A 144,179-nucleotide genomic window follows, 5' to 3' on the forward strand; every position below is an offset into this window, starting at 1 on the left:
ATCATGTTTGCATCCATAAAATACCAAGATACAGATAAGGTGAATAAAATCCATGATGTTTGTCATTTTATATGCCTCACAAATTCAGACCATCTTCTATTTGAGTGTTCATATTTTCTTTCATTTATTCAATAAATATTTGAGCATCTTCTTTATGCAAAACACTGTGGATATGTAGCAGAGAATAAAACAGAACAGCATTCCTGCCTTTACTGAGTGTAGAGTTTAGTGAGAGAGACAGAAAACAAAGTAACTAAGAAATTTATAGACGTGTTAGAGTCTAAAAAAATGCAAATTTAGTAAAGGAGGAGAAAAGTGTCAGGATGGAGGCAAAGAGATAAAGAGAGTATATAAGTCCTCGCTGAAAAGATGACTTTTGAGTGAAAATGAGTGAAGCAAAAGAGATACCTATGTGACTGTATGCTGTTGTTCATTTGCTCAGTCGTGTCCACCTCTTTGCGACCCAATGAACTGCAGCATACCAGGCTTCCCTGTCTTTCACCATCTCCAGTATGCTTGCTCAAACTCATGTCCATCGAGTCCATGATGCCATTCAATCATCTTGTTCTCTGTCGTCCCCTTCTCCTCCCGCCTTCAATCTTCCCCAGCATCAGGGTCTTTTCCAATGAATCAGTTCTTCACATCAGGTGGCCAAAGTATTGGAGTTTCAGCTTCAACATCAGTCTTTCCAGCGAATATTCAGGACTGATTTCCTTTAGGATTGACTAGTTTGATCTTGCAGTCCAAGGGACTCTCAAGAGTCTTCTCCAACACCAGAGTTCAAAAGATTCAATCCTTTGGTGCTTAGCCTTTTTATGGTCCAACTGTCACATCCATGAGTACTCGTAAAACCATAGCTTTGACTAGATGGACTTTTGTCGGCAAAGTAATGTCTCTGCTTTTTAATATGCTGTCTAGGTTGGTCATAGTTTTTCTTCCAAGAAGCAACCATTTTTTAATTTTGTGACTGCAGTCACCATCTGCAGTGATTTTGGAGCCCAAGAAAAGAAAGTCTGTCACTGCTTCCACTGTCTCTGTTTATTTGCCATGAAGTGATGGAACCAGATGCCATGATCTTAGTGTTTTGAATGTTGAGTTGAGTTTTAATCCAGCTTTTTGACTCTCCTCTTTCTCTTTCATCAAAAGGCTCTAGTTCTTCTTCACTTTCTGCCATAAGGGTGGTGTCATCTGCATATCTAAGGTTATTGATATTTCTCCCAACAATCTTGATTCCAGCTTGTGCTTCATCCAGCCCAGTATTTCTCTTGATGTACTCTGCATATAAGTTAAATAAGCAGGGAGACAATATACAGCCTTGATGTACTCCTTTCCCAATTTGAAACCAGTCTGTTGTTCTATGTCCAGTTCTAACTGTTGCTTCTTGACCTGCATATGAGTTTCTCAGGAGGCAGACAAGGTGGTCTGGTATTCCTGTCTCTTCAAGAATTTTTCACAGTGACTATATAAAAGAAGGGCATTTCATATAAAAGAACAGCAAATGCAAAGGCTCTGAGGGACAGCTTTGGCTATGTGCTTCAAGGATCAACAAAGAAGCTTGTGTGGTCAGAGTGGAATTAAGGAGGACAACAGTGGTAGAACCTAAGGTCAGAGAGACACCAGACACTTAGATAGTAATACAGGGCCTGGTAGGAGGTGGAGACCATGTGAGAAGAGAATGATATGAACTAAGTTATATTTTACACTGTGTCTATCTGATTCATTGAAAAGAGGCAAGAACAGAAGCAGGAAGATTAGTTAGGAATCTTTTGCATTAATCCAGACACTTGACTCAAGAGTTACAGTGAGAATGGTAAGAATGAGACAAATTCAGGATATATTTTGAAGGGTAGAATCAGTTTGATTTATGACAAATTATATGTAGAGTGCCAGAGAATGAAGAGGCAAGGATAACATGAAGATTTGGGCTAGAACAATAGAAAGATGAATTTTGTATTATGAAAATATGGACAACAACCGTTAAGACAGATTTGGAGGTAGGGAATATGAGCAGATCTTCTTGGAAAATATTAAGTTGTGGTGCCTATTAGACATTCCTGTGGAACCTCAAGTAAGCACTGTGTGTGTGAAATATTTGGATGCATTTGGATTTTTAAGTTCAGAGATGGAGTACATGGGGAGACTTAAACATAGGCATTGATAAGCATGTAGATAGATGGTGAAGATATACCTAGAAATGAAACAGTATGAGATCCCCTGGGGAGTGGGAGAGAAGGAATCAAAAAGAGAAAAATTTAAGGAGTGGGACCTGCACATTTCAACATGTAGTAATTGGACAGATGGAGATGGTAAAGACATAACTGGAAAAGTAAAAGGAAAGTAGGTAAATGTGCATCTCAGAAGTCAAGTGAGGAAAGTATTTCAAGGACGGAGTGATAATCTGTGTCAAATGCTTATGAGAGGTTAAGTGAGATATAAGAAATAATCTTTAGATTCAGCAAGAAGGAAATCACTGGTGACCTTGATGAGAACAGTTTCACTGGTGTAGTAAGGAGTAATGGATGATTTAAGTGGGTTCAAAGGAGAAAGGAGAAGAGTAATCGGAAGCAGAAAGCCAGCAAACACAGATAATTCTTTCAAGGAATAATGGGATCATAGTTAAAGACGGAATTAGGGACATGAGAGGTTATTATTATCTTTGATATTAGAAAAATAAGGACACAGTTATAATCTAATTGAAATAATCCAATTTAATGGGGTTTGGTGAGCTACAGAAGAAGTGTTGTCTCTAAGGAAGGAAGGCAGGTTGGGGTGAAGTCCCTCATGGAGTATTTGCCTTAGCCAGGAATATCAACCTCCCTTACAGCAAAGAAGACAAAGTAGATTTGAGCTAAGGGTGGGTGATTAGAGCATGTGGAAATTTCTTCTGATTGCTCTGAAGCAGTATTATTAGGCAAGAGTTAGAATGAGACAGGGGTTTGCAGGAGGATTGAAACCGAGGAAGTACATAGCACAAACCTTGGAGACTGAGAGAATGGATGGATTGGCAGGATAAGCTGTGCCGTGAAAGTAATGATCATGTGTTACAAGTGAAACCAGTCATTGCAAGGGTGCATTTTGTCTCACTTATACTGGCTGCCTGGACTCAATCACGGAAGCACTCAGAAAGCTTTTCTCACCAAGGTTGTTATTTAGCCAAGTATAACAAAGGGAGTGGGGACCAGGGAGTTGAGAGTACAGTAGGTCCTCCACAGGCATGAGCACCACATTCAGAGAGATTCAATCAACTGGAGATTGAATTTTTTTCTTTTTTTAAATTTCAGAAAGTTCCAAAAAGCAAAATTTGAATTTACTACACACTAACAACTATTTACATAGCATTTACATTATATTTGATATTACAAGCAAACTATACCATTATTTAAAGTATCTGGGAGGATGTGTGCAGATTATATGGAAATACCCTCTTATATATGGGACTTGAGCATCTCCAGATTTTGCTATCTCTGGAGGGATAGGAGAGAGGGAAGGGTTCCTGTAACCAATCCCCTGTGGATACTGGATTCTTAGGGAAGACTGTATTTGAAAATAAGTGAATGAGTATAATTATTGGCCATAAATTTTATTTTTTTTTAATTTTATTTTTAAACTTTACAATATTGTATTGGTTTTGCCAAATATCAAAATGAATCCGCCACAGGTATACATGTGTTCCCCATCCTGAACCCTCCTCCCTCCTCCCTCCCCATACCCTCCCCCTGGGTCGTCCCAGTGCACCAGCCCCAAGCATCCAGTATCGTGCATCGAACCTGGACTGGCGACTCGTTTCATACATGATAGTATACATGTTTCAATGCCATTCTCCCAAATCTTCCCTCCCTCTCCCTCTCCCACAGAGTCCATAAGACTGTTCTATATATCAGTGTCTGTTTTGCTGTCTCGTATACAGGGTTATTGTTACCATCTTTCTGAATTCCATATATATGTGTTAGTATACTGTATTGGTGTTTTTCTTTCTGGCTTACTTCACTCTGTATAATAGGTTCTAGTTTCATCCACCTCATTAGAACTGATTCCAATGAATTCTTTTTAATGGCTGAGTAATACTCCATTGTGTATATGTACCACTGCTTTCTTATCCATTCATCTGCTGATGGACATCTAGGTTGCTTCCATGTCCTGGCTATTGTAAACAGTGCTGCGATGAACATTGGGGTACATGTGTCTCTTTCCTTTCTGGTTTCCTCAGTGTGTATGCCCAGCAGTGGGATTGCTGGATCATAAGGCAGTTCTATTTCCAGTTTTTTAAGGAATCTCCACACTGTTCTCCATAGTGGCTGTACTAGTTTGCATTCCCACCAACAGTGTAAGAGGGTTCCCTTTTCTCCACACCCTCTCCAGCATTTATTGCTTGTAGACTTTTGGATTGCAGCCATTCTGACTGGTGTGAAATGGTACCTCATAGTGGTTTTGATTTGCATTTCTCTGATAATGAGTGATGTTGAGCATCTTTTCATGTGTTTGTAAGCCATCTGTATGTCTTCTTTGGAGAAATGTCTATTTAGTTCTTTGGCCCATTTTTTGATTGGGTCATTTATTTTTCTGGAATTGAGCTGTAGGAGTTGCTTGTATATTTTTGAGATTAGTTGTTTGTCAGTTGCTTCATTTGCTATTATTTTCTCCCATTCTGAAGGCTGTCTTTTCACCTTGCTAATAGTTTCCTTTGATGTGCAGAAGCTTTTAAGTTTAATTAGGTCCCATTTGTTTATTTTTGCTTTTATTTCCAATATTCTGGGAGGTGGGTCATAGAGGATCCTGCTGTGATGTATGTCGGAGATTTTAAACTAAATAAGAGGTTAGGAGAGGAGGTCAGGGATCTAGAGAAAGTGAGAAGGTAGCAGGATCGTGAGGGGTGGGGGCAGTGAAAATACTCGCACTTGAGGTAACTGAGGAAGCAAACTTGGAAGAAGGGATGGGGAAATAATCAGTTAATGGGATGTTTGAAATTGTGGTAACATGCATTTGGATAAGGAAAAAATCAAGGTTATAGCCACAGGACTCATTGGCTGATGTCCAGTGGAGGCTAAGAAACTGTAAGTGCAGAGGACTAACTGGAAAGATGGTATGTATGCGTGGACTTTGAGTCACTAAGCATGTGACAAGTGGTACTGGAGTGAGGAACAGTAAGATAAATCCTCAAAGGATACAGCATACTAGCCAAAGGGATGGATGGATGGGGCAGTGGAAGGTGGCAACAAAAGATATAACAGATGACACTCTAGTCTGATGACAGGAGAGTAACAGTTCAGTCTCTTCAAGGAAGAGGAGAATGGAAAGAATTATTTGGAAGTGGTCAAAAGTAAATGGTCTAATCCATCTCATTCTTTTCCACAAGGAATGTAAGAGACAAATGTTATATTTGGTGGCTCTTCCAGGAAAGTAAGGCAGGTTTTAGTTAAATGATAAAAGTGAAAAGAACTCTGACAGAACAGGTTGAAAACAGATGTTTTTGCCAGTTGACCCCTTGTTTCAGAAAAGTGAACATGGCTCAGGAGTGAGGAAATAAGAATGAGTCTGGGATGAGTTCCTGGGCTTCTGCTGGTACCTACCTGAGCAGGAGTGAAATGCATGGTAAGGTCAGTCGTCATGGCCCCAAGGCTGTGAGCTATCTTCTCATGTGTTCAGTCACTCAGCCATGTCCAATTGTTTGCAACAGTCCCATGGACTGGCATGCACCAGGTTCCGCTGTCCATGGAATTTTCCAGGCAAGAACATTGGAGTGTGTTGCCATTTCTTCCTCCAGGGGATCCTCCTGACCCAAGGATTGAACCCACCTCTCCTGCATCTCCTGCATTGGCAGCAGATTATTTACCACCATGCCACCTGGGAAGTCCAGTCCTTATGAGAGAGCTCTCATTTCAGTGAGTGAGCTCTTGTTCAGGAACTTTAAGAGTTCTAGACTCCTAATTTTGGAAACATGGCAGTTGCAGAAGGGCAATCTTATTCCTAAGGCACATCTCCTGAACCCTGCTGCCGCGGCCTGCAGAGAAATGGCTGTCCCTGGTGCTCTGGCCCTCCCTGACTCCCGTCAGTAGTCTCCAAGGCTGACGAGACTGGAAAGGCAGCAGTCAGCCCTCCTCTTGGCGCCTCCCTCCCAGCACAGTGGTAGCCTAAGTCATCTACAGATAGTGAAACAGCTCAGTTGGCTTGTGAAGAATTTTAAAGAAAACCCTAACCATACTTCCATATATATTCATTTTATTAGAGTACATACATATATTTCATTCATTAGAGTATATGAAATATTCACACACAAAAAAAATCTGGAAGGAGGAAATATTGGAAGCCTACAGCTTCAAAAGAAAACTAGCTGGTCTCCTTTGGTTATTAATTCCTTTTTCTGAGTGTTAACACATCAAGTTTAGCCTGAAGAAATGCAGAGTTGGTACTAAATTCTATATGTTTTCCAGATAGCATTACTAAAGAAAATACATGATAACCAATTAAATAATAGGGCTTCCCAGGTGGCACTAGTGGTTAAAAACCCCTGCCAGGGCAGAAGACATAAGAGACTCTGATTCAGTCCCTGGGTTGGGAAGATCCCCTGGAGGAGGGCATGGTGACCCACTCCAGCATTCTTGCCTGGAGAATCCCATGGACAAAGCCTCGTGGGCTACAGTCCATAGGGTCATACCAAGTTGGACACAACTGAAGCGACTTTGCTCACACACACAATTAAATAGTAAATTTTAAAAGTATAAGTGTGCCCCATGTCATTTTTCTCTTTATTGTATTTATACTTGCTATATTTGACAAGCTTTTTCCTAAGGGAATTTTAGGAAATTAATAGGTATGTTCAGATGGCTAACAGTGGTCTGTCTTAGAGTAACAAGCCCTGAATGCATATGCTTCAGAAATAGTGAAAGGTTTTAAAGCCTTCTTCTCCCAAGTTATCCATTCTAGCTTTCCTGTGTCACCAGCTGAGTTTGAAAGGATACAGCTAAAGCTGAAATAAGCCAATAGTCACCTAAGGTGTTCTCGCTCTGTTTTCCCAATTCATTACTATTGTTGCTCTTCAGTCAATGAGTCGTGTCTGACTCTCTCTGACCCCATGGACTGCAGTACGCTAGGTGCCTCTGTTTGCCCAATACACCCCATTATTTCCAACGGCTTCACAATTTCAAGGGATGGCTTAGAGAATGAAGACAAAAACAGTACAAGAGATTGGATCTGGTAACCATTAAAAGGTGGTTTCAACGAGATTCCACAGTAATGGGACAAAAAGAAGACACTCTCAGGGATGGTGCCCAAAACAACACCCCCATCCTATCATAGGCCTTTCACAGCACTAGCCTTCCCTGTGGAGTTTCTGCATAAACCTGGATAAATAAATATTCTACATATTTTCACCCTAACAAATTTTAAAGAAAAAAATAGAAGATGGAAAAAAATCTTTTCCATTGAAATATTTCAAAATTCCTAATTTAAATGTAAAGAATTTAGAATACTACATTGTTTGCCACTTCTGTTCTACTTACTTACAGCAAAGATGATGTTCCTTAATTACTGAAGGTCAACAGTCACCAGAGCATACCCTGTGTTATACAACCAAAAGTGAAAGCCATTTGGGAGGCTGAAACAGAAAGAAATGCATTATATTAAAATCTACTATCAATCCAGAAGGCAGGAGCCAGATGGATAAATCAGACAGACTTCAAATAATCACTCTATATGAACCTGCAAATTTAGCCACATCCCTATCTCAAAAGCTAACACATTTCATGATCTTTCTCATATTTAAATCTAGATAAGTGAATTTCCAATATCCTTTGAGGATGCAGCTGTTGTTTAACACTGTGATTTCATATTTATACAGCTCCTCTCATCATAGGATCTTAGACCATTTTACCAGCATAATTCAGTATTAATAACCATAAAAAAACAATAATTTCAGCTACAGTATTCTACTGGGCAACTAGTCAGTAACACATTTATTTTCCTGGGCATTTGGAAGTCCCTGTTTTAACCTCAAGGAGAAAATACCACCAAATCTTCTGATCCCCCAGAGGAAAATAAAAAACAACCAACGCCAGCCAACAGGACAAAAGAGTGATGTTTCAAAACAAACTCCATTTTCAGGAACATCTAGAAAACCCTTTATGTGTTTCAGGAAAGAGGAGATCAGTTTGGTAATGTGGTGAAAATTTTTGACAACATTTATATAGGAAAAGAAACCAAGATTTTTACACAGATTAGACTAGTTGGATAAATTTATATTTTTTAATTAATGTGACAACTCCACCAAAATAGAAAGAACTACAAGCAAGAAAATAAGCAAGTGTACTTATTCTGTCTTATAACCAAGAATACCATCTTGTGTGTGTGAAAATTAACTGTAAAACTTGGCAGATTCTCACCAGATGCAGAGAATGATTTTTAAGCAGTTCAAATAACTAGGATAACTAGGCCTCATTAAACAACACTGTGCCTGTCACCCCCTTAGAGCACAGTTTGTTTTGGTTGATTGGCATATCGAAGTTCTTGGTGCTGAATCTTTTGTCCCATTTTAAAATGAAATCTCCTCTTGAAAGTTTCTTTTTCTTTTCTTTGTTTTGAATCATCCACATCAAACTTGCTCCCCACAAGTGGATGTCATTCACTCAAATTGGGTCATGAACTGAAGAAGTAGCATGCTGGGAAGACAGACTGAACCCTGGACATCATTATACACTGTGGGATTACCAAGTAGCTCCAGAAAGAAGTTGTATTTCCATGTCACAGTGATCCGAGATGGATTTAGGACAAGACAAGGAAAGTAATAAGGATGTCTGTGAATGTCATGAATTCTACTAAATCAGTTAGTTGCTAAGATATAGAAGATTCTCCCTACCCTCTTCCTCACCCCAGTGCTACAAAGGCCATGAAGTTAACAAGCGCAAGGGACTGGAGTGCTCTGCCAGTGCTCAGCTGCTGCAGGGGACTCCCAAATGGAAAATTACTCTGATTGTGGCCGAACAATTTGAGAAGGCAAGTGCCATCCACAATACTGAACCTCTCCGCTAAAGCTCAGAAAAAGGCCTAAGTGTTTATCCCATCCTAAAGACACAATTAGCTCAAGTTTTTATCTCCACATCTGAAGAGCTTACGTCAGCCTAGTGCTGCAGGAGCATTTCTGGTGGAGAAAGGAAGGATGGAGTCCCACACCGGGTTGGTTCCTTTTTTCTTCCACTAACTGGCTTTTTGAATAAGCAGCAATTAATCACCCTCCTCTGCCTACAAAGACAAAATTAGAGCTTTGTATTCTAACTCTATTTGATGAGTATTTAGGGTAAAGAAATAGCAACGTGGTCAGCTCCTTCAGAATCAAAATAATAGCTTATGCAGAGTGTCATGAATAAGCAATTTTTTTATCTCCACAAGAATTTTTTCAGCACAAAGTATTTAAAAAAAAAATGGAAAGTTGTTGAATCATCTTTGGAGGGGTATAAAGCACAAATTAATACATTGCTAGTGATCTCAACAAACAAGTGCAAAGAACATTCAACCAAAAGGGTGTTGCCCATTAATGTTACTATAAGAGGCTACACTTGATCTTTCACTACTCTGTATTCTTTCACTGAACTCTCTAAATATTTGTCCTTTGAAGCAAAATCCGATTTTTTCAAATTTTCAAAATTTGTATGGAAACTCATCTCATCTGATGAATAAGAGCCCCTAAACTGACCACATTGAAAAACAATATTCCTTGGTGAGCATCATGTTTATCACATTCACTCAGACTGAGAAATTTCCCTGTATAAGACTCCAAGATGGAAAGGTACAAATAAGAATACTTGTGTAACCTAACCACCCTACCCATTAAGGAGCTTAAAGTCTACTGGGGAGAGAAAAGCAGATACCTGGGCAATTGCAGAATACCTCAAAGGATTTACAGAGTGATCTAAGAGCACCTAAAAAGGAATTATTAATGAGAAGATTGGCTGAGAATGTTGAATTTAATCTGGGCCTTGGGAGATGAGTAAATCTGTAACAGAAGAAATCAGTGATGGATGGAAAGGAAGTTCTAGTGAAAAAAAAATATGAGAGCAAAGTAACAACAGACAAGAAAGTTTAGAGTGTGTTTATGATGCCACAATTATCCTGTTGTAAGTCAAGGCTTATGTGCAAAATAAGAGGCTCAAAAAGTAGAAAAGTGGTCATCAAAAAATGTACCACTGGATAGGACCTGAGAGAATATATGATTCTGCTCTCTTCTTTCATAGATGAAGAAACAAAAACTATCTAGTCTAAACTGTAAGTTCCCAAGGATCACTAGACCCAGCCAAAAGTCAACCCAAATCTGCCAAACAGTTTCCTCTGCACCACTCCACATGTAGGTTGGCATCACCTTGTGGAAGGCTGTGCTTGAAAGCAACAGTGAGTATGAAGTATTTGAGCAGGAGAATGATGTGATCAGATATGTATACAGTATAGGAAACTCTGAAAGCAGGTAGAAGAGACTGGAGAGAGAAATACTGATGAAAAATCTTCTGTAGCCATCAAAGTTGGAGAATAATCTGCACCAGATCTGTGATGACTGAAATAGAAAGGAAGCAGGGGATTCAAGTGTCATTTCAAGAATAAAATTGCTGCAACTTGGTGATGAGAGAGAGAAAAGAATTACAGATGATGAGAAAGCTTTAGGACTTGAGTAAAGCATAATATCCTATCACCTGAGAAAGGAAAAGGAGAAAAAAGAAAAGACTTAGAGGGATAAAACATTTAACTCTGTGTTCTCCAATCTTGGTGAAACATTCAATTGCTCATTAGAAACTAAGATCTAAGTCTCTGCTCAAGTTTCTGGCCCCTAGAGAATGCATGCAAAGATCAAAGACAGAAGAGGTTAAAACAGCATCTTTATTAATGACTGGTGAAGAACAACAGCAAAATGTTAAGTTTGGGGACACTGTACACTGGATATGTACAAAAAGAACTTTTATTTTTTACCCAAGTCAATTGTTTGGCATGAAGAGTAATTTGTCTACAGGGCAAACCCTGAGTCAAATTCCCAGACAGCATTAGGAATTCAGTTTAGTTCAGTTGCTCAGTCGTATCCAACTCTTTGCTGCCCCATGGACTGCAGCACACCAGGCTTCCCTGCCCATCACCAACTCCTAGAGTTTACTCAAACTCATGTCCATTGAGTCAGTGATGCCATCCAACCATCTCATCCTCTGTCGTCCCCTTCTCCTCCTGCCTTCAATCTTTCCCAGCATCAGTGTTTTTTCAAATGAGTCAGTTCTTCACATCAGGTGGCCAAAGTATTGGAGTTTCAGCTTCAGCATCAGTCCTTCCAATAAATATTCAGGACTGATTTCCTTTAGGATGGACTGGTTGGATCTCCTTGCAGTCCAAAGGACTTGCAAGAGTCTTCTCCAACACCACAGTTCAAAAGCATCAATTCTTCAGTGGTCAGCTTTCTTTACAGTCCAACTCACACATCCATACATGACCACTGGAAAAACCATAGCTTTGACTAGACTGCGCAGCACTGGAGCGACTTTGAGAAGATACCCCCTGTCCAAAGGCAAAAGAAAAGCCCCAGAAAGACAGTTTTGAAATTGCTTTTAGAATCAAACCCCACACCTGCCTGAGATGCTCAGAAGGCTAAAATAAACCTTGTGCACACCAGGACCCAGAGAGCCCACAGAGACTGAGACAGAACTGTGTTTGACTGTTTCCTGTGAAGGTACCTGTCAGCAGTGGCCTGCTGCAGGGGCAGGGGCTCTGGGTGCAGCAGACCTGAGTGTTGCATAAGCCTCTTGCAATAGGTCACCATTAACCCCATCATAGAGCCAGCAGAACTTACACAGGACTGGGGAAACAGACTCTTGGAGGGCACAGGCAAACCTTGTGTGCAACAAGACCCAGGAGAAAGGAGCAGTGACCCCACAAGAGACGACCCAGACTTGCCCATGAGTGTCCAGGAGTCTCTGTCAGAGGTGTGGGGTGGAGGTGGCCTGCTGCCGGGTTGGGGGCACTGAGTGCCTCCTTTTGAAGGAGGTAGTCATTGTCTTCATTACCTCCATCATAGTTTGGCCTCAGGTCAAAGAATAGGTCAGGTCAAACTCTGCCCATCAACAGAAAATTGGATTAAAGATTTACTGAGCATGGCCCCACCCATCAGAACAAGACCCAGTTTTCCCCATAGTCAGTCTCGCCCATCAGGAAGTTTGCATAAGCCTTTAATCATTCTCCATCAGAAGGCAGTTCAGTTCAGTTCAGTTCAGTCACACAGTCATGTCCGACTCTTTGTGAGCCCTTGAATTGCAGCACGCCAGGCCTCCCTGTCCATCACCAACTCCCGGAGTCCACTCAAACTCATGTCCATCAAGTCGGTGATGCCATCCAGCCATCTCATCCTCTGTCATCCCCTTCTCCTCCTGCCTCCAATACCTTCCAGCATCAGAGTCTTTTCCAATGAGTCAACTCTTCGCATCAGGTGGCCAAAGTACTGGAGTTTTAGCTTTAGCATCAATCCTTCCAATGAACACCCAGGACTGATCTCCTTCAGAATGGACTGGTTGGTTCTCCTTGCAGTCCAAGGGAGTCTCAAGAGTCTTCTCCAACACCACAGTTCAAAAGCATCAATTCTTTGGCGCTCAGCTTTCTTTACAGTCCAACTCTCACATCCATACATGACCACTGGAAAAACCATAGCCTTGACTAGATGGACCTTTGTTGGCAAAGTAGTGTCTCTGCTTTTGAATATGCTATCTAGGTTGGTCATAACTTTCCTTCCAAGGAGTAAGCGTCTTTTAATTTCATGGCTGCAATCACCATCTGCAGTGATTTTGGAGCCCCAAAAAATAAAGTCTGACACTTTCCACTGTTTCCCCATCTACTTGCCACGAAGTGATGGGACCAGATGCCATGATCTTCGTTTTCTGAATGTTGAGCTTTAAGCCAACTTTTTCACTCTCCTCTTTCACTTTAATCAAGAGGCTTTTTATTTCCTCTTCACTTTCTACAATAAAAGTGATGTCATCTGCATATCTGAAGTTATTGATATTTCTCCTGGCAATCTTGATTCCAGCTTGTGCTTTGTCGGGAGCCATGTTAGGCATTACTGACAAAATGGAGGCACGGCCCCAGCCCCCTCTCCTCATTCCGCAGGCATGGACCCAGGATGAAGGACTTGGCTCTTGTGAGTCTGCCTTGTTTCTTCCTTTCTTCGGTTTGAGTTGCCTGGAAAGAATGTTAAGGTGCTTATTGTTCTCGGGAGAAGCCTGAGAAAGCACAAAGCCTTCTGCAGTTGTGATTAGAAAATTATCTATAAACTAACCATTGACATTTGTTCAAGGATTTTTACAAAGAATGTCCCAGGATGATCGCGTAGGCCGCACCTTGAGGCCATGGGAAGGATTTTTATCTGAGACCTGTTTGTGAGGGAAATGTTTATGGCAAAGGAAGTTTGCTGAGTTTAGGGTTTAGGAATAATTAAGAATAGTTAGAAGCCTTTTTAGGAGATAGTGAGCTTAAGATACTAGGGGAAAGCAGGATTTAGAAAGAAATAAACTGAGGAATGTGGTATGAAGCCCAGACATAAGCATGAGTTACAATGTAATCACAAGTAAACACGATTCTGAGAAAATCACTGAAGCAGGAACTCTGTTTGAAGGGCAACAATGAGACAATAACCTGGGTGAGGGGGAACTGAAAATGTCAAACCTCTGACCTAATGCTTTTGAAAAAGTATAAAAGAGAACATGATGCTTGAAATAAACATGTAGTCCCGTACCTCGAGTCAGAGGCTACATCATTTCCTGCCAACACCGCTCATCCCTTCAAGCTGATCCCCTGGCTGCTGGAGCTGGACTCCGGCAGTGCTTCTTCCAGCCCAGAGTTTCTCATGATGTACTCTGCATATAAGTTAAAAAAGCATGTATGCCTGTGGCGGATTCATTTTGATATTTGGCAAATCTAATACAGTTATGTAAAGTTTAAAAATAAAATAAAATTAAAAAAAAAAAAAGAAATTTCACCCGAAAAAAAAATAAAAAAAATAAAAAAAAATAAAAAAAAAAAAAGCAGGGTGACAACAGCCTTGACATACTCCTTTTCCTATTTGGAACCAGTCTGTTGTTCCATGTCCAGTTCTAACTGTTGCTTCCTGACCTGCATACAGATTTCTCAAGAGGCAGGTCAGGTGGTATGGTAGTCCCATCTCTTTCAGAATTTTCCACAGTTTATTGTGATCCACACAGTCAAAGGCTTTGGCATAGTCAATAAAGCAGAAATAGACATTTTTCTGGAACTCTCTTGCTTTTTCCATGATCCAGAGGATGTTGGCAATTTGATCTCTGGTTCATCTGCCTTTTCGAAAACCAGCTTGAACATCTGGAAGTTCACGGTTCATGTATTGCTGAATCCTGGCTTGGAGAATTTTGAGCATTACTTTACTAGCGTGTGAGATGAGTGCAATTGTGCGGTAGTCTGAGCATTCTTTGGCATTGCTCAATTCTTTGAGATTGGTGGCCACTGCTGAGTTTTCCAAATTTGCTGGCATATTGAGTGCAGCACTTTCACAGCATCATCTTTCAGGATTTGAAATAGCTCAACTGGAATTCCATCACCTCCATTAACTTTGTTCATAGTGATGCTTCCTAAGGCCCACTTGGCTTCACATTCCAGGATGTCTGGCTCTAGGTCAGTGATCAAACCATCGAGATTATCTGGGTCATGAAGATCTCTTTTGTACAGTTCTTCTGTGTATTCTTGCCACCTCTTAATATCTTCTGCTTCTGTTAGGTCCATACCATTTCTGTCCTTTATCAAGATCATCTTTGCATTAAATGTTCCCTTGGTATCTCTAATTTTCTTGAAGAGATCTCTAGGTTTTCCCATTCTGTTGTTTTCCTCTCTTTCTTTGCATTGATCGATGAGGAAGGCTTTCTTATCTCTTCTTGCTATTCTTTGGAACTCTGCATTCAGACGCTTATATCTTTCCTTTTCTCCTTTTCGCTTCTCTTCTTTTCACAACTATTTGTAAGGCCTCCCCAGACAGCCATTTTGCCTTTTTGCATTTCTTTTCCATGGTGGTGGTCTTGATCCCTGTCTCCTGTACAATGTCACAAACCTCCGTCCATAGTTCCTCAAACACTGTCTATCAGATATAGTCTCTTAAATCTATTTCTCACTTGCACTGTATAATCATAAGGGATTTGATTTAGGTCATACCTAAATGGTCTAGTGGTTTTACCTACTTTCTTCAATTTAAGTCTGAATTTGGCAATAAGGAGTTCATGATCTGAGCCACAGTCAGCTCCTGGTCTTGTTTTTGTTGACTGTATAGAGCTTCTCCATCTTTGGCTGCAAAGAATACAATCAGTCTGATTTCGGTGTTGACCATCTGGTGATATCCACGTGTAGAGTCTTCTCTTGTGTTGTTGGAAGAGGGTGTTTTCTATGACCAGTGCATTCTCTTGGCAAAACTCTATTAGCCTTTGCCCTGCTTTGTTCCGTACTCCAAGGCCAAATTTTCCTGTTACTCCAGGTGTTTCTTGACTTCCTACTTTTGCATTCCAGTCCCCTATAATGAAAAGGACATCTTTTTTGAGTGTTAGTTCTGAAAGGTCTTGTAGGTCTTCATAGAACCATTCAACTTCAGCTTCTTCAGCGTTACTGGTTGGGGCATAGGCTTGGATTACAGTGATATTGAATGGTTTGCCTTGGAAATGAACAGAGATCATTCTGTCATTTTTGAGATTGCATCCAAGTATTGCTTTTTGGACTCTTTTGTTGACCATGATGGCTACTCCATTTCTTCTGAGGGATTCCTGCCTACAGTAGTAGATATAATGATCATCTGAGTTAAATTCACCCATTCCAATCCATTTCAGTTCGCTGATTCCTAGAATGTCATTAACTCTTGCCATCTCCTGTTTGACCACTTCCAATTTGCCTTGATTCATGGACCTGACATTCCAGGTTCCTATGCAATATTACTCTTTACAGCATCGGACCTTGTTTCTATCACCAGTCACACCCACAACTAGGTATTGTTTTTGCTTTGGCTCCATCCCTTCATTCTTTCTGGAGTTATTTCTCCACTGATCTCCTGTAGCATATTAGGCACCTACTGACCTGGGGAGTTCCTCTTTCAGTATGCTATCATTTTGCCTTTTCATACTGTTCATGGGGTTCTCAAGGGAAGAATACTGAAGTGGTTTGCTATTCCCTTCTCCAGTGGACCACATTCTGTCAGACCTCTTCACCATGACCCACCCATCCTAGGTGGCCCCACAGGGCATGGCTTAGTTTCACTGAGTTAGACAAGGCTGTGGTCCATGTGATCAGATTATGTGATTCTGTGATTATGGTTTCAGTATGTCTGCCCTCTGATGCCCTCTGGCAACACCTACTGTCTTTCTTGGGTTTCTCTTACCTTGGATGAGGGGTATCTCCTCATGGCCGCCCCTCCTGACCTTGAACGTGCAGTAGCTCCTCTCAGCCCTCCTGTGCCTGTGCAGCCACCACTCTTTGGACATGGGGTTGCTCCTCTGGGCAGCCTCCCCTGACCAGAGGAAAGCAGACCGAATGAAAACCACAATCACAGAAAACTAGTCAAACTCATCACATGCACCACAGCCTTGTCTAACTCAGTGAAACTATGAGCCATGTAGGGCCACCCAAGATGGACTGGTCATGGTGGAGAGTTCTGACAAAACATGGTCCACTGGAGAAGGAAATGACAAACCACTTCAGTATTCTTGCCTTGAGAACCCCGTGAACAGTATGAAAAAGTGAAAAGATAGAACACTGAAAGATGAATTTCCATGTCAGTAGGTGCCCAATATGCTACTGGAGACGAATGGAAAAATAATTCCAGAAAGAATGAAGAGGCTGAGCCAAAGTGAAAACAATGTCCAGTTGTGGATGTGACTGGTGACGGAAGTAAAGTCCAATGCTGTAAAGAACAGTATTGCATAGAAACCTGGAATGTTAAGTCCATGAATCAAGGTAAATTGGAAGTGGTCAAACAGAGGATGGCAAGAGTGAACGTCGACATTAAGGGATACTTCAGCACTTACATGAAGATAGGCTGCAGACAAGACTCCCTTCCCGTAAGAGTCGACAAAGGAAAAGGAGATCTTCTGCCTGGTTCCTTATTTTGAGGACAGTAGCTTCATCCTCTAAGAAATGATTGTCCAATGAGCACCAAGCTCTAACCAAGCTGAATAACTCATCTTCCTCCTCAAAGCAAACTGAGAGAAGCAGAAGCTTCCTGCCAGCATGCCTCTGCAAATGCCAGATTTCCGACAGAGTAAAAAGAACAGAGAACTTCCTTGTTCTATGTCCTAAGGCAGAAACCTGAGAGTCACCTTAAACAATATTCCATTCTCCCAAAACAGTTGACTGATCCTTAAATCCAATCAGCTCTGCCTCCCGAACACAGCCCAACTCTGTCCTCACTTGCCCATCTACACTGGTACTGCTTTCATATCTCCCTTAGATCAGCACAGTAGCATCTCCCTAACAATGTCACAATCTGTGGCTTCACAACTTTACATTTCATTCTTTACAATACTGAGAGATACTAAAATGCAATATAGGGACTTCCCTGGTGATCCAATGGTTAAGACTCCTCGTTTCAAATGCAGGAGGCATGTGTTTGATCCCTGGTTGGGGAACTAAGATCCCACAGCACAGCCACAAAAAATAAATAAATAAATAAATGCAATGTAATTCTCTTTCCTCTCACTTAAAGCTCTCCATGTGCTCCAAGTCATTTGGATAATATCCAAATACTTGACAGTATTAAATTTGTTACAATTATTTGTTGTCAAATTCTTCTATCTTACTAAATTCTGGGTTCTTTTATTGCAAGAACCTTTTCTAATTTATTGCTTCAAAGCCTAGCAATGTGTTGAAGTGTTCAAAAATGTATTTTGACCTGTACAAAATCCTCCAATATTTGAGCCTGCCTATTTCTCTAACCATGTGTCCTATCTGTGACAGCTTTATCAGTTCCTGCCTACCTTTCACACAAGTTTTAATCCCAAGTATATCAAACTATTTGCTAGTAACTGAGCACTTTTTTGTGACAGAGGATGAGATGGTTGGATGGCATCACTGACTGAATGGACATGGGTTTGGGTGGACTCTGGGAGTTGGTGATGGACAGAGAGGCCTGGCGTGCGGCGGTTCATGGGTTCGCAAAGAGTTGGACACGACTGAGTGACCGAACTGAGCACTTTTTTGCTCTTTCTCCTCACATTTGCATATAGCCTTTGCCTCTTTCCTTTTGTTTCTCTTTTTCTCCTACATATATTCCTGCATATTATCTATATTTCAAAATATAAGCTTATGCCCCTTTCCTCTAAATAGATTTTCCTTTTAATCCTTTCTTCTCATTGCGCCACTGGGCCCAGAGTGAATAGAAAACTCTTCCCATAGCTATCTATGCATGTCTCTATCTCTTCATTTATCAGAATGTTTTTTAATGGTTATTTATCTTCTTCTTTTCCTATATAGATGAGAAAACAAAAAATACTGCAGGCCATATCAGTAAACAAAGAATGTTGCAGCCATCAAGCCATCACATTACAGCTGCCCAGATGGTGAGCCCTGAGGGTACTCAGGATGAGAAAACACTGGATACTGGCCACAGATAGCTGAGGTGCATATCAAAGGAATGCTTTCACTGAGCCCAGACTTCCATCTTCGGTATACATAGAAAAGCATTAAATTACTTAACTTGAGCTATTACTTTGCTGTACTTAACATTGCTCTTAAACTTTGGGTGTTCCAACTCTCTGGTCTTTGTTGCAAAAATTGCTACATATCCTGGATGCCCCAACCTTGTCTTTTTGGAGCAGTCTCAAGAGTTATCTGAGATGCTGTGTTTCAGGCTTAAAACCTGAAAGTGTTAGTCACTCAGTTGTGTCTGACTCTTTGTGACCCCATGGCTTATAGCCCATCAGGCTCCTTTGTCCATGGAATTCTCCAGGCAACAATACTGGAGTGGGTAACCATTCTCCACGGGATCTTCCCAACCCAGGGATCAAACATTCTCCAGGGGATCTTCCCAACCCAGGTCTCCTGCATTGCAGGCAGATTCTTTACCATCTGAGCCACCAGGAGTGTCCCAGGCTTAAGACCTCAGATCTGTCCACTGAATAAAACATAATTCTCAACTTTTTAACTGTGAAATTGTTTTAGTTGACAGACACTGTTTCCTGTAGAGAAGCTGAGATACAGGCACAGATCTTCATGTGGATGATACATACAGAGATTTGGCAACTATAGAATGAAAGGAGGGAGGGATGGAAAGAAGAAATGAAAGGATAAAGCAAGGAAAGGAAAAAGACGTTCAGGATTTTACATATTCAGTTTTTCAATAGAACATTCTTCGGGAAGTGTCCAACAGATCGACAGGGTGGAGTGGAGAGAAGGCTGAACATCTATTCCTCTGTCTTCCTGATAAATACTTTGTTTTACCAAACCTTCAGAAACAATTCAGTTACTAAAGAGTTCATTCTAAATTGCATTTCAAGTTGTTAGGAGACAGTAAAAACAAATCTTTTAAGAAAAGCCAAGTTTTATTAAGTATTTAACTTTCTCCTAAGGCTTATGCAAGTCAGAAATGGTCTGCTATTCAATTAAATGGTGCAACTATAAAAAGTAAATAAGGTCAAATTTGCCTATATTTATGAATTATTTGACAATTCCTCTACTGGAAGAGTATCACATACCTCCAAATACTGTTTGATTGCTGCCTTCTCTCTGGGCTGTTGCATTTCATGGCCATGGTCAGAATCATGAAAAACAACATTCCAAAAACTAAACTATACTCCATTTTTTTCCTCTGATGAAAGACAAGGGTCCTTCAAAAAATTCTTACAGGAATAAACAAGAACACATGAAATACTTTAAAAATAAAACCATTACAGTTTAATAAGTTAAAGCTGGAGGAAAAGCTTAGGACAATAAGAGATATCTAGATCCATTTAAAGTACTATGCAAGTAAGTTGTAAGAAAACAAGAAACTTTATTCTGCAAAGTTCTGCTTTCAGCACTTCTGCTTCTTTGGAGAAGAAAGTAAAACAAAGAAAATTAAGATTCCTCTCAATGATTGTAAATATATAATGGGGCTGAAACTTCCATTCAACTTGTTTTGTCTTTTCCTTGTCTATTCTCATTTTCATGACAAACCTATCTGACTAGGGTTCTACATTCAGCCCATAAATGTTTGCTGGTGGTTTAGTCGCTAAGCCATGTCCGATTCTTTCGACCCCATGGACTGTAGCCAGCCAGGCTCCTCTGTCCATGGAATTCTCCAGGCAAGAATACTGAAGTGGGTTGCCATTTCCTTCTCCAGGGCATCTTCCCAACCCAGGGATCAAACCTGGGTTTCCTGCACTGCAGGCAGATTCTTTACCAACTGAGTTATGAAGGAAGCCCCATGGCTCATAAATGTTTATATATGCCTATTATATAAACACAGTTTAATTACCCTGAAGGTAATTTAAAGACCCAAAGACAAAATCAAGGCGTGATAAGGGCTAAACTGAGGAAGCAACTAAAAAGAAAACAATCTTGTCTGGGAGGGGCTAGAGTGAGGACTTCCAGATGGAGGTAACTGCTAAACTGGCATAATCAAGCAAAGAATAGTGGCTTGGCAATAGGGTAAAGGAATCAGAGGACAGAGTGGAAGTTTCCGTTTGAGGGAGCAACATCTGCAAAAGAAAAAAAAAAAAAAACTTGTAAGGGATTTACCAATGTTTTAGCATCTGTAATTTATACTGTAAATGTGTATACTGTAAATTTATATTTAATGAAAGAAAAGACAGGAGATGAGATAAAAAAGAGACCAAAACAGCAAAATCATGAGAAGTCTGAAAGGACAAGTAAAGGATTGGGATCTTATCCTGAGGACTGTGAATTATACTGTTGCTGCTGCTAAGTCACTTCAGTTGTGTGTGACTCTGTGTGACCCCATAGATGGCAGCCCACCAGGCTCCCCCATCCCTGGGAGTCTCCAGGCAAGAACACTGGAGTGGGTTGCCATTTCCTTCTCCACTGCATGAAAGTGAAAAGTGAAAGAGAAGTCGCTCAGTTGTGTCTGACTCTTCGCAACCCCATGGACTGCAGCCCACCAGGCTCCTCCGTCTGTGGGATTTTCCAGGCAAGAGTACTGGAGTGGGGTGCCATCGCCTTCTCTGAGTTATACTAGAGAATTTTAATCACATCATCCGGGTTTTAAAGAGACCATAAGCTGTTAGTGTGGAGAAACACAAGCTTGGAGATAGTTTGGAGATAGTTTAAAGACTGATAACCTAGGTAAGAGGTGATGATGGCCCAACTCATGAGAACAGTGATGTGTGATAGATGTGGAGACACTGGGATGGTCTTAGGGGCAAGGAGCTATAGCAGAATTTGATATGTAGGCTTGGGAAGTTAAAAAGGAAGAAATTGCTCTTTGGGTTTTTTATATCGTGTCTTTTTTTTTTTCTTTTTTAACATGATCCATGAAAGTTTTGCCTGGGTCAAAGACCCCCGGAGAAGGGTTAGGCTACTCACTCCAGTATTCTTGGGCTTCCTTGGTGGCTCAGATGGTAAAGAATCCACCTGCTATACAGGAGACCTGGGTTCAGTTCCTGGGTTGGGAAGATCCCCTGGAGGAGGGCATGGCAACCCGCTTCAGTATTCTTGCCTAGAGAATCCCCAAGGACAGAGGATCCTGGCGGGCTACAACCTATGGGGTCGCAAAGAATTGGACACGACTGAGCGACTACACACAGCACATGAAATCTATGCACTGCACTGGTTGTTAAATACATATGAAGTCATGGAAGGCAGCTGTGTGGAATGCATTCCGTTGTTTACACTGATGAGTTAAGGATAGTGATAAGAAGAAATGAAACATCCTGCTCAATTAACAGAAATTTTGTCACTGCTCTAGGAAAATGGGATATTCAACATTATACTTAGGAAGATGAATGAAAATTATTTGAAAAGGTAAGGAGAACAAAGACTGAGGTTTGTGATCATGATTCTCCATAAAATTACTAAACCAGTCATAAGTGTTTCCATGAATCTGACGTGTTTCAGAATTTAGTTCTGTTTCAAAACAAAAGAAGTTTCTGTTCATATGATGATTATTTCATATGAGTTCACATCTCATGTTTCTTTTTTTTGAAGCTACAATTCAAACAAACCTCAAATCTAATCATGAAACTTCAGGGTTTTTTTCCCTCCAAAATCTGAGAATAGACTGAAATTCTTTTCACATTTGCATGAAATCTATATAGGAAATATAGTTCCCTATTAAGAGATTTCTCAACCAAAGATAAACGCAAGCAAATTTCAAAATGTTCCAAGGAACCGTCCAGTCTTTTTTTTTTTTTTTTTTTTTTACTACTTTAGCCATGAGACAAATAGGAGAAAAGAAAAAGTACTGTGTGCCTTGACCAAACAGAGAGGAATAACAGTGAAAATCTAAACATACCTCTCTGATAGTCTCCTTTAAGGAAATAAAAGTAGACTTCTGAAAAGTTAGAAGTGCCATGAGGCACTAAAATGATCAGTTATATTACAAGGAGGGAGAGGAGGGAAGGAAACTGTTCATAAGCAAAAATCTTCCCCCAGCTCCACATAACAAACTAACCAACATAATACTCAAGAGAACCTTATTCTTTTACTGCTCCACTCTGAATGGTCAGAAGTACAAATCTAGTAAATGTATGTTGATAGGTTTGAGTCTGTGAAAAACAGTATCTTAGCATTACAACCCTTGGCAATAACCCAGCAAATATAGAACCAAACCAGAAATTTATCCAACCATTACAACAGAACCACACAGCAAAGATCAGAAATATTTTAAGTTCCTATTTCAGAGAAGGCAACGGCAACCCACTCCAGTACTCTTGCCTGGAAAATCCCATGGACGGAGGAGCCTGGTGGGCTGCAGTCTATGGGGTTGCTAAGAGTCGGACACAACAGAAGCGACTTAGCAGCAGCAGTAGTAGCTGAGTAGTATTTATTGCCACCACATCCCTAATGAAAGAAAGTGCCTTAAATTTTTGAGATGAAATTTTTTTAAATAAAAGTATTTTTAGAGATTTAAGAAATTAGACAAATTCCTACCTTGATCTAGCACCCCACCTTGGAAGGATAAAGGCCTTTATGTGGAAAAAGTATCTTGGCAGATGTGATTAAATGAAAGGTTTCAGATGGAAAGATGATCCTGGGTTATGGGGTTATCTGGGTAAGTCATAAATGCCATCACAGTGTCTCTGCAGACAGAGGCAGAAGGAGATTGAACTCAAAAGAGAAGGTGATGTAATCACAGAGGTGGAGAATGCAGTAATGCAGCCAGAAGCCAAGGAATCACTGAGTCACCAGGAGCTAGAAGAGGTCAGGAACAAGGCTACCCCAGAGCCTCCAGACCAAACTCCGCCTACATGCTGTTGTTCAGTCACTCAGTTATATCCGACTCTTTGCAACCCCATGGACTGCAGCATGCCAGGCTCCCCTGTTCTTCAGCATCTCCCAGAGTTTGCTCAAATTCATGTTCATTCAGTAGGTAATGTCATCCAACCATCTCGTCCTCTGTCATCCCCTTCTCCTGCCTTCAATCTTTCCCAGCATCAGGGTCTTTGCCAATGAATCAGCTCTTTGCATCAGGTGGCCAAAGTATTGGAGCTTCAACATCAGTGTTTCCAATGAGTATTTAGGGTTGATTACCTTTCGGATTGACTGGTTTGATCTCCTTGCAGTCCAAGGGACTCTCAAGAGTCTTCTCCAGCATCACAGTTAGAAAGCATCAATTCTTTGGTGCTCAGCCTTCCTTATGGCCCAGCTCTCACACCCATAGATGACTACTGGAAAAATCATACTTTTGACTATATAGATTGCTATTGGCAGATTGATGTCTCTGTGTTTTAATATGCTGTCTAGGTTTGTCATAGCTTTTCTTCTGAGGAGCAAGCATCTTTTAATTTCAAGAGTGCCGACATGGGTGATCCTGATTTCAGACTTGTGGCTTACAGAATGTTAAGAGAATAAATGTATCTTGTTTTAAGCCACCAGGTTTAATGTGACTTACTACAGCAGCCACAGGAAGCTGAAACAGACACCTTGACTATAGTGAGGGAGTGAGATGCATCTCATCTCTCACTTTTCCATTCATCAGTTCTCCTACACACTTCACTTGCAGCCTTGGGCATGTTACCTCATAAAAGAAGCAGAGCTTTGACTCGTATAACTGAAGATGGTCCCCAGGGTGTCCTTACACCAAAGGAAGTAGAAACTTCTGTGCCATCAGAACATCCAAGCCCCCCTCAGGAGCAGCGTCAGGCGGTGCGTACTCCATCCTTCTCAATGCACTTCCCGCTGCCAGTTATGCCTGGAACCATTCTGGTAACAAGTCAATTTGTATGACTCACTGATAAGGAGAAATCAGAGACCAAGTGTGGGCTGGTGGGAACACTCCTGGAGAAGGAGGCGCCCATCTCTGGTACAGCATTTACAAGCAGTGCGACTCTGGGCAAGTTGCTAACCTATTTCACAACGGTGTCATAGGGCAGCTTCACAGTGAATTTGGAAATGCCCTTTGGCCCACAGAAAATCCATTCTGCCTGTGAGATTTGTTATCTCCCAGAGCTACTCATTTGCATACCATGCAGCTGTGACAAGGCAACAAGCAACTACCTGCAGTAAGGACCCATGCAGAGTTCTCTTGCAAACTCAGATTCTCTGCAAGATCCACATAAAAGCATAAGAAAGGAGAGGGAGTCTCTTCCATTTGTTTCGGTCCTACTGATGAAATCCTATTTGACAGATTCTGATTCTGTTTAACAAACAGGTATATTGGCAAGCATTTATTTCCTTGAGCCCTGTGAGGCTGTTAGCAAATTATGTTCAGATGCTTTCAGATCCTCAGGAAAAGGGCACTATATAAATCCAGGGAACCATTATCTGAGAGAGACAGAGACTTTATCTTCTAGTCTTAATAAAGAACTAAGCGCAGGGCCTATCAGACTTGTGGTTCCGGCACCAAATTGACCCCTCTGGGATCTGGGAAAGTCTCAATCTCTTTCCTGCCTTATATAGCGGTGGTAATAAAAGAGCGTGCACTGAGGATTAACTAAAGTTCACATCCTGCCTTGAAGAGAAAAGTCTTTATTTAAGTGCTGAAAATTTATATTAGTGGGAGGGGAAAGACTGGAGAATGACAAAAAGAATGGAAAGCTAAAGAAAGTTATAATGAAAAATATAAATTGAAGCAGGTCTAAGGGGAAAATGAGAGATCAGATGCATCAAGATAGGGTATAGCAAAGATTGTCCCCCAAAATAGACTTTTCCTCCATCTGTGTTGGCTTGGGCAGGCTCCTCGAGTCCTAAGGCGAAGTGTATCCTTTAGATAACAAAAGAATAGCAATGCTAAGTGGAGAAAAGAGAGAAAGCAGCAGTGGAGTACCAGGCAATGGGAAAAGGAAGCAGAAGACAAAGGACAGAAAGGTTAAGAGACGGTAAGGGACGTGATAAAACAAAGAACGGAATTCATGGGCTCTGCAACAGGATCTAGGAGAGGAGGCCTTCGCTCTCCAATCCATTCTAAGCACAAAAGTTGCTCTGATCTTAGCAGAGTTGGCCCACACTGTCAACTTCCGGCTTCAGAAACAATGTGACCAAATCAACCAGAGATATAGTCCAGCCTCTTGGCATATGGCAAAAGGAAATGTTTTACTCACATTTAGAATTCCTAACATAAATACTCTGACCACGGAAGCTGTATTCGCACAGGAAAAAGCAATTTGGCAGAATTTTTTAAGAAGTTGAATACAATGAAATTGGTTTCCAGGCTCCTATAATCAAGAAAATGGTTAGTTTTTTTGTTTATCTGTTTGTTTTTAACAAAAGTTGCCTAAGCTTTACATACACACAGCTGACAATAGTGCTTACAAAAAGTAACATTTTCAGATTTACCTAAATTGTTAGAGGCAAAGGTATGACACTGCATTTTGATTTTGTAGTGGATAATTCCAAAACCATTTCATGGTTTTATAAAAATCTTGGCCAAATTCCATCAGAAAATAGTCACATCTCTCTTTGTGATGTGAAGGGGAGTAGGGAGGGCAGCTGGCAAAATTGGCCTGCACTGCAGCCCACAGCAAAGTCAACATTTCCCCAGCTCAGGAACGAGCAGATCTCAGATTATGTGACTGTTCCTCAGGCTCTGTTTTCTTTAACAGTACTCAGGTCTTTTACTCTATTTCAAATAATTAAACCATATCATCTATGTAGCTTTTTAAGGTATAATGATCTTAGTTCCTCAACAGCATCATTCATTTATTGGACAAAAGTACTGAATAGAATTCAGTTAAGGAATAACTAGCAGACTAGTTATTTCAATAAGGGATGATTTGTACAAAGAATGATTTGTACAGTGAATGATTAGGTAGGTGTTAAACACGGTTTTATCACAAGTAGTAACAGCAGAAGGACCTCCCCTGGGCCTAGAAAATGAGGGAAGATGTTGCAAATATTAAACTTTGAGTAGTATTATCCAACATGGGGGCCACTAGCCACATTTGGCTTTTGAGAGCTTGAAATATTGTTAATATGAATTGAGATGAACCGAAACTAGATTTCAAAGACAAAGTATGAAAAAAAGGAAGGTAAAGTATTTCATTAATTATTCTTACATTGATTATAGACAGAAATGATAATATTTTTCAATATCTTGGTTAAATAGCATACTTGTGTCACCTATTTATATTTACTTTTATGCCATGACTATAAGGAAACAAAATATTACAAATGACTTGCTTCCAGGCTTAGAAGTCTCCCTGGAGCTGGAGTCTTTTGAGAAGGGCTCCGCAGGTTGTTGTCAGTGTGTTTGAGGAACAGAGAGGGGGCTGGTTCTGGCAGCATAGAAATCTGCAAATCGGCGCCGACCGTAGGCGCTCACAGGAGCGGTAGGAACATGAGCAGAGGAGGTCTTTCCCTTCCCAACCTTGTCATTTACTTCTGTTGCCCCCAGTCGACAGAGCCTAAAAGGAACCCAACTCTAGGACAGAAATGTGATTTGCAGGTTCCCAGCCTCAGAGGCACAAAGCACAGCATAGAAATAGGAGTTTGGTGTGGAGAAGTAAATGGCTTAACAACCAGCATGACAGATATTCCTTGCTGTCAGGCCTGGTATTAGGGATGCAGCCATGAACTGAAGCCCCTGACTTCATACAGCTTCCATTCCAGTGAGATTAGCAGACAATAATAAAGACATTAAACAGGATGGTTTCAGAGTGATAGGTGTTACAGAAAGAAGAAAACAGGGTCATAGGTTGGACTTTCCTGATGACTCAGACGGTAAAGAATCTGCCTGCAATGAGGGAGACCCAGGTTCAATCCCTGGGTTGGGAAGATCCCCCTGGAGAAGGAAATGGCAACCCACTCTAGTATTCTTGCCTGGAGAATCCCATGGACAGGAGAGCCTGGTGGGCTATAGTCCACGGGGTCACAAAGGGTCATAGGTTAGAAGGTGTCAAAATGAAAGAATGAGTTGGGCACTGCTCCAGATAATGAGATTAGTAAAGGCCTCTCTGAGAAGATGACATTGGAACTAATGGAGGGATGGAGATGAAAGAGGAAGCATTCCAAGGCTGAAGGAATAAAATATGCATAATCTCTGAAAAAAGAATGATCTGGGATGGTAGCTGAAGCAAAGCTGCCAGGAGGAAAGATGGTAAGGGATGGTTGTGACTGGATTAGGTAGGGTCCCTGTAAATCGTGGTAAGTAATACAGGTTTTAACTTAATTGCTGTGGGAACCACTGCAGGATTTTAAGCAGGAAAATGGTATGATTTGATTTACATTTGTAAAAGGTCATTCTGGCTGCTGTGAAGAGCAATGGACTCTAGAGGAGTCAGCATATGAGGGAGACCAGGAAGCTATGGCAATACCCAGGGAAAAGATGAGAATGATTCCCAAGGCTGCAGGGCAAGCAGTGGAGACTGTGAAAAAGTGCCTGTCTTCAAAATATGGGTTAGAGGTTGAGCCTACAGTACCCATTAAGATTGGGGTGATTCATGCAATTCATTTGAGTAAATTTTCCAAAGTGCTAAAACACACTTTAACCACTGAAATTTTTTACAAAAATTCTTGGTTTTCTTTCATGGAAACAATTTAAAATTGTACAAAACATTCCTTGAGCTTGTTCTATAGAAATCCCAACTGAATTTACAAACTGTTATTTTAACTCCAGGTCCTGGTCTCCATTTTTGTCTGCCATCTGACACAATCTCTGTCAATTTCTTGAGTTCCTCAACTCCAATTACTTAGACTCCATATGTTAAAACTCTGCTTGTTTTGAGGCAAGTCTTAATTAGGATGAAAAGATGATTTTCTAGCTAATCTAATCCACACACTGACTATGCCATTTAGGTAGAAACTGCACCTGCCTGGCTGAGGTCAGCACCTGCCACCCCAGTCTGTCCACAAAGCCTCTGTTCACAGAAGCCCTCATCTAGCCAAAATTACCCTAGCTTCTGAGACATCAGTCATAGTTAGCTGTTGTGACCCACCAAGGTCAAAATCAACCTGATCTCTATTTACGAAAGCCGAATAACCAGTCATTCAGAAAACCTTATCTCCATATTATTTTAACTCTCAATTTCCAGTTCTTGTCTATTTTTCAATGTTCCTAGCCAATTCATAAAGTTGCTAGGCTTTTTAAGGGGCCAATAAATGACCTTTTTTCATCTGTCAAGATGTGAGTGGAAGTTTCAACTAAAATTCACATTATCGTTTACTGATGAATCTAAACTAGAGCGAGTGGCTTGGATTTAAGGCTAAATAGCTTTCCTAATATGTCTTTCTGAATTAAACTTAATTTGCCATACAACAAACTCACCCCCTTCAATGAAATGGTGAAGGTGAAAATCAGATTAGAATTGGATGAAAAGTGAATAGAAGGTAAAGAGGTAGAGATAGAAAGTAAAGCTTGATCATTCACAAAGTTGGGCTCCTGAGAGGAATGGAGAAATGGAGCATAGTTGATGGGAATATCAGATCCCTGAAAGACTGCATTTTAAGAAGGAAAGTAGTGAGGCTGTTTACACGTATGTGGGAATAAGCAAGAGGGAAAGACCAAGGATGTAGGAAAGTGTGCATGTAGCAGGAAAGGTGACTGAGAGTCCCTGAGAGTCTGTGGGCGAGGCTCAGAGCCATGGTGGAGAGACCGCCCTCCATAGTAACAGGCGGGAACACAACAGACACGAGGTAAAGGAGCTTAGGTTTCTAGATTTAGCTGTGGGCAGATGGAGTTTTCATTCTATGTTTTCTATTTTCTGAATGAAAAATAAAGTGCTGTATTCAGCAAAGAATGAGAGGGTGGGAAGTGTGAAAGACAGAAGGTTTGAAATTAAAATCTTGTTGGGGAGCACAGTTACTTTAGAAACATTTCTGAGTGGTGGTGAAGGTCCATCCATGGCATCAGATCAGATCAGTTGCTCAGTCGTGTCCGACTCTTTGCGACCCCGTAAATCGCAGCACGCCGGGCCTCCCTGTCCATCACCAACTCTCCGCGTTCACTCAGACTCATGTCCATCGAGTCAGTGATGCCATCCAGCCATCTCATCCTTTGTCGTCCCCTTCTCCTCCTGCCCCCAATCCCTCCCAGCATCAGACTCTTTTCCAATGAGTCAACTCTTCGCATGAGGTTGCCAAAGTACTGGAGTTTCAGCTTTAGCATCATTCTTCCAAAGAAATCCCAGGGCTGATCTCCTTCAGAATGGACTGGTTGGATCTCCTTGCAGTCCAAGGGACTCTCAAGAGTCTTCTCCAACACCACAGTTCAAAAGCATCAATTCTTTGGCGCTCAGCCTTCTTCACAGTCCAACTTTCACATCCATACATGACCACAAGAAAAACCATAGCCTTGACTAGATGGACCTTTGTTGGCAAAGTAATGTCTCTGCTTTTGAATATCCTATCTAGGTTGGTCATAACTTTCCTTCCAAGGAGTAAGCGTCTTTTCATTTCATGGCTGCAGTCACCATCTGCAGTGATTTTGGAGCCCAGAAAAATAAAGTCTGACACTGTTTCCACTGTTTCCCATGAAGTGATGGGACCAGATGCCATGATCTTCATTTTCTGAATGTTGAGCTTTAAGCCAACTTTTTCACTCTCCTCTTTCAACTTCATCAAGAGGCTTCTTAGTTCCTCTTCACTTTCTGCCATAAGGGTGGTGTCATCTGCATATCTGAGGTTATTGATATTTCTCCCGGCAATCTTGATTCCAGCTTGTGTTTCTTCCAGTCCAGCGTTTCTCATGATGTACTCTGCATAGAAGTTAAATAAACAGGGTGACAATATACAGCCTTGACGTACTCCTTTTCCTATTTGGAACCAGTCTGTTGTTCCATGTCCAGTTCTAACTGTTGCTTCCTGACCTGAATACAAATTTCTCAAGAGGCAGATCAGGTGGTCTGGTATTCCCATCTCTTTCAGAATTTTCCACAGTTTATTGTGATCCACACAGACAAAGGCTTTGGCATAGTCAATAAAGCAGAAATAGATGTTTTTCTGGAACTCTCTTGCTTTTTCCATGATCCAGCGGATGTTGGCAATTTGATCTCTGGTTCCTCTTCCCTTTCTAAAACCAGCTTGAGCATCAGAAAGTTCATGGTTCACATATTGCTGAAGCCTGACTTGGAGAACTTTGAGCATTATGTGATGGTCCAAAGGGAAGCAGTCAGCTCAGACAGGTAACCTTCTCCAGCAATATTCCCCAGCTCATGGACCCCCAAGGAGAAGATAGGCACATGAATTCAAGTAAACAGAGTTACCGCAAGTCAAGGACAAGGAGAAATGGAGAGTCAGGGAGCTGAGGACATTTGCAAGAGTGTGATTATATTAAATTATTTAGCAATAATCTTTCAACTCCTAATACATGTCAAGGACTAGTCAATACCTGTGGTGGATTCATGTTGATATATGGCAAAACCAATACAATATAGTAAAGTTAAAAAATAAAATAAAATTTAAAAAAAATAAACTATTTACCATAAAAAAAAAAATATCCCACTGACTGACTGGTAGGTGTAGGTACAGGCCACTGCCTGGCTCTCCCAGAAGTGGGTGTGGTCTTCTTCTTTACCATTTTACTTCTCTTAATGCTTCTTAGGAAAAAAAGAAGGAAAAGAAAACAAAAACAATGACAAAGATATTATATAATTTAGCACATACTATGCTTCAGGTACTCTGCTGAAGATAATTCAAAAATTATCTTACAGCTCCTTATATCAATATTATCAGAAAATCACTATTATTAGCCCCATTTACAGATGAGGGAAAAGTGTATGAAGATATTAAGCAACATTTCCAGATAACCACCCTGCATTCTGAAATACTGGCTTTAGGGCCCTTTTCTTGTACAGGTTAAGTCCTCATAACATGGAGGGTAAAAATGAACACTTTTCATTAAATATTTTAAGTTTTCCATTTTTACTTTGATACATAAGAATGGATCATTTACTTGGAGATACTTTTAGAAGAAGTAAAAACTTTAAACTCTGTTATGAAATGGAGTAAAATTATTATTCCAAATCTTATGATTTTAAAAATTGAGTGGTTTTGCCACACTAGTAATTGTTTAAAAACTCTACCTAGAGGTAAATAACTACTCTAGTCTACTTCCTTCCTAAAGTCTCTTGTGGGTGATACATGCTGAAGAAAATATTTATGCTTTACCTAATATTTTCTACTTAACAGAAACAATCTGAATTTCTAAATTTGGTCTGGAAAATAAACAGAACTATCCCTCTTTAATTCCTCTTCCTTCCTTCCTTGCTAATCAAACCAAAATAATTGTTCTGTCCTAGATAATGTTCAGTGAGTAACAGATACTATTTTTTTTTTCCTATGCAAAGTCATACTTAAAGAGACTCCCCATCATATTCATCAAGAATCACAAAATTAGAGAGAAATTAAAGGAGTCAGGCTTTAAAACAAATGCTGTGTAGGGGTGAAAGTCACTCACATTTTAATGTGAAAAGTTTGACAGGGAAATAGGAAGTGTTCTCATATTATCTAGGAAAAACATAATTTCTAAAGCTGATTAATACAAAGTTCTTTTTGATGACTTCTATTTTTTAAGACTATGTCATATTTGAATATATTCTATCATCAGTATCTGGAAAGACAAATCCAGGTCAGACAAACATATAAAACGAATCATGCTTGTGAACTTCAGAACTGATTGGTCATGCATGACATTTAACAAAGTTTGCTAATAGCTATCATTTGTTGAAGATGTACTGCATTCTAATCCAGAGATTCTCAATCTTGATTACACATTAGAATCACTGGAGATTTTTTAAACTTTTGATTTTGAGCTAATTTTAGACTTACGGAAAGTTGCAAAACTAGTACAGTGGGTTCTCATGTATTCCTCACTGGCTCCCTCTGACATTAACTCCTTACTCAGGACAATGATTAGAGCCAAATTAGCATTGGCACAATACTAGTAACTAAATTACAGATCTTATTGGAATCTTAGGAGTTATTCCACTCATGTCTTTTTTTATTATTATTCAGGACTGCATTTCCCTGTATTTCTTCTTAGTACTATCCAACTTGTGATTTTCTGTCTTCCCTTCTCTTTCACTACCTTGATCCTTTTGAAGAGTACTAATCAGTTATTTTGTAGACTTTCTTTCAACTTGGATTTTGCCTGGATCTGTTTTCTCATGATCAGAATAAAGTGATGATTTTTATAAGAATACCCAGAAGTGATGGATCCTTTCAACATGTTGTATTAAAGAGCTCATGATATCCATTGTCTTTTCCTGGTGATGCTAACTTGGATAACTTGGTTAAAGTCGTATCTATTGTATTTCCCCACAGTAAGGTTACTGTGTCTCCCTTAGTAGTTAACAAATACATTGACACTTTGAAACTTCACAAATCCTGTTTCTCCTCAGACATTTATCAATGAATTATAGCATCCATCAGCAGATATTTTCTACAACAATTATTACTATAATCTTTATCTAAAAATGAGTTTCTATTTCCTTAGTTCTTTCTGTATTTATTAACTGGAATTCCGTCTGATACTGAACCCCCACCACAGGTTAATTAAATGAAAATATACGAAGCATATTATTTGTGGCTATAATCAAATGCTAGTATCTGCGTTGGATATGAAGAAATGGATACTCGTAAAGACAACACCGGAGAAGGCAATGGCACCCCCACTCCAGTACTCTTGCCTGGAAAATCCCATGGATGGAGGAGCCTGGTAGGCTGCAGTCCATGGGGTCTCGAACAGTCGGACATGACCGCACGACTTCACTTTCACTTTTCACTTTCATGCATTGGAGAAGGAAATGGCAACCCACTCCAGTGTTCTTGCCTGGAGAATCCCAGGGACAGGGGAGCCTGGTAGGCTGCTGTCTGTGGGGTCACATAGAGTTGGACACGACTGAAGCGACGTAGCAGCAAAGACAACACTTACATTTTTCCAGCCGGTAAGTAACTCTGATCTGCTGTCACCAAAATTCATGTTCTTTCCACTTTCCCATCTTCTTCCCTTTCAAGTTCACCTCAGTGTTTCTAATGTCCACATTTGTCCCATTTAAAGCCTGCTCTCTCTACTAACTCTAATCATCTGTAATTTTTCCTAGATCAGCCCAAGTTTAGACTCTTCTGTTTTTTTCCAAAAACCTTTTGACATTGACCTTCCTAAAGAGTAAGGAAGAGATGCCAACTACATCTTTTGCTTTCATCTAGACAATAGATCATTGCAGAACAATATGTGGGTAAAAAAAGAATATGTCATATACATATCAAATCTTTTCTGTTTTTAGGCTAATAGGCAACTTTTAAATAAGTATAATCCAAATATTCTCTAAAGGAATTCAACTCAGCAAGTACTTAAATTTGTGTGTAATGGTTAAGAGTGAGGTTTTTTCCTACACTGTTGGTGGGAATGTAAATTTGTGCAAGCACTATGGAAAACAGTATGGAAGTGCCACAAAAAAACTAAAAATACAGTTGCCATATAATCCAACAATCCTATTCCTTGGCATAACTCCAGACAAAACTATAATTCAAAAAGGTACACACCTCTATGTTCATAGCAGTACTATTTACAATAACCAAGACATATGTTGTTGTTGTTGAGTCACTCAGTCGTGCCCAACTCTTTGGAACCCCATGGACTGCAACACACCAGGCTTCCCTGTCCTTCACCATCTCCCAAAACAACTAATCTCCATTGAGTCGGTGATGCCATCCAACCATCTTGTCCTCTGTCATCCCCTTCTCCTCCTACCTTCAATCTTTCCCAGCTTCAGGGTCTTTTCCAGTGAGTTAGTTCTTCACATCAGTTAGCCAAAGTATCAGAGCTTCAGCTTCAGCAGCAGTGCTTCCAATGAATTTCAGGACTGATTTCCTTTAGAATTGACTGGGTTTATCTCCTTGCAGTCCAAGAGACTCTCAGGAGTTCTCTCCAATACCATAGTTCAAAAGTGTCAATCCTTTGGCCCTCAGCCTTCTTTATAGCCCAACTCTCACATCCATGCATGACTACTGGAAAAACCATAGCCTTGACTAGACAGACCTTTGTTGACAAAGTAATGTCTATGCTTTTTTTTTTTTTAATTTTATTTTATTTTTAAACTTTACATAATTGTATTAGTTTTGCCAAATATCAAAATGAATCCGCCACAGGTATACATGTGTTCCCCATCCTGTACCCTCCTCCCTCCTCCCTCCCCATACCATCCCTCTGGGTCGTCCCAGTGCACCAGCCCCAAGCATCCAGTATCATGCATTGAACCTGGACTAGCAACTCGTTTCATACATGATATTTTACATGTTTCAGTGCCATTCTCCCAAATCTTCCCACCCTCTCCCTCTCCCACAGAGTCCATAAGACTGTTCTATACATCAGTGTCTCTTTTGCTGTCTCGTACACAGGGTTATTGTTACCATCTTTCTAAATTCCATATATATGCATTAGTATACTGTATTGGTGTTTTTCTTTCTGGCTTACTTCACTCTGTATAATAGGCTCCAGTTTCATCCACCTCATTAGAACTGATTCAAATGTATTCTTTTTAATGGCTGAGTAATACTCCATTGTGTATATGTACCACTGCTTGCTTATCCATTCATCTGCTGATGGACATCTAGGTTGCTTCCATGTCCTGGCTATTATAAACAGTGCTGCGATGAACATTGGGGTACACGTGTCTCTTTCCCTTCTGGTTTCCTCAGTGTGTATGCCCAGCAGTGGGATTGCTGGATCATAAGGCAGTTCTATTTCCAGTTTTTTAAGGAATCTCCACACTGTTCTCCATAGTGGCTGTACTAGTTTGCATTCCCACCAACAGTGTAAGAGGGTTCCCTTTTCTCCACACCCTCTCCAGCATTTATTACTTGTAGACTTTTGGATCGCAGCCATTCTGACTGGTGTGAAATGGTACCTCATAGTGGTTTTGATTTGCATTTCTCTGATAATGAGTGATGTTGAGCATCTTTTCATGTGTTTGTTAGCCATCTGTATGTCTTCTTTGGAGAAATGTCTGTTTAGTTCTTTGGCCCATTTTTTGATTGGGTCATTTATTTTTCTGGAGTTGAGCTGTAGGAGTTGCTTGTATATTCTCAAGATTAGTTGTTTTATATATGCCCTATAGATTGGTTGTAGCTTTTCTTTCAAGCAACAATTGTCTTTTAATTTTATGCATGCAGTCACCATCTGCAGTGATTTTGGAGCTCAAGCAAAGAAAGTCTGTCACAGTTTCAATTGTTTCCCCATCTATTTGACATGAAGTGATGGGATCAGATAACATGATCTCTTTTTGAATGTTGAGTTTTAAGCCAGCTTTTTCACTCTCTTCTTTCACCTTCATCAAGAAGCCCTTTAGTTCCTCTTCACTTTGTGCCATAAGAGTGGTGTCATCTGCATATCTGAGGTTGCTGATATTTCTCCCATCCAACTTTGATTCATCCAGTCCAGCATTTCATATGATGTACTCTGCATAAAAGATAAATAAGGTGACAATATACAGCCTTGTTGTACTCCTTTCCCAGTTTGGAAGTGGTCAGTAGTTTCATGTCCAGTTCTGTTTCTTCTTGACCTACATACAAGTTCCTCAGAAAGCAAGTATGGTGGTGTGGTACCCCCATCTCTTTAAGAATTTTCCAGTTTGTTGTGTGATCCACACAGTCAAAAGCTTTGGTGTAGTAAATGAAGCAGAAATAGATGTTCTTCCGGAATCCCCTTGCTTTCTCTATGATTCAACAAACGTTGGCAATTTGATCTCTGGCTCCTCTGCCTCTTCAAAATCCAGCTTATACATCAAGAAGTTCTAGGTTCACATACTGCTGGAACCTAGCTTGAAGGATTTGAGTATAACCTTGCTAGTGTGTGTATAACCTTGCTATAACCTTGTACAAGCATACAGTAATTTGAACATTCTTTGGCAATTTCCTTCTTTTAGATTGGAACAAAAACTAACCTTTTCCAGTCCTGTGGCCACTGCTGAGTTTTCCATATTTGCTGACATATTGAGTGCAGCACTTTAACAGCATTATCTTTTAGGTTTTGAAATCACTCAGCTGGAATTCCATAACCTCCACTAGCTTTGTTTGTAGTAATGCTTTTTAAGGCCCACTTCACTTCACATTCCATGATGTCCAACTCTAGGTGAGTGCCCACATCATCGTGTTTATTCAAGTCATTAAAATTTTTCTTGTATACTTCTTCTGTGTGTTCTTACCATCTCTTATTAATCTCTTTTGCTTCTGTTGGGTCTTTACTGCTTCTGTCCTTTATTGTGCCCATCCTTGCATGAAATGCTCCCTTGATATATCCAGTTTTCTTGAAGAGATCTCTAGTCTTTCCCATTCTATTGTTTTCCTCTATTTCTTTGCATTGTTCATTTAAGAAGTCTTTCTTATGTCTCCTTGCTATTCTCTGGAACTCTGCTTTCAGTTGAGTATATCTTTTCTTTACCCTGTTGTCTTTCACTTCTCTTCTCTCCTCAGCTATTTGTAAAGCCTCCTCAGACAACCTCTCAGCCTTCTTGCATTTCTTTTTCTTTGGGATGGTTTTGGTCACTGCCTCCTGTACAGTGTTTTGAACTTCCGTCCATAGTTCTCCAGGCACTCTGTTTATCAGATTTAATTCCTTGAATGTATTTGCCATCTCCACTGTATAATCATAAGGGATTTGATTTTGTTCATGCCTGAGTAGCCTAGTGATTTTCCCTCCTTGCTTCAGTTTAAGCTTGAATTTTGCATAAGGAACTCATAATCTAACCACAGGCAGCTCCAGGTGTTGTTTTGCTGACTGTTTAGAGCTTCTCCATCTTTGGCTGAAAATAACATCATCAATCTGATTTTTGTATTGATCATATGGTGATGTCTATGTGTAGAGTCATCTCTTGGGTTGTTGGAAAAGTATGTCTGCTATGATCGGCATGTCCTCTTGACAAAACTCTGTTAGCCTTGGCTCTGCTTCATTCTGTACTCCAGGGCCAACCTTGCCTGTTACTCAACAGTATCTCTCAACATCCTACTTTTCAACCCAATCCCCTGTGATGAAAAGGAAATTCGCTCTAGCCAGTCTTGTAGGTCTTCATAGAACTGGCCAGCTTCAGCATCTTTGGCATCAATGGTTGGGGCATTGACTTGGATTACTCTGGTGTTGAATGGTCTGCCTTGGAAATGAATCGAGATCACTCTGTTGTTTTAGAGGTTGTACACAAATACTGCATTTTGGACTCTTTTGTTGTCTATGAGGGCTACTCCATTTCTTCTAAGAGATTTTTGCCCACACTAGTAGATACAATGGTCATCTGAATTAAATTCACCCTTTCCCAGCCACTTTAGTTTACTGATTCCTAAGATGTCGATGTTCAATCTTACCACATCCAATTTATTTGATTCATGGACCTAACATTCTAGATTCCTATGCAATATTGTTCCTTGAAGCATCAGGTTTTATTCTCACTACCAAACACATCTACGTCTGAGAGTCATTTGGCCACATTGCAGGCAGATTCTTTACCATCTGAGTCACCAGGGAAACCCCAGTTATTAGATTACTGGATAAATGAATGAATACCTTGATAAATTTGAAAGACTGATTAGGAAGCTTAGATACTAAAGAAGGGTATGTCCCATTACTTACAGGTCCTTTCTGTGATAAGAGAGTTAAAAAAAAAAAAATTATGGAGCAGGGCTGATTTTTCAGGTCTATAGAAGAAAACCTGGGTTCACCTACAAGCTGCACTTCTTGTCTCCTCTTCCTCACTACGGATTTAGCATCTTTTCTAAATACTTGTTGAACACATTGAAAAATAGTAAGTTTTAAAAGGGTGCCCAGTTATTAACCTGCTCAGGACATGTACAAATCTTTTAGACCTTGGCTATAAGTCACTGAAATCAGTCCTGAATAATCATTGGAAGGTCTGATGCTGAGGCTGAAGCTCCAATACTTTGGCCACCTCATGCAAAGAACTGTCTCATTGGAAAAGACCCTGATGCTGGGAAGGAATGAAGGCAGGAGGAGAAGGGGACAACAGAGGATGAGATGGTTGGATGGCATCATTGACTCAATGGACACGAGTTTGAGCAAGCTCCAGGAGTTGGTGATGGACAGGGAAGCCTGGTGTGCTGTAGTCCATGGGGTGGCAAAGAGTCGGACACAACTGAGTGACTGAACTGAAGAAAGAATAATGCAAGACTGTTACTGCCTTGGTCCTTATCACACACACTGCCTGAGTATGTGTGTGATACTCACACACTCTCCCTGCACACTGGAGATGCCAATGCATCTCTTCAGTGTCCTGCCGCTGAGGAATTTGGGCCTCTGGATTTGTGCAGGACTCTAGACTTCCCAGGTGGTGTTAGTGGTAATGAACCTGATTCCCAGTCAACGCAGGATACACAAGAGACCCTGGGTTTGATCCCTGGGTGGGGAAGATCCCCAGAGGAGGGCATGGCAACCCGCTCCAGTATTCTTGCCTGGAGAATCCCATGGACAGAGGCACCTGGTGGCCTATAGTCCATGAGGGTCACAAAAAGTCAGACACGGCTGAAGCAGCTTAGCACATATGTCACTGAAAATTGTATTTGTACAAAGAAAAAGCCATTGTTTACACTACTATGAAAATGTGAAATAAGATGCCATTGGCAATGATTTGAAGTTGCTTTTCTCCCTTTCATGTTTAATAAGAGAGCCCTGGGAAATGTGCCTAGCTGAAAAATTTTATTTCCCAATCACAGCTGTAAATAGAAGTGGTCATTGAGATGTAAGGGATCTCCAGGGAAACTGCCTTGTCCCTTGCTCTTGTATTCACCCCTGCAATAAAAATATGATGATTGGAGCTCCAAGAGTTATCTTGTGATTTTTGAGGATGATGAACAAAGATATAAGGAAACCGGGTCTCTGATGATTTTCTAGAGCTTTCATAACAGTGTCTATCTCCAGACTTGATTTGTGTAAGAGGAAAACAAATTTCCAACCTGTTTAAGTGACTATAGGGCTTCCCTCATAGTTCAGTCAGTAAAGAATCTATCTGCAACGCAGGAGACTCAGGTTTGATTATTGGGTCGGGAAGATCCCCTGGAGAAGCAAATGACAACCTGCTCCAGTATTCTTGCCGGGGAAATCCCATGGACAGAGGAGCCTGGTGGGCTACAGTTCATGGGGTTGCAAGAGTCGGACACAACTTAATGACTAAACCACCATAAGTGACTATAGTGAGGTCAGTAGCCAATACAATTTCAGTGTTGCACCCCATCAGATGAAGTGTGTATGGCTGAAATGGTAGAATCTAAATATGTGTACTTTGGAGAAAGAAAGCAGTTAGAAGTTTTAATTGACAGTTGGAGTAATCATTAACAGAATGGGAAGAAACTATGGTGCGCAATTTAAATAGATGCTTATTAGGAGAGCACTGGTATCCAGTGTAGAGATAAATAGCTGAGCTGTGTCATAGCAAGTGTTTTTGTCAGTAATCGGCACATGTAGTATTGAAAGGAATTATAAATCACCTACTCCAATTATTAATACCTATCTGATGCTCAACTCTTATCTAGACATTTAGGTAAGAAGTCATCCAGCTTATGCTTGGCTACATCAAGTGATGAATAACTCTGCTTCCCACGCTAGCCCATTTTTATCTTTGGACAGTTCTGAAAGTTAGAATGCTGTTTCTTACATTGAGCTGAAAATCTGTTTTCCTTTAGCTCTCATCCACCCATCCCAGCATTCATCTTTAAAGCCATGTTCAGTATAACCAATCCCTATTCTAAATGATAAGCCTTCACTTATCACACTCTTCTTGAGACAGCTGTCCCTCTGAATTTTCATGCCACAAAATCATGCTGACCATGTTTCTGAACATATTGAAATCTACTTTCCCAGAATCCAGGGAATATGCAATGACTACTCTTTCCTTCCCTTGGAATTATATACCTTGAAAGGATATGGCCACGTCCTTGTAGTTATATAACAATTCCAATTTTGCCAAATACTGTCTCTTTGTTACTCAAATACAAGGTAATCATTATTCCCAGTTGCTTTCAATAACTCTGGGAGATACATTTTGAGACAAAAGCAAGTACAGAAATTTTACTATTTGCTGAATGAGACTCCCATTATACATCTCCCCAATTTTTAAATTTCCCTTCTTACTATGTATCATATGCATGCAACTTATTTGACTTACATCAGAAATAAGTCACTTTTTTCTTACAAGGGGCCATGTGACATTTGGTACATCTTCGTGGTAATATCACCCGTGATTTCACCCTTTCATACACACTCCAGTGATTTCCAATAAATTTCTGCTCTGTGGATTTTGGATTTCTCAGCAGGCATAAATGATATTGACGTGGAATACTGTTGTGAGTTTCTCCACTAAACAAAGTCTATTTCTACTCAATTGGATCAAACAGACCCCACATGCCAAACTTTGGTGATACCAAGAGGTTTTTACCATCTGTGTGGTAATATTTAATTCAGTTGGTTACCTTTTAAATTCAATTGATTACCTGTTAAAATCAAATATATTGAGCTCACAAAATGTAATAATAGGCAAATTAAGTGTAACCTAAAATTTATTTCTGTTCATTTTAAAAAATGAAACTGAAGTTTGACCAACTAGCAATGGCATTGTAAATTTAATCTGGAATTAATCTATGGAACACCTAAGGGCAGACGTCCCATAAGTAATGTCTGCTGCTTTTCTCTGTTTCTACAACTGGTGTTATGTCAAAGAGGCAACATGAAAATAATCAGGAACTGCAGTTACCCTGTACCAGGGGAGCAGAACTCATTTTTCAGGCTAGATTTTTAAGAGTAAAACAGCCAGGTTCACAGTTTAGGAGAAACAGTTTCTCATTCACAATCTGTCTTCTAGTCAACTTATCCTATTACCAATATCAGGAAGGCCCAGAGATAAAATATAGTTAAAACTTTAAAGCCCTCAAACCAGGCTGGCTGTCAGAGAGGGGGAAGGTCAGAGGCTGACCTGCTGGAAGAAAGGAGAACTGCTGATGACCACAGTGGTGATATCAGTTTTTCACCAGATAAGTGTGAGCTGGGATGGGATCAGCAGAAGGTGAGAGTTGGGTTGGTTGAAGCTTATGCTGTGGACTTGAGAGACAGATGTGCCTAGAGAGAGTTAGGTTAAGTAACAGGTGAAGCAATGCATGCTCAAAGTGGAGATAAAGCCTCTGCAATCCCTGGGAATCATTCCATTCTCTATGAAATGTAGAAAAGATTTGTTTTTGAATCATATGCATCCGAAAAAATTACTTTCTTCTGGCCCCCAGAATTTCCTGCCCATAGCACAGGAGGGAAAGATGAGCTCTGTCTAAAAGCTTATTCATGTCCTTAATTGGCTTCCATTTTAATATGTATCTATTTTTCCTTCTCTTAAAAAATAAAGACATTAAGATATGTTAGTGGGATACCACTTGGGATTTTCATTCTTATGGCATATTAGAAATAATTATTTAAATTATGCAATTATTATGTGGATGGCAACTTATTATTAGCTTTCTGAGTTGGTATTGACATTTTACAGACAAAAGAGAAAGGATAGGTTTCTTCTGTCTTCACAGATGACGCAGCCTAGGAGAGAAGGTAAGACACACATAAATACCTAATACATAATCTGTACTGCAGCGTGTACCTCAAGAGAAAGCTAAAGAGTCCTAGAGTTCTAGGGAAAAAAAGGTTAAATCTGAGCTCAAGAACACAAGTAAAAAGGCTACTGAGGTTTGAATGTTCATGCTCCACTAAATTTGTATGTTGAAATCCTAATGCCCAGTGGGATGGCTTTAGAAGAAGGGGTCTCTGAGTGCAGAGGGGGTCCTTAGGTCATGGGGGTGGAGCCCTCACTTAAGAGGATTGTTGTTGTTCAGACCCTCAGTCGTGTCTGACTCTTCACAACCCCATGGACTGCAGCATGCCAGGCTTCCCCGTCCTTCATCTCCTGGAGCTTGCTCAGACCATGTCCATTGAGCCAGTGATGGCATCCAACCATCTCGTCCTCTGTCATCCCCTTCTCCTCCTGCCCTCAGTCCTTCCCAGCACCAGGGTCTTTTCTAATGAATAGGCTCACTAGTGCTTTACAAAAGAGGCTCCAGTAAGATCCTTAGCCCCCTCTCCTATGTGAGAACAGAGCGAGAAGGCAGTCTATGAACCAGGGTCAGAATTTCACCAGAAGACAACCATGCGGGCAACTTGATTTTGGACTTTCCAGCTCCCAAAACTGTGAAAGATCAATTTTTGTCATTTATAAGCCATTCAGCCTCTGGTAGAGCAGCCCAAGCAGACTGAGACAGTAACTAACGGCAGAGGACAGGACTCAAAGGTGAACACGGTGTATGTTGATCTCGGTGTACTGCCCCGATGTGGCCACTTCATTTCACTGTGCGTTAGTTTCTTCAGCCATTAAATGAGAAAGGAAAGCGGCTTTCTTGCCCAAAGTACTCATGCCCTCTGGAGACAGCTGAGAGATGAACACATCAATAGACAGATCCCAAACCAAGCAAAAACATCGCATTGTTCATGGAAAGCTTCACAGAGCTCAGAATAGAACAGAAGTGTCGTCGCTGCCCACCACTGCCGTCTTCCAAACTTTACAGTCTTTAGGGAAGACCCACAAACTGAGACTTTATTGTCAGGCTGGAGTAAAACCAGATGTTCGCATCTAGCCAGTCTTAAAAGAAGGTTAATTTGCCTTAGCAAACTGTCAAATAACTTGTCATATCTAATTATTTTTCTCTACACACATCTTTCCCCACCCCCAGCATAAAATAAATAAACAGAAAAATAAGGTCTTCAGGACTGTGTGATAGCTGATCTTTCAAGGTGAATTTGTGGCTAGATAAATAAAAAGAAAAATAGAAACATGGATATTCCAGGATTTTTTTCCCTCTTTGAAGATCCTGCAAAGCAATAATGATGATGTAAATTCAAGGACAACTGTTTTATTCTGTATAAACTTGAATTAGTAAGTTGATCCTCTTCATCCAGCATGTTATTAATGCACAGAGAGACAACATTTGCTAAGTTCATAAAGAAAAAAATTACATCAGTACAAGTAAGAGGTGTTAACAGAGTATAGGCAGTGAAAATGAATGAAACAAATCAAAATACAAAGAAAGTGATGGAGCCCCTATTGTAGTATGTAAATACACTGTTAAAATGATGATTGATATTATACTTCCTATTTCAAAGACTCCCTTTATATAACAAGTCTATTGTCAAGACTGATAACAAGAAAATACTTTCTCAAGAGCATACCTGCCCATAAATTATTCCTATAAAATTGTAGGCATGAGAGAGTTATCTGAAATAATGGTACATCTGAAAATGAGAGGTAAGGAGATGAATTTAAAGGAAGAAAATGACACTAAAATATATCACTTTAGAATGCTTTTTTACAAAGTATATTGCATAAAGGTGCTGCAAAATATTCAAAAAAGGGCATGCAAGATTATATTATTTAAATCTATATAGCACTCCGTGTTTTCCGGTTACATGTTTTCCAGAATTCTGCTTGAATTCCTAGCAGTGTTCTTCTATAGTTATCAGATTATATATTAGATAACTCTCTCCCTTTCTTTTTGTCTCTCTCAGTATTCTTCAATAGTGATCTGATTTAGTTCAGTTCACTTCAGTCACTCAGTAGTGTCTGACTCTTTGCGACCCTATAAACCACAGCACGCCAGGCCTCCCTGTCCATCACCAACTCCCGGAGCTTGCTCAAACTCATGTCCATTGAGTCAGTGATGCCATCCAACCATCTCATCCTCTGCCGTCCCCTTCTCCTCCTGCCCCCAATCCCTCCCAGCATCAGAGTTTTCTCCAATGAGTCAGTTTTTCACATCAAGTGACCAAAGTATTAGAGCTTCAGCTTCAGCATCAGCCCTTCCAATGAATATTCAGGACTGATTTCCTTTAGGATTGACTGGTTGGATCTCCTTGCAGTCCAAGGGAGTCTCAAGAGTCTTCTCAAACACCACGGTTCAAAGGCATCAATTCTTGGGCACTTGGTTTTCTTTCTGGTCCAACTCTCACAGCCACACATGACTACTGGAAAAACCACAGCTTGACTAGATGGACCTTTGTCAGCAAAGTAATGTCTCTGCTTTTTAATATGCTATCTAGATTGGCCATAGCATTTCTTCCAAGGAGCAAGCATCTTTTAACTTCATAGCTCCAGTCACCATATGCAGTGATTTTGAAGCCCAAAAAAATAAAGTCTCTCACTGTTTTCAATGGTTCTCCATCTTTCCATGTTTCCATGGAGTGATGGGACTGGATGCCATGATATTAGTTTCCTGAATCTTGAGTTTTAAGCTAGCTTTTTCACTCTCTTCTTTCACTTTCAAGAGGCTTTTTAGTTCTTCTTCACTTTCTGTCATAAGGGTAGTGTCATCTGCATATCTGAGGTTATTGATATTTCTCCTGGCAATCTTGATACCAGCTTGTGCTTCATCCAGCCCAGCGTTTCTCATGATGTACTCTGCATATAAATTAAATAAGCAGGGTGGCATATATAGCCTTAACATATTACTTTCCCAATATGAACCAGTCTGTTGTTCCATGTCCAGTTCAAACTGTTGCTTCCTGATCTGCATACAGGTTTCTCAAGAGGCAGGTCAGTTGGTCTGGTATTCCCATCTCTTTAAGAATTTTCCACAGTTTGTTGTGATCCACACAGTCAAAGGCTCTGGTATAGTCAATACGGCAGAAGTAGATGTTTTTCTGGAACCCTCTTGCTTTCCTATGATCCAATGGATGTTGATCTCTTGTTCCTCTGCCTTTTCTAAATCTGGCTTGAACATCTGGAAGTTCACAATTCATGCAATGTTGAAGCCTGACTTGGAGAATTTTGAGCATTGCTTGGCTGGCATGTGAGGTGAGTGCAATTGTGCAGTAGGTTGAACATTCTTTGGCATTTCCCTCTTTTGGGATTGGAATGAAAACTGACCTTTTCCAGTCCTGTGGCCACTGCTGAGTTTTCCAGATTTGCTGGCATATTAAGTGCAGCACTTTAATAACATCATCTTTTAAGATTTGAAATATCTCAACTGGAATTTCATCACCTCCACTACCTTTGTTCATAGTGATGCTTCCTAAAGCCCACTTGACTTCTCACTCCAGGATGTCTGGCTCTAGATGAGTTATCACACCATCATGGTTTTCAGAGTCATGAAGATCTTTTTGTATAGTTCTTTTGTGTATTCTTGTCACCTCTTCTTAATATCTTCTGCTTCTGTTAGGTCCATACCATTTCTGTCCTTTATTCTGCTGATCTTTGCATGAAATGTTCCCTTGGTATCTCTAATTTTCTTGAAGAGATCTTTAGTCTTTCCCATTCTATTGTTTTTCTCTATTTCTTTGCACCAGTCACTGAGGAAGGCTTTCTTATATCTCCTTGCTATTCTTGGGCCTCTGCATTCAAATGGGGGTATGTTTCCTTTGCCTTTCACTTCTCTTCTTTTCACAGCTATTTGTAAGGTCTCCTCAGACAACTGTTTTGCCTTTTTCCACTTCTTTTCCTTGGGGATGGTGTTAATCACTTGTTCCTGTACAATGTCACAAACCTCTGTCCATAGTTCTTCAGGCACTCTGTCTATCAGATCTAATCCCTTGAATCTATTTCTCACTTCCACTGTATAATCATAAGGGATTTGATTTAGGTCAGACCTGAATGGTCTAGTGGTTTCCCCTACTTTCTTCAATTTAAGTCTGGATTTTGCACTAAAGAGTTCATGATCTGAGCCACAGTCACCTCCCAGTCTTGTTTTTTCTGACTGTATAGAGCTTCTCCATCTTCACATGCAAAGTATATAATCAATCTGATTTTGGCGTTGACCATCTGGTGATGTCCATGTGTAGAGTCTTCTCTTGTGTTGTTGGAAGAGAGTGTTTGCTATGACCAGTGTGTTCTCTAGGCAAAACTCTGTTAGCCTTTGCCCTGCTTCATTCTGTACTCCAAGGCCAAAGTTGCCTGTTACTGTAGGTATCTCTTGACTTCCTACTTCTGCATTCCAGTCCCCTATGATGAAAAGGACATCTTTTTTTGGTGTTAGTTCTAGAAGGTCTTGTAGGTCTTCATAGAACCATTCAGTTTTAGTTTCTTCAGCATTACTGATCAGGGCACAGACTTGGATTACTCTGATATTGAATGGTTTGCCTGGGAAATGAACAGAGACCATTCTGTCATTTTTGAGATTTCACCCAAGTACTGCATTTCAGACTCTTTTCTATGAGGGTTACTCCATTTCTTCTAGGGGGTTCTTGCCCACAGAAGCAGACATAATGGTCATCTGAGTTAAATTAACTCATTCCAGTCCATTTTAGTTCACTGATGCCTAAAATGTTGATGTTCACTCTTGCCATCTCCTGTTTGACCACTTCCAATTTACCCCGATTCATGGACCTAACATTCCAGGTTCCTGTGCAATATTGTTCTTTATAGCATCGGACTTTACTTCCATCACCAGTCACATCCACAACTGGGTGTTGTTTTTGCTTTGGCTCCATCTCTTCATTATTTCTGGAGTAATTTCTCCATTGATCTCCAGTAGCATAGTGGGCACCTACTGAGCTTTTGAGTTCCTCTTTCAGTGTCATATCTTTTTGCCTTTTCATACTGTTCATGGGGTTCTCAAGGCAAGAATACTGAAGTGGTTTGCCATTGCCTTCTCCAGTTTTGTCAGAACCCTCCACCATGACCTGTTCATCTTGGGTGTCCCTACACCACATGGCTCATAGTTTCACTGAGTTAGACAAGGCTGTGGTCTATGTAATGAGTTTGGTTAGTTTTCTGTGATTTTGGTTTTCATTCTGTCTGCCCTCTGATGGATCAGGATAAGAGGCTTATGCAAGCTTCCTGATGGGAGAGACTGACTGTAAGAGAAACTGGGTCTTGTTCTGATGGGCAGGGCTTTGCTCAGTAAATCTTTAATCTAATTTTCTGTTGATTGGCGGTGCTGTGTCCCCTCCGTTGTTTGACCTGAGACCAAACTGTGGTGGAGGTAATGAAGAAAATGGCGACCTCCTTCAAAAGGTCCCATGCACAAACTGCCCCACTCAGTGCCCCGGATCCTGCAGCAGGCCACTGCTGACCCACACCTCCACCTGAGACTCCTGGACACTCATGGGCAAGTCTGGGGCAGTCTCTTGTGGGGTCACTGCTCCTTTCTCCTGGGTCCTGGTGCTCACAAGGCTTTGTTTGAGCCCTCTGAACATCTCTGGCAGGTATGGGGTTTGATTCTAAACACGATTTTGCCCATCCTACCATCTTGCTGAAGCTTCTCCTTTGCCCATGGACATGGGGTATCTTTTTTTGGTGGGATCCAACATTCTCTGGTCAATAATTGTTCAGCAGCAATTTGCAATTTTGGAGTTCTCACAGGAGAATATGAGCATATGTCCTTCTACTCCACTATCTTGCCAGAGTTACCTGATTATATACTAGGTTACTCTGTCTCTTTCTCTTCCTGTCTCTCCCTCTATCCTTCTAATGAAGAAATTAAGAAAGAAATCAGTCAAGTACACTGAGTCAAGTCATTTGCCTCAGCTCATTCTGACTAAAGACAAGCTTTTGGACATTGAATAAGAGAATTTTCAAATATGGTAAGAGGAATCATGTCTGATCAACTTATTAAAAATAGAGAAAAAAATAAAGCCCTTAATCAGGCCTAACATGATGTTTCTTGATACTTTGTAGGTTGCAAAGACGAGACAGGGAATTTAAAGTTATTTCAAGTAATAGGGATAGCTTCCAGCTTCCAGTTCAACATGTAAAAAACTTGGAAGTTGTCACTCCCCTCCTCACAGCAAGGAAAGAGCTGAACAATCTGAAAACCAGCAACTCTTCTTAGATCCAGCAGAGAAATGAGATCGTGGAGTAAACCACAATACCTGAGCCTGGTGAAACAGGCAGATACAGAGAACTACAGCTTACCAGGAGAAGGAACTGCAGCTAGAGCCAGCATCCTTTAGAGATGCTTAAAGGGTAATTAACTGATTTCTGGAGAGTGAGTATGGACAAGGTTGAGAAGTAAAACCTGCTGGAGATCCAACCTTGGTGGTGTCCCCCCAGATTTTCTTGAGCAGCCTCCAGCAGCCCTACCAGGTTCTTACTGAGAAATCAGAGAAAAATCAGGAGTTTCTAGAAGAGGAGGAGGAGAGTAACCATTCTGAAATATTCTTAGAGCATATTTTTTTCTCCTTAACAAAGATTTCCCTTAAGGGAAACTGTTCTACCAGAGCCTAACTGACTTGGGTTTTGACAGAGTTTAACAGATCTGGAGGAAGGGAAACATCTCAATCCAATCCCTCCTAGGCAGGTAAACAAAATAAAACTGAGATCTACACATAGGCATAGGACCATGGAATGATCCCCTAATTCCCACTTGCACCTCATCAATAGCAGTCCTGAATAATAATGCGGAATTATAGTAAAAGATTACTGCATAGCTCAGACCTTATTTACAAAAGAGACTTTAGGGAAACCTGATTACAACAGTGAAGACTAAAGCTAGGAACTATAAGAAATGGCAACCCACTCCAGTATTCTTGCCTGGAAAATCCCATGGGCAGTGGAGTCTGGCAGGCTACAGTTTTTCCAGTAGTCATGTATGGATGTGAGAGTTGGACTATAAAGAAAGCTGAGTGCCAAAGAATTGATGCCTTTGAACTGTGGTGTTGGAGAAGACTCTTGAGAGTCCCTTGGACTGCAAGGAGATCCAACCAGTCCATCCTAAAGGAAATCAGTCCTGAATATTCATTGGAAGAACTGATGCTGAAGCTGAAACTCCAAAACTTTTGCCACCTGATGGGAAGAATTGTTTCATTTGAAAGACCCTGATGCTGGGAAAGATTGAAGGCAGGAGGAGAAGGGGACGACAGAGGATGAGATCACTAGATGGCATTACCAACTCAATGGACATGAGTTTGAGTAAACTCCGGGAGTTGGCGATGGACAGGGAGGGCTGGCATGCTGCAGTCCATGGGGTCGCAGAGAGTCAGACATGACTGTGCGACTGAATTGAACTGAACTGAATAGTTAAAGATTACTGCATAGCTCAGACCTTATGTACAAAGGAGACTTTAGGGAAACCTGAATACAACAGAGAAAATAAAAGCTAGGAACTACAAGAAATGGCAACTCACTCCAGTATTCTTGCCTGGAGAATCCCATGGACAACGAAGCCTGGCAGGCTACAATCCACGGAGTCACAAAAGAGTTGGACATGACTTTTCGACTAAACAACAAACAACAACAAAAAATAATTTTAGCCTCTAACATCTATAGCTACAATAGTGCACAGCTTAAAGTCTAACCAGATAAATATAAAACCTCATACTAGAGAGCTCATTACCTCAGCTCCTAATACCCAATATATCATGTCTGGCTTTCAGTTCAAAATTACGAAAAGACAGCATTATAAAAGACAGAAAAAAAACAGTCTGAACAGACAGCAAACCTTAGAAGAGGACTAAGATCTGGCAGATATTTTGGAATGGTCAGACCTAGAACTACCTATATCCTTAGGCTGCTAATGGAAAGGGAACAGCGTGCAAGAACAGATGGGTAAAATAAGTAGAGACATGGAAACTCTAAGAGAGAATTAAAAGGAAATGCTAGAAATAAAAAAATACAGCAACAAAAATTAATGTCTTTGATCTGCTCATCGGTAGACTGACTGCAGCCAAGAATCAGTGAGCATGAAAATATGCCAATAGAAATGTCTCATATTGAAAAGCAAAGAAATTTTTTAAAACTGTGAGGGTGTGGGGGTGAGGAATGGAAAATGCAAGATCTGTGGGACAAATGAAAAGGCATAACATTTACCTAAAAGTGATTCTATAATGAGAAGAAAGAGACAAAAGAATGTAAGACATGTTTAACATGTTAATGAAATTATGAGGATTGGGAAAATTAGGAAGTGCAGGCAACCATCTTCAGCTGTCAAGGAAACAAGTTTCATAGAAAACTTGAATGCCTTCTTTCTCATCATGCCCACTCTCCCAGTCACTTCTCACAGATGACTTTTCTGCTGTGAATGGGTCTGGTCTGTTTTCTAACTACTTTCTTGCTTCTCTTCCTCCTGTTTTTTTTCACATGACTTCTACCACGGCATGCCTGCTGTGCATCTCTTAGTTTTGTGATTAATTTATTGTCTGTGTTCCTCTCTAGATGTCTCTATTCTACTCACTAAGAGAGAATCTGGTTGGGTTAATCACCCTCCAGTGTTAGAATCTCTATGAGATAGGATTCCTTTATCAAATCACCTGTTAGGCTGCTGTGTGTGTGCTCAGTCAATCAGTCATGTCCAAGTCCTTGTGACCCCGTGGCCTGTAACCCACCAGACTCCTCTGTCCATGGGATTTTGCCAGGCAAGAACACTGGAGATGGTTGCCATTTTCTTACTCTAAGGGATCTTTCCGACTCAGGGATTGAACTTCTGTCTCCTTCATCTCCTGCATTGGCAGGTGGATTCTTTACCACTGAGACACCAAGGAAGCCACAGTCAGGATTCTGGCCAACCTATAAAATGACTATATGCAGTTCAGGGGCTGATTACTAATCCAATCATCTCTGAGCTAAGCAAATGGATCACATGATAAGAGGAATTAAGAACCAGAAGCTGCTTCTTAGTTTGTGTTTGGAAAGGACTATTGGCAAGTTAGTCTCTGAGTAGTATATGAATTTATTTGAATTACCTGGCACTTTGGCAGCATGTTGCAGAATGAAAACTTAAGCATCCCCCCCAAAAAAATGGTAACTTTGATTCAATATATCCTTTTCTCCTTGAGTTCTGGTTTATACCGTGTTACATAGTCCCTACCGCCACCAATGGGGGGACAGGGAGTGCGAAAAGTAACTCTGCTGCTGACAGTTCCAAGGTAAATGCTGAGATCCAGAACCTGGAGCAGGCTGCTTCTATGACCCAAAGCACTCTGGTGACAGACCAGGGCAGACAGCTCCACAGACAGCACCCAGACTAATCCGATGTCCCCAGGAACAGCAGTGCACATCCGTGATGGTCTGATTCTTTGTTATTCCACTGTGTCACCTGTCGCTTATATTTTCATCCATCCTCTAACAAACAGGGCTGAAAGACACAGAGGAAATGTATGTGCTAAAACAGAGGGGTGTGTGTGTGAAGGTTTCCCCTCAAGAGCGCAGTGTGCTTGAAAATTATTTTTCACTTACCTGATTTCAGTCTAGGCTATTAATTTTCTGAAACAGAGGAAATCAATGTAGGAAGAGAGCAGTATTCTATTAGTGTTCACTTTTCACTGAAATTCAAGTTAAATATGTGCTTTCTCTTCACTAGTTTCCACAGGATTGTATTTAGCTGACTTCCCTGAATACATGTGATGCACAGCAGTGAGGGAGAGGCGCCAGCATCATTCTCTTTAGTTCTTGACTGTGTTTGACTTTTAAGGGCACTTTTCTTAGGGAGGGAAAGAGTGTTTTGCTCAACCTTCATGGAAGGGGTTGTGAGTGAGTTAAGCCTACAAAGAAGAAGATAAGAACGCTATTCCTGTTTAACTCTGGCCTCAGAATCAAAAGAATTGTCCTCCTGCATGACATCCTGTTTATTATCTTTGTCCTCTGTGCATGCTGCTTCTTGGAAAGAACTAGAGTGGTGTCTTATGCTTTCCTAGTACAGATCAGTATTTGAGAAATTGACATAAAATGTGCACAAGTACACTCTTCCCATTTTACCAGTTTTCTTTGATTCAACATACCTTAAAACCTGACTGTTGCATGACTGTAAACAGCATATTTCATCCTAATCTGTTTCTTATGATAGATTTTTAGGGGAGAAAGGATAACTTTTAAACATTATTTCTTCATAAATCCTTTGTCTTTATCAAGAAAAAAATGTTCACCGTTGTCCCTATTCAATTTGCAAAAGAAAATATCACGGTGATTTATTCAGTCATCAAAGTGTATTAAGTACCCCCAAGACTCAAACAGCCTTTATTATATCTGTGGGAACTTAAGTTGGTCAGATACTATTCCTATTTTAAAGATGAAGAAACTAACTCACAGGGAGGTTAAATGATTTATCTAAACTAAAAAATGGAATATAACTGCAAAAATAAGGTTATTTTTAAAGTCTGGATTTATGACTTTCAGCCAAATCATTTCACTTACACCTTCACACAACTGTTATAAATGTTACCATACATCAGGACCCATATAAGTATAAGATCTGTACTTTCTGTAGCATGCATGACATGTATATTACAGAAATTCTATCTCATGTAGCATTAGGCCAGTTTTTTGTTTTTACCTATCACATAAAATTTATGGTGAATTTATACTTAATGTTAATTGAAAAAAAATGGCCATCGTCAAAAAATCCACAAACAATAAATGCTGGATAGGATTTGAAAAAAAAGGGGAACCGTCTTGCACTGTTGGTAGGAATGTAAATTGAAGCAGCCACTATGGAGAACAATATGGAGATTTCGTAAAAAACTGGAAATAAAACTACCATATGACCTAGCAAGCCATAACTGAAAAGAACACATGTACCCCAATGTTCATTGAAGCACTATTTACAATAGCTAGGACATGGAAGCAACTTAGCTGTCCATCGACAGATGATTGTATATAGAAGTTGTGGTACATATATAAAATAAATATACTCAGGCATAAAAAGGAATGCATTTATGCTTTTGAGTCAGTTGAACTGAGGTGGATGAACCTAGCGCCAGTTACACAGTGAAGTAAGTCAGAGAAAAACAAATACCATATATACGAAAAATGGAACTGATGAACCTATTTTCAGGGTGAGAATAGAGACATAGACATAAAGAAAAGACTTGTGGACACAGAGGGGAAAGTAGAAAGTGAAGTCACTCAGTCGTGTCCGACTCTTTGCAACCCCGTGGACTGCAGCCTACCAGGCTCCTCCATCCGTGGGATTTTCCAGGCAAGAATACTGGAGGGGGTTGCCATTGCCTTCTCCAGGAGATCTTCCCCACCCAGGGATTGAACCCAGGTCTCCAGCATTGAAGGCAGATGCTTTACCGTCTGAGCCACCAGAGAAATCTGGAGAAGGCAGTTTATGGGACAAATTGAGAGAGTAGCATTGACATAAATACACTACCACGGGCAAATAGATAGCTAGGAGGAAGTCGCCATATCACACGGGGAGCTCAGACCAGTGTTCTGTGACGGTCTAGAGGGGTGGGGCGGGGACCGGGAGGGAGGTTCAGGAAGGAGGAGATAATACGTATACCTATGGCTGATTCATGTTGTTGTACAGCAGAAACTAATACAACCTTGTAAAGCATTACCCTCCAATTAAAAATTTTTAATAAAAAGACAGGAAAAAACATTCATAGTCAACTTGATTTTTCATTAGCAAAAAACAAAAGATGACAGTTGGACAGGTTTACTTTGTTCCCTCTCCTAAGGGCCTCTTGTGCATGATTTAGCATTAATGAAGTGAGTGAGAAAAGTGAACTCCCTGTACCTGGACAGCAAACAAAGCCAGATGTGTACAGAGAGCTTAGTGTCCACAACACATAATAGTATATCTGAAGAGTAGTGAACTCCACATTCAAACAGAGGTTGGCAAATAAACCCAGAGTTCCTGAGAGCTTGATTTTTCCTTTTTAAAGACAAGTTAGTCTGATGGTTGGAAGCTGTCGTTGCCCACCCCAGCACAGAACAGTCACATATGCAAATATGGACATGATGCCTGAGGTCTCAGTGCAGATTAATTACTGCTGGCCGCCAGGAGCCACGAGTGAGCTATGCTGTTTCTGTGATAAACCCAACCCTCCCTCCCTCAGAGACAAAAGAAACACAGGCATGAAAAGGCCAGAGCCTCAAACCATAGTTATTTCACCTTGAATAGACTTTCAAAATGAAGCCCTTTCATTTCGTTTTCTATATTAAACACTGAAAATGAAAAAGGAATTTCAAATCTTGTTTCTTCATTGGTGTATCACAAACTGCTAATTAGAAAAGATTTCTTTTACTAAATGATTATCTCTTATGTCTTTTTTAACACTTGAAAAGTTACAACTTCAGGAGAAGAGGAAAAAGCTTTAATTAAAGAATGAATTATTGAATATTCAGTTTTAATTGATGTTGCCCTGTGCTATTATTTTGCATGTTTATGGATGTTTTATGTGATTCTGTTATCAGAATAACTAAAGAGAGACACATTGACTATTGAGCCTAAAAAAGGGGGAGGGTTTCTGCCTGATCTCATTCAGTCATTTAAGTTCAAGAATCATCTGAAGCATGGTTTCCATGACAACAAGTCACTAATTGTGAACATAAAATAAAAACTCAACCTTCCCTGAATTTGGCAGTTACATGGATGATATCTAATTTTTTTTTAAGTAGTAAAATGGCACTTTTCTTTAGGCAATTCTTCGAGTCAATTTCCTGAAATGAAGGAGCCACTTCATTGTGGAGTTAACTCTAGTGTGGCAAAGGTGTGGGCTTAAAGCTGTCCAGATCGTCAGACAGTGACTGTTAGCACATAGATCTTGCTAGAGACATGGGAGAAGGTTGCAGTGAGTGAGGAATTTTTGCATCTTTGAGCTAAGAGAGTTGCTGGGGTGGATGAATGAACCCAGAAAATGCTATCAAGCACTGAATTTGAACCTTCTTTAGACTGGGGACAGAAAAAAAAAAAATTGAGGGGAAAAGAGTTAAAACCTAGAATCAGCTGCTTTTCATGGGGTTAGTCATCAACACTCAATCACTAGCAAAAGCTTCTGGTTTCTCTGTCTGGCATATTAAAAAAAAAAAGTGAACCCTTCAGGGCTTGGAAACCTATTCAACTGACACAATGGCACCATTGAAAATTCATCAGTTGATGACCTGCGCATATCATTTGTAAAATTGCTTCAGTCTGAGTTACCTTTCACCAGCTCTGTAAGTCTACTCACTAGGTCACTAGAAGTGAGTAGAACTTGTGACAAATTCTGTTTCCATGACAATGAATGAACCAGTGAAAACGGAGAGGAGAAGAAAGATCTGTATTCTGTAGAATACTCTCAAATGTTTGCCTGTTTTCTTTTTTAGCCGTTTAGTTCTCGTGGCTCTGTTCCAGGACTCTTTAATTTGCCAGTTGCTGTTTTTCCTACACAGATTACAGGAGTAATTCATCAGTGAATGTTTCACTCAGTGGTCCCATCTAATGTAAGGAAACATAAAAATGATTTTTTTCCAATTCTGTGTTTTTGTTTGTTTAGAAAGAATGTAATAAGCTTTTTTCCTTTCTTTTTTCACAATCGAGCTTTAGTGTTCTTATTCGCTCTTATTTATTGACTATTACTTTACACAGACTACAACTGCAATTTGTAAGTTGTGGGATCTGCTTTAAAATGCCAATAAATCCCAAAAAGGCAATGATTTTTGAATTTATTGGACTAAAACCCAGAGGGGAACGTAAAGAGGAAAGGAACATTAAAATATGTAGACCCAATACATGCTACAATGAAACAAAGTGTTTAGGAAAAATTAAGAAAGCAACAGAGCCTTTCCTTTACTAAATTACCTTAAATTGGCTTACATATTTACATACAGTAGGATGTGTTTATGTTATTTCAGCTCTTATCCACTTCCTGAACTTAATGATAGCACTACTATTTCCTTGGGGAGAGAGGGAAAATTGATTCCAATGGTTTTAGTTTTTAAATGATGAAAACAACAAAAAGAACTCATGTTTGCACCAGGAAAAAAAATAGATAAGCAACTATTTCTTTCTGAGGTATGAAATAAGAAAAATATCCCCTGAAACCATGTATTTTCAATTTAGCTTTAGTTTGTATCTCAACAAGTAACTAAGCTCATTTTTAAAGCTAAATTCAAATAATAGGATTTTCCCCTTGCCTTCCTTTTCAACTAAAACAAAGAAAATTAACCAGTCTTCAATTTTCAAGTGTTTATTCTGCCATTTTGTAGCCACAGATTTAAAGGACAATTATTTCTTTTCCAACTTCATTCATTTGCTCAGAGCAGGAAGAAATGTTACCCCTAAATGTTGTAGACTGCCGGCAATGAACAAACTAATCAGATTTCATCTTCATCTGAGACTAAATGGGCAAAGGTCCTTGAGATTCACAGAAAGTAAAGCATAAAACTATTTAACATTTATTATGCAAAGCTCTGCCAATCAGAAGTATTTTTTCAAAAGTTCAATAAATATTAATGCAATAATATATTTTTCCATGAAGAACTGTTCTTCAGGGTCATATTTGCTCTGAGAGCTTAATTTCTCTACCAAGAACAGAAAGAGCTCTCACATTGAAAAGAATATGGTAATTTTCTTTTCCTCCCTTTTTAACACATACACACAAAAATATTAATATTAGTGCATCTCAGAGAATGTGCATGATTGAAAATCAAAGTAATTGTCTTAATGAATAAACTCTAGTTGTTTTGCAGCAGATATCTATAAACTATTTAGAAAGAAAGCCATGCCATTCTGAAATCCATGTTAGCAGCTCTGAATTTATTCTTCTTGATTTAAAATAGTGAGGGCAACGGTGTCAGTTGACTGGATATGAACAAGGTGAAGTCTAATGACTACTTTTGTTCGCCTGCCATATGTAACTCCTTCCACTCTTTATGGGCAATGTGCATGGTTCTGCTAGCAGTGTCATGCTTCCCTTGCGAGACCTCAGATCATAAAGCAGGTAGCTGGCATTCAGTTCACACTGATGTTGATGGTGTGAGACCCCTCAGCCAGCTGCTGTCTGGGAAATAAAGATGGCATGACCCACTCAAGAGACACCTGCCTCCACACCAACATGACCCAGAGCTGGTACAAACAGTGCAGGAGTCGGCTTGTTAACGCTAATATCTCCCGCGACATAGGAATAAACAGCCACTCTCTCAGTCCTGTAGATTGAAAGTGTCACAAAAATACTGTCGGGCTCAGTTGCTGATCATTAAAAATGAGTACAAATGAGAGGAATAATGACTTGTTGATCCACCAAGTCAAGCTGACATCCTTATGATACTATTCACAACTGTATAGATATCTTTCAGGTATTAGGAGGAGAGAGGTTGACAAAGAAAATTATCATGAGATTTCCTGACTTTTGGGTTAAAACTGGTTGATAACAAAGATGTAAATAATGTGTGTGTATGTGTATATATATATATATATATATATATATATATATGAATCACTTTGCTATACACCTGAAACTAACACAACATTGCACATCAGCTAAACTTCTACAAAAATAAAACTGGTCAATAATACTACTCCAATGATTTCTTCTCACAATGCATATTAAATGTTGTGCTCAACAACTATTTCATATGTCGCCTATGCTACAGAACATCTATTACTTAAAATTGTTCTTAACAGTGACAGGACACTACCTAAATATTCAGAACAGTGACATTTTCAAAGGCTTATTACTCTGTGTATGAACATAATACATATATAAATACATAGTGTTTATCATAAATGTGGTCACATTTAAAAAACAATGAAAAATGAAAAAAGATATTGAATATATATTCATATAACACTATAATCGTTAATAAGGAAATATATATTTATAAATCTAACAGGTGTCTAATACTTTCAATCCATTCCTGGAAAATTATGTGAAATAGTTTTTTACTCATACCGCTTTTTAATCCACTGAGATGTCACTACTTAAGTACATTTTGTGGACAACATGTTAGTAGAGCCAGAAATACATTTGCAGTATGAAGACTATTCTTTTTATCTGTTTTTCAGCTTAATTTTTAATACCTATGATTTTAAAATATGCTTAATAGTAAACATTTAAAGCACATGTATACTTTTATTGTTGGCATTTTTTCCATTCTTTCCCCAGAGGTGATGCTGAGAGGTATTGCTTCAAGCTTATCATGTTGAAGCAAATTAGATCTGACCAAGATTGCTGGCCCAGGATGCAACATCCCGCATGCCCAGAATCTAACCCCAGTGGCCAGCCAAGTCTCCCTTTGGGGTTTTGGGAGTGTAAGAGATTTATTCTATACATGTAGTTGACAGCTCAGGATCTCTGACACAAGCCAAGAAAACATCTATTGAAGGATCTTTAGATAAATGAAAGTCATAGTCTTCTATTTATTGTATAAGCAAGGCTATCTCCCATCAGTAAATCATGCAAAATTTTCAACTGCATTGAAAGATCATTACTTTTAAAAGACCTTCAGTAAAGTACATTGCCACCAATTTAGTGTGCTGACAGTCATTCACTCAGTAGTATTCTTTACTTCTTCTTCCTATAGTAGATAAGGTGTGCACCAAAGATAAATAGAGGTAGAGTTAAAGAATCTAAAGATTATAAAGCAATATGGAAGACTAACCACAGAAAAGCAACCAGAATAATTGCATTGGAGGATTATAGAAGTGGGTTATCGGTGAGAGCACAGTAAGGTTTAACAACGAAATAATTAGGGAAAGGATGATGCATGCAAAGAAACAGTTGAACAAAGACAGAGAAGTGAAAATCAATCTATTATAGATAGACAACCACAAACAGCTCACTGTTAACTGAACACTCAGTGTAATGAGGCAGGTGGTAGAAACGAAGAGTGACCGACATACACAGGGGCACATCAAGGAGACCCCATAGTCATTAACTCCTTGCATGTTATTTTATCCTGATGACCTTTTGGGAGATGAAGATGGCATTTCTGATGAAAAATAATGACAATGACAGAAAATATTCAACAGGATGAATTGGGGATTTGTTTTGAAAGTAGAATTGTCAAACCTTGGGGATTATTTGGGAATCTCATGAAGAGATGAGAGACTGCAAAATTCTATATGATGCACAAATTCTACCTGGAGCAACTGGGTGGATGTCGGTGCCACCAAGCACGGGAAGAGAGCCAGCTTCGGGGGAAAGGGTTGAAACAAATGTGTCTGTGGGACATTCCTGTAAAGATGCCCACCTAGGAACCAGGTAGATGAGTCTGAAGTCCAGAACACAGACCTAGAATTGGGAACCACTGGTAAATAATGTATGCTGAAACCAGGAGACTGAAGGAGACTGCTCAAAGAAAATAAAAAGTGAAATATGTTACGAATTCAGGATCCAAACCTGGGGCAGAATAATTATTTAAGAAATTTCCAAAAGAAAATGAGCCAAGAAAGGAAACAGAAAGGAGTTGACCAAAGGAGGAGGAGAATCCATAACATATTAATATTATGGAAGCCACAAAAGTGAAAAATGCAGCAGAGGGTTCCAGGAAGATAAGATGAAAAACTACAAATTAATCTCCTGTTCTGTCTCTCCCTATCTGAATACAAATCTACATCATTGGAAATAGAACTTAGATTAAGAAACATCTAGGAAAGGCCATGGTGAGCATACTCACATATTATTTAGAAGTTTGGTAAGTTGTTTTTTTTTTTTTTTTAATTCCTTTTATACCTTATCCTCAAAGCGCCACAAATTCTTTAGATAATATTCCTGAATTCATTCTTCACAACTAAACTTTTAATAAATATTAAGCAAAAGTCAGTTCAATGTTATTGTCATTGACAAGGACCAGGAGTGAAGATTCTGTTACCAATTATGGCTGGAAACTTTGGCTTTAATGTCAAGCTGAGAGTACAATGGATATTTTGTGAAAGATGAGAAGCCTCTGCATTAATTGAGTCCTAACAGAAAAGCATAACATTCTTCAATGCGGACAAGAAGAGCAAGTTTCACAATGGAAGGAAACTGGGTTGTAAAGCCACACAGAATGAACACAGAATGCCAAAGACTTTGACTGTGTGGATCACAATAAACTGTGGAAAATTCTGAAAGAGATGATAATACCAGACCACCTGACCTGCCTCTTGAGAAACCTGTATTCAGGTCAGGAGGCAACAGTTAGAACTGGACATGGAACAACAGACTTGTTCCAAATAGGAAAAGGATAATGTCAAGACTGTGTACTGTCACTCTGCTTATTTAACTTATATGCAGAGTACATCATGAGAAATGCTAGGCTGGAGGAATCACAAGCTGGAATCAAGATTGCTGAGAGAAATATCAATAACCTCAGATATGGAGATGACACCATCCTTATGGCAGAAAGTGAAGAAGAACTAAAGAGCCTTTTGATGAAAGTGAAAGAGGAGAGTAAAAAAATTGGCTTAAAGCTCAACATTCAAGAAAACTAAGATCATGGCATCTAGTCCCATTCAGTTCAGTTCAGCTCAGTCACTCAGTTGTGTCTGACTGTTTGCCACCCCATGAATCACAGCACTCCAGGCCTCCCTGTCCATCACCAACTCCCAGAGTTCACTCAGGCTCACATCCATCAAGTCAGTGATGCCATCCAGCCATCTCATCCTCTGTCATCCCCTTCTCCTCCTGCCCCCAATCCCTCCCAGCATCCGAGTCTTTTCCAATGAGTCAACTCTTCGCGTGAGGTGGCCAAAGTACTGGAGTTTCAGCTTTAGCATCATTCCTTCCAAAGAAATCCCAGGGCTGATCTCCTTCAGAATGGACTGTTGGATCTCCTTGCAGTCACACCACAGTTCAAAACCATCAATTCTTCTGCACTCAGCTTTCTTCACAGTCCAACTCTCACATCCATACATGACCACTGGAAAAACCATAGCCTTGACTAGACTGACCTTTGTTGGCAAAGTGATGTCTCTGCTTTTCAATACACTATCCAGGTTAGTCATAAATTTTCTTCCAAGGAGTAAGGGTCTTTTAATTTCATGACTGCAGTCACCATCTGTAGTGATCTTGGAGCCCAGAAAAATAAAGTCTGACACTGTTTCCACTGTTTCCCCATCTATTTCCCATTAAGTGAGGGGACAGGATACCATGATATTTGTTTTTTGAATGTTGAGTTTTAAGCCAACTTTTTGACTCTCCTCTTTCACCTTCCTCAAGAGGCTTCTTAGTTCCTCTTCACTTTCTGCCATAAAGGTGGTGTCATCTGCATATCTGACGTTATTGATATTTCTCCCAGCAATCTTGATTCCAGCTTGTGTTTCTTCCAGTCCAACGTTTCTCATGATGTACTCTGCATAGAAGTTAAATAAAAAGGGTGACAATATACAGCCTTGATGTACTCCTTTTCCTATTTGGAACCAGTTTGTTATTCCATGCCCAGTTCTAACTGTTGCTTCTTGACCTGCATACAGATTTCTCAAGAGGCAGATCAGGTGTTCTGGTATTATCATCTCTTTCAGAATTTTCCACAGTTTATTGTGATCCACACAGTCAAAGGCTTTGGCATAGTCAAGAAAGCAGAAATAGATGTTTTTCTGGAACTCTCTTGCTTTTTCCATGATCCAGCAGATGTTGGCAATTTGGTCTCTGGTTCCTCTGCCTTTTCTAAAACCAGCTTGAACATCTGGAACTTCATGGTTCACATATTGCTGAATCCTGGCTTGGAGAATTTTGAGCATTACTTTACTAGCGTGTGAGATGAGTGCAATTGTGCGGTAGTTTGAGCATTCTTTGGCATTGCCTTTCTTTGGGATCAGAATGAAAACTGACCTTTTCCAGTCCTGTGGCCACTGCTGAGTTTTCCAAATTTGCTGACATATTGAGTGCAGCACTTTAACAGCATCATCTTTCAGGATTTGAAATAGCTCCACTGGAATTCCATCACCTCCACTAGCTTTGTTCATAGTGATGCTTTCTAAGGCCCACTTGACTTCATATTCCAGTCCCATTACTTTGTGGCAAATAGATGGTGAAACAGTGGAAACCATGACAGATTTTATTTTGGGGGACTCCAAAATCACTGCAGATGGTGATTGCAGCCATGAAATTAAAAGACGCTTACTCCTTGGAAGGAAAGTTATAACCAACCTAGACAGCATATTAAAAAGCAGAGACATTACTTTGCCAACAAAGGTCTGTCTAGTCAAGGCTATGGTTTTTCCAGTAGTCATGTACGGATGTGAGAGTTGGACTGTAAAGAAAGCTGAGCACCAAAGAATTGATGCTTTTGAACTGTGGTGTTGGAGAAGACTCTTGAGAGTCCCTTAGACTGTAAGGAGATCCAACCAGTCCATCCTAAAGGAAATCAGTCCTGGGTTTTCATTGGAAAGACTGATGTTGAAGCTGAAACTCCAATATTTGGCCACCTGATGCAAAGATCTGACTCATTGGAAAAGACCCTGATGCTGGGAAAGATTGAAGGCAGGAGGAGAAGGGGACAATGGAGGATGAGATGGTTGGATGGCATCACTAACTCAATGGACATGAGTTTGGGTAGGCTCCAGGAGTTGGTGATGGACAGGGAGGCCTGGCATGTACAGTTCATGGGGCAAAAAGTCAGACACGACTAAGCAACTGAACTGAATTGAATGAACATACTGCAGATTCCTGGATAGGGGACAGCAGAAACACAGTGGACATCTCGGCATTGTGTTGTCCATCTGTTGACATCTCGGCGTTGTACACAGGAACAACTCATCAATTAAAGACAATAACTAACATGCCATCAAAGCTTTGTTGTCAGGCACTATCAGATTCTAGTAACAGCCCAGCCTTTCCCAGCTATGTGTCTTTGGTAAATACTTAGGATCCTAAAGTCTACTTTCCTCATTTGTTCCTACCCTAGAATCTTGTTGTGAAAATACACATGCAAAGCATTAGTCTAGTACAGTAGTTCACAACATAGGGTGATTTTGCCCCACAGGGGACATCTGCAAATGTCTGGAGACATTTTTGGTTATCATGACTTAGGAGGATTGGGCATTCACTGTCATCTAGTAGGTAAAAGTTTTTGGATGCTGTGAACATTCTTTAACATACAGGACAGCATCCAAGAATGAAGAATTATCTGATCCAAAAGGCCAACGTGCCAAGAATAGGAAACCCTGATCTAGCCATCATGCATACATTATAATAGTCCTTACACCGTGCTAGAAACTACTTAAGTGCTTGACATCATCTCAGCTAACCTCATTCAAACACCAGGAGATTAGTCCTAGTATCATCCCCTCTTTACAGATTAGGAAACTGACAGACAAAAAAGAAGTTCAGTAATGTAAACAGGGTCACCTAACTAGTAGTGATAGAACTAGACTTTCATAAATGTTAACTCTTACTGTATTTCATAGAAAAGTGACATTCTTTCAGGTATTTTCAAATACTCAACTTTTGGCATCAGATAGCAAAGAGACTGGTATTTCAGCTTCCATGCAAACATTGACATAAACTCAGGCAAAACTGACATGTTGTATGCTTTGGCTCGCTTACTCAAGTTTTTCTTTAAATGAGGACAAAATGAAAATAGAGTAATGTTAAAAAGGAGGAAATGTAGCATTTCTTAAGAGCATCTTAAAAAGACAATTGCCAGACCTCTTTTTTGAGAAATCTTCTTAGTGTTAAAAATCAGTAAAACCTGACTTCAGTAACTGGCATTAGGGCTTCTCTAATGCTGAAGTCAATAGCTCCTCTTGTAGCGGTGTTACGGTTTAAGCACTGCTTCAAGGCCTATGCGGAACTTGAATGTGGGATCAAAGAGATAAAAGTCACCTGACTCTATCACTTCACTTTATTGCTTGAAATTCCTAGGATGGTACATTTATGCAATTTTCAGTGATGTATCATTGATTGTTTTTAACAATTCTTTGCATCAGTGTGTTTTGGAAGGTATTTCTCTCCTTTTTAAACCTCCCTTTAGGGATGCTGAAATGTAAGCTGTTGAGTGTAGATGTGTGTGGACCTAAAACCCTGAAAGGCAACAAATACTGAAATGTTAGCACACATATAAATATTTTGACAATTGTAACAAAATAGTTACGGGATTCTGGCATCCTGAATTTTCAAGATAATTGCAAATGGAATGAAAACAATACAATATAACAGTACACTATAGTACAGCATAGTGGCTAAAAGTGTGAGCTTTATTCTCAGATCAGTATTCAAGTCTCATCTTTTAATAATAACATGATCTTAAAAAAGGACTTGACTACTCTGAATCTCAGTTACCTTTCCTACTGGAGAAGGAAACAGAAGGTTTGATCATAGAATGTTCTCCAAAAATAAAAACTATCATATGCCAAGCACTGTTTTAGACAGTAAGGGTACTATGATGAACTACCCTCAAGCAGCTTATAATTAAAAAATTAAAATGGAATATCATCTCGGCAATAATTGGTCCAAAGGAAACAATTCTGAATAAGCTGATTGTGATCAGACAAGCATAGGGGCCAATAAGGCCTTGGAGGGGGTGCCATTTGAGCAGAGATCTGGACACTATGAATCAGTGATTCACGTGAACACCTGGGAAGGAGCGTCCTAAGCAAAGGCAAGAGCAAATGGAAGCATCCCCAGTCTGGAATACTCCAGTGAATTTGAGAAAAATCAAGGGGATCTGTGAGGCTGATGCTCATGGACTCATGAGTTGAATTTGAAAAGTAGCCAGGGATTATCTCTTGCAGGAACTGATAAGCTATAGTGGATTTTGGATTTTATTCTATGATGGGAAATCATTGGACATTTTTTGTAGGGGAGTATCACAATGCAATTTATGTTTTGAGAGGATTGCTATGGGTCCTATGCGAAGAACAGACTCTAGGAACCAGGGGTAGATGCTGGAAACCAAGAAAAAGCAATTGCAACAGTGAAGGCGTGGTGGTGACTTCAAATAGGAAGATGACACTTGGAAGCAGCCAAAAGGATTAGAATCATCATGTATTTGGAAATAGATGTAACATAATTCTGATAGATTGAATGTGAATTGTGAGAAAGAAACTAAAAATGATTTCAAAGTTTGGGGTCTAAGTAACTGAATGAAAAGAGACTGGATAATGAACTGGTGAAAAGAAAGAGGAATTACACAGAGTTTAGTTAGAGATACTAATTCAGCATCTATGTGGGAATATTCAGTTGACCATTGGATGTACAAGTATTCAGGAAAGAGGTCAAGAATAGATCATAAAATTTGCTCATTATTAGAGTATAAATATATTTGAGCCAGGAGAACTGAGTAAAATCCCTATAGGAATATGCTGAAATTGTAAAGAAAAGAGATTCCAGGTCTAATCTCTATGGGTCTCCAATATTTAGAGGTCAAGAAAATGAGACAAATGAAGGAAAATTATAGAAGGAGAATTTCTTAGATCCAAGCAAATGAAATGCTTTAAGAAAAAGAAAATGACCTACTGTCATATGCTACAAATATAGTGAGTAAGATGAGGGAAGAATTGACCATTGTCAAGATAGAGGCCATCAGTGATCCTGGGAAGAAAGCATTCAGTGGAGTGATGGGTATAACACCTTATTTCATGGACTGAGATCAAGAAGAATGTGTGTTGGGGGCGGGGGAGGCGGGCGGGAGGGGTATAAATAGAGAAACGAAAAATAATTAACGCATGTTTGTGAAAATTAAATAAGAAAATACATGTGAAGCATTTAGCTCCAGGCTTGGTACATTACAAAGTGCCAGTTAATAGTCACCATCACTCTTTGGATAATTTTTATATAGTCATTCCCTATTACTTAAATATTAACAGTATACACAGTCAGAAATATATGTGTGCGTTCATATATTAATATTTTTGTTAAGGTGTTATACATATATATGAATAATTATATTTTTTCTCACAACATTCTGTAGAAAAAATCTACATTGTCATGTGAGTTTTTCCATTTCACAGCTGACAAAGCTTAGGTTCCAGTTTATGACTTACCCAAAGTCACATATAAAACTAGAAGTAAAACCAAGAACTAACAATGCTTGACTCTTTTTAACAATAAAGAATAAAAGTTCAGTTTATCACTGAAGAGGAAAACAAAAATATCAATGAGAATTAGACAACATAAATACAAACATATATCACTTTAGTGAGCTTTACTTGTCCTTATCAAATATTGTTGTTTAAAAATTGAATATTTATGGAAAACTTGTATTAAGTCTATTGACATCATTTTCAAACAGATTTTACTCATGTCATGTATCTGTGTCACATTTTGGTAATTCTTGCAATATTTCAAACTACATTATTATTATATTTGTTATGGTTATTCATGGTCAGTCATCTTTGATGTTACTGTTATAAAAAGATTACAGCTGACTGAAGGCTCAGAAGATGGTTAACATTTTCTAGCAATAAAACATTTTTAATGTATATACATTAGTTTTTTTTAACATAATGGTATTACACATTAATTTACTACAATATAGCATAAACATAACTTTTACGTGCACTGGAAAACCAAAAACTTCATATGACTTTCTTCATTTTGATCTTCACTTTATTGCAGTGGTCTGGAACCAAACTCATAATATCTCAAAGGTAAGTCTGTATCTGTCTTGAATAATGAACATCCAAAAGATATTTGTAATTCATAAATCATTTACATATGTTCTGTTAACCATCTTATACAATTTGTTCTTTGCAGATACGGTCAGATAATTCCATCAAGTGAGAAAATGTTCTGCCATAATGACAGATTAAAATGTTTTCTTCATAAAAATTACATAAGGGAAGGGTAGATAAAGGGCAAAGCATTTCTTCAAGTATACATTTAATCAATCAAAAAATATAGTGCAATTACCCATGCTGAGTAGTTGTCTAGGTACTAGGCATACATAAAGAGATAGAGCAAGCATGATTCCTGCTCCCTTGATATCTATAGTCTAGTGAAATAAATAATAATCAAAATTAAGAGACAGAGGAATATGTTCCAAATGAAAGAAATGATGACACCCAGAAAAACAAATAAACAATGCGGAGAAAAGCAATCTATCTGATAAGGAGTTCAAAGGAATGATCATAAAGATGCTCAGTAAACTCAGGAGAAGAGTAGATGAATACAGTACAGTTTTAACAAAGAATTACAAACAAAGCTGAAGAATATAATTACTAAAATAAAAAACACACCAGAAGGAATAAACACTAGATTAGATGATGCAGGGTAATAGATTGGCAAACCAGAATACAAAGTGACGGAAAGCATCCAAATTGAACATAATAAGTAAAAACAAGTTTTAAAAATGAGGATATTTAAAGAGAACTCTTGGACAATACCAAGCATACTAAACATTTTCATTAAAGACACCCTAGAAAGAGAAGAGAGAGAAGGAGTGGACAGAGAACTTATTTGAAGAAATAATAGCTAAAAATTTCCCTAACATAGGGAAAGAAACAGATGTTCAGGTTCAAGAATCACAAAGAGTCCCAAACAAGATCAATTCAAAGAGATACACAACAAGACACATTATAATTAAAATGGCAAAACTTAAAAATGGGACAAAAATCTTAAAAGCAGAAAAAGAAAAGCAACTCGTCATGTACAAGGGAATTCCCATAAGACTATGAGCTGACTTTTCAATAGAAATTTATGCCAGAGAGGGTGGCATGATATTTTCAAAGTGATGAAAGAAAAAAGAACCCTATAACTAAGAATATTATATTATCAAGGCTATGATTCAGAGTTGAAGGCTAGATAATGAGTTGTACATACAAACAAAAGCTAAAAGAGTTCAGTATCACAAGGCAGCTTACAAGTAATGTTAAAAAGACACCTCTAAGAAGAAGAGATCACAGCTATAAATATTAAAATTATGAAAAGAAAAATCTTATTCAGTTCAGTTCAGTTCAGTTGCTCAGTTGTGTCCAACTCTTTGCGACCCCATGAATTGCAGCACGCCAGGCCTCCCTGTCCATCACCAACTCCCAGAGTTCGCCCAAACTCGTGTCCATCGAGTCCCTGATGCCATCCAGCCATCTCATCCTCTGTCGTCCCCTTCTCCTCCTGCCCCAATCCCTCCCAGCATCAGGGTCTTTTCCAATGAGTCAACTCTTCGCATGAGGTGGCCAAAGTACTGGAGTTTCAGCTTTAGCATCATTCTTCCAAAGAAATCCCAGGGCTGATCTCCTTCAGAATGGACTGGTTGGATCTCCTTGCAGTCCAAGGGACTCTCAAGAGTCTTCTCCAACACCACAGTTTAAAAGCATCAATTCTTTGGCATTAGCAAAGGTAAGTATACATAAAGGTAGTAGATAAATTACTTGTAATACTAGTAGTAATGTTAAAAGACAAAAGTAGCAAAATTAACGATATCTATAACAAGCAATTAAGAGATACATGAAATAAAAAGATGTGAAACATGATTTCAGAAACATTAAACATGAGTGGGGATTAAAAATTTCAAGAATATGGGATTTTTATAATGTGTTTCAAACTCTATATTATCAACTTAATATATCAATAATATATGATGTTATATATAAACCACATGATAACATAAACCAACAACCTATAATATATGGGCACAGAAAAAAGGAAGAATCCAAACAGAGCACTAAAAATAGCTATCAAATTACAAAGGAAGAGAAAAAAAACAATTACAAAACAACCAGGAAATAATCAACAAAATGCATTAAGTACATATCTATCAATAATAGAATTATTTTAAATGTAAATGAACTATATGGTCCAGTCAAAAGGCATAGAATAGCTAAATGGATTCAAAAAAACAAAAGACCATATATATGTTTAGCTTACAAGAAACTAACTTCAGATGGAAAAACACAAAAATTGAAATTGAGGGGATGAAAAATGGTATTCCATACAAATGAAAAGAAAAAGAAAGCCTAGGTAGGGACTTCCTGGAGGTCCCATGGTTAAGACTTTGCACTTCCACTGCAGGGAGCACAGGTTTGAACCCTGGTCTGGAAACTAAGATTACAGATGCCAAGTGACCAAAAACAGACAGACAGACAGAAAGAAAAAGAAAGCCAAGGAAGCAAGAATTAAATCAGGCAAAATAGACTTCAAACCAAAGACTGTTGCAAAGACAAAGAAGGACATTACAAACTGATCAAGGAATCAATCCAAGAAGAAAATATAAAGATTGTAACTATGTATGAACCTAACAAAGATCACCTAAATATATAAGGAAAATATTATCACATGTAAAGGGAGTAATTGACAGTAACACAGTAATTGCAGGGCATTTAACACCTGATTTACTCAGATAATCCAGACAGAAATCAATAAGGAAACACGTATTAATACATTAAGCCAGATGTACTTGATAGATAGATGTTCCATTCAAAAGCAGCAAAATGCACATTCTTTTCAAGTGTACCTGGAACATTCCAAGGATAAATCACATGAGTGAAAGTCATTCAATTATCTCCGACTCTTTGCCACCCCAGGGACTATACAGTCTATGGACTTCCCCAGGCCAGAATACTGGAGTGGGTAGCCTTTCCTTTCTCCAGGGTATCATCTCTACCCAGGAATTGAACCAGTGTCTCCTTCATTGCAGGCAGATTCTTTACCAACTGAGCTATCTGAGAAGCATATAAATCACATACTAGGCCACAAAACAAGCCTCGGTAAATTTAAGAAGATTGGAATAATATTAAGCATCTTTTTCCAATGTAATGACACTAGAATTAACTACAAGTAAAAAATGCAAAAATCATATACACTTTGGAGGATAAACAATATGCTACTAAACAACCAATTGTTAACTGAAAAACTCAAAAAGGATTTTTTTTTTTTAATATATGGAAACAGAAGTAGATGTAGATGGTTTTTCCAGTTGTCATGTATGGATGTGAGAGATGGACTATAAAGAAAGCTGAGCACCAAAGAATTGATGCTTTTAAACTGTGAGCTTGGAGAAGACACTTGAAAACCCCTTGGACTGCAAGGAGACCCAACCAGTCCATCCTAAAGGAAATCAGTCCTGAGTTCTCATTGGAAGGACTGATACTGAGGCTGAAATTCCAATACTTTAGCCACCTGATGTGAAGAACGGACTCATTGGAAAAGACCCTGATGCTGGGAAAGATTGAAGACAGGAGGAGAAAGGGATGACAGAGGATGAAATGGTTGGATGGCATCACTGACTCAATGGACATGAGTTTGAGCAAACTCCAGAAGTTGGTGATGGACAGGGAGGCCTGACACACTGCAGTCCATGGGGTCACAAAGAGTCGGACATGACTGAGTGACCAAACTGAACTGAACTGATATGGAAACAAATGAAAATGATAGCACAACAATCCCAAATTAATGGGACACAGTGAAAACAATTCTAAGAGGGAAGTTTATAGTGACACAAGTTTACCTTACTTCAGGAAACAGAAAAATCTCAAATAAACAACCTAACCTTACATCTAAAGGAACTAGAAAAATAAGAACAAACAAAACCCAGAGTTAGTAGAATGAAAGAAGTCGGAGAAGAAATAAGTGAAGTAGTCTTAAAAAATAGAAAAAAGTCAATGAAACTAAAAGTTTGTTCTTTGAAAATAAACAAAATTGATAAAACTTTAGCCAGACTCATCAATAAAAAGAGTGCCCAAAGAAATAAAATCAAATGCAAAAGAGGAACAGTTTCAACCAACATCACAGAAATATAAAGGATTTTAAGAGATTGCTATGAGCAATTTTACATCAATAAAATTAACAACATAAACAAATCGAATAAATTTCTAGAAATGTGCAATCTCCCAAGATTGAATCAGGAAGTAAGAGGAAATATAAACATATTAGAAGTAATGAAATTTAATCAGTATTAATAATAAAAAATAAATGAATTTATTTCCCAACAAATTAAAGTCCAGAACCAGAAGGCATCACAGGTGAATTCTATCAAATATTCAAAGACAAATTAGCAACTTTCTTCAAATGATTCAAAAAAACTGATGAAGAAATATATTCTGTGGCCTTCTGAACTCAGTCTATAAGACCAGCACCACCCTGATACCAAAACCAGACACTGACAACACACACAAAAAAAAGAGTAGTCAATATCATGGATACCAAAAAAAAAAGCAAAAATCCTCAACAAAATAGCAAACCAAATTTAATAATATAGATCAGGAACAAAAAAAGTATACCCACTGTCACCACTTTTCCCCAATATAGCTCTGGGAGTGCTATCCACAGCAATCACACAAGAAAAAGAATTAGAGAAATACACATGGGAAAGGAAGACTAAAACTGTCACTATTTGCAGATTACATGACACTGTGTATAGAAAGTCCTGAAGATGCCATCAAAAAGCTATTAGAACTAATGAATGAATTCAGCAAAGTTGTAGGATACAAAATGAATATATTAGAAATCTTTTGCATTTGCATACACTGAAAACAATCTATACATAAAAGAAATTAATAAAATAGTATTATTTACAATTGCCTCAAAAGAATAAAATACCTAGGAATAAATATAATCAAAGAAGTAAAAGATCTGTACTCAAAAAATTATAAGATATTTGATAAAAGAAATTGATTGCAGCAAAAATGATTGAAAAGATACATGGTGCTCATGAATTTGGAAGAATTAATATTGTTGAAATGACTATCTTACCAAGGTAACCTACATATTCAATGCAATCCCTATCAAAATACCGATGGTAATTCTCACAGAACTAGAACATATAATCCTAAAATGTGTATGAAAATACAAGAGATCCAAAATAGCCAAAACAATCTTGAGAAAGAACAAGCTGGCAATATCATGCTCCCTGATTTTAAACTATATTACAAAGCCAAAGTAATCAAAATAGTATGGTACTGGAACAAAAACAGACAAATAGATCAATGGGACAGATAGAGTCCAGATATGAACCCACACTTACATGGACAATTGTCCTACAACAAAGGAGGCAAGAATATAAAATGAAGAAAAGACAGCCTCTTCATTACATAGTGCTGGAAAATCCAAACAACTGCAAGAAAAAGAATGAAACTCAGCTATTTTCTCACAACATACACAAAAAGAAACTCAAAATGCATTAAAGGCTTAAACGTAAGGCCCAAATCCATAAAAATCCTAGAAGAAAACATAGGCAGTATGCTCTTGGACATCAGTCTTGGAAATATTTTGGAGGATCTGTCTCTTTAGGTAAGGGAACTGAGGCAAAATTAAACAACAGGACTACATCGAGCTAAAAAGCTTCTAAAAGCACAGTGAAAGAAACTATCAACAAAATGCAAAGGCAACCTGCTGGATGGAAAAAGATATTGGCAAACAGTATGTCTGTTAAGAGTGGTCCCCTGTCTTTTTGGCAGCAGGAACTGGTTTTGTGGAAGACAATTTTTCCAGGGACTGGGCGGGGCAGGGGGAATATGGTTTCAGGATGATTCAAGAGCATTACATTTACTAGCACTTCATTTTTATTATTATTACACCAACTCTACCTCGGATCATCAGGCAGATACCAGAGGCTGGGGACCCCTCTGTTAAGGGGTTAATGTCCAAAATAAACAAAGAATGCATTCAATTCAAAATTTAAAAAAAAATAGGTGATTAAAAAATTGGCAGAAAAACTGAATAGACATTTTTCCAAAGAAGATATAGAGATGGTCAATAGGGACATCTAAAAAGATGCTCAAAATCACTAATCACCAGAGCTATGCAGATCAAAAGCACAGTGAGATAAAACCTCACACCTGCCAGAATGGCTAAGATCAAAAGATAACAAATAAAAAGTGTTGGTGAGGTGGTGTACAAAAGGGAATCCTTGTGCACCTCTTTAAATCGATGCATCCACTGTGGGAAAAAGTAGGTAGGTTTCTAAAATACTTAAACAGAACTACTATATGATCCAGAAATTTTGCTTTTAGGTATTTGTTGAAGAAAACAAAAACACTAATTCAAAAAGAAATATGCATCTAATGTTCACTCCAGTGTTATTTATGATACCCAATACAAGTGTTCCTTTCATGGATCACAACCTTGCTGTGATGAAGGGGCATGCATAACTCAGTGAAGCTATGAGCCATGCCATGTAGGACCACCCAAGACGGTTGAGGCATATTGCAGAGTTCTGATAAAATGGATCCACTGGAGGAGGGAATCGTAAAACACTCCAGTATAACCCCATGGAAGTATGAAGAGGCAAAAAAAGGTATGACACCAGTAGATGAGTTCCCAGGTCAGAAGGTGTCCAATATGCTATGGGGGAAGAGCAGAGGGCGATTACTAATAGCTCCAGACAGAATGAAGCTGCCGGGCCAAAGAGGAAATAACACTATTGTGGATGTGTCTAGTGGTGAAAGTAAAGTACAATGCTGTAAAAACAATATTGCATAGGATCCTGGAATGTTAGGTCCATGAATCAAGGTAAATTGTACATAGTCAAGGAGAAGACAGCAAGAGTGAGATTCGAGGTTTTAGGAATTAGTGAACTAAAATGGACAGGAATGGATGAGTTTAATTCAGATGACCATTATATCTCCTACTGTGGGCAAGAATCCCTTAGAAGAAATGGAGTCCAAAATGCAGTACTTGGGGTCAATTTCAAACAACAGAACATTTCCAGTTTATTTCCAAGGCAAACCATTCAACATCACAGTAATTCAAGTCTATGCCCCAACCACTAATGCTGAAAAAGTTGAAGCTGAATGGTTCTATGAAGACCTACAAGACATTCTAGAACTGACACCAAAAAAGATATCCTATTCATCATAGGGGATTGAAATGCAAAAGTAGGATGTAAAGAGATACCCAGAATACCAGGCAAGTTTGGTCTTGGAATACAAAATGAAGTAGGGCAAAGGTTAACAGAGTTTTGTCAAGAAAACACACTAGTCATAAGCAAATACCCTTTTCCAACCACACAAGTGATAACTCTACACATGGACATCACCAGATGGTCAATATCCAAATTAGCTTGATTATATTTTTTGCAACTGAAGATGGAGATGCTCTAAACAGTCAGCAAAAGCAAGCTCTGAAGCTGATTGTGGCTCTAATCATGAGTTTCTTATTGCAAATTTCAGTCTCAAATTGAAGAAAGTAGGGAAAACCACTAGGTCATTCAGAGATGACCTAAATCAAATCCCTTATGATTATACACTGGAGGTGATGGATAGACATAAAGAACTAGATCTGGTATGCAGAGTACCCAAAGAACTATGGACAAAGGTTCATCTCACTATATAGGAGGCAGAGACCAAAATCATCCCAAAGGAAAAGAAAGGCAAGAAGACAAAGAGGTTGTCTGAGGAGGCTTTACAAATAGCTGAGGAAAGAAGAGAAGCAAAAGGTAAGGGAGAAAGGGAAAGACATATTCAATTGAACGCAGAGTTTCAGAGAACAACAAAAAGAGACAAGAATGCCTCCTTAAATGAACAATAAAAGAAATAGAGGAAAACAATAGAGTGGGAAAAACTAAAGATCTCTTCAGGAAAATCAGAGATATCAAAGTTCACATTTCATGCAAGGATGGGCACAATGAAGGACAGAAATGGCAAGGACATAACAGAAGCAGAAGAAATTAAGAAGTGGAGGCAAGAATACACAGAAGAACTATATTAAAAAGGTCTTAATGACCTAGATAATCATGATGATGTGGTCACTGAACTACAGCCAAACATCTTGGAATGTGAAGTCAAGTGCACCTTAGGAAACATCACTATGAACAAATCTAGTGGAAGTGATGGAACTCCAACTGAGCTATTTAAAATCCTAAAAGAAAATGCTGTTCAAATGCTGCATTCAATGTGTCAGCAAATTTGGAAAATTCAGCAGTGGCCACAGGACTGGAAAATGTCAGTTTTCATTTCCATCCCAAATAAGGGCAATGCCAAAGAATGTTCAAACTTCTGTACAATTGAGTCCACTTCACATACTAGTAAGGTTATGCTTAAAATCCTTCGATCTAAGCTCTGGCAGTATGTGAACTGAGAACTTCCAAATATACAACCTAAGTTTAGAAAAGGCAGAGGAACCAGAGATGAAATTGCCAACATCCGTTGGATCATAGAAAAAGCAAGGGAATTCCAGAAAAACTGCTTCATTGACTATGCTAAAGCCTTTGACTGTGTGGATCAAACTTGAAAATTCTTAAAGAGATGGGAATATCAGACCACCTTACCTGCTTCCTGAGAAACCTGTATGCAGGTCAATAAGCAACACTTAGAACCGCACATGGAACAATGAACTGGTTCAAAATTGGGAAAGGAATACGTCAAAGCTGTATATAGTCACTCTGTTTATTTTACTTCTATGCAGAGTACATCATATGAAATACTAGGCTGGATTATTCCACAAGCTGGAATCAAAATTTCCAGGAGAAATATCAATAGCCTCAGGTATGTAGATGATACCACTCTAAAGGTAAAATGTGAAGGGGAACTAAAGAGCCTCTTGATGAAGGTGAAAAAGGAGAGTGAAAAAGTTGGCTTGAAACTCAGCATTCAAAATACTAAGATCATGGCATCCAGTCCCATCACTTCATGGCAAATAGAAGGGAGAAAAGTGGAAACAGTAACAGATTTTATTTTCTTGGGCTCCAAAATCACAGCAGATGGTGAATGCAGCCATGAAATTAAAAGACGCTTACTCCTTGGAAAGAAGCTATGATAAACCTGGGCAGTGCATTAAAAAGCAGAGACATCACTTTGCTGACAAAGATTCATACAGTCAATGCTATGGTTTTCCAGGAGTCATGTACGAATGCAAGAGCTGGACCATAGAGAAAGCTGAGTGCTGAAAAACTGATACTTTCAAACTGTAGTGCTGGAGAAGACTCTTGAGAGTCACTTGGGCTGCAAGGAGATCAAACCTATGAATCCTAGAAGAAATCCACTCGGAGTATTCATTGGAAGGACTGATGCTGAAGCTGAAACTCCAATACTTTGGCACCTAATGTGAAGATATGACTCACTGGAAAAGACCCTGATACTGGGAAAGATTGAAGGCAAAAGAAGAAGGGTTAGCAGAGGATGTGATGGTTAGATCAGATCAGATCAGATCAGATCAGTTGCTCAGTCGTGTCCAACTCTTTGCGACCCCATGAATCGCAGCACGCCAGGCCTCCCTGTCCAACACCAGCTCCCAGAATTCACTGAGACTCACGTCCATCAAGTCAGTGATGCCATCCATCCATCTCATCCTTGCAGCCCCAAATCAATGGACATGAATCTGAGCAAACTCCAGGAGACAGTAAAGGACAGGGAAGCCTGACATGCTGCAGTCCATGGGGTGTCAGAGAGTCAGACATGACTTAATGACTGAACAACCGCAGCAACAATGTTACAAGTGTCTATTGATGGTGTACTAGATAAAGATATATATAGATATATAGATATCTATATATTTATAAAGGAGTTAAATATTTATATATATAATGGAAAAATAGTCATAAAATGAATGAAATCTTGCCATTTGTGACAACATGGATGGATCTATAGGGTATTTATTTTTCTAAAAGAAGTATTTTACACAAAGACAAATGATATCATTTATATGTGGAGTCTAATAAACAATATAAAATGAAAACAGATTTGTAGATACAAAGAACAAATAGTGGTTGCTAGAAGGAAGGAAAATAGAAAGTTGGGTGGATTAGTTGAAGGGAATTAAGAGTGGCAAAGCTCTAGTTATATAATAAATAACAGGTATATAATCTACAGCAGAAGGAATATTGTGAATAATATTGTAATAACTTTGTATGGGTATAGATGGTTACCAGACTTATCATGGTTATCATGTTATAACGTATGCAAATGCTAAATCATTACTGAGTACACTGAAACTAATATATACATATCTACCATATATGTTAACATATATATATATGAAAATAACATATATGTATATATCAGCTACATTTCAAATTTAAAAAAGAAACACTTATTAAACCAACAGAAAACTTTTTACTAGTAAACAAGTTCCAGAAAACGATAAATAATATGTTCAAAGTTATAAAGGAACATCTCTGTTGATCTATAAATCTATACCCAATTAAACCATTGTACAAAAGGAAAGAAAATAAAGATATTTTGTATGAATGAAAACACAAAGCTAGAAAAAGTTTTCCCTTAAATTCGTAGGCCTTATATTACATATAAGAATACTGGATTGGAAACACTGGAACATTGCCAAAGCCTTGTCAAGCTGGGAATCAAGATCCATCCTGAACTCCTCAATATCTTTCACTCTTCACCCCATATATATTCACTTTTCAATACCTATGTATTTAAATCCTTAAAAATCTCTCATACCCATTCACTTCTCTCCATATTCACGGCCATCACTCCAGTCCAAGTAAGGTTATCTATTTCTACAATTACTGCAATCTTGTCTGTGCCTTTGATATTATCTCTCACTACATTCAATTCTGCACTAAGCCAAGGTGCTTCTTGTATTGGAAGACAAAAGAGAAAACAGATACATAACTGTGGCTGTTTTTGATACAGAGACTTTTTGTAAATTCCAGGGGAAATGTAAGATGAAGGGAAAACTGTATTGAGGTAGAAAATTTTTAATCATTTTGTTTATGGAATACTAAAGTCCTTGAGGTTAATTTGTACTGTGAGTGTGTGTGTGTGTGTGTGTGTGTGTGTGTGTGCATGTGTTTAAGTCACTTCAGTTGTGTCCAGCTCTTTGCAACCCTATGGACTATAGCCCACCAGGCTCCTCTGTCTATGGGATTCTCCAGGCAAGAATACTGGAGTGGGTTTCCATGCCCTCCTCCAAGGGATCTTTCCCACCCAGGGATAGAATGCATGTCTCTTAAGTCGCCTGCATTGTCTGGCCGTTTCTTTCCCACTCGTGCTACCTGGAAAGCCCCAATTTGTACCATAATTACAAGTAAATAATATAATGAAATTTGGAAGTGCTTTTGGGGCAATAAGAATTTGTTGACTTGGTTGTTTCATTTTTAGTACAGTTAAGATTTATTTCTATCTCAAAGCTTTCAGCCAAAATTGATTCCTGGGGAAGGAGGGCTCTTCTCTCTAGCTGTGGAGGGCAAGTCTGATAGGAACTCAACCATAATGGTGATATATGACCTGAAGTTCACACCTTTTTCAACTCCCAGTGAAGGAGACGCCATAGCAAAGGAATCCTTACACATTTCTTGTCTGGCTTTGGTCTGGGAGTGACTCATTGATCAGGACTACTTGGGTCTCCCTCCCTAAAAGCAATGGGCCTGGGAAACACAGCTTTCTGTGTGTCCAGAATAGAGAACTGGATCATCTCTACAGAGTTGGTCTATTCACTCTATACCCCAGTCACTTTCTTTCCTGTGTAGAGAATTTTCCCACCCACCCACTAAAGAAGACAACCCCGTTGCACACTAAACACAGAGCCAGGCTATTTCTTTTCTTATCCAGGTCACATGTGATCCTTTGATCTCATTCTGAGCAATAAAGACCAGTTTCTGTCACTTTATCAGATGACTAGCAAGGACAGCTCCCTGGCCCCTGGAGTGATCTGGTTAGAGCTGCATTGGGGCTGAACCTGAGTGGGCTGCTTTGTATCTGATGATATGAAAGAGGAACAGCTCCTGTGGGATCTGAAAGCAGAGGTGGTAAAGAATGATGTCTGTGTGGCCTTTACAAAAAAGCTTCCTGCCATTAAGAGAACATATGAAAAAACGGATGTGACTCCCACATCCAGAATCAGTTTCATCCACAAATGTGCACATAATGTGTGGTGATGTATACTGCTTTATGATCCTGGCGTGCTATGAGAATTGTGTTCAACCTCAAGGAGAGTATGGATCATGGCAGTGACTTGTTTCTGTTAAGGTGAGGGTATGTTAGATTGCCACCAGCCCAGCCAGACAAAGGAGTTACTCCTCTGTTTACTTTGGATGGGATTCTCAGGATAGTTGGGACTCAGAAAAGGGAAGAAGTGGAGAAAGAGGCTGTGGAGTGAGAACAGAGGGCAGATTGTGTAAGTCTGTAAGGGTGGCAACAGCCAAGGGAAGAAGTCAGCAAGCCCCCTCCCCCACGACAGCTAATGACAAATTAGCTGACTTCCAGGTTTTCTTTTTCTCCTCTGTAATCCTCTTATGAAAGCCTCACATATTTAGCAAAGCATGCTAGTATTGCCTCGGGGAAGGAAATAAATAGATTGTATTTATTCCTGTGGTGAGGCAGCATGGGAGAAGCCCACGGCTCACAGGGCAGCGATGGAGAGGCCAGTAGTGTGTGTGAGGAGCCTCAAGCCGTGCTGAGGAGTGAGCAGCAGTAACAGGAAAAACAGAGCCCTCCTTTCTGGAGGTCCTCAGACAAAATTTTGTACTTGGAGCAGATGGAGTATTCTTCCCACAAATTTACGTTGTCAGTCACTAACACTCTTGTAGGTGCTGGGGGAGAGAGAACAGGACCACCACAGCCTACATCTCGTGGGGCAAGAGTACTCAAGCAAGACAGTTGAAAAACACCCTCGTGCTTCCCAGGTGGCAAGTAGCAAAGAATCCGCCTGCCAATACAGGAGACGCAGGCTCGATCCCTGAGATAGGAAGGTTTCCTGGAGGAAGAAATGGCAGCCCACTCAGTATTCTTGCATGGAAAATTCCATGGAGAGAGGAGCCTGGTGGGCTACAGTCCGTAGGGTCACCAAGAGTCAGACACGACTAAGTCACTGAACACACACACACACACACACACACACAAGTTATGTCCTATGGTGGTAAGAGCTGTGCAGAAAATAGTGTGGTGATGGGATGGCAGGTGCTGGGGAAGGGTTCCGTGCCATTTAAGAGGAGACTGGGGGCCGTCTCCAAGAAGATGACATTTGAGCAGAGAGCTGAAGGAGGTTGTGATTGATCCATACAGATGTCTGCAAGAGAATGTTCTAGGCAAAGGGAACAAGTGAAAAAGACAAGCCTGCAGTGTGCTTGATATTTTTGATAGCTTAGTAAAGAAAGAAGCTCCATATGTCCATGTGACTCACTGCTATCCCTACTGGTATATATTGGCATCAAATCTTATTTTCCACTGAGAAAGTCATTAAATTCATCAGAAACTGAGCATGATTGACCGGTTTTTCTTGAGGATTTAGTCAAGAAATGGAAGAAAAACTTAACATTTTAACTTTTATACCAGAGTTTTCTGATCTTCCATAGGGAAAATCTGGAAGCATTTGATTAACCTCTGGCAAGATATGTCCCTACTTGTTTTGGGGGTTTTGTTTTGCCCTCTTTTGTTTGGGGGGTCACTTTGGAGAGTCAGGGGTTTGGAAGGTTTTTTGTTTTGTTCTTGAGAAAGAGCAAAAAGACTAGACAACTCTAATAGTTTTTCAGAACAAAGTCAATTCGTGATTTGCCTTACTTGGAAGCCATGTTTGGCCACATTAATGTGATACATCTTTTTACTCAAGGTCTTCCATCACTGTCAGTGAGGCTACTGCAAGAATATGTGCATTTGGGTCAAGTTGCTCACTTCTGCAGGGAAGATTGAAGGTAAATAACTATATAAATGTAGTGTTAATAAAGTGTTTCCACAGTCTAGAATTAAGAGTGACCAAGCTTTAATGTCTCTGCAAGCAGAAAGCTGCAGATACCTGGAAATGAAAGAAAGAAAGAAAAGGAGAAACGAAAGGAAGAAAGAAAGGGGGGAAATGTAGTGTGCTTTTGATATAAAAAAATCCAGTGATTACTTAAACATTTATTTTTATTTTGATGCCAAGAATTATGGAACACCCTGACTTCAAAGGCTGAGGTAGGAAGTGTAATCAACCCTCTCACAGTTCACCCTCAGATAAGAGGGGACTTGTATGGGGAATTTCAGAGATCAGGTTTCCAAGCTGAGCAGCTGAATTCATGTAACATCATTTCCTTTGTCTTCAAATCAAAGAAGCTCCCTTTAAGAACTATGACACAGATGCTGTCCGTGGCAGGAAAATTACAATAAGTTCATGCCTGATTTTTCAAGTCATCTAAATAAAAGTAACCCTTAAAAAACTTAGTTTCTTTCTTTCCCTTTCTTTCTCTTTCCTACCTTGTTTCTTTTCCTTTTCTTTCTTCTTTTTATGTTTACAGATATCTGCAGCTAGCTTGATTTCTCCTATCCTTTCTCTTCCTTTCTTTCTCTTTTGTGAATAAATCTTCGCTTTCTCATTAAGTTTAAAAGCATATTAAAATTTACCTTTAAAATCTACACAAGTTACAATTATGTTAACTTTTAGGAAATAACCATTTGTTGTTGGTATGAGAAAGCATGACTGAAAGATGCAGTTATTTGTAGAGATTGATTTTACATTCTGTCTCTGAAAAGAAATCAATTTTCCATTCAATAGACTACCTTGTATGCACTTCTTATGTATATGTGTGTTTACATGCAGTTTGCTAGGAACAAGTCTGTAGCTTTCATCAAATTCTCAAATGGCTTTCAAAGGAATACAAATTTAAAAAGCCAAGGCCCACTTCCTTAAACCAAACCCTAGCTCCACTCTGGGAATGGTTCTTCTATTCTCTCCAGTAGAGTCTATTAAATTCCTCACATTTCACAAATCTCAGCACCGGAATATGATCCCCACTACCATTTCCAAACCACTCCTCACCAACCATCTTGTATCCTGTTTATCCTCATAGTATCACTGTCTTCCACCAACTTCCTTTTCTTTGTCCTTTATCTACGTATAAACTTCATAACCTAATTCTTGGTCTTCCTCTCCACTCCAAGTTCTGCCAGCATTAACAGAAAGTTGAGCATATAGATGAACAATATATCCAAAACTATCCTCAAACATCTGTTTATTTTTATCATTTCAATGACCTTCCCCATCATTCTAAATCTGTCATCACTTGAAATGTTCATGTCTGATTTTCTATACTTAAACCTCACAATCTAATAACCAAAACTCCTAATCTTCCAACTGTGAACTTAAAAGAATGCACAACACGAGAGTTGCAAGTTAAGTTTCATTTGGGGCAAAATGAGGACTGCAGCCCAGGAGACAGCACCTCAGATAGCTCTGAGAAACTGTTCCAAAAGAGGAAAGGGAGAAGGTCAGTATATACGTGATTTCAGTGAAGGGAGAATACAAGGAATCGGTTCAGTTCAGTTTAGCCACTGTCATGTCCAACTCTGCAGCACGCCAGCCCTCCCTATCCATCACCAATTCCCAGAGCTTGCTCAAATTCATGTCCATTGAGTCGGTGATGCCATTCAATATATATAACCATCTCATGGTTTTATATATAACCATCTCCTCCTCTGTCATCCCTTCTCCTCCTGCCTTCAATCTTTCCCAGCCTCAGAGACTTTTCCAATGAATCAGTTCTTCACATCAGGTGGCCAAAGGGTTAGAGTTTCACCTTCAGCATCAGTCCTTCCAATGAATATTCAGGACTGATTTCCTTTAGGATGGACTGGTTGGATCTCCTTGCAGTCCAAGGGACTCTCAACAGTCTTCTCCAACACCACAGTTCAAATCATCAATTCTTTAGCACTCAGCTTTCTTTATAGTACAACTCACATCCATACATGACTACTGGAAAAACCATAGCCTTGACTAGACAGACCTTTGTTGGCAAAGTAATGTCTCTGCTTTTTAATATGCTGTCTAGATTGGTTGTAGCTTTTCTTCCAAAGAACAAACATCTTTTCATTTCATGGCTACAGTCACCATCTGCAGTGATTTTGGAGCCCAAAAAAATAAAGTCTGACACTGTTTCCACTGTTTCCCCATCTATTTCCCATGAAGTGACGGGACCAGATGCCGTGATCTTCGTTTTCTGAATGTTGAGCTTTAAGCCAGCTTTTAAACTCTCCTCTTTCATTTTCATCAAGAGGCTCTTTAATTCTTTGCCTTCTGCCATAAGGGTGGTGTCATCTGCATATCTGAGGTTATTGATATTTCTCCCGCCAATCTTGGTTGCCACTTGCGCTTCACCCAGGCTGGCATTTTGTATGATTTACTCTGCATATAAGTTAAATAAGCAGGGAGACAATATACAGCCTTTCCCAATTTGGAACCAGTCTGTTGTTCCATGTCCAGTTCTAACTGTTGCTTCTTGACCTGCATACAGATTTCTCAGGAGGCATACAAGCAATAAAACACATATCTTCCCAGAAGGTTTCTACTCGTCTCAGGACGGTTTTGCTAGTCACGAGTAACAGTTGTCACCGTGAAGGATTTTAGAGCTTTTCTAGATCAGAGGGGTTAGAAAATTTTGGGCTCATAAAATGGCTCCTGAAAATTTCTAGCTATATGAAGAAATGCCCTGCCAGTTTTTCCCCGAGCACAGAGTGCCTCATTTCTGCTTCTTCAGTGGTTGTTGAAAATCAGTATCTGCAGCAGCACATGATTTAATCCTTGTAGAAGTAGATAGCAAGTGCCCATGGCAAGTGCCAGTTTGTAGTTGACAGTGATTCTTTCACTCAGCTATTTACCTAACACCTGTAGCTGCAAAGCAGCCCAATGGTTACAGCAAGAGCTCTGGAACAGACACTCTGGGCTTAAGAGCAGTTCTACTATGTATAAGATGTATGAACATGAGCAAGTTTTTTAAGTTCTCTAAGCCTTTGTTTTTTCTTTTGGAAATAACAGTTGCTGTTGAGAAGATAATATAACCCATAACATTTAGCATGATGCATGATGCTACTGAGGAAGCAGACAATAAATCACAGTCCTGTTTGTTATTATTTGACCTTAGCAAGATCTCTAGTGACTTCCTTCCTGAAATCTCTTCTTTGTTAACTCATTTCTAAATTCACTTCCCTCCCTAAACAATGTAGTCTTTCACTTTAGACATTCTCCTGCCAATGTGTGCAATTCTTTTACCCCTCTCTGCCTCCACTGCCCTCACTGAACAAAACCCCAGCCCTAGATTGTCATCAAAAAATAAAAAATCCTATGACTTGGTATGCTGTATTGGGACCAGTATAAGTGTTCAATAAATTGTGAGTGAATTAATACTACCATAAATTCAAGGCCTTCAAAGACCCTCAAAGCTGCTCAGTAGACTTATTTCTTAGTCATCTCTTTCCTTTTTTTCAAAACAGTTTTTTCAAACATTCTCTACCCTTTTCTATCACACTGCCTGATTTCTCAGGAATTGTAATCTATGTATTTTCCTCTCTCTCCTGTGTCCTACTCTTTTGGACCTTCTTTGTAAGCCCTGAATTGCATATGAGTCTGTCTCCTGCCCAGAGGCAAACAAAACCATACTTCAAAGTCAAATCCATTTTTCTTCTTCATATCCTCTCCAGTGTTAACCCATTTCTCTTTTTTTTCCGATCAGATTTCTTGAAAGTGTTGTCTAAGATTGTCTGTACTTTCTCGCCTCCCATGTACTCCTCAAAATGATTTGTACCCTCACCAGACAATTGAAACTGTTCCTGCGAATGTTACTTGCTGCAATAGAAGCTTGACATTTTGGCATCAATTGACATTTTGACCTCTAGATATTTTCCTTTGAATGCTTTCTTCCCCTGAGGTTGTATATATGTATACATATATATGTATACATATATATATATATATATATATATAGTAGCTTTATTGAGATGTAATTCACATACCATAAAGTTTACCCTTTTAAAGAAGACAAATCAATGGGTTTTAGTATATTCACAAAGTTGTGTGTTGATCACCATGATCTAATTTCAGAATATTTTATCACCTCCCAAAAGAGACCTTGTACCCAGTAACGGTCACTCCATATTTTCTCCTGCTCTGGCAAACATGAATCTACTTTCTGACTCCCAGATTTGCCTATTCTGTTCATTTCATATAATGAAATCATATAACCTATGGCTTTTTGTATTGGGCTTCTTTCACTTAGCACGTTTTGAAGGTTCATCTATATTGTAGCATGTATCAGAGCTTCATTAATTTTTGTGGTTGAATAACATCACATGAAGTTGTGGCATATGTGTTGTCATTAATTAATTAATTAATGTGCATTTAGATTGATTCCATTTTTTGGCTACTATGAACTTACATGTGCAAATTTTTTGAGTATATACCAAGAAGTGAAATTGTTGAGTTACACGGTCACTGGATATGTAACTCTTTGAGGAAATGTCAAGCAGTTTGCCAGAGTGTCTGCACCAGCAACGTAAGAGGGTTCTAATTTTCTCACATCATTGACAATGTTTGGTATTATCTATAATTTTTAATTATAGCCATTTTAGTTGGTGTGAAATGGTATCTCATTGTAGCTTGAGTTTGCATTTTCCTAATGAATAATGACATTGGGCATCTATTTTATTTGCTTCTGAGCCATTTGTTTATCTTCTTTGGAGAAATATCTATTTTCTCTTGGTGTCTATGAAATCATACTTTGCTAGTTTTCCACCCTGTTATGTAGGTTCCTTTTCATTTTGAATATTGGTATCTCATTATTTTGTGCCAGATCTTATCCTGAGGTGACCTCATCCATCCCAAGTATTCATTAAAATCTAAATATCAAATACGCCTACATCTCTACCTCTTGTTCAGCTTTTTCCTGAGGTCCAGATTTGGCTATCCAAGTATATTCTGGACATCTTCATCTGCGTAATCTAAAAACATCTCAAACTGAGCATGATTAAACTTAATCCATTGCTCTCCACCAACCCAAATCTGTCCTTCCCATGACCCAGCCATTCAACCCAAGCCAACATGCTAGCTATCTTCGTCTTCCCCTTTCACTAACCCATGCAAGTAAAATATCCAAGTCCACTTTGTTCTATTTCTTCAATTCTCTAAATAGGGTCCTCCACCATGTCCCTGTAATCAATGCCTTAGGTCAGACCTCTTCATTAAATATCGAATCACAGATTAGAGTGGAAAATACTACAGGCTGGCTCCCTTAACACCACTCCCTCATGTCCTGCCAACATGAACAGAGACTAGCATCCTTAAGGGCTCTATTTCCCAAGGTACCTTCAATTTGGGTTTTCCATACTGATTTACCAAGCAGAATTATCTTCCAGGGTAAAAGAGAGAAGTAAGTATGATGAGATGGCAGTCACTCAGTTCTCCTGAAAGCACTGGCAAGGAAGCTAATTGGTTATCCTGCAGTGCTTTTCCTGGAGATCCTGAGATCCTTATGCATGGTTCTTAACCTGTGCTCTGTGCCAACATCATCTGGAGAGGTTTTTTTGTTTAATTTTTAATACTATGACTAGGCCCTGCTCCAGGGCAAGTAAATGCAGTCTCTGGAGGTGCAAACCCAGCATCAGTGGCTTTGTAAAGGTGATGCTAATGTGCAGCCAACTTAGGGAAAACTTACTCTGATGTCCAACTGGTCCCTAACTTTCTGGTGGCCAAGTCCAACCCACAGAGCAGCCATAGCTCCTGATTCAGCAGTTTTCCTGAGAGTGGACAAGGCAGTGTGATTCTTGAATAGGAGTGGTAGCAGCAAACAGCAATTCTTTGGCCACCCAGCATGGGAATGTGAATTGTGCAATTGTTGCTTTAGGAGGCTCAGACTAGAGTCAGCTTTGCCAGTCCTTCCAACAAGTCTATAAGTTGCTTGCTAAGTCACTTCAGTTCAGTTCAGTCACTCAGTCATGTCCGACTCTTTGCAACCCCATGGACTGCAGCACGCCAGGCCTCCCTGTCCGTCACCAACTCCCAGATCTTACTCAAACTCATGTCCATTGAGTAGGTGATGCCATCCAACAATCTCACCCTCTGTTGTCCCCTTCTCCTCCCACCTTCAATCTTTCCCAGCATCAGGGTCTTTTCTAATGAGTCAGTTCTTCATATCAGGTGGCCAAAGTATTGGAGTTTCAGCTTCAACATTAGTCCTTCCAATGAATGTTCAGGAACGGTTTGATCTTGCAGTCCAAGGGACTCTCAAGAGTTTTCCCTTGAGAAAGAAGTTTGAGCCAGTTCCAAAGCACCAATTTTTTGGAGCTCAGCTTTCTTTATAGTCCAACTCAGAAAAGTTATGACCATCCTAGACACATATTAAAAAGCAGAGACATTACTTTGCCAACAAAGGTCCATCTAGTCAAGGCTATGGTTTTCCCAGTAGTCATGTATGGATGTGAGAGTTGGACTATAAAGTCACTTCAGTCTTGTCCAGCTCTTTATAACCCCATGGACTAAAGCCTGCCAGGCTCATCTGTCCATGGAATTTTCCAGGCAAGGATACTGGAGTGGGTTGCCATTTCCTCCTCCAGGGGATCTTCCCGACCTAGGGATTGAACCCACATCTCTTATGTCTCCTGCATTGGCAGAAGGATTTTTTACCACCAGCACCATCTGGGAAGCCCAAGTTGCTTAGAACCCTGTAATAAGTCCCTTTATGGTAAAACTGGCAAGGAATTGTTCAGTTGTGTGCTACTGAACCATACCCAATACAGATACCTAAAATTCAAGACAGACCACATCACATTCATGATTTAAATAATTTACTGTTCCATTCTGTTCTTACATTAAATTTAATAAATTACAAGGTTTTTTGTGACCTGGCATCCACTTTTTTTAAAGGCCCATTAGAAATATGTATTAAAAGTAATGTAGAAATGCATATCTTCATTGAGGAGCTTTCTTGTTGGCTCAGACATAAAGAATCCACCTGCAATGCAAGAGACCAGGGTTTGATCCCTGGGTCTGGAAGACCCCTGGAGAAGAAAATGGCAACCCACTCCACTTTTCTTGCCTGGAGCATCTCATGGACAGAAGAGCCTGGTGGGCTACAGACCATAGTGTTGCAAAGAGTTGGACACAACTGAAGCAACTTAGCATGCATAGTTGATTAACAATATTGTGTTAGTTTTAGATATACAGCAAAATGATTCAGTTTTACATATACATATATCTATTCTTTTTCAAATTCTTTTCCCATTTAAATTGTTACAAAATATTGAACAAAGTTCACCATAGGTCCTGGTTGATTATACATTTTAAATATGGCAGTGTGTACATATCCGTCCCAAATTCCCAATCTATCCCTCCCTCTCACTCTCCCTGCCTGCTAACCATAAGTTCATTCTCTAAGTCTGTGAGTCTGCCTCCATTTTGTAATTAAGTTCATTTGTATCATTTTTTAAAGATTCTGCCTATAAGTGATGTTATATGATATTTGTCTTTCTCTAACTTAATTCATTTAATATGATAATCACCAGATTCATCCATGTTGCCGCAAATAGCATTATTTCATTTTTTTGATGGCTGAGTAACATTCCATTATATATTTGTATCAGGTCTTCTTTATCCATCCACTGGTGAACATTTAGTTTATCATGTTTTGGCTATTGTAAACAGTGTTGCAATGAATATTGGGGTGCATGTATACTTTCAAACCAAGTGCTTCTTTGTATATATGTCCAGCAGTGGGATGGCTGTATTGTATGGTAGCTCTGCTTTCAGTTTAAGGGATACTGTTCTCCATAGTGGCTATACCAATTTACATTTCCACCAACAGTATTAGAGCCTTTATGCCAAACCCTCTCCAGTATTTATTGTTTGTAGATTTTTGATGATGACCATTCTGACTGGCATGAAATGATATCTCACTGTAGTTTTATTTACATTTCTCTAATAATTAATGACACAAATAGTCAGACATGACTTAGCAACTAAATAACAACCATAATTAGTGATGTTGAACGTATTTTCATGTGCCTCTTGACCATCTGTATGTCTTCTTTGGACAAGTGTCTATTTAGATCATCTGACCGATTTTTGATTGTTTGTTTTGATGATATTGAGCTGCATTCATTGTTTGCAAATTTTGGAGAATAATCCTTTATCGGTTGCATCATTTGCAAATATTGTCTGTGGGTTGTCTTTTGTTTTCCTTATGGTTGTTTATACAAAAGCTTTTAAGTTTAATTAGGCTCTATTTGTTTATTTTTGCTTTTATTTCCATTACTCTGGGAGACAAATCAAAAAGGAAATTGCAATTGAAGTCAGAGAGTTCTCTGCCTATGTTTTCTTTTAAAAGTTTTGCAGTATCCAGTCTTACATTCAGTTCCTTAATACGTTTGGTGTTAAAGAGTGTTCTAATTTCATTTTTTACATGTATTATAGCTACCCAATTTTCTCTGCACCATTTATTGAAGAGATTGTCTTCCCTCCATTGTATATTCTTACCTACTTTGTCATAGATTAGCTGACCAGAGATGCATCGATTTATCTTTGGGCTTTCTATTCTATTCCATGGATATATTTTCTGTTTTTGTCCCAGTGCCATCCTGTTTTGACTACCGTAGCTTTGTAGTAGAGTCTAAAGTCAGGAAGCCTGATTCCTCCAGCTCTGCTTTTCTTTCTCAAAATTACTTTGGCTATTTGAGGTCTTCCACACAAATAGCAAATTTTTTTCTAGTTCTTGAAAAATTCCATTGGTAATTTGGTAAAGATTGCAGTGAATCTGTAGATTGCCTTGGGTAGTATAGTCATTTTGACAATATTGATTCCTCCTATCAAATACATGGTATATCTTTCTACCGTTTGTGTTGTCTTCAATATCTCACACCACCTACTTATGGTTTTCTGATTAAAGGTCTTTTGTGCCCTTTGTTGCTGTGATTCAGCTGCTCAGTCATGTCTGAGTCTTTGAGACACTACGGACTGCAGCACACCAGGCTTCCCTGCCCTTCGTCATCTCCCGGAGTTTGCTCAAACTTATGTCCATTGAGTCGGTGATGCCATCCAACCATCTCATCCTCTGTCATCCCCTTCTGCTCCTGCTTTCAATCTTTCCCAGCATCAGGGTCTTTTCCAATGAGTCAGTTCTTTGCATCAGGTGGCCAGAGTATTGGAGTTTCAGCTTCAGCATCAGTCCTTCCAATGAATATTCAGGACTGATTTCCTTTAGGATTGACTGGTTAGATCTCTTTGCAGTTCAAGGGACTCTCAAGAGTCTCCTTCAACACCACAGTTCAAAAGCATCAATTCTTCGGTGCTCAGCCTTCTTTATGGTCCAACTCTCACATCCATACATGACTAATGGAAAAACCGTAGCACTGACTAGACAGAACTTTGTTGGCAAAGTAATGTCTCTCCTTAACAGACTGTCTAGGTTTGTCATAGCTTTTCTTCCAAGGACCAAGCATCTTTTAATTACATGGCTGCAGTCACCATCTGCAGTGATTTTGGTGCCCAAGAAAATTAAGTCTGTCTCTGTTTACATTGCTTCCCCATGTATCTGCCATGAAGTGATGGGACCAGATGCCATGATCGTAGTTTTCTGAACGTTGAGTTCTAAACCAGCTTTTTCACTCTCCTCTTTAACCTTCATCAAGAGGCTCTTTAGTTCCTCTTCACTTTCTTTCACAAGAATGGTGTCATCTGCATATCTGAGGTTACTGATAGTTTTCCATGCAGTCTTGATTCCAGCTTGTGCTTCATCCAGCCTGGCATTTCACATGATGTACTCTGCATTTAAGTTAAATAAGCAGTCACCGATATTCCTTTCCCAATTTGAAAACAGTCCATTGTTCCATGTCCAGTTCTAAGTGTTGCTTCTTGTCCAGCATACAGATTTTTCAGGAGGCAGGTAAGTCTTGTATTCCCATCTGTTTAAGAATTTTCCACAGTTTACTGTGATCCAGACAGTCAAAGGCTTTAGCATAGTCAATGAAGCAGAAGTAGATGTATTACTGGAATTCTATTGCTTTGCCTATGATTCAGCAATGTGGGCAATTTGATTTCTGGTTCTTCTGCCTTTTCTAAATCCAGCTTGAACATCTGAACTGTTGAAACCTGACTTGGAGAATTTTGAGCATTACTTTTTTAGCATATGAAATGAGTGCAATTGTGCAATAATTTGAACAATCTTTGACATTGCCTTTCTTTAGAATTGGAATTAAAACTGACCTTTTCCTGTCCTGTGGCCACTGCTGAGTTTTCCATATTTTCTGGCATATTGAGTGCAACACTTTCACAGCATCATCTTTTAGTTTTATAAATAGCTCAGCTGAAATTCTATCACCTCCACTAGTTTCATTGGTAGTGATATCTCCTGAGGCCCACTTGACTTCGCATTCCAGAATGTCTGGCTCTAGGCGAGCCATTTGTGGTTATCTGGGTCATTAAAGTCTTTTTTATACAGTTCACCTCTTCTTAATGTCTTCTGCTTCTGTTAGGTCCATACTATTTCTGTCCTTTATTGAGCCCATCTTTGCATGGAATGTTCCCTTGGTATCTCTAATTTACTTGAAGAGATCTCTAGTCTTTCCCATTCTATTGTTTTCCTCTATTTCTTTGCATTGATCACTGAGGAAGGCTTTCTTATCTCTCCTTGTTATTCTTTGGAACTTTGCATTCAGATGGGTATATCTTTCCTTTTCTCCTTTGCCTTTTGCTTCCCTCCTTTTCTCAGTAGTTTGTAAGGCCTCCTCAGACAACTATTTTGCTTTCCTGCATTTTTTTTCCCTTGGGGATGGTGTTGATCAACACCTCGTGTACAATGTCACTAACCTCCATCCATAGTTTTTCAGGCACTCTGTCTATCAGATCTAATCCCTTGAATCCATTTGTCATTTCCACTGTATAATCATAAGGGATTTGATTAAGGTCTTACCTGAAAGGCATAATGGTTTTCCCTACTTTCTTCAATTTCAGTCTGAATTTGGCAATAAAGAGTTCATGATCTGAGCCACAGTCAGCTTCTGGTCTTGGTTTTGCTGACTGTATAGAGCTCTATTTTTCAGTGCAAAGAATATAACGAATCTGATTTCGGTGTTGACCATCTGGTGAGGTCCACGTGTAGAGGTGTCTCTTGTGTTGTTGGACAAGAGTGTTTGCTATGACCAGTGCATTCTCTTGGCAAAACTCTGTTAGCCTTTGCTCTGCTTCATTTTGTACCCAAGGCCAAACTGTAAGGTTTCTCTTGGAAACCTTCTGTTACTAACCTTCTGTTACTCAGGTTTCCTGCTTTTGCATTCTAGTCCCCTACAATGAAAAGAACACATTTTTTTCATGTTAGTTCTAAAAGATCTTATAGGTCTTCATGGAACCATTTAATATCAGCTTCTTCCACATTAGTAGTTGGGGCATTGACTTGGATTACTGTAATATTATGTTTGCCTTGGAAACAAACAGAGATCATTCTGTTATTTTTGAGATTGCACCCAAATACTGCATTTCAGACTCTGTTGTTGACCATGAGGGCTACTGCAGTTCTTTAAGGGACTCTTCCCACAGTAGTAGTAGTATTTATAGTGGTCAACTGAACTAAATGGGCCCGTTCCAGTCCATTTTAGTTCGCTAATTCCTAAAATGTCAGTGTTCATTCTTGCCATTTCCTGTTTGATCACATCCAATTTACCTTTTTCATGGACCTGACATTCCAGGTTCCTGTGGAATATTGTTCTTTACAGCATTGGACTTTGCTTTCACAACCAGACACATCCACAGCTGGGCCTTGTTTGTGCTTTGGCTCAGCCTCTTTATTATTTCTGGAGCTATTTCTCTGCTCTTCTCCAGTGGCATATTGGGCCCCTACTGACCTGGAGAGTTCATCTTTCAGTGTCTTTTTTTTTTTTTTTGCCTTTTTATACTGTTCATTTGTATCCTTAGGTAGGTACATTCCATAGTAATTAATTTTGATTTGATGGTAAATGAAATTGTTTCTTTAATTTCTCTTGCTGATATTTTGTTATGGTATATAGAAATGCAACAATTTCTGCGTATGAATCTTGTTTCCTGCAGATTTATTGAATTCTTTGACAATCTCTAGTAGTTTTCTCGTAACAACCTTAAGATTTTCTGTATATAGTATCATGTTACCTTCAAACAGTGACAGTTTTGCTTCCTCCTTTCCAATTTGGATTTTTCTTCTTCTTCTCTGATTGCTATGGCAAGGACTTCCAAAAACTATGTTAAATAAAAGTGGTGAGAGTGGACACATTGTCTTGTTCCTGATTTTAGAGGAAACATTTTCAGCTTTTCATCGAGTACAAAGTTAGCTGTATGTATGTGTGTGCTCAGTTGTGTCCAACTCTTTGCAGTCCCGTGAACTGCAGCTCATCAAACTCCTCTGCCTATGGAATTTTCCAGGCAAAAATACTGGAGTGGGTTGCGATTTCTTCCTCCAGATGATGTTAGATGTAGGTTTGTCATATATGGCCTTTCCTATGTTGAGGTATGCTTCCTCTATGCTCACTTTCTGGAGAGCGTTATTATAAATGGGTGTTGAATTTTGTCAAAAACTTTTTCTCCATCTATTGAGATGATCATGTGGCTTTTATTTTTCAGTTTGTTGATGTGGTGTATCACATTGATAGATTTGTGGATATTGAAATATATTTGCATTCCTGGGATAAATCCCTCTTGATTGTGGTGTATGATTCTTTTAATGTGTTATTGGATTGGATTGCTAGTATATTGTTGAGGATTTTTGAGTGTATGTTCATCACTGACATTGGCTTGTAGTTTTTCTTCTGGGGGTATCTTTTTCTGGTTATGGTACCAGAGTCATGGTGGCCTCATAGGATGAACTTGGGAGTGTTCCTTCCTCTGAAATTTTTTGAAGTAACTTTAGAAGAATAAGAGTTAACTCTTCATTAAATGTCTGATAGAATTTGTTTGTGAAGTCATCTAGTTCAGAACTTCTGTCTGTGGGGAGTTTTTAAATCATATTTTCAATTTTAATATTTGTGATCGGTATGCTTGTATTTTCTATTTCTTCCTTGTTCAGTCTTGGGAGATTGTACCTTTCTAAGAACTTGTCTGTTTCTTTCAAGTTGCCCATTTTATTGGCACATAATTGCTTGTAGTAGTCTCTGTTGATAATTCCAATTTCTGGTTTTGATTTTATATTTGTGTGCAGATAATTTTCTACCTTTATTATATTTTGCCTTTGATCGTGTACTTTTCCACTTACAATTTTCTTGTTTCTAGTTATAACCTTTTCTTTTCCACTTAGAAAAGTTCCTTTAGCATTTGTTGCAAAGCTGGTCTAGTGATGCCGAATTCTAATAGTTTTCGTGTGTCTATAAAACTTTTAATCTCTCTGCCAAATCTTAATGACAGCCTTGCATGGTAGGGTATTCTTTATTATGTTCTTCCCTTTCATCACTTTAAATATATTATGCCATTCCCTCCTGGCCTGCAGAGTTTCTGCTGAGAAATCAGCTGATAGCCTTATGGCCATTCCCTTGTACATTATTTGTTGTTTTTCTCTTGTTACCTTTAATATTTTTTTCTTTGTCTTTAATTCTTTTCAGTTTGATTCCTATGTGTCTCAGTATGTTCCTCCTTGGATTTATATTCTTTGGGACTCTCTGTGCTTCCTACACTTGGGTGACTGTTTCCTTTTCCATGTGAGTTTATCTCTTCAAATATTTGCTCAGATCCTTTTGCCCTCTCTTCTCCTTCTGAGACTCTTATAATGTGAATTTTGGTGCTTTAATGTTGTCCTAAAAGTCTCATTTCTTTCCATTCTTTTTTTCTTTTATTTGTTCCATAGCAATGATTTCCATCATTCTATCTTCCACCTCACTTATCTGTTCTTCTGCCTCAGTTGCTCTGTAATTGGTTCCTTCTAGTATATTTTTTATTTCAGTTATTGCATTGTTCACCTGTGTTTGTTTGTTCTTTAGCACTTCTAGGTCTTTTTTAAAACATTTCTTGCAACTTCTTGGTCCTTTCCTCCATTCTTTTTCTGAGATCCTGGATTATCTTCACTTTCTTTATCCTAAATTATTTTTTTCTAGTAAGTTGCCTATTTCCACTTCACTCTGTTTTTCCTCTGGGGTTTTATCTTGTTCTTTCATCTGGAACACATTTTTCTGCCATCTCATTTTATCTAAATTTCTGTGATTGCTGTTTTTGTTCCACAGGGTGCTGGACTATATTTCTTGTTTGCCCTCTAGTGGACAAAGCGATCTAAGAGGCTTATGCAAGCTTCCTTATGGGAAGGGATGGTTCCTGCCCAATTGTTGTTGGGGTTGGTTCTTGTCCCTCTAGTGGGCAGAGCTGTGCTCAGGAAGACTGGAAACCACTTGCCTGCTGATAGGTGGGGCAGCGTTCCCATCCTTTCTGTTGTCTGGCCGGAGGCATCCCAGCACGGAGCCTAGAGGCTGCTGAGTGGGCCTGATGGTGTGTTCCAGGTGGGCTCATGCCAATGAGTGCTATCAAGAACTGCTGCTGCAGTTCTTGTTCACGACCCCGTCGTGAGCCACGGCAGCCCCTTACCTCTGCAGGAGACCCTCCAATATTAGCAAGTAGGTCTGGCACATTCTCTTATGGGGTCACTTTTTCCCCTGGGTCTTCGTGTGCATGAGACCTTGTGTGTGCCCTCCAAGAGTATAGTTTCCATTTCCCCCAGTCTTGTGAAATTCCTGTGATCACACCTTGCTGGCTTTCAAAGGCAGGTTCTCTGGTGTCTCCTCTCCTATTGCTGGATCCCCAGGCTGGAAAGCCTAATGTGGGGCTCATAAATCTCACTCCTTTGGGAGAACTTCTGTGGTATAATTGTTTTCTGGTTTGTGGCTTATTCACCTGGTAGATATGGAATTTGATTTTATCACAGTCTTTCCCCTCCTCTTGCTGTGACTTTGTCTTTGGATATAGTGTATCTTTTTTGGTAGATTTCAACTTTTTTTTTTTTTTTTTTTTTTTTGCCAATGGTTATTCAGTGGTTAGTCATGACTTTGGTGTTCTCATAAGAAGGGGTGAGCTCATATCCTTTTACTCCACCATCTTGAGCTAATCTCCCCTCAGTGATTTCTTATACTTTATTCTTATTTCTCAAATTTTTTTTCAAAAAAACATATATTTGTCTATCAGAAAAAAATAGAGAGCTTCACTGTAGAAGAAAGAATTTTATGTTTACAAGAGAAAATAGAATCAGATACACCACCTTCCTTAGAGAACAATGCCTTTAAAAGTCAGGATTCTTTCTGGGTGACTTAATGGCCATGTGCTATCCATTAACAATTTCCTTTTGTGTAAGCCACTTTGGTCATTGCTATGGACTTTATGATGGCTAGAAGGTGAAAGGATATATTCCAATGATGTGAAGAAATTCAAGTATCTTATGAAGTGTTTATTTGCTTTGCCTGCTGAGTAAAAGTAAAAGAATCCTAAACAAAGAAGAGAGATAAAAGCAGACCTAAGGAAATTAGGAGAAATCATCAATAATTCTGCTATCTTCTTCGGCTTCCTTTGTCTCTTGCATGAATAAGATTTGTCATAGCAAAAGGAAAAGCAATTTGGTATTGACTAATGCACATACTGATAAAAAAAAAATCATCAAAACATGTTTCCATTTTCTAGCATGCACCAGAAGCCATGGGAAGAGCTTTAGGTAATAGATAAATATCATTATAATCTCTTAGAGTATCTTATCTGGCTCTTTCAATAACCTTGTGTTATGGGAATTCCTGCCTCATCACTTTATAGGTAGGAAAACTGAGGTTCTGGGAAAATCAAGTTATCTTGCTCAGGTCAGCATAATTTATAAGTAGCAAACAAGGTTTCTTAGCCAGACTTTAGTATTCTCTTAAGTTCTTTTTATGAAACATTTAATTTTCTAAATCCTATTTTATCGTGGTATGAACACTTTAGATAACCTTTACCCTCAATGAATTTTAAGTGCACAGTATGTATCATTGACCATGGGTACAGTGTTGTACAGCAGAGCTCCAGAGCTTATTTCACTTTGCTTACCTGAAACTTTATGCTCAATGATTAGTAACTTCACATTTTCCCCACCTCTAGCCCTTGGTACTCACTTTTCATTCTTCAAGTCTGTGAATTTTACTATTTTGGATACCTCATATAAGTGGAATCATGTCATATTTGTCTTTCTGTGACTGATATTTCACTGAGCATAATATCCTTAAGATTCACACAAGTTGCCACATATTGAAAAATATCCTTCTTTTGTAAGACTGAAATATACCACATTTCCTTTATCGATCATGTTTCCTTTATCCATTCATCAGTCAATGGACATTTAAATTGTTCCCACATCTTGGCTATTGTGAATAATGCTACAATGAACATGGGAGTGCTAATACCTCTTTAATACCTTTCTTTTGGATAAATACTCAGAAATAGGATTTCTGGATCAGATGGTAGTTCTATTTTTAACTTTTTGAGAAGCTTCAATACTTTTTCCAGAGTACTTACCAGAGGTGAAAGACTTGTGTATTGAAAATGACAAAATATTGACAAAATAATTTAAAGAAGACACAAATAGAAAGATATTCCACTTTCATGAGTTGGAAGACTTAATATTGTTATCATGCCAATTCTAGCCAAAGAAATCTACAGATTCAACATAGTCTCTATCAAAATTCCAATGGGACTTTTTACAAAAATAGGAAAAAAAAATTCTACTATGCATATGAAACCACAAAAGACCACAAGTTGCCAAATCTATGCTGAGAAAAAACAAAACTGGAAGCTTCACACTTTCTGCTTTCTAAATATATTGAAAAGTAATAGTCACGTGTGTTTTGAAAAGAAAATTCACAGAAATCATTCAGGTCTTAATGCCAGGTCTTCAAGTGTAAGGAAGAAGGAGAAGAGGGGTGAGGGAAGAGAAGAACATTTTCAAGGAGATTTTCAAGGGAGTGAGTGGTATGAGTGGTCCCCCTCATAGCTTCTTTACAAAAGCAAATTTGAAGAAACTCTCCCTTTTGGGAAACAAATTTAGTGGTTAGCACAATGTGTGTGTGTGTGTGTGTGTGTGCTCATTCATTCTATGGAAACAGGAAAGAATCCCTTCCCTTCTGTTGGCTCCAGGAAAGACCATCCTAAACAAGGGGTCAGCAAGTGTGTCTGTGCTGTCTTCTTCTGCCTTCCAGAGTTTGGGGAGCTCACTACACTGCTCATTTTTAGTTGAGAAATTCAACTTATAGTAAATTTCTACTTTTAAAACATGAAGCAATGCTAAAGTAAATAAGAAACATAAGGAAAAGGAAATTCTCACCTCTAACTTTTTCCCCACTCTACCACCTGCATTTTTTCTCTAAAGGTGACTCTGGGAAACAGAAGCATTTTTCCTATGTGGCTGAAATTCCTGCCCAGAATACAGCCTCCCTTCCTTACTTTCAGCAGTCAGTTTTAAAGACTGCTCAATTTTAAATACACACAATTACATCATATACATGGATGTTCATTGTAGCACTGTTGATGATCATAAAAAATTGAGGGAAAAGATGCCAATCAATAGGAGTGATAAATAAATCATGAAAGAGCCATACCCTGGAACAAAAACAACAATTAAAAATTAAAACTTGGACTTTGAACAGGAATGTTTAGAAACAGCCACCTAACAGCAGAAACCGAAGAGGAATTCAAGAGCCTCTTGAGGAAGGTGAAATAGAGTGAAAAAGCTGACTTAAAACTCAACATTCAAAAAACAAAGATCATGGCATCCAGTTCCATCACTTCATGGCAAATATATGGGGAAGCAATGGAAACAGTGACAGACTTTTATTTCTGGGGCTCCAAAATCACTGCAGATGGTGACTGAAATTAAATTTCAGCCAAGAAATTAAAAGGGGCTTGTTTCTTGGAAGAAAAACTATGACCAACCTAGATAGCATATTAAAGAGCAGAGACATTACTTTGTCAACAAAGGTCCATCTAGTTAAGGCTATGGTTTTTCCAGTAGTCATGTATGGATGTTAGAGTTGGACTATAAAGAAAGCTGAGCACTGAAGGATTGATGTTTTTGAACTGTGGTATTGGAGAAGACTCTTGAGAGTTCCTTGGGCTGCAAGGAGATCCAATCAGTCCATCCTAAAGGAAATCAGTCCTGAACATTCATTGGAAGGATGGATGCTAAAGCTGAAACTCTAATACTTTGGCTACCTGATGCAAAGAACTGACTCTTTAGAAAAAACCCTGATGCTGGGCAAGATTGAAGGCAGAGGAGAAGGGGACGACAGAGGACGAGATGGTTGGATGGCATCACCGACTCAATGGACATGAGTTTGAGCAAGCTCCAGGAGATAGTGAAGGACAGGGAAGCCTGGCGTGCTGCAGACAATGGGGTTTCAAAGAGTCAGACATGACTGAGCAACTGAACAAAGAGCAACAACAACACCCCTCCTTATTAGGGTCCTGATTCCTGTCTAAGAGGGAATTTAGGTTGGGGAGAAAGCTTTTTTAGCCTAAATAGCTAATTACAGTGCTCTTCAACCCGAATCCTTACAGGGGACTGACAAAAGTGAAGTGGCAGTGCATCTGGCAATTTAAGAAGCAAATGACTCGTGTGAACTGAAGGAGGTTAACACGATTAAACTCTGCTAGTGAGAGATTTAAACTATTGTTGCTACTGCCTTGACTATTTTGCTACTGCTCCATCCAGGCATCCCACATATTCATGTTCTCTCTTGCTTCCTGCTTTCAGCTCAAAGGCTTATCTGAAATCAGTCATTTACAGCTTAGTGGGAGTGTGTTTCAGAGCCAATGCAGGCCTGGCTGAATTACTCAGGCACCTATTCCCAGAAGTTCCTGGGCTAAAGTATTTAAAATAATGGTGCAGTGGAATTGCTTTTTGCTGTTTTCACCATTTTTAACTTTTTCGTTACAAGTGCATTGTTTTATGCTACAGAGAGTCAGTTGTGTTTTTATGGACTGGGCTGACAAGATAAGGATAATTTTCTAATATTGTTCAGTGGGAAGCATGTGACCCAAATTTCAAAATTACTAACATTCACATTAGAAAGGGATCTGCTTCTAAATTTTGAACTACATGGATGCTACCTCAGAAATTAAAGGTGGTTAACCACCACAGAGCATTCTTGAAGAGACATTTTTGCCTTTGGAGCAGGGATCTGAGTGTCATTGCTGAAGGCAATGGGAAACCACTGAAGTCGTGAAGAAAAGTGACAAAAATAAAAGTGATACTTACAGAAAATCAATGTGTTAGTGGAGAGTGGACTGGAAAGGATGGAGGTAGAGGCAACTAGATTACAAAGCTCCTGTGTGTATAGTCACTAAAATGCACACTTTCCACACCTAGCCTCACTCATCATGACAACAATCTGCCATAGATATTTTGATATTTATTTTACAGATGAGAGAACTGAGGTTCAAGGAAATAAAGTAGCTCTCGCAGTTTCACATTGCTATTAAATATCAGTGCCAATCTGAGAAAAAAGAGTATAGAGCAAATGTATAACCTCCTAGGACCTAGAATCAGTTACTTTGATGATTCTCTCCCTAAAGCAATGCTTCTAACTTGAGTGGGCACTGGAATCACTTGAACGATGTTTTAGAATACCAGCCCAGCACCCCACACCAGAAAGATTCTGATTCTCAGTCAGGTTTGTGAAGCTCTGTTGTCATCTTTGTGATCTTCTGGTCATTTTACTAAAAGAGAAACTAGCTGAAGAGATGGTTAATTTAGCATTAGACTTGTTAAATTTGAGATACTGGCAAGGACCCAGTAGACTCTTCGCATAATTTAGCTGGAGACATGAAACCAGAGCTGGGAAGCAATGTCAGGAGGCAGGAGGCAGATGCCCCACCCCTCCGCCCAGGGTAAAGCAATTGGAGATTTATTCCCTACTGACTGAAACTCCAAGAGGAGAATAGCAGGACAATTAAGAGAGGAGGCAGGCCCTGCCCAGACCACATTTTTCTAGTTCTCAAAGTCAGGAGAACTCCCTGACCACATATGAGTAGAAAAGCTCCTTGGAGGTCCAAGATGAGTGATGCTGACTAAAGCCAGGCTACCCACAGGCCTCTTTAGTAGAGTCCATCTTGGCCGAGTTGCGTCTGCACACATGGGAGGATGCTGAGATACACCAAACTACAGACTGTGAACCAGGCAAATCAAAATGATTGGCCAAATAAAACTTGTACGAAATACCCCATAAAGTAATTCAAACTGCAAAGCAGGCGCAACACAGGGACTTTCCTTCTGAGTCCGCCTGTATCTATCCACACATACTGTACTTTTTTCCTCTCACTAAATATTTTCCTTGGTTCACTGCTGTCTGTCTTTGTGGAAAATCCTTTCTGCAAAGCTGAAGGGCCAGGGCCATCGTCACTGACCTCTGGTCGAGTGGCTGGAGGCTGGGGCTTTCACCACCATGACCCAGCCCAGGATCTAGCTGGAAACCCAAGCCCTGCTCCAAGCCATGGCACGCTGAGGCCGCCTGAGAGCATCAGGACTCAGTTCAGTTCAGTTCAGTCGCTCAGTCGTGTCTGACTCTTTGCGACCCCATGAATCGCAGCACAGCAGGGCTCCCTGTCCATCACCAACTCCCAGAGTTCACCCAAACTCATGTCTATCGAGTCGGTGATACCATCCAGCCATCTCATCCTCTGTCATCCCCTTCTCCTCCCGCCCTCAATCCCTCCCAGCATCAGGGTCTTTTCCAGTGAGTCAACTCTTCGCATGAGGTGGCCAAAGTACTGGAGTTTCAGCTCCAGTATCAGTCCTTCCAATGAACAACCAGGACTGATCTCCTTTAGGATAGACTGGTTGGATCTCCTTGCCATGCAAGGGACTCTCAAGAGTCTCCTCCAACATGACAGTTCAAAAGCATCAATTCTTCGGCGCTCAGCTTTCCTCACAGTCCAACTCTCACATCCATACATGACCACTGGAAAAACCATAGCCTTGACCAGATGGACCTTTGTTGGCAAAGCTTTTTAATATGCTATCTAGGTTGGTCATCAGGACTAGAAGCATACACTTGGGATTAATTTGCATGGAGGCAGTAACTGGTGTCACAAAAGGTCTCTGGGGAAGAAATGAAGGGGGAGGGACAGATGCTGAGGGCAGATATCCAATAAACACCCACAGAGATGGAAGGGGAGGAAGAAGGAACAGGGAGACACAACTGAAACATCCTTCTTTAAACAGAAGGAGAACCAGGAAGATTAAACTGCCTCAGGAGTCAAATAGGGGGAGTCCAATCCTAAATTCATTAAAGGCAATGGGCACTAAGGAAAATTCTGGATTTAATAATTGAAAAGTTACTGATAGACCCTGAGATTATTATTTGGGATAGAAAACAGATGATAGGGAGTTGATGAACTCAGTGAGAAATGGAAGGAAGCAGATATCAGGCTCAGGGAAGTCTGGTTATGAAACAAGGGAAGAAAAAATAGTAGCATCTGGATCACGAAGCTTAGTGCAGGGTGTTCTAATTGCTATTGTCATTGGAGTATTTGGAGAACGTTGAGTAAGTGCAAATGCATAATATTAAATTTATGAAACAATTTACCCAAAGCCAGAAAAAGTATTCCCAGTACTAAACATGGCTTGGTTATGGTAACAACAAATGTTTATTGAATTTGATCTATTAAATTTGACAAAGAGGCTAAGAACAGGATTCAGTTTAAAGTTCAAAAATTAAGTTTGGGATCATGTTGGGATTAGACCAAAGAAGAGGTGTTCCTGGGGCTCTGGACATCAAGTTTAATGCTTCACAGATGTACACGTGTGACCATCTGCTTCAAAGGAGGGGAAGAAAAACAAGTCTACCATCTCACAAAACTGTTGCAAAAATTAAAGTATGTATGTGAAATATTAAAGTATGTATGTATGTATGTATGTATATCTAACCTACGACAGTCATTATTCAAAAATTTGTTTTAATCCTATGCGATGTAACACAAGACTAATAAGGGCAGAGAAAGTCTTTAATTTGCAGCTTTAACCCCCGTATGTAGAACAGTACCTATTATGTAGCAGATGCTTGCTCATTGCTTATCAATTGAACAATGGTCATTCCTTATATATAAAATAAGTTAAATCAATAGAAAACTCTGTGGAGTGATTTAGTCCTACTCCTTAAAATGTCAGGCTCTCCTTAGAGGAATTTAATTTAAAGGTTCTGAAAATAATATACAGTCACACATATGAAAGGGTGTTTTAAAATTGAGATGGTAGAATACACAAATCATTCCTTTAATGATAACTTCAAGACCTATGTCCCTAGTCAATTGCCATTAATACTTGAAAATCAAGTCAAGCATTATCTACTCCAAAAAGTCTGCCTTGACTACCCAGTCTCAGCTAAATACTGAGACTGGGTAAACACAACCCCACCACTGACCCACCACACCCAGACCTTCTGTAGGACAGTGGGAATATCTCTTTCACAGCACCCTTCCTGTTGCTTTGAAATGTACTGGTGTCATCCCACCAGTCTTTAAGTCCCTTTAGGTCAATTGGGTTGTCTTATTCTTCTAATGGCTGCTATCTGCTAGCCTAGTATCTGGCACGTAGTAGATGCTAAATAAGTTTTCATTGGAGTGAACTGAATTCATGATGACTTTCACAGATGGTATCAATTTTATAAGCTAATTCACTCATGCATTAGCTTTCAGCCAGTTTTTCAGCTAATCCCTGTTCATACCTGGAAGGAATGATAACATATCATTTCATAAAGACTTTCAGGACCACTTTCAAGTTACCAAATGTCATTTTAAAGGAATTCTGATCAGTACTAGCTTAAATTAGATATCAGAAAATGCAATGCATACATAAGTGTTTGCAGTGTTTATATAAAGCTAAACTCAACAGTTTTGTCCGTTTCCTTTCCTTGAACTGCTGGGTAAAGCAAGTGCATTTCTATTAGAGCCAGTTTGTCTTGTGAGATTTTGCCAACAGGTGCTCCAGCTTCTTCATTCTATGTACGCTTTCCCTTTACTTGCTTGATTACTAAAACTAGAATTCTGTATTAAAGAATTTACTGTGATTGCTATAAAGACTGATCTTTACAAATAAGGCTTTGTGGGATTACATACAAAGTGAAAATTTAAGGACCAACTGTTCCCCAGCATTGTACAACATGTGGTCAGTTGACAGTGTCCTGACATTTTCTTACCTACTCCTTTGCTCAGTACTGAAATTCTGGTGGTGGTAAGGGTGGGGAGGGGAACAGGGAGAGATATTCCAGGGACGCATCTTTATATTCACAACTCTCAGTATGCCAAACACATACAAAGTCCCACTCTAAGAAAATACAGTGTAATCTTTCCCTTCCACATATGACATGCCAGCCTACGTCCATATATTCCAGATAACTCTTTCTGATAAATATATACTTTGTGTTACCCATCTGTGCAACTGCCATACGGTTTTAAAGCCCCACAGTTCACAGAAAACTGTCTTAGAGAAACAAACAATGGAAAAAACATATAAATATCTGATTTATTTCTCTGAATAGGGACCTCCCCAGAAGAAAATATACTACAACATCTTCAAAGCATGTGGTTTATTTTTGAGAGAAGAGGGTGAGGGTGAAGGATGCATCATTTTTCTGCAGTTTTAAGTGGTATCTCTAGTGATATTTGCAAAAATATTTATGATTCTCATGAGTTTTAAAAAGTTGGCTTTGCTATGTACTAATTAATCTTGAACTCCCTCAATACTGCTTCACTCTTCTTTTCCCCAGAAATTCATAATATAGGCATGCGCACGCACACACATACACACAACACACTTTATTTCCCTGGCTAATTACAATTGTAATCATTATCTTCTGTCCTTTTCCCTCCCCCATATCTCTTGCCCCAACAGAGCATTCTTTCACATTTTATTTTGTCTTATCCTGCTGAACATCCCCAACTATTATTACTCTGCAGCAGCCCCTGCTGGTAAAATGCATCGTTCAGTTTATCTGTCCTTTCTCAGCTGTGTGTGTCAGGCTGGTGCTAAATCCTCAACAGGCCATGCCATGGTCTAGCCATGGGCGACCTGCAGGCCCGGTGGGGCCTCAACAGGGCTGCCAAGCCTCTGCAGGGGAGCAACTGTGCCTTGTTTCCAGTGTGGAAAGAGCGCCAGAGGAACACATAATTTTCAGGAGGCTTTATTTCCCTTGTTTCTAGAGCACAGAAGGAAAAGGGGGTTTGAAACTGTTTGTGACTAAAATGATAAAAGAAAATCAATGCAGCAAAGCGTAGACTACCAGAAAATCTTTGGTTGAAGCACAAGTTGTGACATGATGTCAAAAACGCATTCTTTTCACAGAGAAGGCGTATTAAATTATGCGAGTGCTGACTGCTTCTCCAAGGACTGTTGATAGATGCTTAGGAGGGGAAAAATCTTCCTTCCTGGTTGACCTTAAAAACTGTCTTACTCCAGGCCTTAAATGTTTAAATGTGAATATAAAACACTTTTTCATTGATCCTAGGAAAAAAATATTCTCAACCTGTTCTCTTTGGTTGTGGCTCATCATCTGCCCATGCATTAAGATCTATGTATGTGTAGATGGGTAGATAGATGTATAGATATATTAATTCTCAGCTAAAGAGTAAATACACTTATCATTCAGAATGACAGAACTAGAGTGGAAAACACCCAGGTGATTGCAATTTGCTTTGCCATGCACCCATGAAAAGTCCCTGTAGTGGAAAGAAAATAGAGCAAGCAGGTTATGATAATAGAATATATCTATTTTTCCTCACATTTGTCACTATATTTAAGCCAATATTCCCAAACAGGGTAAAATGTATACATTTGTAATATGGATACAATTCCCCCAGGACTTTGATTGTGGCAAAAGCTGTGGAACTAATCTACAAGCAGGTGAATCATGTCACAGAGCAAACAAGGCGTTGATTGGGAAAAATAGAAGAGAACAATGGGGGACAGGAAACAGGACACAGAAGACAAACCGATTTGAGAATCTGGAATATGTGGCTATTTTGGTATCAGGAAACCTATCTTTAAAAGGAAGGATGAATAAGCCTAGAACAGTGGGAGATGCATAATTTTAGTCTGCGATATCAACAGGAACAACATCCCTTCAAAGGGTCATCTTGGGGCTACTCTTAATTCAAATATGATGAATAGGGTAATTTTATTTCATAGCAAATAATACCACCAGGTGTGCCAGCTATCAAGATGCTGTTAACCCAGCCAGGCATCCCAAGCAAATCAGGTTGTGATATTTGCAGGCTTCTCCTGAACACTCTCACACAGGGTATCCAAGGCCAGCAAAGCGTGATGGGTGAGAGTAGCATCTCCTTTAATGTAACAGAATCATCCCAGGGCTTTGTTTTTCTATCTGAAAACCAAAGTTGACCCCAAAGAGCCAGCCTTAAGCAACACAATCTAGGCTGATACAATAGGAACCTCTTAGGCAAAGCTTGGAGAAGGCAATGGCACCCCACTCCAGTACTCTTGCCTGGAAAATCCCATGGACGGATGAGCCTTGGTAGGCTCCAGTCCATGGGGTCGCTGGGAGTCAGACACGACTGAGCGACTTCACTTTCACTTTTCACTTTCATGCATTGGAGAAGGAAATGGCAACCTACTCCAATGTTCTTGCCTGGAGAATCCCAGGGATGGGGGAGCCTGGTGGGCTGCCATCTATGGGGTCACACAGAGTCGGACACGACTGAAGTGACTTAGCATAGCATAGGCAAAGCTGCTAAACAGTTGTACCTTTTAAAGTAAATAGACCCCCCCCCCAAAATCAAAACAAAACACTGTATGTTCCCTCAATGCAAAGGATGAAGTTTCTTTTTAAAAAAATATTTTTATTTATTTATTTGGCTCTGCCAGTCTTCACTGGGGCATGTGGGATCTAGTCCCCTGACCAGGGATCAAACCCAGGTCCCCTCCACTGGGAGTGTGGTGTCTTACCCACTGGGCCACCAGGGAAGTCTCAAAAGGTAAACTTTAAGTTGTGACAAAGGGCTTTTACTTAATATCAAACCTGACTTAAAGAATCAGTGTGTGGGGTCTTCTGTGTTGGCTCAGTGGTAAAGAATCCACCTACCAATACAGAAGACAAAGGTTCGATGCCTGGTCGGAGAGGATCGCACATGCCGTGGAGCGACTAAGCATGCGTGTCACAACCACTAAGCCCGTGCTCGGAGCCGGGAGCCACGCTGATGAGCCCAGCAACCACAGCTACTGAAGCCCGCGAGTTCTCAGGCCCATGCTCCGCAACAAGAGAAGCCCCCATGTGGAAGCCTGTGAACAACCGGAGAGCAGCATCTGCTCACTGCAACTCGAGAAAGCCTGCACACAGCAGCGGAGACCCAGCGCAGCCAAAAATCAATAAATAAGATTATTAAGAAAAAGCTGTTAAGTCATCTGACCTTTGTCTACTATTTGGCAGGCACCCACAAAAATGTTCCCCAAGCAATATCTCTATGGTAAAGCAATGCAAAAAAGTCACTAACATAATACCATATCTGGTAAAAGGAATGGTCTAGAATTTACTCGTTTATGAATCATCAAGAGGAGGAGTATATGTATATATACTTTTCTGCAAAAAAAAAAAAAAGTAAGGCTTCATTATGCCAATGGGTATATGCTCCTTTGACAACCTTCTTGGCAGTGATTGTAAAAGCAGAAACTTGGGGGGAAATGTCATGAGGACCCAGCTTATTAAATTTTGTAAATCATAAGGCTTGTCTGCAAATGCAGAACACTGTAGCTCATTTAGCCATGGGCCTAGAATCTCTGCTCTTAGGACCATTAAACTGGTCCAGAGTTTAAGTTGCACAGTAAATTATACTCAAAAGAAACAGTCAGAGATTTTGCCTCTTGTTTTCTGTCTGTGAAGAGCAAACTGGCTGCACCACAGTGGCCCTGTGAGATGGTATCAGACTTTTACATGAATATGTCACGTACCGCACCTTGGTTGAGCCTACCTGAGAGGACTGCAGCGTTCTCCTGTGAATTTTAATACCAAAAATAGAGAGCCAAATTAAATTAGACTTTTCCTATTTGAAACATTTTCACAGCTGGAATAGATACAACCAATATTCTTTTTAGGTTATGCCAGCTTTTACAGTCACTTTCAACAAATAGCTATCATTAGAAATAGCAAGGACAATACAGTTGATCGTTTAAAAATAAAAGGTTGTCATTTTGATTTTTTTTTTCCTTACAAGAAATAATGAATTGCCTATAGCCACTCTGACTGAAACACCCCTTTAGCGGCTACAAATAAATGAGGCCATAAAGAAAGCATAGTCATATGTCAAAGAAACCTGATCCAATTAATCACTCTTTGTAGTAATTCTGTCACAAAACTTTCTAATGTTTTGTTTCTATTGAGATGTAAACCGTTAGCTGGTAATTTGCAGCCTACTCAGTTATTTAATATTATATTCATTTTTCAAAATGAAGGTTTCTTCTAAACAAGGCAAAAATTTTCAAAGTTCCTAATGGCCAAGTTATAAATAGCTGATTATTTCATAAGTAGTGGGAAACAATTATTTTCTGAAATAGAGAGACTGTAGAAAAATGCTTTGGAGTATGTAATATAACATGAGTGTGTTTATATTTTGAAAAAGGATTACATTCTTGGGGTAAACATTTAATTGGCTAAAATAAATACCATAATTGATGCCCATTACATGGATATAATCTGGGATTATGTTTTTCGATAATTGTAGAAAGAAGACTGTGCTCCTCATCATCACTTCCAGAATGGAGCCCGACACACAGTAGACACTTACGAATGCTGGTTGTTGATAAGCAAGATTCCGCCCATCCATCCTATAGACTTGGTAAACATAAAATTCTGATTCAGTTTTCCATGGCAAATTAGCTGAAACCAATCGTCCTTGGTGATTTATAGCCACAAAACCATCTTCAGGGCAAAAGAAAATTAGTGTCAATCATTTATTGAGTTCTTCCTACTGTCTCCTAAGATTCTGCAAACCTCATACTCCATGATGCAATGCAAAAGAACACTGCTTGCTTAAATTCATTAAAAAAATTTTCCCACTTGGACATTTTTTTATGTTAAGACACAAAAATCTAGTTTGGAAGATGTGATTAAAATGTGGTTTGATCTCAATAGAAGAAGGAAAGGGCAAAAATCAATACTGTGGGAGCTAATAAAGACAAATGTTCTGTGATCCACCAGGGAAGAAATAATGGATGAAAAATTGAATATGATTCAGCAGTGTAACACTGTCACCCAAAGGCAAATGCTATATCGGATTGCATTAATAGACATATCATGTAAAACAAGCTAGGTAATTTTTCAACAGCAGTAGCTCTCAACATTATTGGTTAGGCCAAAATTAGAAGAGTGTCTGTTCTTTGGGGCTAATCATCACATGAAATATTGTATAGAGTTCACAGGAGAACAAAAGACAAACACACACACACACAAAAATAAATGAATTGATACAGATTGATAGGTAGATAGATAAGCTATCAAACACAAAGTTTAGAAAACCAGGCTTACTTTCAAAGAACAAGAAAATTAAGTCAATGTTCAATTGAAAGCAAAGCTAAAATCAGCTAAGGGAGGACATAATTACCATGAAACCAAATGAATAAAGGGAACAAGATCAAAAAAAAAAAGATAGGTAGTAGCTGCTTTTATTAGGCAACCACTAACAAAAAAATTCCAGTTGTTTCAGACAATGATTCAGATGAAACAGAAAGAAAAATCCCTAGCACATAGAGAGGCATGCAATGACTCAATGGTATGCCTGGGTCCCAGTCACCAGAAGTATTCGAAATAATCCAGTTATTCAACCATTCAAAAGTGATCTGACTAGTAAATGAAGACACCTTTAAACGTTTAGAGTTGTTCTGTGGTCTATATAAAGTGACATCTAGTCAGATTACTTTACCAAAAGAGCAAAATGGAAAGACAGCTGAGGAAGTTCAACCTAAAGTACACATTCCAGGGATTTCTGAATCCCCACTTTCTTAAAAGTAATCTCAGAATAAAAAAATAAGGAAAATATTTAGCTAATTTTATTGAAAACTTACTATATACCAAGCACTGTCCTTTATTTTATATACTTATAAAATCTCATATAGTCACAAACAGTCTAAGAGCTATTTACTATTATTATCTCCATTTACAAATGAGAAACTGGGGTATAGGGAAATTAGATGACTTTGTCCACAAAGTCCCACAGTCAGAATTTTGATCTTCAGCAGTGTAGCTGCAGGGCCTAGAGGGCTATCTGCCCCTCAGTTAACTTGGAATATACCACAGACTCAAAAGTAATAAGTGTTAATAGAATGGGCTGGGATGACACTTTCAATAGGTAATAACGGTTAGAGATCAAAGAAGTAACAAGAGGAATACATTTAAATCAGGAATAATAAAAAATTTACACTTAACTGATGACATTAAGATTAGAATGCACATTTTAAAAGGCTAAGGAATATTCTCTCTAGTCTCCCTAAAATTTTCTTTTAGTTTAGATTTTCTTTTAGTGATGATTTAGTAAGATTTCTTTTGAATGTAGAATATTACATTAAGTCCTCCCAAACTCTTTTATAGCATACAATTTACATAAATCATAACATTGCTTAGAAACATCACGCTAGAGGACTTCTAAGGGAATATTTAATTTCTGTCTAATATAGATTAATTTAATATTTAATTTCAGTCTAATATAGATTAATCTCATTAATAGAGGCAGCTGGCTACATAATCATATTCCCAAATTTTGCATCTCTTGGGCCCCATTGAAAGAATAGGCAGTTAAAAATGGGAATAGAAAAGCTATCTAGAACATACTTATGATTATGACAATTACCTAAATTGCATCACTTGTAGTATAAGCAAACCCAATTTAGAAGCATTCTTCAAAAATATATTCATAACATAAGAAAGAAAGCCTAGCTCTACAACAGACATTGTATTAATGTTGTTTTTTATAAAAATCCAATGATTATAACTAGCTTCCTCTTGCCTTGTGTTAATATCTTCCAGGTATTTCAATATACGTTGGTTATTATCCTTCTTTTCTTTTTTCTCCCCTTCCCTGAACTGGTCTCATTGAAAGCATACTTCAATTTTGGTCGAAACAATGAGTCTGCAGTTGATGCAAGACTTCTTCCTCCAATGCACATCTCCATTACCACCTTGAACATGTACGCAGTAGCACCAGTTTTTCTGAGGATCTTCCCACTGTGCTATTACTTCGTTCTTCACAACTAAGGGTCTTTAAAAGGCATTTAGAACAACATTGTCTTCTTTTGTAATGGGTTCATTCATCTGTCCATTGTGGATAAAATTGCACAACTGAGCATTCTCTTTCTGCTTAAGGAATTTTCTCATTAAAATTCCTATGTTGGTGATTAAAACTTTTTGTCCAATATAAATTTTAATTCTCACATATAGTAGTGGTAAATTTATGAATTGAACACTACAGTCAAAAATAACATGCTTTCTCTTGATCCTAAATCCTGAGACTTGTTTAAAAAAATCAGCAGCATTCTTCATATAAAATGCTGCTTCTCCACTGTTCTTCATTGAATATTCACTAAGTGACAAAACATTGTTTATACCTATGTAAGTATAGGACAAATAGGATTGATTCAAATATTGGTTCTATGACTTACTAGCTGTATAAATTAACAACTCTGCACCAATTTCTGTATGTTTAATAATGGTAATAACTTTGGGCTTCCCTAAAAGCTCAGTTGGTAAAGAATCCTCCTGCAATGCAGGAGACCCAGGTTCGATTCCTGGGTCAGGAAGATCCGCTGGAGCAGGGTAGGCTACCATTCCAGTATTCTTGGGTTTCTCTTGTGGCTCAACTGGTAAAGAAGCCACCTGCAATGTGGGAGACCTGGGTTCGATCCCTGGGTTGGGAAGATCCCCTGGAGAAGGGAAAGACTACGCACTCCAGTATTCTGGCCTGGAGAATTCCATGGACTGTATAGTCCACGGGATTGCAAGGAGTCACAGACAACCGAAAAACTTTCACTTCTATTTTCAATGGAAATAACTTTACTACTTTACTTAGAAATCCAAATCAAATTACCACAATATCTTGCACGTGGCAGATACATAATGAATGGTAGCTTTTAATATTATGTTTATAGCCTAATTACATATAAAAGTGCATTAGAAAGCCAAAGAGTTTTCCCAAAGGCAGCAGATTTTTGTACAGAAAATCTGGAAAAGAATTAGAAGGGTGTCTCACAATCTTCCATTTCTGTGGACCTACTTTGTGCCTCCAAAACTTCTAAAATGATCAAGTGGTTTTAAGAAGACAGATCCCCAGATCCCACTCTTCTTTCATCAGATAATCTCAGAATTTGTTTTGTGGACTGGGCCTCCTAATAAGGTTTTATTTTATTTAAAAAGTTTATTTTAGTAGAATAACCTAGGAAGCTATGTGAGATGTTCAGAATTCAAACTTTTTTTTTTAATTCTTGAGTTGAAATACTAAACAATTTTTTTAAGTATATGAAAAAATCAACATTATTGCCAAATTCAGGGTCTCCAATGTTTGAAGGAAAAACATTTTATGTATTTTAAGAGCCAAAGATAAGCAAAATTCAATCAAGAGGTATAGCCATCTAAAAGAGGATTATAGAGTAATCCGACTTATGGTGTATGATTAGCTGTAGCTTTAAGTTATGAAGTCCCTGTCAAATAAAATATATAAGGATCAATCCACTTTATCCACATCACAGACAAAGAATCTGTTGCTTCCTGATCAGAACTTCTGATTGTTAATTACTGCAGCAAATTGAGAAGGCAACCAAAAATATCCCTCATGAACCACTCTAAACAATGAGGCAATAAAATTACATCCCCCAAAGGAAATGTTGTTCAAGCCATGTATATTTAGAATTAAATATAGAGTCTTCAAGATAATCATGTATGCTCTTTATTTATCCATTCATTCATTCTAAAGTATCTACTGCCTGTGTGCTAGAGCCAGGCACTCTTCTGAGAACTGTGGATACATTAATGAGCAAAATAGAAAAAGCCTCCCTGTGTAAATCTTGCTTCTCATCAGGGAATAAATATAATAAATGAGCAGCACTGATGATGCCAGTGCCCTGCTTACTTTTTCTCCACACTCATGGGTTGAAGGCTATTAATTGTGAATAAATAACTGCAAGTCTGCCTGAGCAGCAGGCGCACAGTCTTCTGACACTCCAGGAAGAGCAGAAATGAGCTTTGAAGTCCTGAAAAGAGCCCTCATCCAAAGACAGAAGTGGTGCTGGGGGATACACACCCCGGCTCGTAACGTCTTGGCGAGAAGCATTTGAGCCTGAGTGGTCCACCACGATAATCTGCTCAATAACCTGCCTCTGCTTGACCAGCGTCCTTACACCCCTATCTGTTTTTCTTGGGGGTCACATCCCAAACAAACTACTTACACTCAAATTTTGCTCAGGTTGTGTTCTAGGCAACAATTACCTTGAAAAGTGAAAGTGAAGTCATTCAGTCGTGTCCGACTCTTAGCGACCCCGTGGACTGTAGCCCACCAGGCTCCTCCATCCATGGGATTCTCCAGGCAAGAATACTGGAGTGGGTTGCCATTTCCTTCTCCAGGGGACCTTCCCAACCCAGGGATCGAACCCAGGTCTCCCGCATTGCAGGCAGACGCTTTTAACCTCTGAGCCACAAAAAAGGGATACATGTTATAGAAAAGACAGAACATAGTAAGAAGGATCTAGAGTAAAAGCAAGATGGTGAAAGGTTTTTGGACAAAGACTTGGGGAGATGAAAGGGTAAACCATGGGAATATAGGGAAGAAGGTCCATGCAGAGGCCCTGGAGTAGGAGGATGGGTGCTGCCTTCAGGACTTTGGAGCCCACTGTGACTGCCGTGCAGCACGTGGAGGGGGGAGTAGAGTGTGGACTACGAGTGAGGGAACAGATGTGGGGAGGTATTTCAGATTCTACGAGGTCTTGTAAAGACTTTGGATGTGAGCCCAAGTGATAACGTGATATGAAAGATTTGAGGAGAGGAGTGACATAAAGTGACACATTCTAAAAGCTTCTCTTTAGTTACTATGTTGAGAAAAGACTGTAGGAGGTCAAAGATAGAAGCAGAGAGAACAGTTGGACATCTATTACAAAATTACACACAAGATGAATGGATATATAAACTGTGGTATTTACATACAATGAAATATTATTCGGCCATAAAAAGGCATGATACATGCTACAAAGTAGCATGCACCTCAAAACTATTATGTTAAATTTAAAAATACTAGACACAAAAGGTCACATATTGCATGATTCCATTTATAAGAAATATCTAGATTAGGGAAATTCATGAAGATTCATAGTAGTTTCCAGGGCTTGGGGGGAAGATGACTTAGGAAGTAACTTCTTAATGGGTATGCCATTTTACTTTGAGATGATGAAGCTATTCTGGAACTAGATAAAGGGGGTGGTGAACAACACTGTGAATATGCCAAATGCCACTAAATTATTCCCTTTAAATGGTTAATTTTATGTTATGTGAATTTTATCTCAATTTTTAAAAAGTAAAAGGGGGAAATATATGCAAGAAATGATGATGGCTTGGACCAGAAGGCTAGTCTGGTCTAGTGAGGCTAGTGAGAATGGTATGATTCTGGACATATTTTGCAGGTAGAGTCTAGACAATTTCAGGACCAAATGTCAGTGTAAAGAGTCAGAGATGGCTCCAAATTTGTGGGCTTCAATAACTGTAAGGACAAAGTTGGCACTTATAGGAAGATTGTCACTGAAGCATGGATTGGGTAAAAGATCAAGAGTTCAGTTTTGACTATGTTAAGTTTAAGAGATTTATAGATAGTTTGAGATTTCTAGCATTATGGCAAAGCTCTAGAATCATATTCATTGTATTATTATGTTCACTGAGCAATGAGTCAGTGAACATTTGGTATTTTAAGAATGTGTTGCATTTAAGAGAACTTAGATTATTGAAATAATACATCAGGCTTGTAATTCCGAGTTAAAATGTATAACCAGAATTTAAATATATCGATGTTTCTAAGTGAAAATTTTGGGTTTTATGTATCAGATCATGAAAAAAAAAACTTTTTTATATTTGTAGTTTTATTAGATGCATAAGAAATGATAAAATTCTTGAGACTTGCCAGTCATATCATCAACACAGTTAAAAAGAAAATATTAAACCTACTAATGAAGTTTAAATGATTTAAAGGTGTAGGTGGCTCAGTGGTGAAGAACCCCCTACAATGCAGGAGAAGAGTGTCCGATCCCTGGGTTGGGAAAATCCCCTGGAGAAGGAATGGCAACCCAGTCCAATGTTCTTCCCTGGGAAATCCTATGGACAGAGAAGCCTGGCAGGCTACAGTCCATTGGGTCACAAAAGAGGCAGACGACTTAGCCAGTAAACAACAGCAACAACACACTTGCAAATAGACCCAACTGTTAATCAAACGCCTTTAAGAGTTATTATAGACTTTTAGAGCAAATTTTGTGAAACAAACCTAAAAGCTTAAGGAACAACTCAATTTTTCAATCTCTAACTTTAATAAATTGACTATTATCCCTTAAAAGCAAGTTAACTACTGAACATTTTTTTCTGTACCTGAAGGCATCAACAAATATACTTATAATAGCTTGCTCTGATGAAAAATGAAGAAGTTGAGTGTCTACTCTCTAGTCAAGCAAATTTCTGAGGACCAAAGAAATTAAATGTACTACTTAAAATTTCCAAGCCTAGATTTCTGGTTATTCCTAATATTATTCAGGCCTAAAGGGAGTTGTGGTTTAATTGTGAGTTATTTTGGAAGCTTTGGCATTCTATGTTGCATGTCATCTTATTTAGGAAAATGTTTGGAAGCTCATCTTGTTAATGTACATGTTGTCTTCTATTACTGCTGTTGATTTAAACATTCAACACCGCATATCCAGAATTTCATTCCAGTGCACTTTGTGACACAATAGTCCTGCCCATAGGAGAGAATGAAGCTGCCCAAAATGTCCCAATATGTCACAGCCAAGGCAATAGCAAGTACTCAGCAAACAAAGGGAAGAAGTTACATATGGGCATGTGAAAGGTACTGAATTCAGTGTTTTCTAGCCCATTAACATATCCAGATAGAGATCACATCAGAAGTTAAAAATATTAAGAATAATTTGAGGATACATATGAAACTGTGCTGATTAATTTTTTAATTATTACATATAACTAATACAGAGCTCTATTGGATTACAGCTGTTTCTAAGTTTATAACAAGAGTTTCACTGTGCCTATTCTTTATGGACTTAATGACTGAAGGCAGCTGATGTTTTGAGTTGCTCTGATAGTAGAATTAATTTAGTTGGCTTTGATAACTGATTATTTATGAGGCTGACTAGAGGTGGAGTAGTAATATGAAAGTAGAAAATTAGTTTAAGCAGCTGAAATTTCTGGCCAAGCTTTCTGTATTAGTTTAACTCATTAGGTAATTCTTCATTCCTCTCCGAGATTTTATCTTTGGGGGACAGACTAGCAGAGAAAATTTAAAGAAAACAATTAAGAGTTAACCACAGAAGAGTGGAACATGGGATTTTGTAGAACTTAACTTTCACTTTCACTTTTCACTTTCATGCATTGGAGAAGGCAATGGCACCCCACTCCAGTACTCTTGCCTGGAAAATCCCATGGACAGAAGAGCCTGGTAGGCTGCAGTCTGTGGGGTCGCTAAGAGTCGGGCATGACTGAGTGACTTCCCTTTCACTTTTCACTTTCATGCATTGGAGAAGGAAATGGCAACCCACTCCAGTATTCCTGCCTGGAGAATCCCAGGGACAGAGGAGCCTAGTGGGCTGCCATCTATGGGGTCACACAGAGTCGGACACGACTGAAGCGACTTAGCAGCAGCAGCAGCAAGAGAAAAGCAAAGATAACCTATTGAAGAATAGCAGTCCTGTCATTTTTGTCCAATTCACTTGGCCTTATATTTAAATATTTTATTAGCTTATTTTAAAATCTTCAACTTTAATGTAAAAGTTTATTTAATTTTTTTTAAAAATTCTTGCACATTTTGCAAATTCCTTTTTTGCAAAATTGGGAAAAAGATAAGTATTTCAAAAAGAAAATAAAAACTTCCCATAAATTTACTACTCAGAGTCAATATTTTGTTGTATTTATTTCCAGGGTTTTTTGTGGGTTTTTTTTTTTTTTTTTTTTTTTGCATGTATATAATAAGGCTGGATGGCATCACTGACTCGATGGGCATGAGTTTGAGTGAACTCCCAGAGTTGGTGATGGATAGGGAGGCCTGGCGTGCTGTGATTCATGTGGTCACAAAGAGTCAGACACGACTGAGCGATTGAACTGAACTGAACTGAAAAAGCTTACTATTTTAATTTTGGATTATGTTTTTCATGTTAGTTTAGTATTCTTTTCTTTCATAGGTAACTTCATTTTGTGGACATTTTTTCAAACCTATAAAGATTCATGAAAAAAAGTTTTTAAATGTTTAAATAATATTTCATTGTATAAATATTTCTAACATTTAACCATTATACTATGCTTGAGTATTTAAGTTTTCTGAGTGTTTATTACTACATAACAACCAAATTAATATTTGAAAACCTTTGTCTACTAATAAAATAAAAGCTGACTAAAATATGTATTATAGGGAAGTTCCTAAAGAGTTAAAATATCATTTCTTATTTTTAAAAATCTGTTCTATCATCCTTCTCCTTAAAGATTCGATTGTATAATTTTAGTACTTAATACCTATTTTGATTTTCCTTTTTTTGCTCATAATTGACTATGCAATTACCTTGATCCTGTGGTTCTAATGTTCCTGAATTGTTGACATGCTAAATTTTCGTTTTTATCTCAGCTATATTCGAGAGATTTACTTCTGATCACTTGTATCAACATGTTCCTTTTTATGTTTTCCAATATATTTTTTTGAAATAGTGAGGACAGTTCAATGAGATATTCGAATAATTATACAAACATTGCTGTTAAACCTGTCAGCACCAAACATCGAAGATAAAATGGTAGCTGACATTTCATCTGTATATACCAGCAGCGATCAACTTCAGCTCCCCAATATAAGGGGGGGGAAATGCTGGAGAAACACGAGGGCTTTCATAGGACCGGAAGGAACTCAGCACAGGAACAGACAGAAGGCAGCTGCACAGGTCCTTGTGACCGGAAAACGCTGCAAGTTTTGCCCTGGGATTGCTGTGACTAGAGTTTTAAAAATCTATTTCTTCTTCCATCATCACATTCAAGGCTCAATTCTCCTTGGAGAGTGTATCTGACTGTGCAAGTTGCCCTTGACAGTCCTGGAGGTGAGGAGAAGGATCCGGAGTGAGCCAGCGCGTGATCTAACCTTAGGAGAAGGAATTCCTCGACGGGAGTCCCGATACTATTCAAGGATCTTGTTATTGTCCGCTGATGGTACACATGGAGAAGGAAATGGCAGCCCACTCCAGTGTTCTTGCCTGGAGAATCCCACGGACAGAGGAGCATGGCGGGATGTAGTCTGTGGGGTCGCACAGAGTCAGACACGACTGAGCACAGATCCCTCAGGATGCCTCACGTGTGTTTGTGTGCTCAGTCGTGTCTGACTCTCTGCGATCCCTCTGTCCATGGAACTTTCCAGGCAAGAACACTGGAGGGTGGTGCCATTTCCTACTTCAGGGGGTCTTCCCAACCCAGGGCTCGAACCCGTGTCTCCTGCATCTCCTGCATTGCAGGTGGATTCTTTACATCTGAGCCACCAGAGAAGCCAGATGCTACTTATGCTAAGTGCTTAATAAATATTTGTTGAATCCAATAGAACTGAGTAGGCAAGAAAAAAAGAAGAGAGAAGGGAGGGAGGGAGGGAAAAGAAAAAAGAAAGGAAATGAGAACTAAACATAATCCATGCTAAATATTTTCTTAATAAAGTTAAGAGCCAAGCTAGATGACACTTTTTCTTTTTAATATGAATAAGGAGTGACTCTCAGCAATGTGATCAATTTTCCTAGATGGCTTGCATATGGACTTTGAAGGCAATTTTCAAAGGGAAGTTCTGAAATGATCTTAAACAATGGCAGTAATGCTGATGTAATAGAGAGCTTCCCTATGGGGACGTTTTAAAGGACTCATTTAGATGTCTGAGTCCTTCTAGGTAGGCTTTTAAAAAATTCATTTGTGATTACACATTGCATATTTTCCATAAACTAATTGGTTAAGGAAAGCAATATAAGGTAATAAGAAAACTGAGAGAGGCGCAGGAAGAGCGCCACTCTAAACATGGTAGGGTTAATAAGATTTGCAAGTCAAATACAGTTTGGGGACCTAAATGATTTTTTAAACACATTTGCAAGACCTGCTAAAAGCTATACTAATAGTGACTATATATCTAATATTGACTAGGTATAAGGCACTTTACATTAAATTATCTATAATACTCATAACATCCACCAAGCTAAATGGATATCTCTGCTCCAGTTTTACACGTAAGGAAATTGAGGGTCAGAAGAGTTGAGTTGTCCAAAGTCAGGCAATAAAGCAAAACAAAGCTGTGATTTGAACTAGTCTGTTCAGTACAGCACCCTGAGTGTGACATAAAGCAACACTCTCCAAAAGCAACCAAGCAGATGAGACAATATCCCTTTGTCCTCCTCAAAGGTACAAACTTATGACCATTTTTACTCCCTACATGTATCTCCAAAATACACTCATGCAAACTATTTAATATATTTCCTAAATGATGCTAGGGCTTTCCTCATAGCTCAGTTGGTAAAGAATCTGCCAGTAATCCAAGAGACCCCGGTTCAATTCCTGGGTCAGGAAGATCCCCTGGAGAAGGGACAGGCTACCCACTCCAGTATTCTTGGGCTTCCCTTGTAGCTCAGTTGGTAAAGAATCCACCTGCAATGCAGGAGACCTGGGTTCGATTCCTGGGTTGGGAGGATGCCCTGGAGAAGGGAAAGGCTATCCACTCAAGTGTTTTGGCCTGGAGAATTCCATGGACTGTACAGTCCATGGGATCACAAAGAGTTGGACACGACTGAGTGACTTTCACACACAAATGATGCTAAAGTCAAGCAAACATTTAATGTTATCAAACTCGTGTTTCCACTTTTGTTCTTTTCAACCCAATTTATGTTTCTGGTTTAAAAGTCTAATCATGTATTTAATGCGCTTTCCTGGTGGCTCAGACGGTAAAGCATCTGCCTGCAACGTGAGAGACCTGGGTTCGTTTCGTTTCCTGGGTCAGGAAGATCCCCTGGAGAAGGAAATGGCAATCCACTCCAGCACTCTTGCCTGGAAAAGCCAATGGATGCAGGAGCCTGATTGGTTACAGTCCATGGCGTCACAAAGAGTCGGACACAACTGAGCAACTTCACTTTCACTTCCACTAACTTTTAAAATCAAAATGCCTGAAACCTTACCAAATAGATGGATAGTGATGAATGTTCTACTAAATGAATGGAACTTTAGCACATGATTTGCATTTGGACCAAATTCTTATTTTATGGGAAAAAAAAAGTCTTGTTTTTTGTATGACCAAGGAATAGGTCTAGAGATATCCCTTTGTTAAGGATTCTTTGATGCCAGAGCATATCAGCATGAAAAAGTAATAAAAGAGAGCTCACACAGATCTAAAAAGTTTAGGAAAGAACAGCTACTTCATAATGAGTTTCCAGATCACAAAGTAGAAAAAAGAAATCCAACTATAAATCTATATTCAGAGTATGATGGAGGAAATAGGATATGAGGTAATTTTTGCCTTACCTTTTTGAGCAGCACAGATCTTATGAACAGAGGTGGAAGCTATTCAATAACATTTATTGCGAGGCCTCATTCAGTGCCTTCCACGGGTGGGCAGTCAATAAATCTTATCTGGAGATGATATTTATGCAATGATAATCAGCCTAGCTCAGCACGGCAATTTTGACGGGGAATATTGTCTGTGGTGAGGTTAAGCCTTGTGAAGTAAAATGATAAAAGGAAGGGCAAAGACCAGATGTGGAAAGTATTCAAAAAAGAAATTAAGGTTTATGCAATATTTGCATAAGCATTAGCAATTACAATTTAGAAAAGTAAATGCATTTTTAGAAAAATTTGAAACACATTTTGGTAAATGAAGGGAAAGCATTAAAATTAGACATGATTCTCCCCTCCTCTCCAACTTCACCAACCAACACATATTTATTTGCTCATTCAAACACCAAAGACACAGAAGAAATCTGACTTTGTTTCAAGGCAGGGTGGGATCAATCATATAACAAGCCCTTTTATCTTTGTTCCTTGACTCTGCATATTCTAAACTGACATGTTATAAACATGACCCTTATAGTTTTGCCACAAAATATCAAACTAAGTAATTTCATACACTAACTAAATGGTTTGGTTTAACTGTAAAAAATAACTTAAACATAGAAATTAGGTTGGTTTTAAGTTGAAAATATTTATTTTCTTTCAACGAAATAAAATGTATTATCTCATTGCAACACACACACACACACACACACACATATACACACCAGGGCACTCTCAGTGGACACTCAGGTGCTGATATGTGAGTTGGTCTTGTGTTTAGAAAAAAATATCCCAAGCAGACCTGACAGTTAATGTAGAAAAAAGAATCTATATTTTCCTTATGAACCATTTATTTTTACATAATTTTTGTATGGAATTTTAAAATAATATAAATTTCAATTATTCTTTTTTCTATTAGTAAAAAACCCTCACATTTGAGGAATGACTTATGGAAAGGAATAAAATGGGGAGTAGACTAAGAAAAAGGTTCCATGACAACACTTCTCTAAAGGTAGCATGCAGAGTTACTTCACTCCATTCACCATAAAGTTATCCAACACGTATGTTTTAGAAATTGCTAACAACTAAAAAGTAATGTGTAAAGTTAAAAATATAAATAACCAGAGCTAAATATGTCACCTTAACAGTCTAATTTCTCAGTGAATATTTGTATGATCAGTAAGAAGCAGCTACATAGCAGACAGGACTCTCTGTGACGAACCCAAAAAGGAAACAGATAATTGACCACTGAAATCATTTCTGTGTTAGGGTCTAATGTTAATTTTCTTAGACTTGCCTACAGCCTTCTTCTTTTTTCCATTCATAAACCCAGTCTGAAGCTCTATGGCTGGCATAATTCCCCGAGATTTCAGCAGCCAGCTAGAACAGTAACTTTTACCCGATCTTCTCTTATTGAAAAAATGGAGAAGAAGAAAACCCAGGCTGTTCAGTTAGCCGAGACTATCAAATATAAAAAACAAGAGGTTTCTTTTTCATAGTTGGAGGGGATATGTAAACAGGTCAGGCAAGGGAAGTGTAAGAGGCAAACTGGTCCCCAGGAACTGCCATCAGGCAAACAACCAGAAAGATAAACTGAGAATCAGAATGATTTCCTTTCTCCAGGGCTTCTCGTTTTCCACAAACTCCTCACTACATCCGTACTCCAACTTCATCTCTGACTTCTCTCTGTTATCACAATTCAAGTGAGCAAAGTTTACAATCAATCTCTACAAGACAGTTAAAGCCTTGGGAGCAAGTCACTCTGAAAACCTGGAGAAGACAAAACTCCAGAGTACACTGAAACCAAATCAAATAAATTATGGATTTGTGCCAGTACATTTTGGAAACATATTGGACATCACACAGAGACACATACACTCACACACACAGACACACACACTCAGACGCACAAATTAACAAATTCTGACATAAACACGTGTACATATCCATGCATGTGTATGTGTATGTGTGTGAGAGAGAGACAGACAGTGAGACAGACAGAGGGAGAGAAACAGAGAGACAGAACTGTAACAAAACCCAGAAAGAATGTAAAGGAGATGAAAAAAAGGTTTTGCAATGTTCAAGTACTTAGAAATAACTAAATTAAAATATGTCCTCTTCAGGAGAGAAAGTTTCAGGTTAGAACTGGGGGAAAGTCTTTCGGAATAAGACTCTATATGAGCCTAGTTGAATTAGAGGTGGTCAAATAAATTAAGCACTAGTCAAATTTAAGAACATCAGCTAAGACAAGGTGCAGACAAATAAAGTGTTCAGCAAGAATTTATTAAATATCCACTCTTCATCCATTCAACACTCATAAATATTTATTAAGCACATACAACTTTCCAAATGTAAGCTTTGCTTTCAGTGAGTTCACAGATAATCTTGTCCACGTGGCCAATGGTGACACTTCTGGCAATCAGGCAACAGGGATCAGAAATTCAGGCTAAAGACAATGAAAAGAAGGATCAGGTACCTGACTAGACGAATGAAACCAAGAGAACCCGGAACCCCAGCCTGGTGGATCCGCCTCGCTTAGCAGAGATGTGTGTGTGTGTGTGTGTGTGTTTAGTTGCTTCAGTAGTGTCCAACTTCTTGTGACCTCATGGACTGTAGCCCACTAGGCTCCTCTGTCCATGGGATTCTCCAGGCAAGAATACTGGAGTGGGTTGCCGTTTCCTTCTCCATTTGATCTTCCCAACCCAGGGATCAACCCCAAGTCTCTTGTGTCTCCTGTAGTACAAGCAGATTCTTTACCACTGAGCCTCCCGGGAAGCCCTAGCAGAGAGGTACTGAGTCTCAATTCAGAAAGGTTCTCATACCACAGATGGGAAAACTAAAGCTGACCCAAATCCTATACAGTCCTCTCTTTCCCCATCAGTCCCCACAGCACCTACTCTCACCCCTACCATCACTTCTGTCTTTGTACATTTCTGCTCAAACCCTCTAATTGTTCTAAATTTATTTATTTATTTTCAGGCGTGCTGGGTTTTTCATGGTGCACATGCTTTTCACTGCAGTGAGCAGAAGCTACTCTTTAGTTGCGATCTGCGGGCTTCTCCTTATAGTGGGTTCTCTCGTTGCGGAGCATGGGCTCTAGGGTGTGGGCTCAGTAGTTGTGGCATGGGGGCTTAGTTACCCTGTAGGAAGGGGGATGTGGGTTTCTGGGCCAGGGATCGAACCTGTGTCCCCTGCATTGGCAGGCAGATTCTTAACCACTGGACCACCAGGAAAGTCCCCAAACCCCTGCATTTTAATACAAAAAGACCTCTTTTTTCAAAAAGACACACCCTCTTCACAGTTGAGAAAACCAATTTCAGATCTGCATGTGCAACACGCTCTTTCACACATGCTTCTACCAGAGCCTCCATGTGACAAGTGCCCACACATGCTAGGTATCACGCCAAGTGATCAACGTGAATTACTTGTATAACTTCCAGGAAGAAGCTACAGTGCTTATTACTCTCTCCCAGACAAGGAAACTGAGACCTGAAGAGTTAACTAACTTACACAATTCACAGCTATGCGTTGAATTGAGGTCCAAAGCCTTGAAACCTGCCTCCAAATCAATATTATCATGAATCAGATCACCTTTGCCTTAACAACTAATTCCTATCCCAGACAAACTCCTGCACTCCATTATTTAACTTGGATGTTGTTTTCTATTTTTTTAATTTATTTATTTTTTATTGAAGGATAATTGCTTTACAGAATTTTGCAGTTTTCTGTCAAACCTCAACATGAATCAGCCATAGGTATACATATATCCCCTCCCTTTTGAACCTCCCTCCCATCTCCCTCCCCATGCCACCCCTCTAGGCTGACACAGAGCCCCTGTTTGAGTTTCCTGAGTTATACAGCAAATTCCCGTTGGCTATTTTACATATTGTGATGTAAGTGTCCATGTTACTCTCTCCACATAGCTCAGCCTCTCCTCCCCTCTCTCCATGTCCATAGGTCTGTTCTCTATATCTGTTTCTCCACTGCTGCCCTGCCTATGACTTCTTCAGTACCATCTTTCTAGATTCTGTATATATACATTAGCATACAATATTTATCTTTCTCTTTCTGACTTATTTCACTCTGTATAATAGGCTCTAGGTTTATCCACCTCATTAGAACTGACTCAAATGTGTTCCCCCTTATGGCTGAGTAATATTCCATTGTGTATATGTACCACAACTTCTTTATCCATTCATTTGTCCATTGACATCTAGGTTGCTTCCATGTTCTAGCTATTGTAAATAGTGCTGTAATGAATAATGGGATACATGTGTCTTTTTCAATTTTGGTTCCCTCAGTGTATATGCCTAGAAGTGGGATTTCTGGGTCACAAGGTGGCTTTATTCCTAATTTTTTAAGGAATATCCATACCATCTTCCATAGTGGCTGTATCAATTTACATTCCCACCAACAGTGAAAAAGTGTTCCCTTTTCTCCGCACCCTTGCCAGCATTTACTGTTTGTAGACTTTTTGATAATGGCCATTCTGACTGGTGTGAGGTGATGTCTCATTGTAGTTTTGATTTGCATTTCTCTAATAATGAACGATGTTGAGCATCTTTTCATGTGTTTTGTAGCCATCTGTATGTCTTCTTTGGAGAAATGTTTGTTTAGGTCTTTTTCCCACTTTTTAATTGGGTTGTTTCTTTTTCTGGTATTGAGTTGTATGAGCTGCTTGTATATTTTGAAAATTAATCCTTTGTCAGTTGTTTCATTTGTCATTATTTTCTCCCATTCTGGGGGTTGTCTTTTCACCTTGCTTATAGTTTCCTTTGCTGCACAAAAACTTTTAAGTTTAATTAGGTCCCACTTGTTTACTTTTGTTTTTATTTCCCTTACTCTAGGAAGTGGATCATAGAGGATCTTGCTTTGATTTATATCATCAAGTGTTCTGCCTATGTTTTCCCCTAATAGTTTTATTATTTCTGGCCTTACATTTAGGTCTTTAATCTATTTTGAGTTTATCTTTGTGTATGGTGTTAGGAAGTGTTCTAATTTCATTCTTTTACTTGTAGCTGTCCAGTTTACCCAGCACCACTTATTGAAGAGGCTGTCTTTGCTGCATTGTATATTCTTGCCTCCTTTGTCAAAATAAGGTACCCATAGGTGCATGGGTTTATTTTGGGGCTATCTTGCTCCATTGGTCTATATTTCTGTTTTTGTGCCAGTACCATACTGTCTTGATGACTGTAGCTTTGTAGTATAATCTGAAATCAGGAAGGTCAATTCCTCCAGCTCCATTCTTCTTTCTCAAGACTACTTTGACTATTTGGGGTCTTTTGTGTTTCCATATAAATTGTGACATTTTTGTTCTAGTTCTGTGAAAATTGTCATTGGTAATTTGATAGGGATCGCATTGAATCTGTAGATTGCATTTGGTAGTATAGTCATTTTCACAATATTGATTCTTCCTACCCAGGAACATGGAATATCTCTCCATCTATTTTGTCATCTTTGATTTCTTTCATCAGTGTCTGATAATTTTCTATATATTCTTTTCTGATATGGATTCCTTTTATTTCTTTTTCTTCTTTGATTGCTGTAGCTAGGACTTCCAAAACTATGTTGAACAATAGTGGTGAAAGTGGACACCCTTGTCTTGTTCCTGATCTTAGCAGTGATGCTTTCAGTTTTTCACCATTGAGAACAATGTTTGCTGTGTGCTTATCATATATGACTTTTACTATGTTGAGGTCACTTCCTCTATGTCCATTTTTTGAAGAGTTTTAATTATAAATGGGTGCTAAATTTTGTCAAAGGCTTTTTCTGCATCTATTGAGATTATCATATGGTTTTTATCTTTCAATTTGCTAATGTGGGGTATCACATTGGTTGATTTGCATATATGGATCTTTCAATTTGCTAATGTGGGGTATCACATTGGTTGATTTGCATATATGGATCTTTCAATTTGCTAATGTGGGGTATCACATGGGTTGATTTGCATATATGGATGTCTTCTATACCCTCGAAATAGTTCATCACTCCTCTGTCACAACACTTGTCACTCTCACCTCATTGCTCCATTTACTTGACTGTCTTTTCTCCAGTGTATAGAATAAGCCCATGGATCCCTGACACTTGCAGAATTTAGCCCAAGGCCTGGTATCTGGAAGGTAAACAATAAAAATTGTTGACTCATTCAGGAATAAATAATTGTTACATGGTTAAGAAATCACCAGAACTGGAAAGATTGAAATACTGGTCCATCTAATTTCCAAATCACTCTTCTTTCAATGTACATACTGGCTCCAGCTAATTGTGGATAAATTGAAAACAAAATTGTCCATTCTGTCATCCTTGAGTTAGAATAGTGGGAGTCAGTCAGTTCAGTTGCTCAGTCATGTCCAACTGTTTGCAACCCCATGGACTGCAGCACCCTAGGCTTCCCTGTCCATCGTCAACTCCCAGAGCATACTCAAACTCATGTCCATCGAGTCAGTGACACCTTCCAATCATCTCACCCTCTGTCATCCCTTTTTCCTCCTGCCTTCAATCTTTCCCAGCATCAGGGTCTTTTCCAATGAGTCAGTTATTCACATAAGGCAACCAAAGTACTGGATTTTCAGCTTCAGCATCAGTCCTTCCAATGAATATTCAGTACTGATTTCCTTTAGCATTGACTGGTTTGATCACCTTGCTGTCCAAGTGACTCTCAAGAGTCTACTCCAACACCACAGTTCAAAAGCATCAATTCCTCAGTGCTCAGCTTTTTTTATACTCCAACTCTCACATCCATACATAACTACTGGAAAAACCTAGCTTTGACTAGATGGACCTTTGCTGGCAAAGTAATGTCTCCACTTTTTAATATGCTGTCTAGGTTGGTCATAGCATTTCTTCCAAGGAGGAAGTGTCTTCTAATTTCATAGCTGCAGTTACCATCTGCAGTGATTTTGGAGCCCACGAAATAAAGTCTGTCACTGTTTCCTTTGTTTCCCCATCTATTTGTCATGAAGTGGTGAGACCGGATGCCATGATCTTAGTTTTCTGAATGTTGAGTTTTAAGCCAGATTTTTCACTCTCCTCTTTCACTTTCATCAAGAGGCCCTTTAGTTCTTCTTCGCTTTCTGCCATAAGGGTGGTGTCATCTGTATATCTGAGATAATTGATATTTCTTCCTGCAATGTTGAATCCAGCTGGCACTTATCCAGCCCAGGATTTCTCATGATGTACTCTGCATATAAGTTAAATAAGCAGAATGACAATATACAGCTTTGATGTACTCCTTTCCCAATTTGGAAACAGTCTGTTGTTCCATGTTCATTTATGACTGCTGCTTCTTGACCTGCATACAGATTTCTCAGGAGGCAGGTAAGGTGGTCTGGTATTCCCATCTCTTTAAGAATTTTCCACAGTTTGTTGTGATCCACACAGTTAAAGTTGTTGGCATAGTAAATAAAGCAGAAATAGATGTTTTTCTGGAACTCTCATGCTTTTTCAATGGTCCAACAGATATTGGCAATTTGATCTCTGATTCCTCTGCCTTTTCTAAATCCAGCTTGAACAACTGGAAGTTCACAATTCACATACTGTTGAAGCCTCACTTGGAGAACTTTGAGCGTTACTTTGCTAGCATGTAAGATGAGTGCAATTGTGCAGTAGTTTGAACATTCTTTGGCATTTGCTTTCCTTACCTTGACCTTTTCCAATCCTGTGGCCACTGTTGAGTTTTCCGTATTTGCTGGCATATTGAGTGCAGCACTTTCACAGCATCATCTTTTAGGCTTTGAAATACCTCAACTGGAATTCCATCAGCTCCACTAGCTTTGTTCATCGTGATGCTTCCTAAGGCCCACTTGACTTTGCATTCCAGGATGTCTGGCTCTAGTCCAGTGTTCACACCATCATGGTTATCTGAGCCATAAAGGTCTTTTTTCTTCTGTATGTTCTTGCAACCTCTTCTTAATATCTTCTGCTTCTGTTAGGTCCATACCATTACTGTCCTTTATTGAGCCCATCTTTGCATGAAATGTTCCCTTGGTATCTCTACTTTGCTGGAGGAGGTCTCTAGTCTTTCCCATTCTATTGTTTTCCTCTATTCCTTTGCACTGATCACTGAGGAAGGCTTTCTTATCTCCCCTCTCCTTTGGAACTCTTCATTCAATGGATATATCTTTCTTTTTCTCCCTTGCCTTTAGCTTCTCTTCTTTTCTCAGCTATTTGTAAGGCTTCATCAGACAACCATTTTGCCTTTTTGCATTTCTTTTTCTTGGGGATGGTGTTGATCACTGCCTCCTGTACAATGTCACAATTCTCCATCCATAGTTCTTCAGGCACTCTATCAGATCTAATCCGTTGAATCTATTTCTCACTTCCACTGTATAACCATAACGGATTTGATTTAGGTCATACCTGAATTATCTAGTGGTTTTCCCTACTTTCTTCAATTTAAGTCTGAATTTCAAATTCAAATTTTAAATAAGACTTCAAATTAAGTCTCATCCAGCATTAAAATCTACTGTTTCTTAAATCTGGCACAAAATAGGAGCTCAGTAAAAGTTTATTAAATAAATAAACCTGGTCCTGGCATATGGGTAGCTGCTGGCTCCTCACATAGTTTGACAGTTAGCAACCTATAAAGTGTGTTTTACTCATATTGTGATTCATAGGCCAGTAGGATTGGCATCAGCAGGAAATGTGTCAGAAACACAGAATCCCAGGCCCCACCCCAGACCTACTAAACCATAATTTGCACTTTATCAAGATACCCAAGTGCCCAGTGTACATGGTAAAGTTTCAGAAACACTACTCTAGAATATATAATGTGTATGGAGAGGTGGATCCCACTCAAGGGATTTGCAATTTAAGTTACAGAGAAAAGTTCTCCCGGTCATAAAATACAGTAGAGTAGCACCATGAAAAAACATTAATGCAAAGGAAGAACAGCATTGTTATAAATCAAAAATCATAAGTGAAGTGAGGTCACTCAGTCGTGTCTGACTCTTTGTGACCTCATGGACTGTAACCTACAAGGCTCCTCTGTCCATGGGATTTTCCAGGCAAGAATATTGGAGTGGGTTGCCATTTCCTTCTCCAGGGGATCTTCCCAACCCAGGGATCAAACCCTGGTCACCCACATTGCAGGCAGACACTTTACCATCTTAGCCACTAGGGAAGCCCAAAAATCATAGAGAACATAATGCAGTATTTCAAGGAGGCCTTCTTAGGCAGAGGACACAGAGCCCTCCATACAGATGCTGTGTTTAAAAGACTGGTAGTGAGCTCCCTGCCTGGCATACATGCCTTTAAATCATAATGAAGACAGGCCTCAGAAAACCCATGTTGCTGGCTTCATATCACAACTCAAGATGAACATTTGTATAATGGATATGAGTCAGGATCTGGAAGTAAACAGCCTACGGTCAAATCCCACCTCAATCACCAACCAGCTCGGTGATCTTGACATTGGACACACTGTTTAAATCTCCATTCCTTTTTGGAAAATGAGACAATACAGGTACCTAACTCAGAGAGTTGCAATGAGCATGGATGAAATTATCTCTGAAAAGCACTTAGCGGGACGTCTGGCACAAATAAGCACCCAATGAAAACAATATGTAGCTACATAAATGTAATCATTATTGAAATATGTAGGCAGCTGGCTTAGTTTCGCATGGCTCCCCTGTCCTGACAGGCTGATGGGTGGCCTGGGCTGTCCCATCGCTGCTTCTACCTTCCCACCCCCAAGTGCGGCTATTCGTCTCCTGGTCAGGGATCAAGAACTAGGGCATAGCTGACCTTCTTAAGCTTATGTGAAAATACTATGTGTAGAAATATTTGTGCATGTTTCTTTGAAAACTTTCATAGCTTTTACGAGATTTTCAAAGGCATTGATGGCCTCAGAAATGAGTATTCTAAATGAGGTGGGATGGCACGTCAAAATTGGGTAGCAACCACAGACTTGAATTTGATCCTGACTTCACGAGCTGGGTGACTTTTTTAAAGGTATCTTCTCATCTTTAAAGTGCAGATAATAATCCCACCTTAATGACATCATTTCCTGTGAGACACTGTGTCAGAGTCTACTGAGATGCTGTATGAAGTGGTACTCCAGTTGTAAAAGGTGTTAGTGACAGACGTTATTATTAGTGATTTTTCCAACATCTTCCACTCCAAGGAAACATGCTCTCAGGGAACATCCCCCTTCAAGAGCCACCAGTCAGGTAAGCTTGGTAGGGAGTTTGAGTGCTCACAACCTGCACCCCTGGGATGTTTACAGGGATGCAGATGGCTGAGTGGAGAGAGGTAGAAGCAGCAGCAGAGGAGTGGCTCAAAGAACTATTGCTTGGGGGGGAAGAGGGGATGTGGGGCATCTGGCTCGGCCGTGGGGGGTTGCGATAGTCACGTCTCCAGACAGGTGTCAGGCAGACAGGCCCAGGCGGGGCTTCCAGCCAGAGGTATTTTCTCTTCTGCAACCACATCTCCAGGCAGCCTTGCTATGACATTTCCATTTATCAACAGCAAAAGTGAGTGGAATAGAGAATCCAGGAGTCAAAAGACTCTACTTCTTTCATTAGAAGAGGTCCAAACAAAGCAGTATAGAGAAAGGAAGGGAAAACAAGCTCCATGAGTCGATCAGGACGTCAGCCTGGCTTTGAACCTAGACATTTCCACACTGTAACCAAGTGGGTTGTCAGGAAGCCATGAGTGTATGGCTGAGGTGCAAGTGAAAATGAGACTGCAAGGGGTGTGATAACACTCTACATCCCAACACTTTCATCTCAGAGGACTCTGGTGCAGCAAATGCATTTGCCAGCAGCTTCCCTGCCTTGCAGGTGGGAATCTAGCTGGAAGACCGCAAAACAGAAACTGTCCAGAAGTTAGATTCTGCATACATGCCAGAGGGACAAGAGGGGGGCAGCCCTGTGCCAAGCACAAAGATGACTGCAGAGTCTTTAAGGACGTGTTATAGTCTTAATCTTGTTCTTAAACAACTCATTCCAATCAACCAGTCTTTCCCAGCTACCATTCCTTCTGAATTTCAAAGAGGGAAATGTAGGCTTTCTGTGTCTTCCCCTGAATGCTGTCAAATCAGAAATATGGATATTAAATCAGTTCCTGAAGAAATGACATCGGAGAGCTATTTAAAACTTCAGATTCTTGATAATATGGAAATAGATGATGTTGGGTGTTTTCTGTCTGTAGGATTGAATCATGTTTATGTCAGCCCGTGTCCATGTAGAGCTGATGTCTATGTTCTGGTGGTTTGTTTGCACTTCTTCTCTCTGAGTTTTACTGCTTGAACAGTGGTAGTAATGAGAAAAAACATATTTGTCTCTCCTAACTGTCAGAGATGACACAGAGAAGCAAAAGGAATGTGGGTGGTGCTGTTTTGTTTCTAATTAATAAGGGTTTTTCAAGCACTTGTGTATAAAAAAGAAGTTGACTTTCAAAAGGTTGAAATCCATTGCCCTTTTCAATGTTTTCCTTTAAGGGAAAAAAAAAGGTAAATTTTTATGTAAAAGAAATACTGTGTGTGCAATTCAATGAAATGATAGGGATGGCTAGAAATAAAATATGAAAAAAATTAAATCACCCAAGTACCATAAAGCAATGCACAGCTGAAGGTACCTTATTACTTTATATTATACCTTCTCATTCTGAATAACTACTGTTATATAATATGAATCATTGATGTTTAATAATAGAAATAACCACAGTCAGATACCAAATCAAGGAGAAAAGATCTGCACTTTGAAAAAAAGAACTCTCTTAATGTACATGCCACATAAATGTTCAGGGCTTGAGCTCTGAAAGGAATCCTGCGGTGGGAAGCTATTGAGAAAAGCAGTTCTGAGCTAAAGAAGTGGGGGCGGGGGCCGATCCAGTTCTAAGTCTGGCTCTTTCTCAGTTGAAGTAAGTGACACTATGAGAGCACATCTAGCCCAGCTGTGTGTGTGTGTGTGTGAATACCACCACACACTGACACCCTCTCTGGTTGCCTAGTAGCAGCTGGCAGAATTCAATATGCAATGTGTCCATCCATCAGAAATACCTGCTGAAGTGTCTAATGAGAAGAGAGCTCTGTATTACTCATCTTAAGGGAATAAAAAATAACTAGACTTTATGACTCAAAGACACAAAGCAAAACATAGGAATATCGCTAAGAACATCTCTCTACAGGATAGCGTAGCAACAAATGGAAGGTATTCATATTGCAAAATATATCACATTAACAGTGCAAAGTCAGGAAGTAAAAGGGATGTCCAATACAGTGTTTAATAATCATCATAAAAAGAAGAGAATATACTCCTGATGCAGTTGTTGGTTCAAACATTTATGTTTTCCTGAAAGAGCAGAGTTTTTAGCAGACGAGAAATGGAAATGTATGAGAATTCACAGGTGAATGGAATATGTTGGTCAAAGTTACCATATCCAGAATTTAATCAGTCACAAGTAGTAACCAAAAAAAAAGTTATAGACAGCAATTCAAAGCAATGGGATTTTCTTGTTTCATGTAACAAAAAGCCTAGAGGTAGGCAGCTGCTGGTATTAGTCCTGCAATTTCAGAAGATAAAAGCTGGAATTTCTGTGATTTGGGGGATCTTCTCCAGCTATCACAAGATGGCTGCTGCTGTTCCAGTCATCATAACTTCATTCACGGCAACAACAACAAGGCCAACAAGAATGAAAGGATGAAAGCATGACAGAGGATGGGAGGGGAGGAAAGAAGGACTGATTAATACTTACGGTGTATGCAATATATGTCACTTCTACTAGGAAGAAGTAAAAGTTTTCCCTGACTCCCTTCTGGACTTCTGTTTGTATTTTATTGGGTAGAACTATTTCTCAGAACTACAAAGGGATTATGACAAGGTGAGTCTTGAGTTTTTCCAGTCTCCAGAATGGCTGGCAGAAAGAGTTGAGGAATGTCTAATGATCTACCAAAATTTGATGCCTGCCCTAACTGGACAGACAAATGAGGGAACACACAGGTGATGGAGATTCACTTGAGGGACTGAAACCATCTAGATGGTATTTTGAGAGATTTTACAAAGCCCTCCAAAAAAGCTCAAAAGTAAATTGTGGGTAGAAATAACATCTAGCATATCTTGCTTACAAAAACATTCACACCCTCGTAATATACTTTCACACTTTTATGCACTGGAAAATTTCTACCCATGACAGAAGAGCGGCCATCTCTGAAACAGGATATGGCAATAATTTGCCAGGCTGCACACAGGAATTCTACAACACAGGTTAAGCAAGCAAAGAGAAACCACTTTCCCCAGAACAAAACTACAAAAAGAGTTGTAATACTAGAATATATCTACTTAAAGAATCTCCCACGGAAGTTCCACATTTCACCTTCTCTCTCCTCCAATCTGTTATCAGACAGGTGACATCTGTCTTTTGTAATGCCCAAGCACTTTGTTTGGGGATGTTTTATTTGCTTTCAGGCACATCCTGCTGGGAACCTATGTCCTATACCTGAAATGAGGGGGAATTGTAGGGGGTTTTGCTCTCTGTTTGCTCCATGTCAGTGAAGTCTTTGTGCGTTCGAAATTTTGAGACTCCTCACAACCTGTGATTTAAAGTATTCCTATCCCAGTTTGAAAGGTGGGTAGCCTGAAGATTAGAGGAGTTAGCTGACTGAGAAGGAATATCATGAAGGAGCGGCCTTGGCACCAAACCAAGCCTGTCAGACCATAGACCCCGCTGCAGTTTCTCCTGAGCACCTGTGACTCCAGAAGTCTAAAAGACTATCCCAGAACTACAGCAACTAGCAAAACTGATGGATTATGTTATGTGTTGAATAAGTGGATGAAACCAATTCTACTGTGGCCTCAAGATCAGATCAGATCAGTCGCTCAGTTATGTCCGACTCTTTGCGACCCCATGAATCGCAGCACTCCAGGCCTCCCTGTCCATCACCAACTCCCAGTGTTCACTCAGACTCACATCCATCGAGTCAGTGATGCCATCCAGCCATCTCATCCTCTGTCATCCCCCGCAGCACGCCAGGCCTCCCTGTCCATCACCAACTCCCAGTGTTCACTCAGACTCACATCCATTGAGTCAGTGATGCCATCCAGCCATCTCATCCTCTGTCGTCCCCTTCTCCTCTTGCCCCCAATCCCTCCCAGCATCAGAGTCTTTTCCAATGAGTCAACTCTTCGCATGAGGTAGCCAAAGTACTGGAGTTTCAGCTTTAGCATCATTCCTTCCAAAGAAATCCCAGGGCTGATCTCCTTCAGAATGGACTGGTTGGATCTCCTTACAGTCCAAGGGAATCTCAAGAGTCTTCTCCAACACCACAGTTCAAAACATCAATTCTTCAGCAGTCAGCCTTCTTCACAGTCCAACTCTCACATCCATACATGACCACAGGAAAAACCATAGCATTGACTAAATGGACCTTTGTTGGCAAAGTAATGTCTCTGCTTTTGAATATGCTATCTAGGTTGGTCATAACTTTCCTCCAAGGAGTCAGCGTCTTTTAATTCATGGCTGCAGTCACCATCTGCAGTGATTCTGGAGCCCAGAAAAAAAAGTCTGACACTGTTTCCACTATTTCCCCATCTATTTCCCATGAAGTGATGGGACCGGATGCCATGATCTTCGTTTTCTGAATGTTGAGCTTTAAGCCAACTTTTTCACTCTCCACTTTCACTTTGATCAAGAGGCTTTTGAGTTCCTCTTCACTTTCTGCCATAAGGGTGGTGTCATCTGCATATCTGAGGTTATTAATATTTCTCCTGGCAATCTTGATTCCAGCTTGTGCTTCTTCCAGTCCAGCATTTCTCATGATGTACTCTGCATATAAGTTAAATAAGCAGGGTGACAATATACAGCCTTGATGTACTCCATTTCCTATTTGGAACCAGTCTGTTGTTCCATGTCCAGTTCTAACTGTTGCTTCCTGACCTGCAGACAGATTTCTCAAGAGGCAGGTCAGGTGGTCTGGTATTTCCATCTCTTTCAGAATTTTCCACAGTTGATTGTGATCCACACAGTCAAAGGCTTTGGCATAGTCAATAAAGCAGAAATAGATGTTTTTCTGGAATTCTCTTGCTTTTTCCATGATCCAGCAGATGTTGGCAATTTGATCTCTGGTTCATCTGCCTTTTCTAAAACCAGCTTGAACATTAGGAAGTTCACGGTTCACGTATTGCTGAAGCTTGGCTTGGAGAATTTTGAGCATTACTTTACTAGCATGTGAGATGAGTGCAATTGTGCGGTAGTTTGAGCATTCTTTGGCATTGCCTTTCTCTGGGATTGGAATGAAAACTGACCTTTTCCAGTCCTGTAGCCACTGTTGAGTTTTCCAAATTTGCTGGCATATTGAGTGCAGGACTTTCACAGCATCATCTTTCAGGATTTGGACTAGCTCAACTGGAATTCCATCACCTCCACTAGCTTTGTTCATAGTGATGCTTTCTAAGGCCCACTTGACTTCACATTCCAGGATGTCTGGCTCTAGGTCAGTGATCACACCATCGTGATTATCTAGGTTGTGAAGCTCTTTTTGGTACGGTTCTTCTGTGTATTCTTGCCATCTCTTCTTAATATCTTCTGCTTCTGTTAGGTCCATACCATTTCTGTCCTTTATCGAGCCCATCTTTGCATAAAATGTTCCTTTGGTATCTCTGATTTTCTTGAAGAGACCCCTTGTCTTTCGCATTCTGTTGTTTTCCTCTATTTCTCTGCATTGATCACTGAAGAAGACTTTCTTATCTCTTCTAGCTATTCTTTGGAACTCTGCATTCAGATGTTTATATCTTTCCTTTTCTCCTTTGCTTTTCACTTCTCTTCTTTTCACAGCTATTTGTAAGGCCTCCCCAGACAGCCATTTTGCTTTTTTGCATTTCTTTTCCATGGGGATGGTCTTGATCCCTGTCTCCTGTACAATGTCACGAACCTCATTCCATAGTTCATCAGGCACTCTATCAGATCTAGGCCCTTAAATCTATTTCTCACTTCCACTGTATAATCATAAGGGATTTGATTTAGGTCATACCTGAATGGTCTAGTGGTTTCCCCTACTTTCTTCAATTTCAGTCTGAATTTGGCAATAAGGAGTTCATGGTCTGAGCCACAGTCAGCTCCCGGTCTTGTTTTTGCTGACTGTATAGAACTTCTCCATCTTTGGCTGCAAAGAATATAATCAATCTGATTTCGGTGTTGACCATCTGGTGATGTCCATGTATAGAGTCTTCTCTTGTGTTGTTGGAAGAGGGTGTTTGTTATGACCAGTGCAGTTTCTTGGGAAAACTCTATTAGTCTTTGTCCTGCTTCATTCCGTATTCCAAGGCCAAATTTGCCTGTTACTCCAGGTGTTTCTTGACTTCCTACTTTTGCATTCCAGTCCCCTATAATGAAAAGGACATCTTTTTTGGGTGTTAGTTCTAAAAGGTCTTGTAGGTCTTCATAGAACCATTCAACTTCAGCTTCTTCAGCATAACTGGTTGGGGCATAGACTTGGATTACTGTGATATTGAATGGTTTGCCTTGGAAACAAACAGAGATCATTCTGTCGTTTTTGAGATTGCATCCAAGTACTGCATTTCATACTCTTTTGTTGACCATGATGGCCACTCCATTTCTTCTGAGGGATTCCTGCCCTCAGTAGTAGATATAATGGTCATCTGAGTTAAATTCACCCATTCCAGTCCATTTGAGCTCGCTGATTCCTAGAATGTCGACATTCACTCTTGCCATCTCTTGTTTGACCACTTCCAATTTGCCTTGATTCATGGACCTGACATTCCAGGTTCCTATGCAATATTGTTCTTTACAGCATTGGACCTTGCTTCTATCACCAGTCACATCCACAGCTGGGTATTCTTTTTGCTTTGGCTCCATCCCTTCATTCTTTCTGGAGTTAATTCTCCACTGATCTCCAGTAGTATATTGGGTACCTACTGACCTGGGGAGTTCCTCTTTCAGTATCCTATCATTTTGCCTTTTCCTACTGTTCATGTGGTTCTCAAGGCAAGAATACTGAAGTGGTTTGCCATTCCCTTCTCCAGTGGACCACATTCTGTCAGATCTCTGCACCATGACCCGCCCATATTGGGTTGCCCCACGGGCATGGCTTAGTTTCATTGTGTTAGACAAGGCTGTGGTCCTAGTGTGATTAGATTGACTAGTTTTCTGTGAGTATGGTTTCAGTGTGTTTGCCCTCTGATGCCGTCTTGCAACACCTACCGCCTTACTTGGGTTTCTCTTACCTTGGGCATGGGGTATCTCTTCACAGCTGCTCTAGCAAAGCGCAGCCATTGCTCCTTACCTTGGACAAGGGTATCTCCTCACTGCCACCCTTCCTGACCTTCAACGTGGGATAGCCTCTCTAGGCCCTCCTGTGCCCGCGCAGCCATGGCTCCTTGGACGTGGGGTTGGTCTTCCCTGCCACCACCCCTGGCCTCGGGCTTAGGGGCGTGGGGTAGCTCCTCCTGGCCGCCACCCGTGACCTCGGATGTGGGGTAACTCCTCTTGGCCGCCGCCCTTCGGGCATGGGGTCCTTCCAGCTTCTAAGGAGAGAGTAAAAATGAATGAAATCTTTTCCGACTTTGAGAACACCAAGCCAGTATGAATCAAGCCATTGTGGTCATCTGCAAACCATTGTGTGCTTCACAGAAAGTAACCAGGCTCTACTATGGACAAACCTAGCCATGCTAGGGAAGTCCCTGACTATTGGCAGGGCATGAGTTAACAGGATCCCATGGAAAGACTGGGGGCTTTAAATAATACAGCCCTGAATGCAGCACCTCACTCTCTGCATCACCAGTCAACAACCGCATTTAGTAGCTGAGTTCTCAGTCTTTGTCTCCTCTTCTGTACAGTAGGCTTCCCAATGAGAGTAGGCTTCCCAGTTGAGATAATATGTGCAAAGCACCTTAACAGTGCTTGATGCAGACAGCTGATACTCTAGAAGGAGAGCAGGCTTGAATGCTTGAGTCCTCCGGTAGCACCATGGTCTCCACACGGTTTATCCACAGGCTGAGGACCTTTCAAGGTGAGATCTCAAAGTGGGATGAGGGAAACTGAGTCAGCAGGACAGTTCTCTGCACCTGGCCAGCCCAGGACAGCACAGTGCAGGGCTCAGTGCTACCTGAACAGCACACTACCACGGTGTCAGGAGAGTCTGAGCCCAGAACGTGGTAGAAAGAGCAAAAGATTAAGGCTGTTGAGAGGAGGAGAGGTGAAAGGGAGACTCAAGGGAATATGCTGCTGCTGCTACGTTGCTTCAGTCATGTCCAACTCTGTGCGACCCCATAGATGGCAGCCCACCAGGCTCCCCCATCCCTGGGATTCTCCAGGCAAGAACACTGGAGTGGGTTGCCATTTCCTTCTCCAATGCATGAAAGTGAAAAGTGAAAGGGAAGTCGCTCAGTCATGCCTGACTCCTAGCGACCCCATGGACTGCAACCTACCAGGCTCCTCTGTCCATGGGATTTTCCAGGCAAGAGTACTGCAGTGGGTTGCCATTATCTTCTCCGGGAACATAAGTCTTGCTAACTGAATTGACCTTTTCCAAGTTACCTTGGTTTGGCTTCCTCACCTGTAAAATGGGGTTAATGTTAATAATATCCTCCTCATAGAGATGTTTTGAGCATAAAGTGAGTTAGTAAATGTAAAGAAGCACTTAGAACAGTATGCTAAAAAAGAACAAAATAGATAAGCCAGGAAGATCAAATGCTCCCCAATCGAAGAAGATGAGGTGTTAAGATATTTTTAAAGCCTTAGAATCATACAAAGTTATGTTACTCTCAATAACGGAGTGGGGTGGAGTGGAATTGTTAGTGTGAACTACGAAATGGGTGAACAAGCCGTGGAAACCTGGCAGTTGAAAGCCAGAGATGCTTTAGGATGGATTTAGGGGTAAAGCCAGCTTTTGCAGGGGGTTATTTTGGGTTTTGTTTGTTTGTTTAATTAATTCATTTATTTTAGTTGGAGGCTAATTACTTTACAATGTTGTGGTGGTTTTTGCCATACATTGACATGAGTCAGCTATGGGTGTACATGTGTTCCCCATCCTGAACCCCCCCCTCCCCACATCCCATCCCTCAGGGTCAACCCAGTGCACCAGCCCCAAGCACCCTGTCTCATGCATTGAACCTGGACTGGTGATTTGTTTCACATATGATAATATACACTTTTCAGTGCTATTCTCTCAAACCATCCCGCTCTCGCCTGGAGGGGGTTATTTTGGAGCAGGGTTTCTTAACCCTGTCACGACTGATGTTTGGGCTAAATAATTCTTTGTTGCTGGGCTGTTCTGAGCATTGCAGAATGTTTGGCAGTATCTCTGGCCTCTACTCACTGGATGCCTGTAGCCCTCCCACCTCCAAGTCTTGGCAATCAAAAATGTCTCCACACTTCACCACCTGCCCTTGGGGTGTAGGGAACAGAGAAAGGAAGGGGCTGCAAAAATCACTCAGTTGAAAAACACTGCTTTCCAATGCAGAGACCAGGCAGGGTATGTTTCAAACCACAAAGAAACAAAATATATAAATAGTTTCAATTTCTTGTCATGTCAAGCTTTTCTTTTTCATATCAATATAGAGGGAAAATGCCAAAATTGCAAATGGTAAACAGGAAAAGGAAAAATAGCAATGACTGTCAACTTGAAAGGAGGGGAATCAGCAATTCTTTGTTGCTGTTTTTCTGTGCAGTAGTGCAAGTAAAGACAACTGGGGGGAAACCTTGAACTGTACTTTTATTTAATTTCAGAATATGACCAAATTAATAATAAATAGTAATAATCTCTATTTACGGAATAGAAAAATTCATATTAGCTTGAAAGCAAATTTCCAACGAAGAATTTTGAAAAAACTCAGTTGGCTTACAGTAGTGTGGAGAGCAAGAAGAAATGAATATGACAAGAAGTCCCTGATACCTTCAGCTTGTCTTTTGTTTTTTCAGATGTGATGCATTTGGAGTCTTTCAATTGTTCTTACCTCCTGGTTTGCTTTCAGTATGAAAGCTTTAGAATTCAGTCATGAAATACTGCACCCCAGTTGCTCCTATTTTTAAACAGTTTCTGCAGAGTTGATATTAGTATAGTTTAATGTTTTACGCATAAGTTCAAAAAATAAATAATTCAACCCCATATCTTCATTTAGTCACATATTAAAGAAATATAATTTATAATAAACGTCTGCTTTCCAGTAATAGTGTAACAGACGGCAAGGAAAATTGGGTGTGAGAAATGACATACACACATGCATATATGTAATTAAACCTTAAAAGAATAGCTAAGTGATTTTTTTTCTTTTAATATCAGTCTAGGAATTAATAACATTCAAGTCAGTGTCAGCTCTTATAAAAGCCCCATCTTAACTATATGGCCTAGCCCAGTGATAACACCTGTTAAGGTCTCTTTCTAGACAGTGCTCTGAAGTACATGCGAGGGTGCTACATGGAAACAAAACAACTGGTCAGCTCAGACGGAGGGAAATCAATACAATTGATTATTTGGCATTGTGAGCACATTCTCCAAAAACGGTGATCACGTTTAATTTTCACTTTCCAATTGTTTGCTTTAAATTGCTTTGATAAGAACTTACAGGAAATTAGTACAGCAATTGCTGTGTTATCTTTATACCAAAATATATGATGCTTATATTTTCTTCTGTCTCTTATAAAATATGCCCCTGAAGAAATAATGGATATTTGAAAAAGTAATTGCTGGACTTTCTGGAAAATTCCCCAAAGATAAGGACTTTAATTTTAAAAATATCCATAGGTTAAAACCAATAAACCCTGGTGTAGAGCATGTTGCAAATGAGGTCAGACTCTTGAGTTAATTCTGAAATAAGCTGTTTTATTTTGGTTTTGTTCCATGACTATAGATTGCAGCTTCCACCCACGTCAGCCAAATCAAAAACACAGATGTTAGTCCAAGACTGCTCTCTTGGATTAATGAATTAATTCAAGCCCATGACCATTACTGGAAAAACAACTCAAAATATACCTACCCTAAAACATGACCCAGTAATGGGGAAAAAACCAACCCACAGGCCTTGTTCTTATGATTAATCAATAATGCTGCTGTTGTTTGTTTGAGTGGGGTTGAGGGGAAGCAATATAGTTGCCATTTTAAATTACAATAAAGGAAGGAAAATTCTACATGTGGCTCTAACTCAACCTCAGATTACTAGTTATAAAGTATCTTTTTTGGTTCAGTCCTGTGAACCCTGTTGTGATCTATGTCCACCAGTATCCACTTTCCCTGGAATTTTCCAGGCAAGAATACTGAAGTGGGTTGCCATGCCCTCCTGAAGGGATCTTCCCCACCCGGGGATCGAACCTGTGTCTCCTGAATCTCCTGCTTTGCAGGCAGATTCATCACTGAGCCACAAAATATCTCTGCCTCCCTATAAATCAGGAAGGCCAATCAGCACACATGGCTTATAGAGTCACAGTTAAGTTATAGCCAGCCTCAGTCAATTGTTTAAAGCCTTTATTAAACAGGATTTGAAATGCCATTTGTTGAGTGATGACTCAGATTATAGAGTTCCAAATGGAAAGAAAGTTATAACAGTGTAGGGAGGTAGAGCATCCATATTCTATAGAATGAAGTTCCAAATGACCCACAAAACCTTTATTGAAAAACAGTGAAAATCAATATTTCATTCTATACAATAAACATACTATAACCACAGATATCTGGCACCCAAACACTTGAGTCTTAAAGCAAACTGACAATACATAATATTTTGAATGCTGCAAAGAGATGATGATAAAAACGGAAAAGAAGCTTTTAGTGTTGATTAGGAAGTATCTTGGAAATGACTTCATCTGTTGGTAATTTTGCAAAAACAAAAAAAGCCAGCCATAGTATCTCACCTTAGAGGTCGTGCAAGTTGTTCATTCACCACATTACTTTTATGAAAATGAGACTAAATAACAAGAACATATGTTGGTATTAGGGATTCCTTTTTAAAAACAATCTTATCATCCATACGGTTTCAACCCACTTTCCCAACTTACTGCATTCACATCTTTAATGTTCACCATAATTGATGTTTAAAATATTTAACTCAAGGCACTGTAAGAGTCTGAAAAGTCAATTTGTGTTTAATATGCCTTGTTTATTAAAGTATAAAATTAGAAAATACATTTTCAAAAACGTGTTCAGAAGGTATGATTGCAGCAAAGAAACAGAAGTTGGGATGATAGAGACATAATCAGATGGCTTATATTCAGCCATGCCAGAAAACTGAACAGTGACCAAATATTTATAGTTCTGTGCAGAGCTCTTTTCAGTCAAGCTGCTTAAATTTGCTCTCCATCAATGATTCCCCACCTCAGTGTGCAGGAGGAGAGAGGATGTGGGGGCAGGGTAGGGACTAATGAGCAGGACGTGTCAAATGCCCAACTGCATGCTGCTGCTGCTGTTGCTGCTGCTGCTGCTAAGTCGCTTCAGTCGTGTCTGACTCTGTGTGACCCCATAGACAGCAGCCCACCAGGATCCCCTGTCCCCGGGATTCTCCAGGCAAGAACACTGGAGTGGGGTGCCATTTGCTTCTCCAATGCATGAAAGTGAAAAGTGAAAGTGAAGTCGCTCAGTTGTGTCCGACTCTTAGTGACCCCTTGGACTGCAGCCCACCAGGCTCCTCCGTCCATGGGATTTTCCAGGCAAGAGTACTGGGGTGGGGTGCCATTGCCTTCTCCGGCCCATAGCTCCTCTCAAATATATCTGACTCTAAGGCAGAGGGGATCTTGTGTAGACCTGTGTAATGAGTAACCCAGGTGATTCTGCTATAGGCAGCCCATGAATGAAGCTTACATTAAGAAATGCTGTTTGATTTGCATTTCTCTGATAATGAGTGATGTTAAGCATCTTTTCATGTGTTTGTTAGCCATCTGTATGTCTGCTTTGGAGAAATGTCTGTTTAGTTCTTTGGCCCATTTTTTGATTGGGTCGTTTATTTTTCTGAAATTGAGCTGCAGGAGTTGCTTGTATATTTTTGAGGTTAGTTGTTTGTTAGTTGCTTCATTTGCTATTATTTTCTGCCATTCTGAAGGCTGTCTTTTCACCTTGCTTATAGTTTCTTTTGTTGTGCAGAAGCCAGTCCAGGTTTGATGCAGGATACAGGAAGCTTGGGGCTGATGCACTGGGATGACCCAGAGGGATGGTATAGGGAGGGAGGCAGGAGGGGGGTTCAGGATGGGGAACACGTGTACACCCATGGCGGATGCATGTTGATGTATGGCAAAACCAATACAATACTGTAATGTAAAAAATAAATAAATAAAAAAGAAATGCTGTTTAGACTTCCCTGGTAGTCTAGTGGTTAAGACTCCGAGCTTCCGCTGCAAGGGGGAGGGGTTTGATCCGTGTTTGGGGAATTAAGATGCTGCAGGCTGCATGGCCAAAAGAGACAAAGATCCAAAAGAGAAAGAAATGCTGCAGCATTCTGCCTGACACTCAAGAAGCCTTGCTTACATCCTTAATAACTCTCTACCAAACACTCTCAGGAATGCACTTTCCCCTTAAAAGATTCCTCCTTATTTCTTATCATTTCCTCGGGGTATCTTTCCAGTCTCTGCTTCTCGAATCTCCTTGAATCTCTCCCTGCCTCATTTCCTTCAGCTGGACTTGATAGTTTGGACTGTCCTTTACTTGCTGAAACTGAGCTTGCCTGATCTGAAGATTCTAGTTCCCCTGAAAATGTAATTTTCTGCAAGGTACAGACAGTTCTGTTCTTCTTCAGTATAGCTGCTAAGACAAATTTATGACATTATTATTCTGA

The sequence above is a fragment of the Bubalus bubalis genome, chromosome 13 (genome assembly GCF_019923935.1).
Source record: "Bubalus bubalis isolate 160015118507 breed Murrah chromosome 13, NDDB_SH_1, whole genome shotgun sequence".
Classification (NCBI taxonomy): Eukaryota; Metazoa; Chordata; class Mammalia; order Artiodactyla; family Bovidae; genus Bubalus; species Bubalus bubalis.